Consider the following 144,179-nt stretch of genomic DNA (forward strand, 5'->3'; position numbering starts at 1 on the left):
TTTAACTGATTATAATTAGAAGTACCTAAATACAAATAACACAAAAATACCTAAACTATGTTCATATTTTATTAGAAATTAATTATTTTTTTTTAAAGCCTTTTCTAAAAATATTCCTTTTTAATTTTTAGGGAAAACCTTGGGATTAAAATTTTTTTCCTATCCGGTATTATTAATTCAACATTAGGGATTATTTTTTTTTTTTTTTTCAGTTCGTTTCATGATGGCGGAAATAGAAATGGTCTCGTAAGAACCCGATACCATTTGGAATCTAAGGTTACTTATGAACCACCATATGCGGTATATGTTAAAGCTCAACCAAGCCATCAACTTCCCCTTACATTTTAAAAGTGAATATAACAATTATATAAACCTGACAAGAAAAAACACGAATGTATATATTTAGCAACACTGCGTTTTGCATTATTATAACTTAAATAAATAATGTATAAAAAATATTATAAAAGTTCTACTATATGACACTTTTTCTTCTAAAGCATTTTATAAAAAATATAAGAACAATACTTGTCAACACCATAATGAATAGCAGAGATAGTTTGATTGTTCTCTCGTCATCTTCCTCTAATGAAAAAGTAGTATGTTTAGCTTCGACTATTGGATTTAATAACTCGACGACTTTGTGATCTACGAAAAACGTAAAAATTATTAAAAGTAATAGAAATAATTAAAAAATCCTTTTTAAAAAATATTTCTACTCTAAGAATGATTATCATAATTCTTAAAAATATTAATACCTTTACTAGCTTTTAATAAATTTAAGTCGATTTGCTTTAAACTCTTCGTAGCAAGTTTTATATCCGCTCCATTGACACCTAGCGGCTGCAGCCAGTTGAGAGTTTCGCAAGCTTCAGTCTCTTTTTTGATGAATTTGTTAACCGAATCGATTACTTTAGAATGCAAATGCAAATTACTACTGTATAAACGTAGAGGTAGCAGATCTTCATCATTGTTATAAAACTCGGCAATGCGATTTAGTTTTTGTAGCACCTCTGATTTATAAGCAGTCATAGTATATTCCAGAATGGCATCTAGGAGCCAGAAACATGATTTTTCCAGGTGAATAGAGTCCAAACAATTTGAATCGCTAAAAACTGCGATACGCCCGCTTGTACTGCTGCTTATTATGGACAAAGTTTCGAGCATTCCTTTTAAGTTTTTAGAATTATTTTCGGTTAGCTTAATAAGTGAGTTCGCATTGTCATGTCTACTCTGTTTATCAATATTTAGTAATATACGTTTATTTAATATGGGATTTCTTTCAGCAGAAATTTCTGCATCAATATTGGGTTGTTCGACATTATTCTCTTCGTAGCTAGTCACCGTTTGTGCATTTACCGTTAAATATTGTTTGCGCAATTCAATTTGAGCTTGAAAGAGACCAAGTATAGGCTTGAATATTTTTTTATTGTCAGCTGTATTCGAATTTTCCAATATCTTAAAGGCGAATATTTTTATTTAATTATTATATGAAATATCAAGTAAGTTTACGAAATTTACCTCAAATCCCTGATCGTGGAGTTCGGCGCCGATAACAATATCATCATTTCCTCGTGGAATTTTCGCTAATGTTGTTCCGCTAGCTATATACATGGAATGATCGCCCATTGCGAAAAATCCTTCTGCGATAAAGTCACTGAAGGCAATTCCATACGGTTTTAAAAGCTCATTGAGTGCAGGTATATTGGAACCACCGGTGTCCGGTATCCACCATTGCCGTGTATTCTCATCGAAAAATTTTATTTTCTTCATCACAGTTGTATTATACCAATCCGCAAAGACGACAACACTAAGACCTTCATTGTAAACATCATTTTCGATTTTTTTGATTTCCGCATCGAAAAATTCTTCTTCCGAATCGACGATAAGCAGCGTACCATACTCGCTAGCATTAAAACAAGTATATGGCATGCGTAGGATATCTATATAATAGCCAGCATTTCGCAGATGAGTGTATAAATCTCGAAAATTTGTATGAAGATGATCTGCGCGCCAATCTAAAGGATCAGATTTGATTTTCAGATTGTCACGCGGTATATAACCTGGCGGATATTTCAAACTATGATACTGATCCCATATTATGCGTTTGTTTCTAGGTGGTTTTGGTATGACAGTCACTTTAAGTGGAAAATCGATTTTGGTCACAATTTTGCTTTTTTGTTGCTCTTGTAAGCACTCAATTTCTAGGCTAATATGACCTTCAGCGACTCCTTTAAAATTATCACCTTTTTCATTTACAACTGAAAATCAAAAAGAAATAATAATAATAATTGTTTCCTAGTAATTATTTTAATATTTGTATATTTCATTTTCTTTTCAATACCTATATGCACCGACATCCAGCCAGACCAGGGCCACAGATTCGTGGAATAGGACACAGCAACATTTAAAACATTTCCGTGCTTATCGGAATGTGGATGCCAGAGGGGTGCATCTTTGATCACGCCCGTAACTGCAATGCCATTCAATATGGTGACATTTGCAATTATGGGCATACTACCATAGTAAATCGGCTGCGAACTGTATGGCCACATATAACTTTCTGTTGTGTCCAAATATTCAGGACTAAGCGTTATTTTGGGCTCATATGTTAAGAGTAATTGCATGCTCTTTAAGATATCTAGTTTACCATGTCCCTGTTCAAACATATTGTTATCTGGCAAACGTTCAGCGCCTTCCATCAATATCTGTTTCATTGACGAGGGATTAATGAGATTCAGTTTCGATAAGGCACCACTAGCAATTAAAGCCACAGCACCAGCAACAACTGGTGAAGCTACCGAAGTGCCAGATAGCGAACGGCAGCCTCCATGAACATTACTGCCTTTAACCTGACTGCCAAATGTAACGATATCTGGTTTCAGTCTACCATAGCCCCATGGTAGTTCCCAAGTTGTCATGCCTCTGGAACTAAATTTGGCAACTTTATGTTCGAAATTAATACCACCAACACCTATGACATCACTCTGGTCGCCGGGATTGTTGAGTGTGCCAAAGAGTGGACCGTCATTTCCTATTGCAGAAATCATTATGACCTTATTAGCGGATAATTCGAGCACTTTGTCCACAAATGGATGATCCAAAAAATCTGGGCCGCCTATACTTAAGTTTAGCACTTTGATTTTCTTAAAAATAGCATAATTGAAGGCGTCCAAAAACCATGAAGTATACGAAACCTGTTATAATTGGGGCATAAACAAATAATATTTATAAACAATTTTTCACTATAAACAATTACAGCTACCTGTGAATTAGTGAAGACTCTATATATATGCAGCTCTACATCTGGTGCCAGTCCTAAGCATTCTTTAGCTGATGCAATAACACCGGCAACAAATGTGCCATGACTGACACCATCGTCTAAAGATTTCTCATTTGTCCAGTTGGTGCGTTCCTTAACACGTCGAAAATGTGGATGGGATTTTGCTAAGCCGGTATCGAATACGGCTACCTTTACGCCAGCGCCCGTAATTCCCATACCCCACAAAACATTAGCTTGTAGCATAGTTGTGATTTGTGTTGGAATTGCACGTAAAATTTGCCGACCTATACGTTCATGTGTGTGATTATAATTTAGGATTCTTTCCACGCTACGCTGAGGCGAAACTTTTTTAACAAGTGGATGCAATTCGAGCTGTAATATTTGTGTGGCCGCTAAATCGCTGTATTCTAATTGTATCAAATCAAAATCGCTAGGGTAATTAAGGGCAGCATTCTGCCGCTCAACTAGATTCCATTCTAAAATCTTTAATAAAAAACATAAAAAAATAAATATTATATTTTCTTGTATTGTCTTAAGTAATTATGTACATTTGCTCGTCGAAAGGCAGCGTTTAAATATTTCCTTCTTGCGGCAGGAAAATAGTAATGTCGGTATTGTACGATGTACTCATTTTCCAATATTTTACTTTCAAATATAACTTCTTCAGCATGCGTGCATTGTACACCATATATTTTCAAATGTTTATTGCTTGTAAATATAGAACTAAATAAAATTATTCGCGTGATGAGTAACAACATATTTATTTATATTATCAGTTTTGTTTTGATTACACCTCAATCTGTAGAGTAGAACTACAATGCTACCAGATAATATTTCCTACTCTTATGGAAGGCATACACACAACAATTAGTTGGTTGATTGAGTTGGGCTAGAAATTGCCCTTGTCGCTACATACGACACAACTCTTAATACAATTTTGAGGCAAACTTCATTTTGAATATTCACTGCGTTGCTAAAACGTGAGTTCGGAAGTTGTTGCTTTACTTATTATATATGACGCGCTCTCTTCGACAGCCGAAATGAAATGGCGAAATCGTTTGAAATTGCACGACCAACCCAAACACGATCCAACACAACCAACTTGACAAAATATCAAAAAATTTTGATTTTCATCCAATCAGTTGGTACAACTCATACAACTGCCCCATATACGTAACAATCAGTTGTACAATTCGATGAAATTGGTACAATAATTGGTGCGTGTATGCCTTCCAATAGGCAATGTACAAATACAACACTTAAATGAAAATCGTAATTCATGATTTGAGAATGTACATGTTAGAAAATACATACAAAAATAGTTCTCAAAAAATTAAATACATAAAGTTTGTACTCAGAAGAGTTTTATGACAACAGCAAATTCCATTGGTAACGTAAATGATTTTAAACATAGAATAAAACAATACTTTGTTAAATTTAATAATATTTACTAATATTGTGGGTACATATGCAACATCTATGGTCTGAATAAGTGAAAATTGCAATTACTCAAACGCAGTCAACCGGCAACATTGTACTTCATATGATGTGCTTGTACAATACATGGCATATATTTGTTAGTTTTAATTGTTTATATCGGTATCTCAATGATACAGGAAATATTTAGCCCAAAAAGATATGAGTTGCTGACATCATAGCATTTGGGGAATTACTTGATCAAAGCAATGAACAGTGCACTGAATAATGGTATTGGAAGATAAGATAAACGTCCTATCGATACTTTTTATAATCTGGTGTTCGTCGTGTATTATTCGTTTCCAAATTTTTTCACAACTTATACAAAATTTTATATGATAAATTCTGAAGTGCTCTAAGGTGTGGCAATTTGTGCGTATTGAAATCGTTGAAATTGCATGTGATGCAAATTAATGCTAATCTATCAACTAAGCTTAAGTTATTAAAATAAATTCGATATTAGAGGAAAAACTACGGAAAATGGCGCCGACCTACGACAAAGAAATGTTCAACATGGTAATTAAATTTGCAATTGTGAAAAATAGTGATCTAATATAAGTGATATGCTCCTACATGTTATGTATGTATTTTTATATTCGTTAAGTCTACAAGTGTTAACAAGGCATTAAACCCTATGGAAGCCCCGCTCAAAATGAAGCACGCTCGTTTCATAATTATAACAACACATCGCGTTAAAGAAGCGAAATCCCTATGGATGATTTTCACGCGACAGCCACTAATGGAAAATAGATTTACGGCATGGAAATTTTGTCACCTACTACATAAGGTGCTACGAGAAGGTCACGCCAGCACTGTTAAGGATTCATTAATGCATAAGAAAATGATTTTGGAAATGGGAAAATTGTGGGGACATTTGCAAGACGGTGTTGGGAATTGCATACAAGCCTACAGTAAACTGATTGTAACAAAATTGGAATTCCATGAGAAAAATATTTTGTTTCCCGGTTCTCTGCTGATAGACTTCAAAGAAATTGAAAAGGCTGCTGTCGATGATATCAATATATAGTAAGTTTAAGTAATCAAATTTATATAGCTATATATGCACACTTTTGAATTAACATTGTTTTTGGTGATATATTTTAAAATAGTGTCCCCCGAATTCGGTGGACTCGTACAAATAAGGAAGGTTATCCCGATTAATAAAATACCTATAAATACATACATATGTATATAACTGCAGCTGACTTATAGTTTTTGAGATATTTGCTATTAAAGTTCAAAAATTCTACTATTTAAATTGCCTGTTTATTTAAAATAACATTAAACGCTTTAACACCGGTTATGAATTTTATATAATCCTCCCTTTGAATGATTAAACAGATTTCAACCAAAGTTCAATCTTGAATTAATGGTAGTTTTGTACTGTTTAATACAAAACAAATGTGTAAAAACGAATTAGTGAAGTTTTAGTGGATATAAAAGTTGAAATAAAGTCTAAAATTCATTATAAATCAAAGCCACGCACATTCAATAGTTGAATATTTGAACTTTATATGCAAATATCTCAAAAACCTTAAGTCAGCGGCAAATATGCATTTATTTTTTTTCTTACTCTAATTCTTCTACTTTAAATCATCATCAATCTACATTAATTTTTTTAAATTGATTTATATTATTGGTAACTCATTTATAGTTGAAAATATAAATCTAAACACTTTTATTGATAGAAATTAAGAAGTTATTTACAAAAAATGTTACAAGTTGTACAAATATCATTTTTATACCCAGATCCTGCCATGCTTGATGATCGTTCTGTCCTTATATGGAAAACTTTATTATTTAACGAGATATTTATACAAAAATTTCATTTGCCTTTTTGGCTAAGACAACATTGCAAAGAAATGGTTCAGATCGGATCTATGTGGGGGATATACTTAACTGTCATACAAATTGAACTTTCAAAATCAAGTTCTTTTAGAAATTTTATTTCGAAATTTTTAACCTGTAACAACATAGTAGACTGACACCTAGCTTAAAGTGTAAATAAAGTGTAACATAAAATTATATGGATAAAACTAATATCTTTTCTCCCAGTTTTCAGCTTTGTGTTGAAATTTTCGACTATTTGGATGAAATTTTAGAGGTTCAATCGCGCGTATTTACTTCCATCAATGCATATCGCATGTCTTCCATGACACCGCAAGGTCAATGCCGTCTAGCACCATTAATTACGCTCATACAAGATTCGAATCCCTTATATGATTTATGCGTACGAGTTATGTTCAAGTTGCACGATAAACTGCCAAATGACATTTTAACCGGACACCGCGATCGCTTTCGTGAATTATTTTTTAAAATCAAAGCATTTTATGACAATGTACGACCACTACAATATTTCTCAGATCTGATACAGGTGCCACATCTACCAGAATCAGCCCCAAATTTTACATCTAAAGTCGATTTCGGCAGTTACGTGCCACCAGTAATGTATGTACAACCCGATCCAGAGCCACCGATGGAAACATTAGTGGACACCAGTATTTCCCAAGAATCAATCACTACACCTACTCCTACTGCTACTAGAACAGAAATAGTTGACAATGCCTCACTGCAAAATACTATTAGAGATTATGAATATGCTTTACAAGATGTCCAAACCGAACTAGTAACGCTAAGACAGAATTCCGAAATGCGAGAAAGAAATTATGAACATGAATTAACACGTTTGCGTAATGAAATAGCCGGTTTGACCAGCGAGTTGACACATTCAAAGGAAATTTGTGCAAATATACAGGCCTTGAAGGACAGTCTGGAGCAGAAATTAATCGAAACTCCGATACTATTACGTAAGTGAAACTCAAAAAGAAACATTTGATTAAAATTATTTAAATGTTTTGTTTTCTAAACACCATTCAGGAACATTTGCCTACATTCCCGTGGAAATATTATTTATATATTAATGATTTATTATTTTATCGTGCTAATTGCCAAATGCTTTAGCATGTCATACTATTGTTATGTTTTCATACAATTGCGGTACCTCTTGCTAAATATGAATATACAACTTACAAGAATATCGACTTTGAACCTAATTTAATATATGTATGTACATGTATTGTCTTGGCTACATTTACAAGTTCAGTCAAGCTGTATCTGAAAATAGTCAACTAATTGACAAATGTTTTCGACAATATTTTTGTAACTAACAACTTTAATAATCACACAACACAATCTAAAAATGCTATAGAGTATGTACAATGTTGTTTTCTTCACCTAAAACTAATCGAATATATACTGAACTGTAATTTGGCAAAAGGGATCACAGTAACAAGAGGTACCTGTGGGCTAAAAGGCATGATGCCTCCATCAAACTTGTTAAATGTAAATATCTCCTAAAGCACTTAAGCAATAACAACCAAATTCGCTCAGGACAAACACCCCTACCGACACTGTAAATATTTATTATTTATTTATTATTACTCACGCCAATCGGCTATATACAAAGAAGTATAACAAAAGAGAACGAAGAAGGCATATAAGTATTTAAACGAGATTTAATTGTGAACATTGCACAAATCAATGTCTTGGTGTATCATTACTAAGATTCTACTAAACTTTAAGCTCATGTAACCTAACTCCCACGAGTACAATCACGCATACTAACGTATTAATAACATAACATGGAAGGTATCCCTGAAATTGGAAGATAACACTGTTCACTCCCCATATAACGGTACTGTTAGAAATTTCTAAAAAAAAATGTCAACCAAATTTTGTTCGTGACATTGTTCTCACATTCCCATGTAACAGTGTGAAAATGGGCGAAATCGGCTTGCAACCGCACCTACTTCCCATATAATACAATTTAAATTCCATCTGATTCTTTCTTTTTCCAGTGTACAAATAAAGCACAAATTAATGTAGCAGAAAAAAACTTTTCCTGAACAGTGGCTTTGCAGTATGCAATCTTATGACCAAAACTTGTCCAAATCGAACCAAAACTTTTTAAGCCCCTAAGTACCGAATATGCGGACTTCAGTACCTATAACTGACTTTTTACCGAAAATATCGCTCAATGTGTGAGATATAAATTGAATTTTGGAGAGAATCCTTTCCTGAAAATAAGATGTACATACAAGGGTGGCACACTAATTAGCACACCCTCTCATGTGTACTAAAATTAACAGAAAAAAATTAAAGTAGAAATGAAAAAACAGGAGGACTTAAAGTATAGGTTGTGTGTATACAGATAATGGTATGTCTTCCAAAAACGGTACGAGATGATTTTCAAGTTCTGGTATGCCACAGAATCTAGCTTGCCTGTTATCTGCACTATGGAACCAACACCACCCACACCGTAACACTTCGACCGCCGAACTTACCTTGTATACTTTGGGTCAAATTCTTTATTTGGGTGCGTCACACATAAGTACTTCCATCAGGTCCGTGTAAGTTGAGTTTATATTTGTTGCTCCAAACTACAAAATTCTAAAGAAAAAGAGGAGAACCTATATGCAACCTGATAAATTTCAATCGCGCCTTTCGATTATTGTGTGTAACTTTTAGCGTTTTTAAACTTTGACATCCTCGAAGGTTTTTTTTATGAGTCGTTGTCTAACAGTCCTACTGACAATGTTTTCGCCATATTCCTCGTGCATTGAAGCTCGTATTTATGAGGAATTTGCAAAAGGATCTTTAAGCGCCTGACGAATAATGAGGGATATTTTATTGGTCTGCGTCTAGATATCTTTTTTTCAAATTTTTTATTCTCACTATAATATCTGAGAGCGGTTCGAATTTTTTTCGGGAGCTTCTAAGGCAACGAGCAGTTTCACTAATATTTTTCCAGTCCTGGAACATGTTCCATATTAGGCACCTTTCCTCTTGCAACGTCCGATTTTAAATTTTTCACACTGCTGTCTATCAAACGATTTACTAAAAACTTTTATCTTTTATCAGGGCGTGCTAATTAAAATGTCAACTTGAATTAAAAGATTTTATGAATTAAAGGCATACTTCTTTTAAACCCACCTCAACATCCTGAATCTCAGGGACGTGTTATTAGTAAAAATAAATCAGATCGATACACCCTCAATATTAAAATACATATGTATAATGATTATAATAAACCTTATGTCGAATATGTCAGTATGTACAGTCGAACTTCCATAACTCGAATCACTATTATCCCAAAAAAAACTTCGACTTACGGAGACTTCGAGTTATAGAAAAACATTTTTTGTTAAAAAAAAACTCAATTGATACTTTAGAGTATATTAAATGATGAATATGTATTTTTTGTTTAAAACACACATTACAGAAAACTGTAATAAGTTACATTGAAGTGAAGTATTCAGAAATTAGTGACTGAAAATTTTCTTTTTTTTTTGTATTTTCAGTAAAAAATGACTCTAATTTGTTTAAAGCCGTATAGTGCTTATCAGTTGTAGTATCATTTGTTTGCAAATATAAACTCAATGTTCGGAAAGCATTTGGAGGCTGGTGAATAGTTTCTTCTACCGATCCCTCGCCGTCACTCTCCGTTCCGCTTAATATTGGATCATCTAATTCAGGGCAGTAATCCTCAACAATATCAGCATCTGTAGGAAAGCCAGTTGTGCAAAGGTCATTATCTACTGCAATATAATCTTGAAGAGTAGCACTGCAAGTTATTTTGTTTGTTTTTAACCATGCTTTGTAATCAGCTTCAATTACATTTTGATATTCATCAGTAGTACTTAAAAAACTCAGAGGTATGTCATCTTCCTCTTCCCATTCAGAATATTGACCAAATCCAGCTTTTTTGGAGCAACTCGCTATGGTTTGATTTTTGACGCCAATATCCCAAGCTTTTGTTACATGATTAATGCAATCCATAAGTGTAATATCTTGTTTTTCGTTTGCCTCTATACGCTTTAGTGCTTCTTTTACTATTCTGGTACGATAAAAAACTTTCAAGTTTTGAATTACTCCCTGATCCAGCGGCTGTAATTTAGAGGTCATATTCGGTGGATAAAATGCCAGTTCAATGGCTTTCAGTTTGCTTTGTACGTCTTTTGGATGTGCTGGGCAATTATCAATAAACAATAAAATTTTTCGGCCAGTACTTTGAAAGCGCTTATCCCAATTTAGAACCCATTCTTCAAAAATTTGGCCAGTCATCCAGGCCTTGGAGTTGTAGGCCAGGATACTGCGAGTTGTAGAATGAGAGAAAACCACATTACTTCGAGTTATATTTTCGTTCGAGTTATGGAGAACTTCGAGTTATGGAAGTTCGAGTTACGGAAGGAAATTTATATGTTAATTACTCTCTTAATGCTACTGCCAACCCATTTAGTTCGAGTTAGAGAAAATTCGAGTTAAAGAAGTTCGAGTTATGGAAGTTCGACTGTATATATAAAAAAAATCATAATAATTTTTTTTCATTGAGTTATAAAATTCATAAGAAATAAAAAATTTTCCCAAAAATAATCAAACTTTAACTGTTAATATCTTTTAAACGTTTGGGTTTACGAAGTAGACCTTTTTTGTAGAGCATTCAATTTCCTACAAAATCTAAGGAACAAGATATTTTTTCAAGTAGTTGGATGCGAGATATAAATTTTTCTATCTGATAATAAGAAAAAATAGAAAACTGTATGTAGGAGGACCTTCCCGTTACAATTAAGAGGTGTCTAGGAACCTATTTTTCCGAGTACCAAACGAAAAAAAAAATATTTTTTTTGAATCACTCTATGTATATACATATGTATATATATCGGGCTGAATTTTTATTTCTAGAATACATATGTATATATATATGTCTTTTTCCTTACATGTGTAAAAACGCTTACGCGTTTATAGTCGAGTTAACACCAACGTGCCAGTTGTTTCTTCTTTTCACTATTTGGCGACAATTCGAGATACCATGCGCTGCTAGGTCATTTTCCACCAGATCTCTGCAACGGAATGAAGCTCTTCCTCTACTCCCACCGGCGGGTACTGAATCGAAAACCTTTAAAGCTGGAGTGTTCTTTTGCATCCGAATAACATGACCTAGCCAGCGCAGCCGCTGTTTCTTGATTTGCTGAACTACATATAGACAAAACAGACCCTGGAAACTCCCCGGGTAAATGATATTTCAAAAAAATTTGGTAGGACTGACCTTCATTACTATTGCAAATATGAGCACGATCTGTCACCCAGTTTGTTTACAGCAGCTGCCTCAGTCGGTACACCTCATAGTGCGTTGCGATTTTTACAATTTGTCTCAAATTTCGTGTACAGAATCGTTGCGAATGTTGAAAAATGCTTACGTTGATTCAGTTTTATCAAAAACACAAGCATGAGTGTATTACATCTGGTGAGGATTACTTTGAAAACGAAAAGTGACTACTGCTGAATAATTAAATATTTGGCGTTTTATTTCCAATTTCCGGGTACTTTTTTGTCACTATATGTTAATGTTGCTCATCGTTCCATCAACTACGGTACTCGCTACAAAGGACCATAAATCTGCCGCAAAACCTTTCTATCGAACAAATCTAATTAGATGATGTCACTGTCCATGCCCACGCCCATGCCAACTTTTAGAGTTTGGTCTTTGTTCGTCCGAGAGAGAACTTTATTTTCCAATTGTCTACTCAGTCCAACGTACCTGTTGGCAAGATATTGTTTTTCGTGTTGATGCTGACTCCAAAATAGACGAAATTATCTACGACTTAAAAGTTATGATTGTCAACAGCGACGTGCTAGCCAAGTCGCGAATGCGATGACTGTTTGCTTGATGGCAGGAGATATTTAGTTTCATTCAAGTTTCAAGCATACAAAATGTTCGGTTGACCCGAACTTAGCCCTTCCTTACTGGTTAATTTTTTACGTTTTTTATTTTTGTTTGTATTACAGAGAAGGCAACAGAGGAGGAGCAAAAGGCGAAAATTTCAGAGGAAAAGTTTTGCAAGTTAAAAGCAATGTATACACAAATTAGAGATGAACACATTAATTTATTGAGGCAGGTAAGACAAAAAAGATCCGTATATAAAATCTTCTTCTTCGTGTAAAGACTTTTTAGATAACGACTTTCATCAAAGTATTCTCATAGTGGCACAAATAAATACAAAAAATATTGACAAACTCTTTTTTCTGATACTACAATAAATTCTTTATACATCTAGATTTTCCAAGCCGATGGATATCTTTTTTTAGGATAACAACCTTTCAACTGAATTTTTCATAATGACACAAATACCGAAGATTTTAATATTATGTATATAATTCCAAACATGTTATTTACTGAAATAATCTGGAACTCTTATTTTTAACAAACGACTGTAGCTATTTTACATTAATATCTTGTAAACTATATTTTCCTGATACTACAATAATTTCTTGATACATATTTCATTCATAAATTTCCAAAACCAATAGATACGAGTATCTTGATTACATTCTATAATTTTTGGTAGATAGTATACTCACTTGCCGATCACAATTTTTGTAATATTGTCACCTAATTTATTTTCAACTACTACATGAGCCGAGAGTAACTAAGTCTAACAAAATCTTTATCATTCTGATTAATATTCGCTTAATATCATACCCTTTTCTGATGACATTGATTCCTGGGTATTATTTAATTTTTTAAACAGTGAACAAGATATATTAAGTCGGAGACCCTATAAAAAATTGTTATAAATGACAGAGCATAATAAGCTGAGTTGATTTAACCGTGTCCGTCTGCCTGTATATATGCGACCTAGCCATAAGTCCAGTAGTTTTTGAGATATCTGAAATTTTGCACATGTCCAGTTCTTCACAATATCGAAAAGATCGATTTCAAACCACTTATTTAGCTGCCATACAAACTGACCGAAAAAAGGCTTTGACACAGTCAACCACACAGTTTGAGAACATCGATAAATCTACGCTCCCTCCAGAGCTGAAGATATAGGCTATGAACTACTGGACCGAATTAAACAATGGTGGATGTTCTCTCCCCGTTGCTGTTTAATTTCTACATCTCGAAACTCCCTCAACCACCAGAGAGAATTTCCATCACTTCGTAAGCTGACGATTGCACGATAATTATGTTGGGCAATGGAATCAATGGCATGTGGTCAAAAGTAACGCTTTCCCTAACTAAATCCCCATCGACCACTAATTGGACGAAGGAGTACAGACTTGACCGTAATATTGCAGTTCATGGCGTTAAAATTCCGACGGTCAATAATCCTAAGGTTTTAGGTGTAACATTCGACAACTTGCGCTCCTCCACTCCTCATATGACCGCGATTATTGCCAACCCACAAAGCCGCAACAAAATCCTCAAGTCGCTAGCTAACAGCACATGGGGAAAATACAAAGAAACGTTGGCAAGATACAAGGCAATCAGTTGGCCAGTTCTTAACTACTTCGCATCAATATGGTCGCCTGGATGCATTGAAACACAGATGAGGAAGCTACAGTCTTGTCAGAACACTGCACTCCGGACTACAACGGGCCGTCTCTCTTGTGTCTCCCATCGAACATCCACAGAGTGAGGCCCTCATGCTCCCAATTAAGAAGCATAATGAACTTCTCTTCAAGAAGTTTCTGCTGGGGTGCTTTCATAGAAATCATCCCTGCATTCACCTGCTTGTAGCGGAACCGCCTCCTAGGAGCATCAAGAGGCCCTTCCAAACTACGTCGACGACATAAAAAAATACACATGACCAGACTTCGGACACAACAAACTTGATACATGCACTGACCGCCCAGCATCCCAGTGGAGCCATAAGCGCCTTCACCGACTCTCTCTCAGTGAATGTCGTACTTGGTGTCACGTGCTCGAGTTGCCGCGAGAATCGAGAGTGATCCTTGCGCAGCTTCGTTCTGGATACTGTAGCAGGTTAAACTTTGATATTTATCCATATCAAATATGTGTCCAGAGTGCAACGAGTCCCCACGGGTACTGCGACGAATATTTTCTGAGCTGCAGTGTTTTTGTCCATTCGGACAACATGACCTAGCCAGCGTAGCCGCTGTCTCTTAATTCGCTGGACTATGTCTGTCGTCGTATATCTCGTACGGCTCATCATTCCATCGAATGCGATAGTCGCCATTGGCAATGCGTAGAGGACCATAAATCTTTCGCAAAACCTTTCTCTCGAAACTCGTAACGTCAACTCATCAGATGTTGTCATTGTCCATGCCTCTGCACCATATAGCAGGACGGGAGTAATAAGATAACCGTTAAAACAACAACAACGGGAATAATACGGTCTTAGAGGTTGGTGTTTTTGTCGAAAGAGCAATTTAGTTCTAAATAGTATAGCATATAGCAGGACGGGAATAATAAGATAACCGTTAAAACAACGGGAATAATACGGTCTTAGAGTTTTGTGTTTTCGTCGAAAGAGGAATTTACTTCTAAATTATCTACACAGTCGGAAGTAGTACCTGTTGGTGGTGGTGTTAATAATAGACGAAATTATTGAAGAAGTCGCATGATAGAGAGTCGCTTGTCTGAAAGCTTGTTCGGTATCGAACGACCCAGACAGGTCCTTCCCCATCATGATGGAGCTTTTGCTATTGCTCTACGTCAGTTTACACAGCCGTATTAGTTTTGAGGGGATACCCGAGCAGCTTTGAAATCGACGAAGAAGTGATGTGTGTCGATCCTCTTTTCACGGGTCTTTTTCAAGATTAAGCGCATGGTGAATATCTGGTCAGTTGTTGATTTTCTAGGCCTATAGCCATACAGATAAAGTCCAATCAGTTTGTTGACGGTGAGCTTTAATTTTTCAACTAATACGCTCGACAAAACCTTATATGCGATCTTGAGAAGTGTTATCCCATTGTAGTTGGCGCAGATTGTGGGGTCTCCCTTTTTGTGGATTGGGTAGAGCGCACTTAAATTCCAATCGTCGGGCATGCTATCGTCCGACCATATTCTACAAAGAAGCTGACACATGTTCCTTATCAGTTCTTCGCCCGAAAATTTTATGCGTTTCTCTTCCCTCTTCAACTATCGGCATCTATCCCATCCCAGACGTGTTGTGGTCGACTGTAACGTTGCGAGGTAGGCAGTCTGTCTCTCTCCTTCTTGATGAATTTTCTTATGCTGGAATCTAGTAATATAAATAACCATATTTCGAGCCCCGGAGTAAAATTTTTACATAAAGTAGAAATGAGTCAAAATATATATTTCGCGCTGCATCGATTTAATAATACTCTTAAGACTAACTTATTACGTGGATCTTACTGTTTTTTATAGTAACTAGTATATTTACTTATTACTAGTTGATAGTTTGTTTAAATATAATATATTTTTAGTTAAGGTTTGTTTACATATTATATATTGTTTCCTTTGATACATTTCCTTTGTTCTAAGATAATTTTGTTTTGATGTTTGTTTGTTTAGGATATTTTGATAAGGTAATATTTTAAGGAATACGTTCCTTCACTCCAGGGAAGTTGATCAGCCTCAACCCAGTTAGAGAAGTTTCATCATGGAGGCTGAATTTACCGACCGCTCTGCCAAAGATACTTTCTTTTCCCACCCTGGCCTTAATGTCGTCAAGCATAATTTTGACATCGTGTCGGGGGCAGCGCTCCAAGTGCTCATAGAAGACATCTTTGGTCACATCGTATAGTACTTCTGTTGCGGTTTGTGGGTAGACGTTCATTCACAAGGGTAAATGCCAGTACTCGCCGACGGAATTTCTCTCCCACCATGAATCCCCCACCGAATTTGAGTTCCTTTTTATGGCCACTGATTTACTACAGCCACAAGGACCTACTAGTCTTAGTCCTTGACCCGTTCAGTTCACAGTTCTTTGACAGCGGTGGTGGCACCTTTTACTTTTACGAAGACATCAACTAGTTGGGCAGCGGCACCTTCTCAATTAAGGGACCGGACAATCCAAGTGCATGGCATTAAATATTAATCCTCAATGTGGTTGCCATGGTCGTCATCAGAAGGGGGTCTCTGATCCGAGGCTGTTGTTTCCTTTTCATGGGGGGCGCTTTTACGTGACAGGTCCCAGACCCAGCGAACCCGTGGAGGGATTATTCGCCTTCTCACTTTAGCTCACTTTAGCTAGCTTCATAACGCTTTAAATCAAGAGTTTTGGATCACCTCAACTATGTGAAAAACTACCCCCTGTTTGACGGTTTTTATTGTAAATCAAGGATTATATTCCAGGCACCGGACAAAGTTTCTGGAATTTTTACTACCAAATAATTAAATTTTTAATTCATCTGACCACAATAAATTTCACCTTTTAGCCACGGGCCAAGAGGCATCTTTTTTTTCAAATTGTATACAGGCTTTCATGTTTTCCTTTTTAGTAGCGGTAATTTTCGTGGACTTTTAGTTCTGAAACAAACGCCTAAGAGGAATTTCAGTATTAAATGTTAGTTCATTGTGGCCCTGGCTAATGTAAAAGGATTAATTTTGCACTCGTGATCTATATTGATATTGTCTGCAATGGGAGTTTAGCGGTTTCCTTCAGGTGTTTTATTGTGCAATGCTTTCCTTTATCCACTGAAGACAAATCCAATGGTAAAATGAACTAATTCAAATTTCTGCTAAATTATGCAACTCATTATATTTTTTATAATTTCCGATTTATTTTTTAATATTCAAAATTATTTAAGAAATAAAATGTGTAACACTACTTTTTTGGGGAAAGCAATTTGGTATCCGGGAACTAGCAATGCTGAACGAAAATAACTATTATCACTTTAAAAATGTTCCTTATTGGCACTCTTATTATTTTGTGAATAATTACACTGCTACTACGAAGAAATTATTTAGATCGGACCACTATTACATATAACTGCCATACAAACTTACCGATTAAAATCAAGTTATTATATCGAAGCTTTTGAATTTGTGAAGGGTGCAACCGAGATTAATTTTTTTTCTTGTTTGGTTGGAAAATGGTCCAATAACAACAAGTGCGTTTCTAATGACGGAGATTTTTAATTTTTTTTTTTTTCAAATATATTTTGTAGATTTACAAAATTCTAAACTTATATTTTACAGCATGGCGAATCTACTAAAAATTTAAACCGAGAAAAACACATAAACACGGAATTGCAAGATGAAGTGAGCAGCCTCAAATCTCAAATAAGCAAAATAAAAGAAGAACTTGAAAAAAGTGAAAAGATCAGCACAGAAAAGCTTGCGTTAGCAACAGAAATCGAAACGGTGTCGCAGGATTTTCAAAAGCTTCAACGGGAACACGAGAAATTAAGAAAGGAATATCAAAGATTTTCCGACAGTAAAAATAGCGAAATTGCGGAATTGACAGTTAAAGCCGTGCAATTGCAAACCGAATCGGTGGCATTGCTTGAAAGTCAATTGAAGATGGCTGAACTTGAAGGGAAACTCAATACAATGAATGATGCTTTCACTAAAACACAAATGGACCACTGTGTTATGGTAGAAGAATTAAAGAGGGAATTAGAAAATAAAAAGGACAATATAAGTGAGCTACAAACAAGACACGAAAGGGAGATAATGGAAAAAGTTAAAAAAATCAAGGAACTTGAGATGGATTTAAATAACGTAGAACAAAATTTGAGGGTGTGTATTTATTGAATATGCATTAGGAATATGTTTGCTATGAACATAAAAGTACAGTATAGTAGTAAATAATTAAGGGTGATCCATTTCGAGGTTTCCTACTTAAAAAAATCACAGAAACTTCAAATTTAGTGGAGAATGTTTATTATCATTCGAAAGTACATTCTTTTGCATTTATTTTTAGAAGATTATCTCTTTCAAATGTTAACCATGGTCTGAGATGGTTCATCGGTGGAGTCCAATTTTCGATAACTCGTTGTTGTTGTCTTCAATGGGTCGTTCGAACATTTCGACTGGCAACTAGCGAATGACACGTGTGAAGTTTCTCTCCAAGTTCTGAATCGAAGCGGGATTGCCCGCATAGACTTTAGACTTTACAACGTCTTACGGTGTGGTATCACACGATCTTGAAGACGTGAACTTATATCACCGAAATCGCGAGCTTCAATTTCAGCCATTAAATAGTCGGTTATCATGGCGCGATAACGGTCGCCATCATTTTTAAAGAAATATGATACCGATGATTCCAACAACCCACATCGACTCCGTCTTCCACGGCATTCCTGTGCACTCTCAGCTACGGCTGTTGTATTTTCTTCACTGGCTGCTGACCGTGGTCTATTCGGTCAAATATTATCCAATAATGAATGCTGGGTTCCAAGATGGGTGATGAGTACGCTTAGTAGGTCGATTATTTTGACCATAAGTTGAGCAAATCGTGCCAAACAGATTCTTTGCAGAGCGTGAATTTTGGTAATAAAGTTGAATGCTTTGTAAACTTTGTACAGACGTTAGTCTTTCCATGATGAAATGCCAAGCAATACTGAACAAAAATAATATGACAGCTTGACATTACTCACGGCTATTGAAAAAAGCACCTTTACTTGGATCACTCGATATACAATATATTCGAATCATACCTTGAGATTACAGAAACATAACGGACGCGGATTTATACATATAGCTTCTCAAAGCTAATTTGGGAATTTTTACTACTATTAAAACAACAACCATTTTATATTAATAATGCCTTCAATTCTGTCATTATTAATTTTCAGGAAAATGAAATATTTGTAGCAAACCTTGAAATAAAGCAACGAGCAAACATCGAAAAACTACAAGAATACCAAGAGCATAAAAACAATTTGGAAGCCAAATTAATCGCAGCCAGTACGGCGATAGAAACGGAAGTTCAAGCAAGACAAGAAAGCGAAATGAAGTATGAAATTAAACTTAATTCGCTATATCAAAAAGTATTAAATACCATCGAACTCGCAACAGAGGCAAAAGTCAACGAAGTGAATCAGCCAAATTTCGATAAGACAATAAAATTGGTAGGTGATATGGAAAAAATACTGGAGCAAACGAGCAGCATTTATGGAAAGTTTGTTGAGAATAAACAACTTATTGACGATGTCACTCAGCTGACAATATTTTTGGGTTGTGTATTTATAATGCTACATGAACAGTGCCTATTGATATACAACACAACCACCGATATAGGCAAAGGCGAAGGCAAGAAAAAATAAAGACTAAATGCATATTAAACAATAAATATAAATTATTTTATATTCCAGATATTTACAATCAGATCAATAGCGTTAAAGACCCGTTGCTCACGCTCTTCCAACAAATTAAAACTCTCGAAGATGTAACAAAAACAAAACATTCCATTGTGGAAACTAAGCAAAAACTAAGTGCGTTAAACAAATCAGTGGCCGAACTCAATAAATCGAGCAGTAATCATGTGGAGTTGGGTGATTTAGTAGAAAATGAATTAGCCGAAATGGACAAGGCCGTCGAGGAAGCTGCTGAGAAATTCGTAGAGCTACTCTCAAGTGCACGATCCAAAGATGAGGGTATCAAATTAGAAGTGAACGAGAAAATTATTGACGCTTGCACTTTCCTTATGAAATGCATTAAGTTATTAATAAGAAAGGCTAAGGCTTTGCAAGAGGAAATCGTGTCGGCCGGACGAGGTGAGTGTGTAATATAGAAAAATTTGCCCAATTTCTAATCGAAGTAATGTTGAGTAGCTCTTTCCTTATGAAATCTTTTAATAACTTTTACTATAAACTCAAAATCTATATTTCATTTATGGAAGTGTTTCCTATAAGTGAGTATAGCTAATTTGCTCAGCTAAAAAGGCTTGTAATTAAAAATTGCAGGGAGCATAAATAATGATAGTTTGTTTTTCAAAAGAAAAAATTGTCCTGGCACACTTGTTTTATTGTTTTCTGTGGATGTACTACTTAAGGAAAGACTTTATTGCTAAAATTAATTTTATAGCTGAGTGACAACTATTTTTCAGTCAGATTTTTACGAAAAGTTCAAAGCCTTCGTTTTTAAAGAGAACAATTGTTCATTAACAATTATTTCCAAACCTGATCAAATTAAAACAAAACCAAACATTATTTGACTAAATTATTAAATTGAAAAATCAGTATTTGCCATAAAAAAGTTAAATAACCTACTACATGGGATTAGAACGGATGTATTGAAATTAAATCAAATATTTCAAGCAAAGAAATTTGTATGATATTATGACAATTGGAATTAAATTTGTATTTATTTATTTTTAAATTATATCATTTTTATTTTTGTATATTTATTATTTTTTTATTATTAATAATTTTTGTATTTATTGGTTTTATTATAAAATTTTTTACTAAAATTATCAATTTGGCTATGTTCGTAAATGCATCATGACTTGCAGCATAAGCAACAGTAGCAACACTGCAAGTTTGACGTTTGATACTTCTTATACAATTTTTGACAATTTGCAGATACATTTGTTTGCATTTTTGAACGCGTATAGTACTAAAATGGAAATTTTGCTGAATCTAACACTAGACGAAATTTGTGAGCAAAGAAATGATAGATTTTCTTTAAATTTAAGAAAAAGAAGGGTATTGAAGTCAAAAAGAAAAATTTGTAGGTACAAATGCTTGTCTTTAAAAAGAAAAATACCTAAAAACAAATCATTTATTAAAACAATAAAGTCGTTTCCCGAGGACATATTCAACCGTACTCTCAGCAATAACTGCGTCTCCGCATTACTGAGATTTTCACTAAAAATTTAAAAATAATAATTTATACAATTATTATTAACATAATTTAACTAAATTCCAATACAAAAATTAAAATAAAACAGTTTTGCACTTTTCGTCAGACATCGTAGTTAAATGCAGTAAACATTTTTTTGATAGAAATTATGTATGACAGTTGATAGAAGTGTTGCTTTTTTGAACGCTTGATTATTGCAGTGTTGCAATATTGCATTTCTGAACGTTCTGTTTGTTATGCAATCGTCATGATGCGCGTCATGATGCATTTACGAACATAGCCTTTATTTTTCATATTTTCTCTAAGCCAAATATTTTCCAAGTTCAAGATTTTTTAACTGAAACCGTATTTTTGGGACACAAATATACATAAATTAAGGTGTCAGCAATAAAACAATTTTTGGTCATAATGAAATTATAAATAATATTAATATATACATACTTATTTTCCCATAATTTGATATGGGTTATTGTCCCAAGCAACGGTAAAATCTACTTTCAGAGCAACGTTTTTTTGTTATTATATTTTTTATTGGTTTTATTATGAAAATTTTTAGTAAAATTATCCTTTTATTTTTCATACTTAATTTAAGCCATGTATTTTTCAAATTCAAAATTTACGACTGAAACCGTATTTTTGGAACAAAAATTTAACGTATTCAGCAATAATAAAAAAATTTCGTTATTATAAATATACATCTTCCCATAGGCACCACCTCGGTTAAGGAATTCTACAAACGTAATAGCCAGTGGACGGAGGGTCTGATATCGGCCTCAAAGAGTGTTGCAAAAGGTGCTAATCTGCTCGTCGAAGCCGCTAACAAAGCCATTGTTTCGGAGTCAACACAAAACTTTGAATTAATCGTTGCTGCGCAAGAAATCGCCGCCTGCACTGCTCAATTGGTCATCGCAAGCAAAGTGAAGGCGCCCAAGGAGAGTCAAAAGCTCGGCGATTTAACAAAAGCTTCGCGGGATGTATCACAAGGAACAGGACAAGTCGTTGCCACCGTCAAGGATTGTAATCAGTCACTGGAACAGCTGCAAGAGGTGGACTTCACGAAATTAACATCGTCGCAAGCAAAAACCATGGAAATGGAGATACATGTCAAAGTTTTGGAACTGGAGCAAGCACTGCAAATGCAACGTTTGAAATTGGCGTCTTTTCGACGCAAACATTACCAAAATTCCGACGATTAAATTTAAATGATTTATGTGTATATGTGTGTTTCTTTTTTATCTACTTTTGACAATTAGATTAAGTTGTACAGAATTGTTTATTATACTACTATTGTATATGTTTTAAAAACAAAAAAATATTAAATCAAAGAGAAAGAGAAACTAACATACTTTTGTGTGAGGGAGCTAAGTGAAAGGAATCGAACCAAATTATATATTGACAATATTGTGTCGCATATGAAAGTGTTTTGCCGTTTAATTTATTTATACAACATACTTACTTACAATCATATACAGAATCGCTGTTTTCATTCATACTAAAAGTGTATAATGCAGTAGGCAATCATTAGAATACGTTATAACCACATATTTATTATAAAATAGAACACGTTTTTATTATCATAATTACTTTCATGTTATTTCATATACATGTATATATCAGTTTATTTATTCAAGCAGAAAAAACTTAATTTGCGTGAACAAACTTTATTAAGGAATGAGTAAATAAATATTTTGTATGGTTACTTGTGTAGAAAAACTTAAAATATCTTTTTATTATATTTTTTTGGTGAGCTTGTGTAGCACACGTTGCTGACCGGCCATCACCGCAAAACCCTCTAAGGCTTGTGACCCTTCTGAAATTAAAGAAAATTTAGTATTTATTTAGAAATTAAATAGAGTACATAATCACTATACTATATATTAGATTTACTCTTATACATTTAGAATACTTGTTCATATAAATAAGGGAATTAAATTAAATTAATATTCATGTATTTTATGTTGGTGATATTTCTTACAACTGCTTTTAGATTATAGATGGTTTTCAGTTTTAGGCAAGTTTTATTACTATATTCCCTAACTCATGTAACTCCTTACTAAGTTGAAAATAAGATTAAATAATTACATAAGCGTTCAAAAGTATAGTTATCACGGGCCAACTCAAGCACTTAAATTGTCTCTCTGTATATGAGACATGATTATTAATTTTTAGAATAATAACCAAAAGATTTTTAATTAAAATTTCAAGGGAATATCAAGGATATTTTAATAACATGACATTGTATGCTTCACTTTTTGCTTGATTTACATTTTCATTAACACAAAAAGACATAAATTAATTTAGTATAACTAATTATTTTTTGAAAATTATTAGAAAGTACAAATGAAACCACTCAATACAATATGCGTTTCCAAAGTACACAGGACTTTTTGAATCTAGCGCCCCCTGGTGATGCCATCTATATGTCGACTGGTGCGTTAGAATCTGCTATCTTTATCGATTGTCCAATGAGAATTTCATGACATTTCATCGATTGGAAGTGAAGTTATTGCATTTTAAGTGTCAGTATGTTTGTGTTATCGGTGCGAAAATGAGCTTCGATCAAAGAGCCAACATTAAATTTTGTTTTAAAATTGGTAAAACTTTTACCGAAACGTTTCAATTGATGAAACAAGTTTATGGCGATGATTGCCTATCCCATAGCAGAGTGTATGAGTGGTTTCAACGTTTTCAAAGTGGTCATGAGGACATAAATGACGATCAACTTGTGGGCCAATCAAAATCCGTGATCACCGAAATTCATGGAAATGGAATTGAACATCTCCAAAACATCGATTTATCGTATTTTGACCGAACATTTGGGCTTACGAAAGGTGTGTGCACGGTTTGTTCCGCACAAATTGACTGACGACCAAAAATTGCTCTGAATCCAACTTGTGACCGATTATTTGACCAAAAATCACATTTTAACCATTAACCACTCCCCGTATTCACCTGATATGGCACCGTGCGACTTCTTCCTTTTCGGAAAAATGCATTTGCCGATAAAAGGAAGGCGTTACGCACCTTGTATATCAGAACCTGCTCAGTATTTCAAAGGAAATTTCGCGTGCAGTCAAGCAAAGCTTTCAGGTATTAGTAGGCCAAAATATAATATATAATCTTCTTCTATCTATATATATAAAAATTAATTTCTGTCCGTTAGTCTCCAGTCCAGTCCAGACCTTTTTACAATCATTACATTACAATCACTCACTCTTGTCGGAGGCGGATGTCAGAGTAGGCGCGAGAAGCAACGCGATAATATTGGGCGAGAACGAGCGATGATTCACTGCATGTTTTTTCATATGCAATGGCGAAGCGAAAGCAAAACGAGAGAGCAGTTCGCAAACTGATGACCAGAGAGGGACAGATCATGAAAATAGTCGTATTGCTGTCAGAATTGCGTTGACAGTGAAGTAGATAGGCTTAGACTACATAGATAAACACAACAACAGCGAGCGAGCTCGACATAATGAAATTGAGCCATTCCGCAGACGCAGCGCTCCTGTAATCCTGGAACCAGCTGCATTTCACTATGATCCGACGCTACGACCCTTTGATAGAAGCTGTGAACAGTGGATCTGGTGAAATTTACTCCTTCATGCTTCCGGAGGAACCGAAAAAACGTTCTAAATTTTATTGCTTTTTTCGAGGATTAGATCGCGAAATGATGTAGCTCATCTGAAATAGCTGCGAGTCTGCATGAAAGCAAGTGAACTGCACATTCTGTCTTAAAATTACTATTAAACATGCAAACCACTGAATCACCAATTTGCAGCATGGCCAAAAATAGAGCAATAGCCAAGATCATTTAAGTAGGCAAATTGATTGTCTGGGATGAATGCGCAATTGCCCATAAAAGGTCACTGGGGGCACTGCACAGAATGTTGAAAGATCTTCGTGGCGACCAAAATATTTTTGGTGGAGCCATGATTCTGTTGTCAAGTGATTTTCGTCAGACTCTTCCAGTTATTCCCCGATCAACTGTTGCTGATGAACTAAACGCATGCCAAAAGTAATCGAATTTGTGGCAGTACATACATAAATACACTCCAATTAACAACTAAGTTACGAGTGTTTTTGCCACAAGATGAAACTGCAAATGTGTTTGCGAAGCAGTTGTTAGACATTGGAAATAGTAAAGTCGCAGTCATCTCGACCGGATTCATCACATTATCCACAGATTTCTGTCACATCACATAATCAAAAGAGGAGCTTATTCAGCGTGTTTTTCAGATATAGCGCAACAGTTCAATAATCATAATTAGCTGGGGGAACGAGTGAGTGGGTTGCAAAATAAAGACGTTGAGGATCTCAATGGGACTATTCAGAGTTTTCTTCCAGGACAGTTGTTTTCTTTCAAATCAGTCGACACCGTTATGAGCCAGGATGACGTACTCAACTATTCCACGGAGTTTCTAAATTCACTGGAATTGCCTGGATTACCACCTCACAATTTGCCGTTAAAAGTAGGATCTGTTGTCATCATGCTGCGAAACATTAATCAACCCCAACTGTGCAATTGTACAAGACTGGCTGTGAAAAAACTGATTAATAACGTCATTGAGGCTACTATAATAAAAGGCAAAGGAGAGTATATCTTGATCCTGTGGATATCAATGATACCAATGGATTTACCATTCGATTTTAAACGCTTACAATTTTGAGTACGCCTGGTCTTTGCGGTGACCATAAATAAATGATAAGGACAATCTTTAGAAGTTTGTAGAATCAACGGGGAATCTCCCTGTCTCGTCTTATTTACGAATCACGTTACAAAACACTTTATAACAAAGATTTAAATTGATTAACCGACTGTATCATAACAGTGTGTGTCTTTCAATATAAAATTTAAACCTTATAAATAGCCAGTATTTCAGGAAAACTCTGTTTTGTAAGTAAGAAACGTGAAGTGTCGAAAATAATAATAAAACTTCATGCTTCATTCACAATATGTTTTTTTTTTATTAAGTACAGATTCCTTTTGTTTGTTTTGAAATTATTTTATACAAAAGTTTAGGTTTTTATCCATCAATTGAGGCAGTACGAAATCTGCGGGTCAACTAGTATAATATAATTTGCACATGAACTCATTCGAATAATTGTAGAAACAACTAGAAGGATGGAACTCATAAATGGGGATTAGAGCAACGGATGCATATGTACCGAGTTCTTAAATTTTTAGCCCCAAAACACATTATGTCTAAAATCATATAAAGAAAAAAGAAGGGCGATAGTTTTTGAATTAGATAGTAAATGATAGATAGACCAAAATGTGGAACGATTTCACTCACAACAGGAAGTTTTGAGTTACGGAAAGTACTGAACCGATGAGCGTAGATAATTTTATGGTATTTCGTACCAAGCATGATTGCTTTTATAGCTTATTATACTGGGTGAACATGCTTCTCAGAAGGAAACATAGAAGGCCCTTTAAAACATATAGAATGAGCGAAAAATCTTAAGTACGTAATCTACCTTAACGGTATTTAAATGAATAAAATCATGAAATAGGCATTAAATTATTTGTTTTTTTATTTTTAATATCGGGACATTCATTGTTCTTGTATGAAAAATTCCAAAGAAAATTTTACATACATATCTTATATATAAAAATGATTCGCAAAATGTGTTGCTAAGCGCATAACTCAACAACGCCTGGACCAATTTTGCCAATTCTTTTTTTCTAAATGTTCGTTAAAGTTTAAAGATGGTTTTTGAGGCGAGTAAAATTCGAATAATTTCCGGAAACCCTCTAAAAATAGCCCATTTGTTTTTCTCATACAAACGAATGAATGTTTGTTTGGTGATAACGCTAAGAGAACGGCTGCACCAATCTTGATGAAATTTTCAGAGGTTGTTCGTTGTGGATCGGAGAAGGTTTGGAAATAAAAATACCTTATACTTTTCATGAGGAAAAGTCGGAAAATTGGACTATTCCAAAAAAGTAACTTTTTTCCATACAATTTTTTTTTTTATTTTTGTTTGTTTTGTTTTTCAATATTTTGATTTGTAAATTATTTGAATCGTTCAATTTCGGTCGCTTGCTTTTTAACTCCGGTTATTCAAAAGCTAAATTATTAAAGATTATTCAGTGAAAACTATATGTGTGTTTCACACAAAGTGATCAATTACAGATTGAAATTTGTTACGAAGCCAAGAAGAGGTTGCGCTAATATCGGTCGGCGTTCTTTTTGCCATCAATGTATGGCAGCCCAAGACGCATGAACAGTACTCCCAGGATGCGATGACATACGTATGGAATTATGGATCGCGGTCAAACAGCAAAACGATCGTCACGATGTCACAGCACGACTTTTCAAACAACACTTACGATGTTTGGTGGACGTTATCTTGAAGCAACCTATGGTATATGTATGTGTATGGTGCTGTTTGCTGGATGTACTCTGTTGAGCTGCAAAAAGAGGTTTGCCGCACGCACACATTCTTCTTTGGATGGTGGATGGTGGTTACACCAGATCAAATTGATGAAATCATTTCTACGGAAATTCCCGATCCAGAGAAAGATCCAGTATTATACGAAGTGATGAAAACCAATATGGTTTACGGACCTTGCGAACACTAAACTGAACTGCAATAAAGCGATTTTTGGGATATTTACTTTTGGAATACATGAAAGTTTTCCCCGACTGTTGTGCGTCTCGCGGTTCAAATTCATTTAAGTCATTGCGTTTTGTGTATGGTAAAGTGTGTGCAACTTTTTGAGAAGCATGCCAGCAATTGCAATTGCTGGAACATGATAATCACTGGAAACAAACGATGGGCAATTCGATAGCTACTTCACATGCCACTGAAGGTCGCATATACTAAGAATTGGAAATGGGCAAATTGCGATTGATACTTCCAGAGGTTTGATATCAATTCACCTGCCTTTTGTCAATTCACTTCAACGAAAGATGAACTCATCACGAATGTGTATTCGAACATTGGCCATATTATCGTAACTGCGATTACTTGAGTGCACGAGCAATTTTAGCTGTGTAATGGAACCTGACTGATTGTGACGCAGTTATCGAATACAAGGGGACAACCATTTCAGTTCAAACATATTCAGTTTCGGTGAATCTGGAAATACTATGTTTTTCACACGGCCAGATATACATACGTGGCGTGTTCACGAGTTGGAAAACCATCTTCTCAGTACATTTCCGCACCAGAACAGAAACCAAAAATGTTGTTTATCAAACTGTGCTACATTGAAAAAATTTAGAAAAATCGCAAATAAATGATTTTCAACACAATATAAATTCAACTTTCTTTTCATTTCAAAACTCATAATTTCACGCAGGACAACGGCTGCGGGGTCTGCTAGTGTTAAATAAAAATTAAAAAGTATTGTAACCCACAAATCGCCATTGTATTTTACGTTGCTATTTGTTGTTTTGCAGAAAATATTTCACCCATTTTTTGAATTTAAGTATACTAAGACAATAATCGACCCTATTCCCGTTTAGTTTTTTAAGTTTTAAGGGTTGTTATCGCTGTTTCGTTCCTCAATTTGAATTCTTGAAATCACCATCAAAACTTTAATTTAGAATTAAGGAAGTTTGGTAACACCTAGTAGCGCCTTTGTATCTTACGTAGTTATTTGTTGTTTTGTTTTTTGTGAATTTAAGTAAAATAACAATAATCAGGTGTTGTGAAATCCAAGACAGAATTGCTAAGCTGTCAGAATTGCAAACCAATTCTGATTTTCAATGGTGTCACAGAATCTGTTTGGATTTTAGTCTTTTCGAACATTCGCAAAACCAATATTCGAATCAGCTGCTTACTAATGTGACAAAACTTGCAAATGAATACATTTGAAAGCAATCCTATTAAAGTGTTTAATCAGTTCGGAATTAAATGAAGATTTTAAGAGATAACATTTATTGAATAAATAAAAACGCATTTGGGTGTTAAATTACGTTTATTACGTTTTGCAAATCTAATAATTAACACATTTCGTGTTTTATACTTATGTTTTCCCTTACAGAAATTAAAATAAATTAATTCGTAATAAAAAAATAACTAGATTTCTTAACTTACATTTCCAATCTGTGAGCGACTATCTTCTTGCTTTGTTTCTGATAGCAAAACCGATAAAATTGGTTTCCGTGACACCCAAAACCGATACAAATTCTGTTTCGAATATCAAACCAATAATATCTGAATTCATGACAGGTACTACTTTTTTTGATGGGTTTCAATTCTGATTCCGACAACTATCAGATTCCACAATTTTTTACTTTATGTCAACCGTCGCCGTCGCGACGTGATCAATGATTTTTTTCCCCTTTCTTAAACCTTTGGCATACGTATAATTTTTTTCCAATTCTGACACTAAAATAACCAAATTTCAATATTCGGTTCAAATAAACGCGCTCGTTTCTATATCGCCCTCAATCATTACAACACCAAACAACGACTGTTTCTATATCGTTACTATACTCTTTTTAAAATTGGGAAATACCAATTTATTTTCGATAAATGTCGATAACGCCCAAAGGAAACGTTCTTTGCCTCCATCAACTTCAACCCGTCTGAAACTTTCATATTGATCTTTGATTCGTCGGAAAAAAGCACAGTTCGCCATTTTGATATTGCCAAATTTATGTGTATCCTCGCATATTCCATTCGAGCCGGTCTCTGTTATTTAAACAAATTGCAGCATGAAAATCCACCTTGAACAGTTCGATGTTGTATGGATCTTTGTGATATATTTAACCGTAATTGTCTTGCAATACATGTTGCAGATATAAAATGCTTATTTTTTATTGCCCGAATTATCCTCTTATCGCAAACTAAAGAGCCTGATGTGCGAAATCGGCTCAAAGTTCGGGAAACAATATCATGATTTATTCAAAACATTTTTGCAATAGTCATTAACCGATCTTTTCATTGACGAACTGCAACTAAGTATGTACAAATTAAAAAAAATAATAATAATTACACATATCCAACATTTGCTGATAATTAGAAATCGTTAGGCAAAAGTTAGAAATCATAGACATGTGCTTTAGATTTATCTCACCAGAATTTTTGGTGTTTTTCATATTTGATTTTTTATCTTTTTTTACTAAGTTAATTTGTTTAATTTTATTAATTATTAATGGCCTAGTAATAAAAAATAAAGAACAAATCATTTAATGACTAATTTATTATTTTGTAAATGTAAATACCGACAAAGTAGATTCCGTGCTTTAGTTTTGTCGCACACTGTATATAAGTGATCAGCGTGACGACAGACTCGTCCGTCTTTTTGGATATAAACGAATTGCTTTGTCAGTTTTTGAGGTATCGCTCTATAATTTTGCATATCTTGAATGATTTATGTGGACCTTTACTTTCGATACATTTAATATATGGACTCGACAAAAAAGTGAAAATAAAGATTTTTTAGTAGAAAGTCTTCTTCCATACAAACTAAAAAAACCAGACACCAACGTTTGGATTTCGTATGTAAACTTTGAATTGGCCCAATAGATGAAGCGTCAAATAAGTTTTCAACTGCAAGGTGTAGAATAACATCTAAAGAGTGAGTGCGTCTAATTAACCGAAAAAAACAACTTTCGACTCTTAAAATGCATCAAAACTGTTTTATACAACTTTTCGTCAAATAAAAAAACTTTCTAAGAAAGATAGCAAAACATAAAATTTTCTGACTGTCTAGATTTCTTTGTCCGCTGCTGTTTAGAACTGATAGTATAGATAAATATAATCAATATATAATTTTGATGAAGAGATTAAATTGCATAAATAAATATAGAATATTTAGACAAATTAGTGGAAGACATAATTTTTGCTGAATAAAATCAAATAATAATACAAAAAATAAATAAAAGTTAAAAGAATAAATAAGTTTAAAAAAATGTTAATTTGTTTTCGCGTTCAGAGCATTAGAGAGCGAAAAAGAACAAAAAATATTAAGAAATGATATATAGTAAACGAAGAGTGAATTAATATTTGTTATAGGGTTAATATGCTATTGAAAAATTAAAAATAACTAAATTTAGCAATAACCTTAAAACGTACGTGTGGAGATTGCAGATAGCTCTGCTTAAAGTTCAAAGGTTTGGTTTAAATATAAAACAAGCATGCAAAATAAAAAAACAAAAAAGTAAATATGAATGGCAACTAAAAAGTATGATCAACATATACAACTTGATGATGTTATTCCGAATGAAGGAAAAAGCCGTGTGGAAAAAAAAAACAAAAAATTAAAGGCTCATATAAGATGATGAAATAAAAAGAAAAAAACTGCATCCCATTAAAAAAAATTACCTCATCATTATCAGCATCTTCTTTAAAATGTCTTGAGCGCCGTTTTTCGCCGCTGGTGAGCAGTTGTGCAACTTTGGTTTGTTTAGCTAAATCTAATGCTTCTTTTTTGCTACGCAACGCACAGTCCTCCAATGTTTCGGCTGCCTCGAACATACCCTGTCGCCGGTACAGGGCGCCGAGATTCTTTAGTGTTGTCGTAACAGTTGGTGTATCGACTTTCGCCGCCTTATGCCAGCCACCGTATTCGCCGTATGGTGTATTATAACAATCATCATATTTATGTTCTTCTCGCTCCTCAGCAACCTATCCAGAAATGATTTCAAAGGTATTGCAATACAACCACACAATATGCATAACTTATTATTCATAACTCACAATTGTAAAGTCAATCAAAAAAATATATACATATGCATGACTACTGAAAATAAGCAGTTGTCTCATATATACATATGTATTATATATATTGGTAGATAAGTATATAAATGCTATTCAAATATACGCTGTTAAGCGGAAACACGACTTTTTCCTTGTTTTTGGTTTATTTCTTTGTTCGTTTCGTTTGCAAAGCGCCGCTAAAGCTTTTTTGCTGCCTATTACATATTAGCTAAATAACCACAATTGATACTTACCTGCCAAATTGGCTTATTTTTGCTGTGAATGGCACCAAACTCACGTTCGTGTGCACGATTTAAGACTTGCTTATAGAGGACTTCGGCTTCTGTATATTTGCCCTGTTTCAGATAACAGCTGGCCAGGTTGTTTTTGGTTTTGGCGACATTTGAATCGTCTGGACCGAGTTTCGATTCGTATATTTCTAATGCACGTTGGTAATACTTTTCAACTTCATCATATTTTCCCTGATTTTGACACAGCAATGCCAAATTGTTCAATTGCTTCGCCACATCGGGATGATCTTTACCGAGCACCTTTTCGCGTATTTCCAGTGCACGCTTACAAAGTGGTTCAGCATCTTTATATTTGCCACGTTTACCATACAAAACAGCTAAATTGTTTAAGGTGGCCGCTACGGCTGGATGATTTTCACCTAGTGTTTTGCCCCGAATAGACAACGCATCGTTCAGCAGATTGGCTGCCTCTTTATATTTGTTCTAAATGTTAATTAAAGTCAAGGAAATTAGTTCAATAAAATCGTATACTATATATGTATGAATTTCTCACCTGATCGCGATAGACTAAGGCTAGAATATTTAACATCGTAGCAACATCGGGATGATCGTGGCCACTAGTTTTCTCCAAATCTTCGAGTGCTTGTTTGCAAAGTGGAACTGCCACTTCGTATCTAATTATAAAAAGTTAGTTTTAACAAAATAGAAAATAAATTTAGCTAACAGTTAAAAAGTTTTAATTTTGTTAATAAACATTACTCCATTAATTTTAAAATTAATTATTCAAATCAGTTTTTAGTTTTATCAAATAAGCCGTTATCTCGCTTAATTTTTTATTGTTACTCTAATGTCGCAATATAACGAATTTTGCTTGGATAAAGAAATAGCACACATTTGGTTATTTGTAAAAATATTCGTTATTGATTGACAGTCGTGTAAAAAAGACTTTAACTGTAGCTGTTAAATTAATTTAAAAAATTTAAAAAATTGGCACAATATTGCATTGTACTCTGAGAAAAAGGAGAATTATTTTTGATCTACATAAAAAGGGAAAAATTAATACTAAATTTTGTTAAAAGTTATCATAATTTTCTGAAAAAAATAATCCGCAATCCTGCACGTAAAACAACAGAACATGCTATGACAGATAACATGAAACAACTATCAGAAAAACACAGCCTAATCCTTTTAAATCTTCTTTATGGCATAAATTTTGAATTAACTCATCCAGTAAACTAGTACGAAGGCGTCTCAATTAAACCATTGCTCTCCAAAAGAAACATAAGATCCCGGCTGAACTTTGCCAAAGAACATTTAGAAATGGACGTCAAATTTCGGAAGAATATTTTAGAGCGCCCTAAGTACACCACAATACCATTAAGCACGGCGGTGATAGCGTAATGATCTGGGAAGCGTTTTTCTCAAAAATTCTATGGAACCATTTCGCGTTCGAATCGATGCATGTGAATTGGATTTTTATGCATGACAATGATCGAAAGCACGCAGCTAAAAATGTGAAGAATTAGTATTGACGTCCTGAGCTGGCCAACTCAAAGTCCCGATGCAAACACCTTTTTTAATTTTATGGACCGATGTTGAGATACATATTGCTAAGAAATTATTCAAAAATCCTGAAAAGCTTTGGATTGGCATCAAAAATGCGTAATACGCAATTCCATAAAATAGGTGCCAGAAGTTAGTTAGAGTTGGACTCGACGATGCCAAGCAATTTTGAAAAATTGTTGGCACACTTAAAAAACTTCTAATAACTTTTCTTAATTTCCGCAGAAGCGGTCTACTGTGCTATTTCTATGTCCAGAACAAAATACGCAATTGGAAACTCAACTTTTTTAAAAACGACCCCTTAGATAGATAGATAGATAAATAATTGAGGAATGCATCGCGACTTTAGGTCTATTGTGCCCTCTCCTAACTCACAGGGACTCACTAAGCCCCAGTATATTGATAAAGTCCAATATCCTACAGGGTGCTAGTGAGGTGATGTGATCCCTATTCGAAAACATGGGCCTTTAACCTGCGACCCCTTGAAAAATCTCTTTATTCCTCAATTTATGGTATGCTAAATTTATTTTCTCTTTATATTAATAATATATAATATGTTGTCAAACAAGTTTTGCGGTATTTTCGCTAGTTGGCGCTGAAAGCGCGTAATTCTAGTTTTATTCGTCGCATCGGGTCATGCTATACCTTTTTGGAAAACTCATTTCACGCGCTAACACGTGTTTGATTGATTGTCGTTTCTTTTAAGTCGTTAGTGAGTTATAGCGTCGCAAACATGGAGCAAAATAAAGAGAAAATACGGCATATTTTACAGTACTACTACGATAAAGGCAAAAATGCATCTCAAGCCGCCAATAAAATTTGTGCAGTTTATGGACCCGATACAATTTCCATTCGGCCTGTCGTCGAAAATTGCATAGTAGCGCCGTAGCATCGGTCAAGAGCTAGGTATAAGTCATCAAAAATTCATTTCAATTTCAATAAAAATAAAAAAATTCAATAAAAATACCGCAAGACTTTTTTGACAACCCATTATATTATATAACACTACTTTTATTTTCCAAGACAATTTTTCTATTAAATAAATAAATATGGCTAAAAACGAGTGCAAAAACAGAGTTACAAGTGATGCATTAAAACAAATACTTTTTTATATGAATTATTTTTTCTTTTTTATCTCCAAAAAATTGAACAAAAATTTTTATTAATTTTTTTATTCCAAATACTGTGTAGAGAATTAAAAAAATAAAAAATTACTCACGAACGTCGGAATAAAAGTACACAATTTTAAGCCTAAAAATCGTGAAATTAACACTTAAAAATTTATTTTTAATCCTACGTACTGGATTGAAAAAAATTTATTCCTCAACTTATAATTAAACATTAAAATAATAAATTGGTTTAGAATTTACATTTTTTCGCTTTGCGTACTTGTGCTCTAGTATTATTCTTAAACCATTAATTTGAAAATAAAAGCATGCTTTTAATAAAGTATCAACATAATTTAGCTCTGTTTGTTTTATGGGTGCATGGAAAACTACATATGTATAATCAGGTAATTTAAAATGACTCTTTTTATGCACTACAATATATGTATTTCTCTCAATTATTCACATGTAAAATAACGTTTTATATGCTAAAACGCATTCTGCAAGAGTCAACTCAATTGTTTTTACTTATAGACGTTGCTCACCGCTGTACATGTATATACATATACACAAATCCCATATACACACATACTTAAAAGATAATAAAAGTCCCTTTAACAATTCGTACAGAAACCAATTATGAAAAGTACCAATTAATTTCCACTTATTTCAGATCGGGAAGTTTGTGGAATAAAAAAAAATTTCGCCAATTTACCTTATTTTAGCCGATTAGAATCCACAAAATTTAAATATGAAAATAATATATATGTATATGTACATATGTACATACATTAATACAAAATTCAAAACTAGCACAAAAAGTTTTTATATTTGAAACTGACAACCCTATATGGGCCATATGAAATTGTGTTTTGATACAAAAAAGCCGGCAAATACTTGTAATATAAAAATTTCTGCAATTATCCTTTTGTTCAGCATGCCTATATGTTCTCTTACCTACACTCATTTTACTCATTTATTGTTCTCACACTCTTAATTTTATTTTGAACTCAATGAACCCGCAGCCACATACAAAAATATGCACGTACATACCATATTTGTATTGAAGCGCATACACACCTGCCTTGCGAAGCATATTGAATCACCAAATTATGCAAAGTACGTAGACGTGCTGGTATCTCGTAACCAGCAGTCGAATTAGCGAATTGACTTGGCGGCGTTGGCGACATATTGTTTCGCTCATCATTTTCTTCATCAGGAAATAGTTCGACGACTGGATCGGTGCGGGATTTTTCACATGAATCCTCTTGCTCCTGATTATCATCGTATTTTTTAACAGATGCCATAAATTCGAGGTGCTTTTTCTCTTCTTCCAATTGTGCTACCAATTGTTCGGAGGCTTGGAATTTTTGCTGTGTATTGGCTAGCTCATCGCGTAGCCACGCATTTTCTTGATGTAATCGGCGTACTTGTGTTTTTAATTTTTGTTTTTCGGCCTCGATATTTTGCAAATGTGAGGCTAGTGCCATCATCACTTGAGCCTCAGACAAACCCAATTCAATATGTTCAATATTTTTTCTAACTATATCGGATTTTTCATTTTCTCGATGAGCTTCGCCCATACCAGTCATCAAGGAGACGTGTTCTACACGCAAGGCCTCGAGACCTTGCAGCACTGTTTTTGTGTTGCTAATAATTTCGTCTTGTGTCATTTGAGTCATCTTGCCAATGCTTTCGATTTTTCGTCTGAAAATGAGTAAAATTAAAACATACATATTAAAATATAATCAATCATGGCAATTGTGTGAGCGTATGTATGTATGTGCATATTTGAAAATACTACGACTCGAGTTTTCAACATATACATATACAAATATATATCGTCAAGACCTCAAACTTTAAAGTAAACTAAACATAAATACATGATTATATTATGTTATGTTTGATAACAGTAAATTAATAGTACTTACATTCTATAGGTTCTTATTGCCTTAGATGCTATCATTTTGTAAAAAAAATATTTTTTTCAGTAGCCAAAATCCTTCTACGTCCGTAAGCGCGTACATTTCCACTCTCTCTGTGTGTACAGATGTCCAAAAATCAATAATATTCCTAGCATATTTATGAATGGTCTGCGCAAGCGCACGAAAAATTACGTCATTTTCAACCCCAAAACACAATATAGACTCCAAACGTTACCATACACAAAACAAATATTAACTAAAGGACATGAAATCAAAAACTATACCAAACTTGTTAGCAAATATCACTATAATAATGAATAAATTACGAAATCGTTTAAATTACTATAAAATTTAAATAAATAGTGTATAAATGAAATACCGCCGGTAAAAGTATGTCAGTGGATTGCAATAATGTCAAATTAGCTATAATACCCTTCACAAATATAAAATATTTCGTACATATTGGATTTTTATACCCTGAACAGGGTATATTAAGTTTGTCACGAAGTTTGTAACACCCAGAAGAAATCGTCGGAGACCCTATAAAGTATATATATAAATGATCAGTATGTCGAGCTGAGTCGATTTAGCCATATCCGTCTGTCTGTCCGTCTGTCTGTCTGTATATATACGAACTAGTCCCTCAGTTTTTAAGATATCCTTTTGAAATTTTGCAAACGTCATTTCCTCTTCAAGAAGCTGCTCATTTGTCGGAACGGCCGATGTCGGACCACTATAACATATAGCTGCCATACAAACTGAAGTTAAGTTCTTGTATGGAAAACTTTCACATTTGAAAAAGTATCTTCACAAAAGTTGGTACAGATTATATTCTAAGACAACAATGTAATCTCCGAAAATATTGTTCAGATCGGCTTACTATAGCATATGGCTACCATACAAACTGAACGATCGGAATCAAGTTCTTGTATGGAAAACTTTCACATTTGACAAGATATATTCACGAAATTTGGTATGTATTATTTCCTAAAGCAACAATGTAATCTCCGAAGAAACCGATCAGATCGGTTGACTATAGCATATAGCTTCCATACAAACTGAACACATAGTTACTAACAGAAATGCACCTGTGAAGGGTATTTAGCTTAAGTTAACGTTTTTTCTTGTTGTAGGTCAGTTTGTAAGGCAGCTTTAAAAAAAAAATATTTATACATCATATACTTACTATATATATACAGTGGACCAATAAAGTTTACATACACCTAGTTCTATTAAATTACGACACGTTTATTTGATATAAAATAATTAATTTTGTAATTTTTTTCTATCCATTTTAAAAGATGTATATTTAACATTAAATTTAGAATATCAAAATATATTTTTTTTACATAAATAAAAAAAAATAATGCTAAAGCTTAAAATGGGCATAATTTATATCAAAAAAGTTTACGTACACCAATGATTATTTATATAAATCAAAAGTTATTACAATAGTTTTAGTGGTTTTTGGACTACAATTTGTTGCTATTATTGTCCCTAGATATCGATGCTCAATGCTTACTCAATAATGCTTCTAGTATTATTTCCTGATATTTTGACCCACTAAGTCCATGATCCAGCCTTTTGGCCTTATTTTGATGAAGTTCGATGTTTTCGAATACGGTTTTCCAAAAAGTTCCAGATATTTTGAATAGGATTAATGTCGAGCGATTCCGGGACCTATGGAGTTATTTTTATTTCCATAACCCTGCACGTACAAGATACAATGTGTATTTTGGGTCGTTATCCTGTTGCAAAAAGAAGTGGTCGCTATTAACAGCTGATTTAAGCACACTTAAAATTTGAATTTTTTTCTTAAAATGTTCAGATACATATGCTTATTCATTTTATTTACTAATAAAGTCCAAATGTCCAAACTCAGATGATACCACATACCCCCAAACCATAACATTAACCCTACAGTGCTTTATCGTTGGCAATACATTTTTTTCTTGCGACTCTTTATTGATCTTTCTCCACACTTTTCATTATCTATTCGACCCAAATATATTAAATTTTGATTTGTTGGTGAACACAATATTTTCCCATAACCAATACGGTTTGTTTAAATATTGTTTAGCAAACGCCGACCTCTTCTTTTTATTAACCTTACTTATGTATGGCTTACGACGTGCGATTCGTCTATGATAACCAGCACTCTTCAACACATTCCTTACTGTTTCAGGATTTATTTTTTTTTTTTTTTTGGTACATTTCGAAAATGGATAAGCATATGTATCTGAACATTTTAAGAACAAAATTTAAATTTTAAGTGTGCTTAAATCGGCTGATAATAGCGGCCACTTGTACGTGCAGGGTTGTTGTGGAATTAAATATAACTCCATAGGTCCCGCAATCACCATACATTAATCCTATTCAAAATATCTGGAACTTCTTGGAAAATCGTAATCGAAAACATCGAATTTTATCAAAATAAGGCCAAAAAGCAGGCTCATGGACTTAGTGGGTCAAAATATCAGGAAATAATACTAGAAGCATTATTGAGTGGGCATTGAGCATCGATATCTAGGGACAATAATAGCAACAAATTGTAGGCCAAAAACCACTAAAACTATTGTAATAACTTTTGATTTATATAAATAATCATTGGTGTACGTAAACTTTTTTGATATAAATTATGCCCATTTTAAGCTTTAGCATTATTTTTTTTTATTTATGTAAAAAAAAAATATTTTGATATGCTAAATATAATGTTAAATATACATCTTTTGAAATGGATAGAAAAAACCACAAAATTTATTCATTTTATAACAAATAAACGTGTCGGAATTTAATAGAACTAGGTGTATGTAAACTTTATTAGTCCACTGTATATATATAATCTTGAGAATCTCCTCCCTCTATACATAACCATTTTAACCCCAAAATCGGGGATACTATTCTAAATCTCAGCCAAATGCGACCTTTTTGTTATTGTATGAATAAAAGGAATTGAACAAAAGCTAAATATTGAATTGAAGTTGTTTTTGCACTATTTAACATCACTTATATGTAACTTATTAAATAAACCACTAAACTAATTGTATTACATTATCACACTTCAAAATAGATCGGTAAATTTTAGAATAGCATCCCCCAATTTCGGGGTTAAAATGGGTATGTTCGGATAGAGAAGGTCCTCCAGATTAAAAAAATATATAAATATAGTTGCCGCTGAGCTATGGTTTTTGAGGCATTAGTATTTAAAGATCAAAAATTCACTATTTAAAACGCGTGTTTCTCCGATAACCCTGGTCGAGCGAATACCCGGGGTGACTGAAGTACTTTCGCATAGTACTCCTTTCTGCGTTAAAAATAAGAAATATATTGAGTTTTCGTTATAAAGTGGTTATATTTTTTGGTTATCATGCACTCATATTGAAACAAAATTTGAGTTTTCGTTATAAAATGGTTAAATTTTGGTTATTATACATATGTATATGTATGTCTGCGATTTCTATTTTTTTGAAAATACGTTGTTTTGTATTTTAGGTGACAATATACATATATAATATTATTATATAATATAACTTATTTGTTTAATAAATTTAAAAAAGAAAATATCCATTTAATCTATATATCGTCACCTGAAATGCAAAATAACGTAACATCACTTTTCGTAAGTTTACAGGAGAAGCAAAAAACCGTATAAAAAGAAAACCACTTGAGATATTGAAACAAAATTTTCAGATCTGAATTAACATGAACCTATAAATATATTTTAGAAAAAAAATAATGAAAAATTAAGGAAATTTTATAGTAGGTGTCTTACGTTATTTTGAATTTTCATTTCTGAAACAAAATAACGTATGATCAATCTAAATTTGTATAAAAATGAAAAATTTGAATATTAATACTTTTTTTTAATTTTAAATAAAAACAGTTGCAAGTTTTTCATATTTCATGTTATTTTTATTATTAATATGTACATAAGTGCCAGAAAAAATTTAAATATTTCAAGCTAAAAATTGAGGATAATGTTTAATTATTATTTATTAAATAGCTAATTATTCAAAAGGTATATTATCATAAAAGTAATAACAGTCTACTGGAATTAAAGCTTCTAGGTCCTGCAGATGTTGCCATTTCTTTTTAGTTATTGTTAAACTTTGCAAAAGAATAGGCTGCTGAATTCCTAAAAATGAACGCGTCTGATCACTTTGATCATGGAGTCGCTAAACCGAACTCTGGCGGCTCCTTCTCTACCCACATTCCGAGGGAGTTGTGAGTGGGAAGAAGCCGTTGGAGAAAAGTTACAGTGAGCTTCTTCATGGATGGGTCAAAGGTGGAGGGGTTTACTGTCAGGAGCTCTCTATCAACTCCAGTTTCTCCAACTTCCTAAGTATTGCAGTGTCTTCCAGGCCGAGATTGGAACCATTAAGGTAGCAGTAGATTTACTACTCCGGAGTGCACCCTCCTTCAGAGGAGTGACCATCGACTCAGATAGCAGAGCGGCGATTCCAGCCTTGAACTCATTAACAATGAGAGAATTCAGAGCTGATCGAAGACCTAACCTCGCTATCAGTAGCATCGAGTGCCTTTGTGATAAGAATGATATGAGTGCCAGACCACAGCGGAATTGCAGGAAACATGAGCTAGCAAGAAGAGGAAACCTAGAACCGCTATCGGTAGAATGGGAGCGGATAAGCTCCCGTATCCTAATCTTTTACTGCTGGGCCACAATTTTTACACACGCTGTTGAAAAAGTCTTTTGTCCCAAGATCGTTCGCATGAGATCTAGTGATCTCTTTGCCCTCAGTAAAGCTAGCCTCTCCCTAGTTGTGGGGCTTTTAACAAGACATCGCCCTATGGGCGTGAATGCTGTAAGACTGAGAATCTTACCAGACGCCATCTGTAGAAGCTGTATGGAAGAAGATGAGGCGGAAACAACACAACACTTCCTTCTTGACTGATCCGCGTTTGGTAAGTCAAGATTTAAACACCTCGGAGCACATACCTTCAGACATCCCACCGAACTGGCGGGAAGCGTTTTATTAATTTATTATAGTTCGAACATAGGAGTTCTTCTTTTCTATGGCCTCACAAAGGACTACATATGTATATGTATATAGTAGTCCACGTTCGATCAACCATGTAGACTAAACTAACCAAAGCACATTGAACTTAATCACTAAAAATAAACATAAACAATGAATGAAGGCTAACTTCGATATAAAAAAAAAAAAAACAAACACTCTGTTATATTTCCATACATGAGTGATGATACGTTATTTTGTTTAAAGAAATCAAGCACTTGATGATACGTTTTTTTGAATTTGGGTATTTTTGATCGCAGAAGCTTAAAATTTGCGACACATATGTATGTAATACGATGTGGTGAATCGTAATCAGTAAAAAACTAAATTTTGAATTTTTTGATGATACGTTATTTTGCATTTCAGGTGACGATATATAAAAGAAAGTTGTTGTAGGTTCACCATTTATAGCTCAAGAACGGCTGAACCGATTTGACTGAAAATTAGTGGGGAAGTAGCTTAGAACCAGGGTAAGGACATAGGATATATTTTATCTTATTATATCAAAGGATGATGGAGTCATGTGTAGAAGTTCACGCAAGTGAGGAAAGTTCTCTGATCGCCATTCACTTGGGAGTGGCCAGAAACAAGTCTTTTACATATGACTCAAGCAGCTCACGACTTCCCGTATTTGACCAAGTATCCTCTGGGCCTAAGAACATCCGTTTGAAGGCGATCTAAAGTGAGAAGGCGAAACATCCCCTGCATAGGTTGTGCGCTGGGTTTGGGACCCGCCACGTAAAAAAAACACTCCAATGGAAAAGCAACAACAGCCTCGGATGAGAGACCCCCCTTTTGATGACGACCATGGCAAACGAAATAAGGACTACGAATTGAGGGCATGCACCTGGAATGTCCGCTCCCTTAATTGGGAAGGTGCCGCTGCTCAGCTGGTTGATGTCCTCGTAAAAATAAAGACTGACATCACCGCCGTCCAAGAAATGCGATGGACGTCCTTGTGGCATTTACTACAGTGGCCATATAAAGGAGCGCAAGTTTGGTGTGGGATTCGTGGTGAGAGAGAGACTCCGTCGCCGAGTACTATCATTCACTGCGGTGAATGAACGTCTAACCACAATCCGCCTCAAAGCGAGGTTCTTCAACATATCGCTGATTTGCGCCCATGCCCCGACGGAAGAGAAGGACGATGTGACCAAAGATGCCTTTTATGAGTGCTTGGAGCGCACTTATGAGGGCTGCCCCCGCCACGATGTCAAAATCGTGCTTGGCAACTTTAACGCCAGGGTGGGCAAAGAAGGTATCTTTGGCACTATGGTCGGTAAATTCAGCCTCCACGAGGAAACATCCCCAAATGCGTTGAGGCTGATCGACTTCGCCGGGGCCCGAAATATGTTTATCTGTAGTATTAGATTCCAGCATAAGAAGATTCATCAAGCTACCTGGCTGTCTCCGGATCGAAAAACTACCAACCAGATCGATCATGTTGTGATAGACGGAAGACACGTCTCCAGTGTTTTAGATGTGCGTGCGCTCCGAGGTCCTAACATCGACTCGGATCACTATCTTGTTGCAGCCAAGATTCGCACCCGCTTCTGTGCAGCAATAAACGCACGCCAACAAACACAAGGAAGGTTCGACGTCAAGAAGCTGCAATCACAACAGACAGCAGAACGATTTTCTACCCGGCTAGCACTCCTGCTCTCTGAGAGCACTCGTCAACAACTCGGTATAAGGGAACTGTGGGACGGCATTTCAAACTCCCTACGTACAGCTGCAACCGAAACCATTGGTTTCCGGAAAACGCAAAAGAACAGCTGGTACGACGGGGAGTGCCGTGTTGCAGCGGAGAGAAAACAGGCTGCCTACCTCGCAAAGTTACGATTGACCACAACACGTGCGGGAAGGGATAGATACCGAGAGTTGAAGAGGGAAGCGAGACGCATTTACAGACAGAAAAAAGAGGCCGAAATGCGCGAAAATGAAGAGATTGATAAGCTGGCCGACAGGGGTAATGCTCGAAAATTCTACGAAAAAATGTGACGTCTAACTGAAGGTTTCAAGACCGGAGCATACCCTTGTAGAACCCCCAAAGATGATCTAGTGACCGATGGCCAGAGCATACTTAAATTATGGAGGGAACACTTCTCCAGCCTGCTGAATGGCAGTGAACGCACAACTCCAGGAGAAGGTGAACCCGATTCCCCAATTGATGACGATGGAACAGACGTTCCATTGCCCGACCATGAAGAAGTTCGAATTGCAATTACCCGTCTGAAGAACAACAAAGCAGCGGAGGCCGATGGATTGCCGGCCGAGCTATTCAAACACGGCGGCAAAAAACTGATAAGGAGCATGCATCAGCTTCTTTGTAAAATATGGTCGGACGAGAGCATGCCCAACGATTGAAATTTAAGTGCCATATTCACAAACAGGGAGACCCCACAATCTGCGCCAACTACCGTGGGATAAGCCTCCCAAACATCGCGTATAAGGTTCTATCGAGCGTATGGTGTGAAAGATTAAAGCTCACCGTCAACAAACTGATTGGACCTTATCAGTGTCGCTTTAGACCTAGTAAATCAAGAACCGACCAGATATTCACCATACGCCAAATTTTGGAAAAGGAGAATCGACACACACCACCTCTTCGTTGATTTCAAAGCTGCTTTCGACAGCACGGAAAGGAGCTGCCTTTATGCCGTGGTGTTTGATATTGGTATCCCCGCAAACCTAATAAGGCTGAGTTGAGCAACACCTAAAGCTCCGTTAGGATCGAGAAGGACCTCTCCGAGCCGTCCGATACTAAACAAGGTTTCAGACATGGCGACTCCCTATCGGGCGACTTCTTCAACCTTCTTCTGAAGAAAATAATTCGAGCTGCTGAACTAAACCGGAAAAGAAACAGTCTTCGCACTCGCGACTAGGCACCGACGTCACTATTGACAGTCATAATTTCGAAGTCGTAGATAATTTCGTCTATCTTGGTACCAGCATCAACACCAACAACAACGTTGCGAGTTTTCGAGAGAAAGGTTCTCTCGACAAACAAAACCAAACTCTCTATAAGTCACTCATAATTCTCGTCCTGCTATATGGTGCAGAGGCTTGGACGATGTCAACAACGGAGGAGTCGACGATGCGAGTTTTCAAGAGAAAAGTTCTGCGAAAGATTTATGGTCCTTTGCGCGTTGGCCACGGCGAATATCGCATTTGATGGAACGATGAGCTGTACGAGATATACGACGACATCGACATAGTTCAGCGAATTAAAAGACAGCGGCTACGCTGGCTAGTTCATGTTGTCTAGATGGACGAAAACACTCCAGCTCTGAAAGTATTCGACGCAGTACCCGCCGGGGGAAGCAGAGGAAGAGGAAGACCTCCACTCCGTTGGAAGGACCAAGTTTTGCTTGGAATATCCAATTGGCGCCACGAAGCAAAAAGAAGAAACGACTGGCCCGCGGTTGTTAACTCGGCTATAATCGCGTAAACGGTGTCTACGCCAATTAAGAAGAAGAAGATATCAAAATTTAATACAACTCATAAATATGTACAAAATTTATGTTTCAAATAATAAGTATTTGTTCAAAATTCATGTTTGTAGGAATCATTTGAATATATGTATGCCTACAATTTTAAACAGATTCTTCTTCAAAAATAATACAATTGCTAAGTATTTGTAATAGTAGAAAAGAACTGCAACCAAATACGCAGTGAAATAGATTATAACTGGCTCAGTAATCAGTCGTTGAGTATGTATTATACAACATGCATAAAAAAAGACTGTCATAACCTTTCCATCCGACTTTTTCGTCTTTCCACGCCTGGGAACCGGTTCATCATGTGCCGTTCACTAGAATGACAGTCGATTGGACTCCAGTGGCAAATGATGGAGCTATGTTTCTATTGTCACACACCGACGCAAAAATTCGGTTTTATTACGATTAAAGAGCGCTCAAATACTTCTCAGAATCAGTTATTCGTTGTTTTTATTGGATTATGAACTTATTTATTGTATTTTCCCCAAAAAAGCAATGCTTTATTAACACACGAAATGCTTTATGATCAATTTTTTTGTAAACTAACACAAGTTGCTTCTCAAAAATCCTATATCTTATTAACTAATAGTTATAATCCATCTAATAAAAATCATATTCATAGATGGTAGTAGTTGTACGAGTATTACCTATGCATCAGCCACAGTGAAGCGTATGGATATGCGTAGTATGGATTTATTTAAATGTTTATAGTTTAATTTAATTAGTTTGAATAATTTAATTAATTTGAAAAATGTACGTAGAGTGTGTAAACGTAGTGAAATAGCTTGTTGAAATGTTCGAATTTCGGGAATTTTTGAACTTTAAAGTCAAATATCTCGTAAAAAAGCGTTTGCGGTACCTATAACCCTGCATAATTTTATACCCTGAACAGGGTATATTAAGGGGGTATTCTGGTCTAGAAATTTAAAAAAATCGATTTTTTTTTATATTTTCAAGTTTAACTATTCAAAAATATGTTGTACAAGAGGATTTTTCAAATTCAAATTATTTTCGGAGATATAGGCATTTTTCTGACCCGGCATCCAAACTGGTTCGGCCGGAACTAATCGAACAAAAGACTTTACGCGAAACTTTAAAAGCGTTTTTCTCAAAACTGATTTACTTGAAATTTTTATACTCTTCTTTACAGGCTTGTCTATGGTTGGAACTAGCCCCCCCCAAACTTTTATTTTTATTATTTTTAAAAATTCGAATTTGTCAGAAAAAGTGATCCAAAAAAATTTTTTTTCTGGCAGTCGCCATTTTGTGAAAAAAAATGTTTCCCACTTTTCCGTAGTTTCGGCCATTGCGACATTATTCTAGATTAATAATCTTTTTTTTTTGGTTTCAGATAACTAGGAGGGTTGCAATCATAGGTATGGTCACGTGGAAATTTTTAGAGACCCCCATTTCGTCAGCTCATAATTTTTTAAATTATTTACTTTTTTTAGATTTTATTTTTTTCTGTACTCTTCTAAAATTAACAAATAACTAATGAAAAATGGATGGTAAAAATATTAATTGCCTGTTTGTCACGAAGTTTGTAACACCCAGAAGGAAGCGTCGGAGATCCTATGTCTGTATATATACGAACTAGTCCCTCAGTTTTTAAGATATCGTTTTAAAATTTTGCAGACGTCATTTTCTCTTCAAGAAGCTGCTCATTTGTCGGAACTGCCGATATCGGACCACTATAGCATATAGCTGCCATACAAAATGAACGATCGGAATCAAGTTCTTGTATGGAAAACTTTCACATTTGACAAGATATATTCACGAAATTTGGTATGTATTATTTTCTAAAGCAACAATGTAATCTCCGAAGAAATTGTTCAGATCGGTTAACTATAGCATATAGCTGCCATATAAATCGAACGATCGGAATCAAGGGCTTGTATGGAAAACTTTCGCATTTGACGTGGTATATTCACGAAATTTTACATGGATTACTGCTTAAGGTAATAATAAAATCTCCGAAAAAAATGTTCAGATCGGATTACTATAGCATACAGCTTCCATATAAACTGAACACATAGTAACTAAAAGAAATGCACCTGTGACGGGTATATCAGCTTCGGTGCAGCCGAAGTAAACGTTTTTTCTTGTTTAATCAGGAGGACTTCCTCTTTCCAACGGTACCTTCAGATCGCGGCGCAATTAATTTGAAATATATATAATTTATAGACGCTTGTTTTATTAGAACTAAGATTGCTAAATAAAGAAAGAGGAATTAACAAAAAAAAAAGAAGTTTCAACGAATTCCTTCCGCCCATACCCATTTTATCCTCGAAATCCTTAGACAATATTCTAAAGTTTTCTCTAAAGTTTGAAATTTTGAACTTTTGCCACTTTTTTTACTTCTGACCCATAAAAGTGTAGGACATACGAAGGTATGGGAAAACATATGGTCTATTATTTATATTACATTTAAGGGAGACGGTTTATGGTATATATGATAAAGAGGAAGGAATGTAATACACTGAAAGAGCTTGCTGGTACACTTTCACAGCTATTAAATCTATAACTAGATAGATAGATCTATAACTAAGACGATATTAGTTTTGCTAGTGTAATCAAGTACTTATGTACATACGAGTAAAACATACATACATATGTATGTACGGATGGATTAATATGCTATAAACATATGTGTACATATCTAACTTGCAACACACTTTTCTATCATATACATATATGTATATACACTTAAACTGTTGGTATTTGCCAACGACACTTTGTTAAAAATACGTACATTACTTCACTAATGACTCACTTAAATTTGTTAATTCATTTTCTCTATTCCAAATGAGCTAATTGCTGCTATCATAGGTAAAGCAGAAACAAACTGACACTAAATATTTATAGGAGGTTTCATAAATTTTTACCTGCAGCAAGAGTCGAATGATATCTGAGAGTCGATCAACTGTTGAAAACTCAACTTTTTGAATCGTTTGATGCAGAATTATTTATTTGCGCTGAAAAAAAACTTAGACGGTCCAAAAGAGTTTCGACCGAAATTTATGGAACGAACAAAATACTTGACTGCACCTAAAATAATTCGAATATCACAGTAACGAGTAATAAGAATACTTTATCTGAATACAGGCTGCCATATATTAAAAATTTTTATAAATAGCAAATACTAACGTCGATTTCAATAAATTGTAACAAGCATTGTTCAAATAAGACTAAAATCATTTTTCTTATAAGAAGATAAGATCCTCTAATCATGTTTATTTTTTTATTCGTTAATCTAGGAAGTTTTGATTAAATATAGTAAAAAGCAAGATTACAATAATTTTATTCTGACTTTATTGGCAAAGTGAAGACTCTCGTCTTCCTGTTATGTTTCGTATTTCCAAGACCTGTCTTTGCAACATGACAACAAAAGCAAAGTAATTATTTAGTATTGCCGGTTTGAGAGAAGCGCTTCTAAACATGAAGTTGGTTAGGTAAATAACATTATGTACTTTTAGTAATTCAAACCATTATAAGTTTTTATATTATTTAAAAAAAAAATACAATGGAACATACTTGAAGTAAATTCTCATTGGAGTGTTTAAATGATTAGGGTGCTTAGACTACGTCGGGAATTACTATGAGAGTTCGAACACGATGCATTTTGCGTATATAATTATTAGCACGTTTCAAATGTTTATTAGTAAATACGAAATGGTTAATAAAATTCTTTTATATTCATATGAAAATATTATAAATGGATGGTATACACTATTGTAAAATAAAAAAATTCTTATGTTCTTATTGTCTTATTTACTGATAATGTAATTCGTTACTGTTACTTGTAAAATCACACATATAGAAAGGGTTTGAACTAATTTTGAAAACTTAATTTTCCACACCACATAAGTATTTGAAAAGTAATGACAATGAATAATTTTATGTTTTAACTGGTCCCTTATTAATTTACGAGTATTATAGTGAAAGAAAATACAATATTAATTTTAATTTTTGGATCTTATCCCAACCATGTTTTCTCATAAAAAACCATGTTTAATAATTTATTTATTTTTTCAGATTTCTTATGAAACTAAGTCACGAAACGGTGACAATCGAATTAAAAAATGGAACTCAAATTCATGGTACAATCACAGGAGTAGATGTAGCGATGAACACTCATTTAAAGTCTGTTAAAATGACTATTAAAAACAGGGACCCAGTTCAATTGGAATCCTTAAGTATTCGCGGTAACAATATACGATACTTCATACTGCCAGACAGCTTACCGTTAGAAACACTGCTCATTGATGATACACCTAAATCAAAAACAAAGAAAAAAGACAGCAGTCGTGGAGGTAATCGCGGCAGAGGACGTGGAGCACGCGGCCGTGGTGGACCTCGAGGTCGTGGTCGTGGACGGGCAGTTGGTAGACGTTAAGATTTTAAAATACTGAAATTAAATAAAACTTGAAGGATAAAACATGGAAATTGAAATTTTTTATTCGCAGTATATATACACTGCAGTACATTTGTATACATTGATGTTGAATATTATTTTAATACCAAGCATAAAACAGTCTGTACATAGTGAATACTATCAATATAATAAATATTAGAATGGTAACTATGCCTATCTGTTTAGATCTGTCTTTGTGCAAGGTTTTAACGTTTTGTTTATGTTTCTCAACTTCAGCTTTCAGCACTAATATTTCATCTTCTAACATAGCGACTATTGTTGGGTCAATATTGGGATTGTCCAATGCATCTTCAAGTCCACGAATTTTATTTCCTAAATGTAGCAAATCGTGTTCAACGCTATCAACCTTAAACATTTATTTAAGTTAAGTGACATGCAAAAGTTGATATGTGTATTTATACATACTTGATCTTTTAAGCTGCAATTTCGTGGGTATTGGAAAGGTTGGTGACGAAATACCATATTTAAAATTCGGTTTTAGCTCCACAAAATAAGTAATTTCAATAAAAAATAATATATACAATATACATATATAGCTAAATATGTATATTTATTTTTTCCCTGATGTTTTTAAATTTTACTTTTAATAACAATAATACTTTCTTTAGTTTTACTGAATTTTGACATTAGTGTTTCTTTGCTTACATTATTCTATTTTTTCTCAACTAGTAAAACCAGTAATAACTAATACGCAGATGTCAACGTCACTATTTGTTTCGCTTAAAAATGTAAAAATGCATCACGATTTCTCAACAAGACTTACTGTTTCTATTCAATAATAAATAAACACACATCTGTAACTTAAAAAAAAAAATAAATTTATATTTAATATAACTATAAAAAAAAAATTAGGAAATACATACATTTATAGAAAGTATAATTATATATTGGTATTTAATTCACTTATGGTAAAACAAATTACTACGTTTTTGACTAGATTGAAGAATTATGTCATTACATTTAATATAATATTTGGTTACTCTATTGGCAGCGATTTCGTTATTATTCGGAAAGGAACGACAGATTAGCTTCCCTTAATAGCGTTTTCTGTTTAAAAAAACATTGGCAGTAGCGTACAAAATTCGAGAGCATGCATAAATGTTCCCTAGAGCACATCCCAGTAAAGCTCCAACCACATTTGGTATGGGATATGCTTGCCAATCACGATCCCAGTCTAATGGAGCAACTACCGACCCGGCCCAAGCGCCCAATATAGCGCCTATAGCATTGTATTTGAATAACTCCAGCGCAGTGTTTTCACTTTTTGTTATGAAATCTGGTTTTTCACAGAAACATACTTGTAATGCACCACCACCTCCTAATAGCAATACTGTAGGTGTTGTTGTTTCTAATGTAAGTAAGAGCGCAAGTACAAAGGTCTGTTCATAGTTCTGCAGTACAGGTGCTCCTAGTATAATACATATAAACGCATAAAGAACCGTACATAAAAACTGTAAAAGCAATCCTCCACATATTTCACGTATTGAAAAGTAGGAAGCCCTCTTATGACGTTGCTTTTGCGTTAACGAATTATCATCAGACTGGCTATAGTATCTTGCAAGTAGTACCTTGAGTAATTCACTGGTGAAAACAATAGGCACTACTAAGGACTTCCAAATGCTACCCACGTTTGTCCAGTTTCGTTGGAACTGCAAATACGTCATACAAATAAGAACCGTAGCCAAACTAATGGACAAGTGGAAAAGCTGATGTTTTGTTTTTTGTTGATCAAATTTAGGTGCCATTTTTCACACAAAAGTAATATTATTATCAATAGTAAAATACGCCAACACACGCCTTCAAAACTGTTTTGCTCTTAAAATTCATATAAGTTGCCAGACCTTACTAAATACTCTAAATTCTTTTTTCATGTAGGGAAGGATGCTGTTGTTTTTGTAAATGTAGGCTTTTGGTGAAATAACAAATCTCGGAACGTGACGGATTTCGACAAAATTTAGTATGCGGCATTCTTCTTATGCGATCCAACCAAAACTGTTCAATCCCCAAGGTACCGAATATGTTGACCCCAGTATCTAAGTTGCCTTTTGGCAGAAAATGTCGGTCAATGTATAGGATATAAAATTGAAATTCAGAGAAAATCCTTTCCTGGCATTAGTATCACTGTGTATCAAACATGGTTAAATCGGGTTAATACTTCCTTGAGCCCCCAAATATGTACCTAATATATATATATCGGCCAATATATGAGTTATCTCATTAAAAATAACAAAGTGTGTTTTACTCATAACAGTGTATTTTTGTGCACAAAATAAATAAAATTGGGAAAAAACTTGGCCTACCCCAAGATTTTCGAACATTCCACTCGCTTTACTCTACCTAATTGGCGAATGTATGTAAGTAAGGTATTTTTTTAGTATTTTTGTTTCTCTAACAAACTTTATGTCGAATATTTCGGGCAATGTTATATACAGTATAGGGGTATTCTCTTGCTCTTGCAAGATTGCAGATTGCAAAAATACTATACCGAAATATACAAGAGCACGAGAGTACCCATTGCAGAATCTAGTGATATATGAATGGCTAATTCGGTCAATTTGTTGTGAATGACTATTAAGCATGACTATTGTGAATTGGTGCACCTTCTGCATACATTTTTAAGAAAAAAAATTGTAACAAATCTTTAAAATTTAAATAGAAATAATAAAATCCATTTAAAACTTATCTTCCTCAACAATTTAACGACGTAATATGTCTTTATGTAAAATGGCAACTACAACAGGGTTGCAATTATATTTTTGCGTGACATTGCACGCAAATATACATAGGTTTTGGTCTGACATATTTTACAGCCCTTGCAAATATTTTTCTGCGTGTGTTTGTTGTTGTGCCGGGTTTTGCAAGAGCAAGAGAATACCCCTTATATGTATTTATATGTAAAATCGTATAAGTATAAAATGTTCGGTGGCACCCGAACTTAGTCCTAACTTACTTGTTTTCTATTTATTATATAACATTAACGAATCAAACACATTAGGGGTATTCTCTTGCTCTTGCAAGACCCGGTGCACGGTGCAAGAATTGCAGATTTACAACGGCACAACAACAAATACACGCAGAAAAATATTTGCAAGGGCTGTAAAATATGTCAGACCAAAACCTATGTATATTTGCGTGCAATGTCACGCAAAAATATAATTGCAACCCTGTTGTAGTTGCCATTTTACATAAAGACATATTACGTCGTTAAATTGTTGAGAAAGGTAAGTTTTAAATAGATTTTAAAATTTCTTTTTAATTTCTAAAGAATTTTTACAGTTTTCCACAAATATGAATAGCGAAGTTGCGCCACCAGCGAAGAGGAAAAGGCAGCAGCCAAACAAAAAGTGGAAGGAGAGTGAGGTGCACTCTATAATAGAGTTTTTAATGGAAGAAGCCGAATTTGAGGTAAGTTGATACGTTTTTTTTTTTAAATTTTTTATTTAATTCGGTTTTCTATTATTTCAGGCTCCAACTGCGCAATTGTTTTACAAACGATTTTTACATAACTCGCAGTTGGATGTCTCATGGGATCTGGTGCGGTGGAAGGTCCGGCATTTGAAGGCGCAGTACCGTAAAGCCAATAACTGGCTCGCGTCAACTGGTGCAGGACTACAAGATGAAGATGACGGCAGAACCATCGAAGGTTAGTATTATACAGATATTTTAAATTTATTGTAAATAAAACATTTTTTTTTACTAATTTCAGCAAAAATTGCTAAAATTTGTCCATACTACGACCAGCTGAGGGATATATTTGAAAAGCGGTTGCCGGCCACGCAACCGTTACTGGTTGAAAGCAACCTTCCTTCGCCTCAATTATGTCCAGACTAGTCCTGCACCAGAATTCGAAGCAGAATTCTTGGAAGAATGTGTACCTGCTGCGCCATCAAATGCCGCATCTCCGATCGCACCGATCTCCACACCGGTATCAACATGCCAACGGTCAATCCGTCCTCCGAAATCATCCGTTGGACAATTGGCGGCTATCCAAGCAGAAAAAATTGCTATGGAAGCGAAAAAACTGGAGTTCGATAAGTATAAATTCGAGGAGGAAAAGAAAATTCAAGAAAAAAAGTTAGACATTGAGTCAAAAAAATTAGATATAGAGTTGAAAAAAATAGAAACTGAGGAAAAATTCAAAATGTTAGAATTAGAAATGAAAGAAAGAGTAGCAATGTTTGAAATTGAAAAAAAATATGAAAATAAAAACAATTAAATATACTAAATAACATTTGTATTTATTTATTATTATTCATGGCAGTTAGATTATTTCTTTAGGTTTTGTAAGTATGAACTTATATAAATAGTTATATCAAAAATATAGTTGATATACCTAATACCAGTAGTATAACATACATATATTACTAATTAACGTTTTATTGATCACCAAACATTATTGTGTACAAAGATATGCGCTTGGCTTTTGCCTCAGTTATTCGGCGGCCATTTTCATGTGAAGGAAATTCATCTGATTCTTCGTCGTTATCGACAACTATATTGTCTACGTATTCAATATCGTTAGAAGTAGCTCGGAAGATGTTATGCAATATACAGCAAACAATAATCCAGTTAGAACATAGAATATGACTTTGTTCGTCTTGAATACGTGTTCTTAATTCTTTGAGGCTGCCAAAGCGTTCTTTTAGAATCCCAAAGCAATGTTCAATCCTCACGCGATATCTGCTATGACGCAAGTTGAATGCTTTACGCTTTGAATAGTCCATTTGTTGTGAATTTGTTCGAAATGGCGTGATAAGAGTGGTCAGCAATGGATAAGCAGAATCTCCTGCTAGCCATTGAGAAGAAGAAAAAAGTGAGCCTTCCTGAGTGGAGAGAGCACTAGTACGAAACATGCGAGCATCGTGTACACTACCAAAGTGTCCCGCTACTACATGCCGAATCCTTAATTGATAATCGCATACAACTTGTGCATTTATGGAATAGATTCGGCTTTTTGAAAAATAAGCCGAATGGTTAACAACTGGTGCTTCTGCAAGTTTCAATTCAGTACCATCAATATACTCTATGCAATGCGGCAGCTCATTGTACGTTGTTTGAACGATATTTTGTCTTTCATTGGTATCAGGCCAAGTGATATATCTAGATTTTAGCTCCAAAATTGACGAAAGTACTCTCTTTGTAATCTTGTAAAGCGTTTCACCATCTCCTACACCAAACAGTGTAGCTACTTTCCGAATCGCCGCACTTTCACCCGATGAACCCAAACGATATAAGGTTATAGCTAACTGCATTTCTACTGAAAATTGCCTAATCTTTGATCAAGGACAATAGCAACGCAAATTGATCTCTTGAGACTCGGAGCATTTGTTGGTAACGTCCTTCGTCTAAATAGTCAAGAACATTAGTCCTCCATTCCAAACACTTAGGCACATTTTGAAAATTTCCGCGATGGTTCGATAAGATAATTGTAAGACTTTCATCCAATTCATCCATAATTTTCCAATAGCTATTGTCGTCTAAAAAGTTCAAATTTTTTAATTTTTAAAGCTTAACCTTAGAACCGTGACATAGCTGTACAACTTAATCTCGTGACTTGGGCACTCAGTGCCCAGTAATGTATTTTGTATGGAAATTTAGACTTTTAAGACGTTTTTTTTTTATAGAAATGCCAATATTTCGCATGTTTATGTAAATAATTTAATGAAACTTGGGATTATTGCTAGAAACAAATGTATTTTTTTTGAAAAATATGAAAATCAAATAAAGTTTTAATTTCGAACTGCTCAAATGGGTGAAATACTTCTCTGTCTTTCTCATTTATTTTGATTGGGTGTAGACGTTTTTGGAGTATTGTCCACATATTCATCATTGTCTGACTCCGTGTCAGCTTCGGCATTGTATTTTGCAAAATAGCACTTTTCGCACGTCCTTATATAGTGTCGGAATAAGGCAATGGTCACAAACTGCTGTTGTTTTATTATCGATCTTATTAGTTTTGCAGGTTTCACACCGCCGTTTCAAAGTGTTGACCTGTGTCAAGAAAGAAAATAGTGAATAAATTTGAAACTGAACTAATTTTGAAATAAAATAAACTTACCTTTATTGATGGACGCGAGCTCACCACTGCAGGAAACCGTTTGAAATTGATCAAGTCCAATGCAATTTTAGTTGTAGAATTAATTTTTGTTTTGCATCGGTTTTGTAATTGCTTTTGCACTAGCTCCATAGAGAGTTCTTTCAAAAATATTTTACGCTTTTCAGACTTATTGGTGTTCCACATAGGGTGACTAACATCAAACAGCCTGAACGCTGCAATCCCAGCAATATCCAGCATATTATAAAATAATCCCATGGGCCAGTGGTTTGTTTTTCTTTTGCCAGAAAATCCACGCAGCATTTTGTCAAAAGTATCAACACCACCTTTATGCTCATTATAATCATGTATGACTTGTGGTTTTTTTGTTATAGGATTTACATCTTCGCTGGCATGAGCAGTTGAAAGCACTAGCACATTTTTCTTCGAATGTGTTGTAAAGCTTACTAATTGCATTGGTTTTGAAAAACAAAACACAGATTCAAATACACCTCTTTTTTTTGCCTCTTCAAAGGATGTAAATAGTTTTGGCAATTGTGGCTTATTGCCTCGTATTGTGCTCACCAATGTAGTATTCCGCAGAAGCAAATCTTCCGCCAGTTCATAACTTGTGAAAAAGTTGTCCACCGTAATATTCGCTCCCCTGTCCAAATATTGGTTGCTGAGTCGCATAACAAGATTGCGCGCAATACCAAGCGACCGCTGTTCATTAGGCTGTGCACCCAAATATACTTCGCCTGCAAGTGGATAGTTGGTTTTTGCGTCAATAAGCCAAAATATTTTTACGCCATATTCTTCAGGCTTAGAGGGAATGTATTGGCGGAAACTGCATCGGTTTCTTGTTGAAAGTAACTGCTCATCAACTGTCAATTCTGTACCTGGGACAAATGGTATAGTCAAATTCGCCAAGAATAATCCATGCATGATGAATAGGCGCCAATTTGTCGTATCGTTGTCTCTCAGCGCGAGTCCGGGNATCGTCGAAGCGTATAAAACGGCATAATTGCTCAAATCGATGCAGGGACATCACTGCTCTATAAAAGGGCATGTTCGTTTTGTGAAAAGATCCTTAGCATGAACTAAGTCTGCTCTTCTCAGCTCCGGAGTATTAAATTATTGCAATAAAAGCATATAATTCATCCGCATTTGTGTCTTGCCAATATCTTATTTTTTTTTAACTGTTTGATTCATATTTGCCTGTATTACTCTTTTAGCTTTCCTATTCGTTTGAAGAGCAATACTTTCAACAAGAGACACTGGAAAAACGCGTATGAAGGCATCGATTTTAGATCCAAAACTTTCCGTGCATAGTGAAGTTGATTGTCTATGTATTTCCAATGCCAGTTTCGTTCGCTGTTTTTCAGTTTGGCTTGGCATTGACCACCATAAAGTTGTATTGTTTCTTCCCTGACCACAATATTTTTCTCCACGATTACCCTCAATAGCCGTATTTGACAAATTAAGTTTGCTTTCGTCATTGTCTCTATCTACAGCAGCCTCCTCATGGATATATTCTTCGAACCAAGTGGATCACTAATGGGCTGAGCATTATCATCTCCGTAGTCCGATTGGCCACTGGGTATCGATTCGTGGTCACCACCAAATTTAGGTTCTCTTCCACCATCATCATCATCGCTATCATTAGCATTCAAATAATTTGAAATATTCTCCTTTTCTTCATCAAATAAATCGCCAATTCTTCATTCATTACAAAAAATATATTTGTCACAACTAAAAATGAGCTGTTTGCTTGAAAATTTTACGCGAAACTAATTAGCAATGCACTATAATCAATAACATTTTTGGAAAATTACGCTTCTTCATACAAAATATATAAATAAATATTATGAGTACTGAGTGCTCAAAGTCACATATAGCGTACTCACCATTAAATGCCGTTACTTTCCTATTATAAGAGTTATATGTCCAAAATTCTGTCAACTTATAACTAAAATAACAGTTTATCACTACGCGGAAAATAGATCAAATTGAACTGCCCAAATCCCAGAAATTCAATTTCAAAAAATTGAATGGGCACTGAGTGCCCAACTCACGGTTCTAAGGTTAAAAAAGTGAAATAAACAATTACCATCCAGATGTAGTAATATATTAGAAGCAGCTTCTTCAATTATAAAATTAACAAGTTTTTGTTTCTCAGATGTTTGTGGCATTTTTAAAAAATAGATTCGTTAATCTTTCGCAATTTGTTTTGTTTTGTTATTTTTTCAATCACAATATTCGTTAAACGAGTCATGCACAATAAACATTCACGAAAGTTTTGCATAATAGTCATTCACAATAAATTCACCGAATCAGCCGTTCATATATCACTAGATTCTGCAATGGGTGTTCTCGTGCTCTTGTATATTTCGGTATAGTATTTTTGCAATCTGCAATCTTGCAAGAGCAAGAGAATACCCCTATTCTTAAACTAACTCAAAATTACAGTCGATTACTATTATTTATAATTAGTTAGACTATTTTTAATAATTAAATTTTAGTTTTGATGTTTTACAATAGGGGTATTCTCTTGCTCTTGCAAAACCCGGTGCACGGTGCAAGAATTGCAGATTTACAACGGCACAACAACAAACACACGCAGAAAAATATTTGCAAGGGCTGTAAAATATGTCAGACCAAAACCTATGTATATTTGCGTGCAATGTCACGCAAAAATATAATTGCAACCCTGTTGTAGTTGCCATTTTACATAAAGACATATTACGTCGTTAAATTGTTGAGGAAGATAAGTTTTAAATGGATTTTATTATTTCTATTTAAATTTTAAAGATTTGTTACAGTTTTTTTTCTTAAAAATGTATGCAGAAGGTGCGCCAATTCACAATAGCCATGCTTAATAGTCATGCACAACAAATTGACCGAATTAGCCATTCATATATCACTAGATCCTGCAATGGGTGCTCTCGTGCTCTTGTATATTTCGGTATAGTATTTTTGCAATCTGCAATCTTGCAAGAGCAAGAGAATACCCCTATTATGAAAAATTATAACTGAAAACCAGGATGTATGCAAATCCATGTATACCACCAGTAGTCAAAAAAATAATCGATACTGAGAAGGAAATAAAACCATTGATACTATGATCGATTGTTTTGCAGCTCTGAAATGGTTAATGAAATCAATAAAAGTTGGATGAGAATTGGGCATTAGGTTTTGCCGGTTTCCAACAATTTTACTATTATATTTGTGTACTAATTACTAAATAATTATAAATTATGTCATTTGAAGCAAACTATCGAAGAGTTAATATGAGAAAGCCAATCGGCCGAAGTAATTTTGCTGAGTTTAATCATTTGGAAGACATCGATGGGCAAATGTATCCATTTGAAGAAGAACATGGTGATAGTTCAGAATCAGCAAACACAAGAAATGAGCTATCATCAAAATTGGTTTATGATCCGGAAAGTTCCAAGGCCATAAAGGAAAAAGATTATGATGACAAAACATCTAACAGATGTTTATGTATAACCTTGTTATTCGTAGTTATTTTATTTTTAGTTGCCGTCTTGAGAACTGTAAGTAATAGCAGTGAAAAGCGATGTTCATTTGAAATACTGCAACAAAAATATAGAGACCAGCATTCCAAAATGTGGCATACTCTCTCTAGTGGTGTAGAAAATATTTTAAGAGACCGCACAAAAAATCCCGTTGTAAATCTTTTTGTACACAATGACAACAGGAAATTGAAAAGCATAGTTGGGGAAATTGCTAAAGAGACATCTCAATGTTTTGGTAAGTTTTATATTCTAACCACTGAGTACATGCTAATAAAAGATGGTCGAATTAAAGGTGGTCAATTAATTGAGATGAGCGAAAATGATTTCACATCCCCGACAGCAATGGAAGACTACGGATATGCTATATTAAAGTTTAAAGAAAAAATTCAAAACGGACGCGTTGCTCTTATCGTTAACTTGAACGCCGTAAGATAGTTTATAAGTAGTTTGAATTATTTATAAAAAAATATGTTATTTTAAATTTCGACAGATTCCCGCAGAATCAGCTTGCGCCTTACACACTATATGTGATACACATAGTCCGGTAGCTGAAGATATAGTTATCTACCTAACTTTGGTTATACCGTCGACAATTGGTAATTAAAAATATATATATTATATTTACAGATATATTTCAATGTGATATTATTTTCCTAGGGAATGAAGTAAATATTGCTCGAGATACTTTAACAAATCTCTGGGGTTCAAAACTGAAAAATAATGTACTTGAGCCCTTAATAACTCGCGTCACGGATCAAATTTTAACGTTAAATTAGTTTAATAAACCCATTAAAAGCTGGAAATATTGTATTACAAATGTTTAAATTGAGAATATAGACCTCGTTTACGTTGAATCCTTATTTTTAAGGAAAAAGGGGCACAACTTGGAAATAACGGACACCCTAATATACATGTGTGCATATAGTACAGTATTAATTTTCAGAAGCAAAGGTTGTATATAAAAGCTGAAGTATGTACTCTTGCATCCAATTTTCTATTGGAATTGTCATTATAAAAAATACCATTTAAAAATATTTTTCTAATAAGATTTATTTAGGGTTTTGCAATTTTTTTTATTTTTTTTCCAAAAACAAACGAATTACATATGTATGCGTTTATATGCTTCTTTTGGACATTTAGTATATAATTATGATTTACGAGTATGTAAGAACAATGCGAAATTTGTGAAGTTACGATCTACTAACTCATTTGAAGATGATCATAACATTGTTATACCAATCAAATCAATAAATTTTGTGTATTTGCCTCAATGGTTAGGTGTTGTTTTAATCTGTGGTAAGCACATTAAAATGTATAACAGTATTTGTTAAATAAAAAATAATGAGCACAAATAAAAATTTATATAATTTAATAAAACGAGCCTTATTGAAAATTAATATTCCGTCAGAATAGCAGAAATATCTGTGAATAAGTTGAAAGGAACGAAAAATTAAACTTAATAACTTTATGCAGATTTTGTTTAAGAACGTACCTTGAGGACAAGCTGACATACTGACGTTTGTTAAAACAATTTTTTGCATATATATTATAATTGTATTGAATGTCAAAACGTTTTAAAGAAGAATAATTTAAAATAAAAATTACTTAATGGAAATCAAATTTAAAATTAGGCACACGTTTTATTAAATAAATATTTTATATGTAATATAATAATAATGGACAAATATGACAATTTATATGTACATTTTACAGATACCTATAAAAAATAATAATAATAAATAGGACCAAAGAGGGATCAAATTTAACAGTTTTTATCATCAGCCTAATTAGTTCACGAATATATATAAAATATCCTTAATCGTGAAGACATCTCATATGTTGTATTACAACTGATGTGTATAGCAAAAATAATTACTAATAGTACATGCAGATTAACATTTCGCTTCTAGAGTTTTTCTGTTTTGATTAGTATTGTGTAATGCGTTCTACCACGTACATTTTTTCTTTCTAAATAAAAGTTAATTTGGTTTTTTTTTTTTGAATGAGCTGTTTTTTAATCTCTATTCCACTCCTGCTGCAATTGCTGTTGATTGATTTGTTGGTTGGTTGTTCGGTGTAGAATCGCATTATTGTCACCTAACCGATGGATTATGCTGTACTTTCAGTTGTGGTATTCTGCACTTCGTGACCAGCGTCCTACCCGCATTTCATTTCATAGGTGAAAATTTTATTGGTTGATGATGGGATAATTGGTTATCGGATGTGGATAATTGATAAAGTTGTAGATATCGAAGGCGTAGGAGGTATTACGGGTAATATAATGAAATGTAATGCAAAGTGGAAAATAAAATAAATTAAAATAAATTATAACATAACCATTGATTTATTTTTTTTTATAAATTATTAATGATAATGCGATGTTAGTTAAATACTCTGATAAGAAAAAAAGTCTGTAGATTAACAAGTCTTATATATTAAGAATAATTAAAAAAAAAATAATAATAATTAAACATTATATTGGAACAATAGCAGCAGTAGTAGCGGTGATGAAGTTTCAATTATTTTTAGTTATATTAATATTCTTATTAATGTTAACTGGTACAAGAATATTGATTCAGGATTTTATAAAATAAAAATTTACAGCTGCAGTTTGGCAGTATTAATTCATATACTCTTGCAAATTAAAGTTTACCGACTTATGGTAATTGAAAAAAAAAACTCGTAAACTATAAGATTTCTATTATATGAATGTGTTCTCGATATATGTACATATATAATTAAGTGGTAGTGTTATGACATGATGTTATACCACCGATTTCATTATTCTGCCATACTCGACAACTGCATCTTGTTCGCTGTATTTAGTGATTTAGTTTACCTGCTGAGACTGTTGATGTTGACCTTCGGCACCAGAGCCACCTCCAGCACCGCTGGGTTTCCTGTTTCGTCTTGGACGATTGTTGCGCGGAGGTCCTTGTCCACCATTGCCTGTAAAATATACCAGGTAATGTAAATTTGTGACAGACATAAATACAATGAAGAGGCAGTTGTATTATTTACCGAAAACTTCTGTAAAAACGTACCGAATTAATAAAATTCAATAAGAAAAAATTAGGAAAAAGGGAATTTACCATCATCGCGTGGACCACGTCTACCTCCGCCATTATTGAAATTGCGACGGACGAAACGTCTTTGTGGCCGTCGCGCGGGCAACCCTTGACCATCACCGCCCCTTTGAGTGGAGTCAGCGTTCTGATCATTGCCGCCCTCGATCAATCCACTTTCGCTACCACCTGAACGTCTGCCTTGGTTTCGTGGATAATAGTTATTGAAACGACGACCGCGACCGCCACGACCACCAGGGCCACCGGCTGGACCACCTCCACGACGGTAGTTACGCTGCGGACGTTGCTGTTGTTGACCGTCAGATCTAACTTCGCCTTCAACACCTTGTTGAACATTTCCGTCTGGTCCTTGTCCACCTTGAGGCTTGCGGCGATTGCGGTTATTCCATGGGCGATAGTTTCTGCGTTTGTCAGCGGCGAATTGACTACCACGTACTGGTTCACCAGATGGACCAGTAACATTGGCGGCTTCATTACCTTTTTCTCCTATGACAACATCAAATTCGACAACTTCACCATCGCCAACTGAGCGCACCGCCTTTTTCGGATTATTTCTTGCAATGGCGCTTTGATGAACAAACACATCTTCTTTGGTGTCATTTCTATTGATGAAACCATAACCGCTCTTTACATTGAACCATTTTACAGTACCAGTTACTTTGGTTGCTAAAATATATAATTTTTTTCAGTTCATACATTTCAAATACATTTACAAAGCTAAACAAAGCCACAATAAATGAAATAAACAAAAAATAAAGTTTATTGGCTGTATTATATTTTTAATAAACCACGTTGTTTTAGCCAAACACAGCTGTGACCGGTTGATAAACGAACAGAACTTTTACGCGCCGGCGACCGCGCACATTGCACCAACAAAATGGCGTCGTGTGTGTATTTAGGTAAAAAGTTTCTATTTTCAGCGCCGCTACATGCTCTTCAAATTAATATCATTAAATATTGGTTCCCTTTTAGCACACAAGTAATTAGTATGACCGATTTAAAGTTTTAAAATAGTACTTTAAAGTTAAAAAAAAAAGTTTTGTAATATCACGCTTTTCTTTCCGCTTGTAATTCTACACTTTACATATGTATGTCACATCACAAAAAGATGCAAATGTTTTACTAATTACCAATGACTTCCTTTGGTGGCAGCGACTTCAATTGGGCCTGAACAGCATCACCTTGGTCGATATCCTGCTGGTGTTGCTGCTGTTGCTGCTGCTGCTCAATCGGTAGCTGTTTGTCTGAGTCTGCCATTTTCTAGCTTACAAAAATTTCGTATATACTTATTTTTCTCTCCTTAAAATTCAGTATGTTGTATTCACGATATTTTGTTAGCTTTTTAATCTATTGGTGTTTTTGTTGATGTTAGGGACTCTTTCAACTACTCTGTTGTTAATTTTGAGTGATGGATGGTAAAAAATCACTCCCAATTCTTTTCTGCTGTATCGCAATGGTGTTCTTTCCAGATCTTATTCGATTGACAAAATGGCATCTTCCGCTGGTTACACAAGCCGCTGACAACATGACCCAATTATATCGATATATTTATAATCGTCTCTTATGTTATCGGTTGGCAATATTCACGGCACTTTATTTAACAAAAAAATCTCTTCTAGTTTCATTGAAAGCAGCCACATTCATGTTCTGACATTAGACAGCAGTACTCATTAGTCGTTACCGTTATTATAAATATATCTTAACGAATGGTGCAATATACTTGAAAAATATAGTTTAGAATAGAGAAATGTATGTATTTTGAAATAGGAAAGTATAATTTATTTAAAACAAAATTCACAACTTTTAAGATATTGCGGTTAAAGCGCTTAAGCAGCAAAATTTCAGTCAAACGCAATGCAAATTACAATGTCATAAAAATTAGTCAACAGTATATTTGTGGTTGTGTAAATTGGTTAAAAAATATGGGTTTATCATAATTAAATATTTATATAGAATTTGTATATTTATTAACAAGCTCTTTGTAGGTTAATGTTGGCTTCAAATCTTCACCAATGTTTTCGGCGTCCATTATGTAAATTTGTTTTGACCTCTCGAACGCTTCTATTATACATTTTCTAAAAGTATGTAATTTATTAGTTGTCAATGTAATATTTATATGTTTTTCATAATATAAATAATATACCTGAATAGTTTCTGATGCAAAACGTAGGCGCTCACGTGACCAGCATCGAGGTATCGCACTTCCACACCCGGCCATATATCCTCAAGACTAGCACAACCTTCACGAGGTACATAGGCATCATCTTTAGCGCAAACAGCTATTATTAAGGATGTGTCGAATGGCACCGAAAAATTTTTCAAATGCGTACATTCGTCCATCATGCCACGCATGAATTGTAAAGCCTCGCGTTCCCACCAATTCGTTTTTGTTATATCTATTTTCTTATTGTCACTTTGTGCAGCCATAGGTAATATGAATCTCATCAGTTTTGTTAACGCTGATTGCTCCTTTTGATCTTCCCGTTGCAGTGCTTTGTTCGACTTTCCATTATTCATTAATTGCAAACTACTTTTATTGCTATTAACGGGATTCGCCAAGTTTTCTTTGAGGAAAATCGAATTGTTGATTTCTAACTGATTTTGATTATTTTGAACTTCTATGTAATTATTGCTAATCGCATCAGAAGGTTGCTTTGAAACATGTCTATTGTCATTAATATCATTTTTAAGCGCTTGCAGAGATTGATTGAAGTTTTTAATAAATTTCTGCCCAGCCGCAAAAGCATCATCTACCACTGTAACCATCTTTGATAATCGTTCGCTGTATTTACCATCCGAATGGTACTGAGTTTCAAGCATGTCCCAATTGATAGATTGACTCATTACTCCCTTAAAAATTGAAATTGTTAAATATTTCAGCTTAAGGTTACAATACATACTGTCGTAAATACAGGTGCAGCAGTAGACCACGAAAGACATGGTACAAGCACAAGAGGCTTAGGCCAATTCGTCGCTGCCAGAGAAGCCATCTAAAAGAAAAAATATCAGTATGAGAAGTAAAGCTTTTGTAGAAATTGAAATTGTAAAAAAATTACATGTCCTCCCATAGATAACCCGGTTATTCCTAGCGGTCCAAGACCGTTCCTTTCGCACCAATGTAACAGTACCAAACATTCTAGTATTAAGCAACCTCCCATCACGAATATATCGGAAACGTTTTGTAAATTTGAGCGTCTGTTGAAGAATCAAAACTGACATATAAGAACATATAACAAAACTACTGAAAATTAAGAATATCTAAAATAACAAAAAAATTAAAAATAATATAATAATATATTATATATTTTATCTTGATTAAAAGGGCGTAGAATAAGTTCATACATGACTCGGTAGATACATTAACAACGAATTATGTAAATATGTTAATTACACTTGATGATCTGGTTTCCTTAGTCCATAAAAAGGATTTTCTAATATTATAGATCCAATATTGGCATCCTTAAGTAAAGGTTTGGCAATAAAATTTCTTCTTCGCCAGTAAAACTGCAACAATAGAATGTACATACATATATACTTTAAATTTTTTATTAATATTCATTTATATTTTTGAAATTTTTTTTAGTTAGCATTTTTGTGAACGAAATTTATATATGTATTTTAGACACATAATTTCTAGAATGCGTTATATTATATATGAACATATTTATCTAATATTATAGTGTAAAAAGTAGCATGGTGTTATTTTGTTTCGTTAAAGTAATTTTGGTTAGCAATATGGATTTATTAATTGACTTAAAACTTTATGTAAGTTTACAAATTGAAAAGAACCGAAAACTATACATACGTGGTCTCCAGTGCCAGCTAAGTGAATGCACATTGGCTTGAATTTTTCTTCTCTCCATTTTTTGGGCAATATTACTTGAAAATGAGCTTCTTGTGCGGCTTTTGGCACTACACCGGGCAAATGTAGTTCCAAAGGCGAAATAAACTTTCCCTCCAATATGGAGCAATCAGAATATTTATTATTTCTAGTAATTTCTACCGGATAATCTTGAGGTATTAATTTATAACACGTCTCTCGCCGTGAAATGATTTTACGAAACTCGAATAGCCTAAAAATGTAAATAAAACATTAAAAAACAATGTTGATTTTAGTAGTAATATACCTAGTTATACTTGTTTCCTGAAAAAAATTATGCCCGTCATCTCAATCCTTGAACATTAGTAAGTTAACCATTAAACCGATTATGATGGGAAAAATGTTTTTTGAACAAATTCGACAGAACATAAAATGAAATAATGGAATACTCATATAATTTAGTTGCGATAAAACTACTCTTTATTGTTGAGAAATTAACGAACCTATTTTAAAAAGTGTAAAGTAGGCGCACGATTTTGGCCACTGAAATATTATTTTATTCAATGAAAAGTACTTCACTTACTTAAATTATATTTTTTGTGTTTAACAATTAACATCAAAATACCAATAAGAATATACATAGGTACAAATTTACACATGCTACTAATCTTATGTAAAGATACGCATACCTTTGTAAATTTTCTGGTGTTCCCCATCCTTTTTCGAAAAACCGCGTAATCAACATACGACGGTAAATGCTGTCGAGTTTACTCGGTGGCATATTTCAATAAAAACCGGTATAAAATTTTGCAAAAATTTCCGCCAAAAATTTTTTGTAAAACATTATAGAAATTTTGAATGAAATGTATTGAAGTTATATGAAATATGTAGAGACAAAACGTCACAGAGTGACAATCTGTCAATTAAAAGCCTTATCAATGCTGATAAACAGCTGTTAATCTTAACCTTTATAAAATCTATGGGATATATGTACTTATGTAGCAGCTATTGATCATATTACATATACAAATAATTTTCGCGTAGCATAACGATAAAAATATTTTTATATGTGAAAAATTAAGTTGGAGCATTCTATATTAATAAATATTAATATTATTTTTTTGTACTAAAAATTATTGGAATATACATATATTTATACATAGTTATCATCGATCGTATGGTTATAATGGTAAAAAATTCATATTCCTTACTGTATGTAAATTCAGAAAATTATGTTATATATTTAGGAATGTACTTACATATGTACATGTGTTATTAGATATAAACAAGAGCAAATTCATTCGTTTAAATATTGTTTGGGAGTGTGAAAGGTTTACAAGTATAAATTAAGGAAACTTATTATAAAGTAATGTGAAATAAATTAAGAGATCAAAGTAATATCCTACTCCTCCACCTCGTCTCATTTTTAGTACCTTCAATTAAATATAAAATTTTACTGAAATTTCAATGACAAATATTTTACTTCTTCATTTACCCAGCTTCTTATCAGAATGAAAGATGTCTGCATATTATGGAATCACAAATTCATATCTCTTTCTTAACATTCGCTATCAATACACATAATACATTACGAAGAATGTGTAATCATTGATAAATTTGATTTCAATGTGCGAATAATTTTTATTTTAAACAACACTTTTGTTGAACTATCGAACAGAAGTGGATGCTAGCCACAAAATTTCAAAAAATGTTATCAATACTGCTTTTATTTAGCACTATACTTACACACACTTCCGCTCAAATACGCATTGTAAACGGAAAAGAAGGACGCATTGAAGATTTTCCATATCAAGTAACTATTACTTCAAATATTTTGCACTTTTGTACAAAATTCAGCAAATGTATGTATATACATATTTAGGTTTCATTGCGCCGTTATTCAATTCATGTTTGTGGCGGTTCGGTCATAGATGCAGAATGGGTAGTAACGGCCGCTCATTGCATAGAAGCTTTTGAAAAGCAACCGAGAGTATATTCTTTACGCATCGGTAGCTCAAATCGGGGTAAAGGCGGGGAAGTTGTGTCCATATCGAAGATATATAAACATCCTTTGTACAATAGTGGCACAATGAATTTTGATGTGGCGCTACTACGAACACAAAAAAATCGTCTGCGTGGCGAATTCGTACATCCCATCAAATTACCTTCGCAAAATACACTGATTATGGATAACAACGAAGCGGTGGTTAGTGGATGGGGACATATGAGTTCGTCGGAACATGTTTTGTCGGAGCTCTTAAAGTATACAACCGTTAAAATAGTAAATCAACAGAAATGTTCCGAATTAATGAAATCACAAGGGATTGTCACCGAAGCGTAAGTAGCGTATTTAAAGTACATACATACACATATTAACTAAGTATAACTTTTATATTTTAAAAACTCCGATCTTTAAACAAATTATAAACGTAGCTTTATCTGTTAATAACATACTATAAAAGCATATGACTATCGTTTTTTACGTTTCAAGATAATGAAAAATGTGATAGGAAAAATCTCCTTAAGCATAAAGAAATGTCTTTCTCAATTCTCAAAGAGCACAGCATATACAATTTTTCCAATGTTATGTCACGTAAGTATGTATGATTTTGGATTTGTGTTTTTTTTTTTTAATTTTGTCTACACAAAGTTTTATTTTAATATTGAAGAAATAATAGCTAGAGTATAGTTTTTAGACTAATATGATTAATATGTGTTTCTTTTTAGAATGTTCTGTGCAGCAGCTAGAAACACGGATGCCTGTCAAGGAGATAGCGGTGGTCCAATACAAAGTAGTAACATTTTAATCGGTGTAGTAAGTTGGGGAGTTGGTTGCGCAGATCCCCACTATCCAGGCATTTATACACGTTTGTCTTATTCCGCTGTACGTATTTGGATCAAGCTGATGACTGGATTATGATTGTGTAAAAGTCAAAGTATAACTATTTTATAATTAAAACGATTAACATATTTAGACATTTAAAAATACATTTAATATTTGTTTAAAAACATTTGTTTGAATTGAGCTCGAAAGATGAAATTATGGTAATGGTAACATAAATTATATATTCAGGTTTATTTACTAATATTTAATTTATAAGAAAGGTTTTTTCACAACAACTTTAATTATAGGCACAGATCAGTTTATTTTTATTATAATTTTAAAAATATTTCTTTTTATTAAAGTGAAGTTAAAATAAACAAAATTTTTAGAAATATTCCTGTACTTTATGGGTTATGCACCTAGATTTCTATACGTATGTTCATAAGTATGTGAATCATTCAATCCAAATTTTACACTCACAATTTTAATGTTCCATTAAATATTTTAAAATTGTCGTGCTACACTTATTGTATTATTTTTTTTGTTGTTGTTTTTGAAGTGTCATTACTTGGCAGAATATACATAGGTCATTCCATCCAAAATTAACATTCAATAAATTGTTTCTTGCAAAAAATGTTCATTAAACTTAAACAATTATTGGCAAATTTTCGAACTTTGTCTCCTGCGTTTGCTAGCGCTGTGGGCTTTTTTCAACGCGTGCAGTGCTATAAGTGCAAACAATCGCACGTTCGGAACGAAGATGTAGAATATTAAAAATTTATTGTAGACGGAGTTTTTAACAGCCCATTCTCATTTATACATTTGTACATTTTTCAATAAAAGAAAAACTGATTAAAAATAGTTCCAAATTAAAAAAAAAAAATAATTGGTTAATAAAGATGACCTTTTGTTTATAAAAAATTGAATAAATTTAACGTATATCTCAAATGTTTAAAAGTACTCTTTTCGATTCTTGAAAATGTGAAAATTCTTCACTTCACAATTTTTCAGGTCATATCGAAATAAAAAAAATACGTGTCCAATATTTTGTCTCCAAAAACACAAAAAAAAATGTTTTGCATAAAAAAAGTTCAATGTAAATTCAGGAGGGATTGATTCATGTATATTCTGTCAAGTAGTGACACTTCCAAACAAATTTTCAAAAACAACATTGTATAATTAATATAATAAGTGCAATGCAGTATAATTTTTTTTTAATTGTTCACAAAACACATGGCTATCGTCCCTACTAGATTCATAATTTTTTATAATTTATTGACAATGTTATGACAAAATTTATGTAAAAAAACATGGGGAAAAATTAAAAAAAAAACGTTATTTACTTTTTTATTTATCAACATTTTTTCATGATTATAGTAGGGACGATAACCATTCACGTACTTTTTAAGAATAAATTGGGTTTTTGTGTTTCAGATGATCAAAAAATGGGAAATCGTGTCCGTCAGTGAAAAAACGCGAGCCATTTCTCCGACAGATGTCATCAAAAAATTCCGAAAAAATTGTTTATACACTTCGCGATATACCTCATGATATGTGAAAAAAGTTCTATTGTAGAATAAAAATAACAGAGAACGTAGATTTATTTTTCCACGCCTCTGTATAGGGGCAGCTGCACAACTACATAACTGTGTCCTTAAGAACGTGTGTATTTTAATATTTGACAGATGTCACCTGGAGTCTGTCGCGCTCTATGTGTCGGGCGTCATTCTCATTTGACAGTTTAATGATTATCTGTTTATTTACTGTTTTCATTGATATTGGTTATGGCTGAACAACATAAGTAAGTATTTTTTTAATAATAAAGTTTCACATGCATATCGCCCATACGACCTACTTTGTTTACTAGACTTACTATTGTTAAATGAATAATTCACAACAAATCATGCTTACAACCATAAATCAAGTCAGTGTTTTCCTCTTCCTTACACCAATGACGGATACAGTAATTTGCACATGGGACTATTTTTATAGTTTATCTGTGGTTTTCCAAGCTATTACAACAAGTGAATTAGATTCAAGCCAGAAGAAGATATAACTGAATGCTATTGATTATTTTGGCGACCAATATTCTGCTCGGTGAAAATAAATCGTTATGATAAAGTATAGAGATATGTTGTATACTTTTGTGTGATCGGATGGTGTTAGATCAACAGTTTTCATTTAATTTATATACATATATATATATATATATTTATATTATTACAGGTTGATATATCCCATTAAACATTTTCGTGACTTTCTCGAGAATGAAATACGTTTGGATGGCCGAACATTTGATAAATATCGACCGATCGGTGTAAACATTGCATCTTGTCAACATTCTTTGGGGTCCAGTGCAACGAAAATCGGAAATTCGAACATTTTATGTGGCATACGGGCAGAGTTATCCAAACCACGAGCATCCAAACCACTTGCTGGTTATATTGTACCCAATGTTGACATGTCATTTACAGCATTTTCAAAAGCTTCCTCATCGATTAATAATCAAAATGTGTCCGAAATATTGGAGTGTTTTATATATAGAATATTATATGAATCACATTGTTTGAAATTGGAAGATTTATGCATACATCCTGGAAAATTAGTGTGGTGTCTCTATATAGATATAATTGGTTTAGAAGTGGATGGTGGTGTTTTTGATGCTTCAGTTTTAGCTTGTGCCTCAGCGCTTAGCACTCTGAATTTACCAATAGTTACATACGATGAGAAAAGTGGTAAAATAGAGATAGGTGATGATATGAAAAAGCTACATTTAAATATTTTCCCTGTTGTGAGCACTTACAGTATATTCGACAAGTAATTTTTGATTAAATATTTATATATATGCAATAACTAAACAAATCTTTTTCAGTGTTGTACTGGTGGATCCCACGTATCGCGAAGAAAGTATATCGAGTACGGTTTTTCATCTCGGTGTACATGAAGACACAGTTGGACTTTTTCATAAAAGTGGCGGAGTTCCGATCTCAGTAAAAGAAATACAACAATCGGTTAAAAATGCTGTATACAGAGAAAAAGAGATTACAAGTCTGCTTAATAGTTTGAAAACAAATCAATAAAACGTCTAAAGTCAGTAATATCTTAATTTGAAAGTTTAATTTCTATAGACAACTTAAGGTTTATTAACTTCAAATTTTAGTTTAACATAAATTGCTAATTTGGAACATTAATTTATTCGAAGGAACAATTACATACATACATATTTCATCCTCGTGAAATTGTGAAAACTTGCATTCTATTAAGATGTATTTTAATTTTATTTTAATTGTTTTAGAAGTATTTGTACATAAAAGCATATGTAATTTAACATTGTAGATGGATATTTAGGCAAACAATATATGCATTTATATGAAAACCTAAATATTAAGCAGATTTGCTTCATATTATAACATATGCTCAACAATTATTCTAGGTCGTCAATCATAACTGAAGAATGGGTGCCATCTAAACCAAGAGGCAAATCAGCTCCTCCAATAGAATTAGCTGTGACGATTTTGGGTGTTTCGTTTTCTGAACTTGCACGGTTACCAAACTCTTGCATTTTAAGAATCAGCATAGCAAATACTTGTGCTGGCAGCGATGTCTGCAAAACTTGGAGGAGGCGAGCTGGTTGTCCACATACCACTATAGCATTAGCAAGGTGCTCTACACCATTTTCAAATTCACCACGAGCAATTAAAGTTTCACCCAACTGAATTTCCTGAAGGAAATACCTGTAATATAAGTATATAATTTTAATACAATGTATGGGAAGGTCAATACAAATTATCGTATGTATGACGCATTGCTGCAAGCGTTTCACACCCTGTACACAGTTCTAATGGATTACGAACTCTTGTTTAGAACTATCGCAAATAGTTTGAAGAAGCACGTTGCTTCATTACATAAGTTATAAATAAGGCTTGACAATTACCTTTCAATTGCTTCATGATCATTGAGGTTTGGTATTCCACTGCGGCCAGCATTTCCATTTTTTCGGGTACGACGTCTGCCTAAAATATATTTTGTTGTAATTGTGCACATTTACACAAACTTCACGTTGTCTTAACTACAAAATACTTACGCTCACGGACTTTCTTCTTGTAATCGGGATCAGTGCGTCGTTTACTGTCGAAATAAATGCAATATCCAATGAAAATTGTGCCGGCGACACCGGCAGCTATACCTATCGCCGTTTTATTAATCGCATTCATATTTAATTACTTTAAAACTTAAATATAAGCGAAAATATTTTCTTCAGATACGAATGAAATAAACTGCCTTCACCCAACTTACTCAGACCAGAGAACTGCAGAGTGAATAGGATGAGACATAATAAATGAAACACAGCATGTATAAATATTGTTAAATAAATGAGCTACCAGAAAACGTATATCAGAGAACGTATTTTTATAAATATACGTTCTCTGTATCTATGTTCTCTGGCAATATTCAGGTAACAGGGTGCCGCAGTGGCAAATGTTTAGAATGAATAAATAAGTGAATAAGTGTTGAATTTTTTTAATTAATTTTACTTTTATATTATAAAGGTAAGGCAACTGTTGAACTGTTTGAATTTTATATAATGTTTATAGTAATAATCTAGTAAAACTTAAAGTTCTTATAAGTTCTTTCATAAATTTTAATTCAGAAGTATCTTCATTTCATATCTTAAAGATTATATTGCCATAATATCCTTTCATTTGCTATACACCTAATTTGACCGATTGATACCTACATTTCCGCTATAATTAACTTCTTGTATGGGAACAGTTTTTGGGTGAGAATACATTTTTGATATTATCCATTTATGCCATTTTATCTATAAAAATAAAATTGTTGATAATTTCCCAACTTTCTCTTGCAAATACATATGTATAGGTACGTACATATAGACTTCAATATAAAAACATTAGTATATTGAAAAATAATAATATGTGGTATTTACCACACATATAATATTACATTAGAAATATTTTATATTACAAAATTATAGCATAGAAGAGGCCATGTATTTATTACTCAAATGTAGATGGCGCACTATCAAACACAATTCCGTGCTATTAATTTGAAATCAACTTCTAAATAGTTAAATCAGAGAACTTAAAAACATAGAGAAGGCAGAGAACTTAAAAGTATAGAGAAGGTGCAGGTTCGACTGCGAACATTTGATAGATTCGTGAAAGGGAATTCGCCGCATTTGTTAACATTGTAGGTCGGAATTCGCTTCACAATTTTAACATTGTTTACAATTCTCTCATATATTCTAACCGAGAATATGAAGAGACAGAAATATATGTATTTACGGCATATGATGACAAGGCATATATGCCGAAGCAGAGAATATGAAGAGACTCCCAACGAAGAATTTCGTTTTGTTTGTTTATATTTTGTTTCATTTTTGACACCGAAAAATGTGTACAAAACACATTATGTTCTCTGTCTCACATACCCAAGAATATGAAGAGACATAAATATATGTATGCATGAATATGAATATAAAGACATAGACATACATATGTATGCATGCTCCTTATGATCACCCAAAAACATCATTGATATTTTCATGCCTCAATTTTTCAACTTGGGAATCGCAATGTATGCAAATATGTATGGTTTTGCGTTTTGCCGTCGGCAATTCAATATAGACATGTAAACATAATTATGATATGAGTATATTTTGTACGAATGCATGCATAGTAATATTTATAGTCATTTTGGACTTGCATATTTAATAATTTTTTTTTGATTTTTACATAATATACTATTCTAATAAATATTTTTATATTATATTTCCTACTAATAGAAATTAAATTTATCACAACAATATATACAGATGTATGTATGTATGCATGTATGTACATCTTCTATCATATTAATCTTATGTCTCTGCACATGCTCATATCATAATCTTATTATGTATGTATACGCATGTGCGCATTCAGAAATTCAAATCATGATTTTATCACTTATCAATATAATGTATTACATGCGCGCGCATTGATCTGCATGTTCATACATTCATATATACACACTTAGGTATATGTACATAGATATATTTGCATACACTTCCGAACAAATAATGCATAAGCATACAAACATACATATGCGTACACATGTGAATATGTCACCAACACAAAATTGAAGCATTGCTCTACAAAAACAACAATTGTCTAAATAGCAGAAGCATCACAAGTCAATATGGCAGCCGAATTGGCGAAGAACAAATGTAGTAAATTTTACAACAAAAACATTTTCATTCATAAACGCAGGCGCAAATTCCACAAGCGACCTCGCTTCATTCATAAAAACGGAGGCCGTAACATCTCCCCGAGCATGCCTTTGCCAACAAGCGTCTTTTCGCGACGATGGCAAAAGCTAAAAATCATAAATTGAACAACTTTCTGATGATTCTTCACAGAAAGAAGTGACAAAAGTGGCAACATAGCCGTTGTCGATTTACAATATTTGTCTAAAATATTTTTCCGTAACTCGCAAAAATCTGCGTCGATATGTAGGCAGGCGCATACATCTTCATACATATTTACGCTGGTTTGTAGGCGACGCTGTTCGAGCAGCAAGGGAAGCGGTAACAATCGGCGATCGTTTGTTAGTTTCTTTTGGCACAGCTCGGATTTTCTACCAACAACACAATGTTGTGGCGCTTTACCGTCGCGTCAGTGTTTCGACACATAGAAGTACTGAACACAATGAGCGCGACCGACTGCAAACGAATATATTAGAATACACACGTTCTTAGGGACACAGTTATTGGGCCAGCTGCACAACTACATAACTGTGTCCATAAGAACCTGTGTATTTGACAGATGTCGCTTGCAGTCTGTCGTGCTCAATTTGTTCAGCTCTTGACTCTTTGACAAAACGCCAGTTTCGGCCATTGGTTGACCGTGACAACGGAGATGCGAAAGAAGCGTGCGACACTTGTTATTATCAATGTATGTACATATGTACATATATGGCTCGCATTTGCTTTCGTAAACATACAGACAAATGTGCCAAAGAAATAATATATGTACATACATAAGTATGTATATGCCATAGAAATTTTATTGGTGCAAATATGGAAATGATAACGAAATAATGCGAATATGCATATTTCATGAAGGTCATTAATTTTTATTAAGAAATGAAGTTCATTTGACACATCTTCGCTTTGTAATAGACGAAATAAATATAACTTTTTTAAAATAATTAAAAAATTAAAAAATAAAATTAATTATTTTTTATCTAATTTTTTACGATTTTGTAAAGAACTAAAATTTTTACAATTTTTCTGAAAAAAATGGTTCATATGATACAAGATCACGCATATGTATGCATGTGTCTCAGAGAATACTTCTTTACATTCTTTGTGTGACTTTGCATATTTTTCTTCAAAGCATTTCTCTTTATTCATTCTCGCATGAATTCAGTCGTTTTACATATATTTCTGCCACCGCACGTGCTCAATTCTGCTAAATAGCCAGAGCACGGCGAATTCCCCTTTGTGATTCTATCAGCTCTGTTAGCCGCGCAATCGAACCATCATACAGATTTCGATTTGCACCTTCTCTATACTTTTAAGTTCTCTGCCTTGGGAGGTCTTGGCGTGAAGACAGGCGTACAAGGAGGCGTGCTACTCTCCACGCAGGAGGTTCTGGAAGGGACAAAAGGCCTCATGGATGGCACGTGTAGGACGGCGACGATGAGGACCAGTACTTCATGGAACCGATCTTCTAGTGGCCGTCATCGTAAAGTTGCCCAGGTGAGCCTGCACCACTCGGTGTCAGCCTCGGCTGTCATCGCGAGCAAGTTCACATCGATCCTGCTAATCCAAGAACCATTGGTTTACAAAAGGGTTTCAAGGCATCAAGACGGACACTAAAAAGGCAATCTGGCGAGAGACCTAGAACTTGTATGGTAGTCAGGAACAATATTGATTTTTTGCTTAGATTGGGTAGACGAAAGGCAACTGTTTAGAACTTGTATAGTAGTCAGGAACAATATTGATTTTTTGCTTAGATTGGGTAGACGAAAGGCAACTGTTTACTACGGACTTAATCAAATGAGGTATAGCTTTGTTCGCGAAATTCAAGTCTCCGCGGGCGGACGGTATCTTTCCAGCACTTTTACAACAGGGAGAGCAGGTTCTACTGCCATACCTAGTTCGGCTGATAAGAGATGACTGGCGTATACCCTTAAACCATGAAGGATCGCGAAGGTGATCTTAATATCCAAGGTGAGAAGGAAGGGTTATTCACTACAAAATCTTTCAGGCCAATTGGTCTAACTTTTTTATTAAAAAGTGTGTGACATAAGGCCGAAGTCGCAAAATTGGAACCCCCCTTGCGATTTTGTACAAAGAAAATTAAGCCTGGCTAAGAGATGATGAACTAAATATCAACGTAGGTCCCTGTCAGTCCTCAGGAACCTATCCTAGGACTTCAACTGTCGAACTTGCAACGACTGGCCTGCATTTGCATGTCGGAATAATGCTTCAACTCACACCGCTTTACTTAGAAGTCGGTCAGGTGGCCAAAAACACACTGCTTCAAATTACAGCCGAAGGTTTTCGCAGAAATGAGTTAATCTCGTCCCAGACAGCAACAACAAAATAGTTAACTTCATTAAGAATTTCAAGGTTACCCTTAGCAGTAAGGCTGAACGGAATGATTCCACGCTCGAGCACTGTTTAGGGATAGTACAATTAAGTGGTACACCGATGGCTCGAGAACGTCATAGGGAATTGGTGCAGGAGGAAATTCTATATTCCTATGGAAATTTACGAGAATAATTCGAGCAACTGTCGCAAGGAACGTGTAACCGTACTCAGCGACAGTCAAAGCGGCACTTAAAATGATATCTGCCTACGAGATTAAATCGCTACTGATGCAGGAGTGTATAGCACGGCTGAACAGTCTATCCGAACGTAACCAAGTGCAGCTTATTTGGGTGTCCGGTCACTAGGGTATAGCAGGGAATGAACTAGCTGATGTGCTCGCCCGCTCCGCAGCATCCACTAATATGGTAGGACCTGAACCTGGCCTAGCTTCTTGTGCAAATTGCCGGTTCTGCGACATGAAGTCTGAAACTCCAGGTTACATGCTAGGAAGACGCAGGATAAAAGCTTTGGGTCCGTATTTCCAAATAGGAATAACGTCGCCTCTATACCTTGTAGTATAATGGAATTTTCAATATGCTGAGTCTGAGTCAGTCGCTGTGATTTAGGAGAGGGCACAATAGATCTTAGGCTGTGGTGTAATCTTCATTTATTTATTTTATCTTATCCTATATACCATTTTCTTTGATCAATTCACAATTTTGGCAATATGAGTTGGATTCTTCCACTTTTTGTGGAGATCAAAAAACCTTTTTTCAGAGTAAAATGAAAATATCTACCCATTTTTAGTATTTTAATTTTATTTAATAGCTGCAGTTCCACGACTGATAATTAATAATAAAATTTTCTACAAATGACCCAATGTGTGTTATTTCTCTGCCCGTGACTGTATATACTTAATTTCTGTAATTTCGAATTTTACTTGCATATTTTAACATTCGCCGCTGTTTTTTCAAACATCCTGTGATGCTACTTCTCCAAGTGTCCCATTCTCTGTTTCTATGCTGTTAATTCACTTTTACAAATAACAGCGGATAGCTGAATTAAACAGCCACGGTGAGAGCACAGAGATAGAAAACAGAGCCCAATACATATGTAGGTGCTCGCACAACGGCGAATGGCAAATGGCAATGCATGAACAAGATACGATTCGCATTTTTAGTTCAGTTCACCGTAGGCTTTAAATACGTTAAGTTTGTTGCAGTTACACACGCAGTAATATCATCTCGTGTTGGGCGTAGGTTGACAAAGTAGGCATTTATAAATTTGAAATAAATATACATATGTGTATATTATATCTGTGTATAGGCACGAGCAATTGCTTAAGTTTACAAAAAGTAAAAAAATAAGAAATGTAAGCAATCAAATGTATTGTTGGAAAAAATATTGTCAGCTTACATACATACATATGCTTGTATGTGATTCAATCCTGCTGCAAGTTATAAGTTTAATACCTCACAGAAGAAAGAAGTTTCGCCACTGACTGATGTCAGCCAGTACTCGAACTACTGGTTTTTCTAGTATGTGTGTGTGTTTGTGAGCTTCGTCTGCCAGCATTGCGCGAGAGAGAGTACTTACTTGCGTTCAAACCTCTTTAATGATGTTCTGGCTGAAAAAAGATTGCAGTGTAAATGTATATATATAATATATATACATATATGTGTCCATCTTTGTGTGCGCGCGTGTATTTATGCACAGACATTACAAAAAATTCTTAATGAATTACAAAAAAGGAAAAGGTAATTCAATTAATATTTTTATTACAACTAAAAAATCAAGTGGAGAATATTGAGTTCACGAAAAGTCATCGCCAACGATCGATTGTTTATACAACGTATGTGATAAGACAAGAGCGCTGCATGGTTAATGTTATTAGTGCGTTCAGTATATTTTAATGGCGATGTCTAAATGTTGTCATTAATATTTGAGGTTGGGTAGATACATATGTATGTATGTACATACGTATTTGATATATACATATGTAAGTAAACTGTACATACATATGCACATACATATGTATTTATGTATAAATGCTAATACATATTTGTATACGTATGTATGTATGTACATAAGTGCTTGGGTTTACAAGACGTCTACCTGCGCACGCATATTATAGGTAAATAGCTAGTTGCTGGAAAAGTAAATGGTAAATGATTTTATGTAAAAAAAAAATAAAGATTAAAAATGAAAAAAGGCAAAGAAAGAAAATATAAAAAAATAAAAGTAAAAAACGTGATAAAAATATACATATGCATATATGAAGAGTGGTGTCACACAAAGCTAACCATGTAATATGCACACGTAAGGGTTTAAATAGATAAGTACCGAGCGTTTAACCTCAAAGGGTGTGATCAATTGTGCAGTTTATTGTAACGATTTCCCAACTGCGGGCAGAACATGGGACATGTTGGAGAAGTACTACTAGTATCAACAATTTAACTATAAAAAATACTTATGTACATACATATGTATACTTACCGGAATCATTTAGGAATTTCGGTTTAATGAATGACCGTCGTTGCTCTCATCAGTGTCTGCACATTTCATTTGACGATCTAAATGCTACAAAACCATAAACAAGCAAGCAAAAAGAAAACACTAAATACACCATACCCGCATTCACCGATGTACATACATACATATGTATATACATACATATATAAATATGTAAATTCATGCAGCAGCACCTATAATCCATGTGTTGAAGGCTTGTTAAGCTAAAAAACATTTTGTCTTGTTAACAATTGTGAGAAGCGAAAGCTCCCAAAATGTAACACCAATTTAATAAATAAAAGTACTAAAGTGTAAATAAAATATGTGTGTTTGTGTTAAGTGATAAGTGTTATACCAGTGATAATAAGTGTATTGACAAGTTGAAACTATATATGTACATATAAAGGTCTCTCATTAGGCACTAAGAATTGTCTTAATTAAAGGTTGGTATGCAGCTCTCAAGTAATTGCTCAAGAAAAAAAATACATTATTTCTCAAGTAATTTTGACAGCTGGTTACGCATTGTGAATGATCTACATTAGAAGAGCAAGAGAGAATAAACAAAGAAAACACACTTTGTGCGTAATATGTATGTGTGTATGTGTATGGTAACATAAATATTTTCATTGAGATTTAAGAAATGTTGATGATTGGTAGGTTTTATACAACATTTCAAAATGGAATATACTTCATAATAATGATTTCAACTAATTTAGGATGAATTTGTCGATTACTTCGAATTTCCTTCAAGAAACAATTGTTGATTTGATGTTTCTTCGCAAAACCAGGTTTGCCATATTCACATTTTACTGAAAAAAGGGGAAGAATTTAGTATACCATCCCAGAATTTCGGGAATAAAATGGGTATGGTCGGATAGAGGAGATTCTCCAGATCACGAATATATTTGGGTCGGCTTTAGTACACCATCCCAGGATTTCGGGAATAAAATGGGTATGGTCGGATAGAGGACATTCTCCAGATCACGAATATATATGGTTATAGCCGCAGGAAGCTTATAGTTTTCGAGTTATTCGCCTTTTAAGTTGAAAATTTGCAATATTTTAATTACATATTTTCGATATATAAAATTAATTTTGCACTTATATTTTTCACTTTTATATACACTAACACATCACTTATTCATTTGCACACATTTATTTTATATAATATAGTGCAAAAATAGCTTTTAATACACATTTAAATTATTGTTGAATTTGATTAATTAAGAATAACAAATGAATTACAAACTGTCATATAATCAGTGTTACCTTATCAACATCATTTGTAAAATAACTAAATGAAATAAAGGGAACAGATTATACCCCAAATACGAAAATCAACAACCTATAAAAAACAATATCCCTGGTCGGTCCAACACCAGGGTGTATCAGAATTTTTTCGCGTTGAACTCCTTTTCGCGTGGGCGGCCTTCGGCCGCTCTTCAAAAAAATAACCCTAGTCGGTCCAACACCTGGGTGTATCAAATTTTTTTCGCGTAGAACACCTTTTTGCGTGGGCGGCCTTCGGCCGCGCTTCAAAAAAATAACCCTGGTCGGTCCAACACCGGATATATACATTTTTTTTCTCCCGTAGAACTCATTTTTACATTGGCAGCCACTTAAATTTTGTATATTTTTTTTAATGTTTATCAACGATTATGTTTCCTGTATTTAGGGTATAATATTTCTTTATATTTTTTTTTTATTTTAGTTTGTAAAATATTTTTCTATAGTAACACTGATTATTTGACACATTTATTTTTACAAATGATGTCGACAAGGTAACACTGATTATATGACAGTTTGTAATTCATTTGTTATTCTTAAATAATCAAATTCAACAATAATTTAAATGTTTATTAAAAGCTATTTTTGCACTATATTATATAAAATAAATGTGTGAAAATGAATAAGTGATGTGTTAGTGTATATAAAAGTGAAAAATATAAGTGCAAAATTAATTTTATACATATATCGAAAATATGTAATTACAATATTGCAAATTTTCAACTTAAAACGCGAATAACTCGAAAACTATAAGCTTCCTGCGGCTATAACCATATATATTCGTGATCTGGAGAATGTCCTCTATCCGACCATTTCCATTTTATTCCCGAAATCCTGGGATGGTGTACTAAAGCCGACCCAAAAAAAGCATTAAAAATTAGTACTAGATTTCTTGAGAGCTGCGTACTAGCACAAGTAAATTTATCGCAGGAAAGTTTCTTGACCGTTTCTTAAGCGTTTTTTTATATGAAGTTTTTACGTTTCTTGAGAGCTGCGTACTAAGCTTAACGAATGAGTGCTACGCAAAACTTATGTCAAACTCTGCAGATGCATTAATTATAATATCGCTTGTTATGTTTTTCTAATTTAAGAGCACAGAATTGCCCACCCTCTGCGCTGCAACTTCTAGACATGTGTGAATCTACATATTTGAAGAGAAAATTTTTTAAATCCAAAAATTCTTAAAAAATTTATTGATTTGTAATTTAATTTGGAAATCATTTTGTAAATTACTGCATGGCCCTAGATACTCGTAAATAGTACATTCATATGTATGTAGCACAGTTAAATGTGTGTGACTTAAAACTTCGATTCGAGCTTGCTTCTTTCGCTCATATTTAGATAAGATTTCAGTGTAATCTATCGTACTTCACATTTTACCTTTTCAAAAACTGCCTTTTTCATCCCAAAGCGTCAATATTAGTAATCGTGAAGATATCAATTATTACATAAAATTAATAAAAATATTTTATATGTACAAAATTATTAATATTATTACATTCTGCGCCATATTTTTTAATAATGAAAAGCCCCCTCTCGCGTCCTAAGTCCCTTTTTTGAAAATAATAAAAATGTTGTTTTTCGTGTCTGAAAATAAAATTGCTAAAGAGGATTATTCTTAACTAGAAATTCACAGTTAGGTGTGCAAAGTGCAAAGCATTCTCCAAGTAGTCATTGATTACAAATTCAAAACTACATCCGTTCCGCATACGTAGACTCGGCTGTCGTGGTTATGTGTATTTTTGGCCACAAACCTTTTATGTTATACTTAAAGATATATTTATTCTTTCTAAATATATGTACATATATATGAGTTGATTAATTTATGACCAATATCGGAGCGTACATACATACAAGTATTAGTAATATAAATAACTGGATTGTGTTGACTCTTAGTACAAACTCCTTTACATTGTAGTTACTCCTTTGGTCCATAAATAAGATTTTTAGTAATAATTCGACTGGAGCACCATCTAGCGGAATAAATTTTAAAAATATTTTTTCCAATGCCAATATACAAATACAGTGAATTCCCCATTCTCATAGCCGGAAATCTCTCATAACTGGACAAACAGTTTTTTTTAAATACGATTATTTACGATCACAGCAAAAAAATTGTCCTGCCTTGGTCGTTCAGGCACAATTCCGATTTCTTTGGCGCCGCGATTTGAAGGTACCTTTGGAAAGAGCAAGTCCTCCTTATTAAAAAATATATAGATACAGTTATGTGAAAAATTATAAGGACAGTGGCCTGCGGTGAATGAAGTTTATGTGGATCCAAAAATGGGAGGGAATTAAAAGCAGTGAACCAAGCTAAATTATTGTAAACAAATTGGAAAAAGGTTTTTTGTATAGTTTTACCCAGATATGGCAAATTCTTTTATTTTATTTTCGTTTTTCTTATAATTTGAGATGTGAAAAAAATAAGGACACTTCTAGTTTAACTGAAAAAACAACAATATTAAATAAGAAAAAGGAAATAGTTTTCATTCAATTACGTTTAAACACATTTCTAAATTGTTTAATATTTTGTTGAAAATCCTTTGTTGTTTAAAACTGATCGACACCGCTTCGGCATGGAATCAACTAGATTGCGGCAGACGGAAACCGGGATTGCGTTCCAGTAATCCTGAATAAGTTGCCAAAGCTCGTCGCTGTTACTTGGGCACTTTCCTCTTATTGACGCTTTCATTGTATTCCACAAATTTTCTATTGGATTTAGATCCGGGGACTGCGGAGGCCACTCCATTACATCAATGTTATTGACCCTAAACCACTCTTTTGTACATTTAGCTGTGTGTTTGGGGTCATTATCTTGCTGAAATATCCACCTAAGGGGCATATTATCTTCAGCGTACTGTAGCATACATTCTTGAATAATTTCTACATAATCGGTTGCCTTCATAATACCCTGTATGCGATGGAGCGGCCCCACACCGTTGTTTGAAAACGATCCCCAGACCATAATGTTTCCGCCACCATGTTTAACGGTTTTTATGGTATATTTAGGATTGAAAGCTGCGTTTGGTGGTCTTCTAACATGATGAATACCTCGATCAGAATTAAACAAATTTATTTTTGTTTCGTCAGACCAAAGAATATTACGCCATTTCTCCTTAGACCAAAGCACATGTTCTTCAGCAAACTTTAGTCTTTGTTGTTGTTGTTGTGTAAATCCACATTTTACACTTTTAAGTCTTTTTACCGAAGAAATCTTTATTTTAAAAATTACATTTTACACTCGTAGTGAACATCATGTGTGTGCTAAAAATTACGACGAAATGGAGCGCTGCCGTGTGATAATAAGGAAATTCGCTGAAATGCCTTTTTTCCCAAAAATTCCTCTATCCATTCATGTGGATATGTTCTTTATTTAATTTAATAAAGAAATAAGTAATATTATATAATAATATTATAAAATAATATTACATAATAATATTATGTATGTATATTATCACATAATATACAAAACAACGTATTATCAAAAATAAATGGAAAGCGCTGACAGATATAATAACCAAAATTTAACCATTTTATAACGAAACCTCAAATTTTGTTTCAATATCAGTGCAAGATAACCAAAAAATATAACCACTTTATAACGAAACTCAATATGTTTTGTTTATTTTAACGCAGAAAGGAGTACTATGCGAAAGTACTTCAGTCACCCCGGGTATTCGCTCGACCAGGGTTATGTTTTTAAAGTGCGGCCGAAGGCCGCCAACGCAGAAAGGAGTACTACGCGAAAGTACTACAGTCACCCCGGGTATTCGCTCGACCAGGGTTATTTTTTTAAAGCGCGGTAATAACCAAAATTCAACCATTTTATAACGAAACCTCAAATTTTGTTTCAATATCAGTGCAAGATAACCAAAAAATATAACCACTTTATAACGAAACTCAATATGTTTTGTTTATTTTAACGCAGAAAGGAGTACTATGCGAAAGTACTTCAGTCACCCCGGGTATTCGCTCCACCAGGGTTATTTTTTTAAAGTGCGGCCGAAGGCCGCCAACGCAGAAAGGAGTACTTCGCGATGTTACATAAATCACATTTGGCATACGATAAACTTCAAGAATACGAATATCAGAATCGCAAATCACGGAATAGTTTCGCTCCCCATTTGTGAGGTTTGCTGGCATATATTGCCTCACTGGGTTTCCATATTACACATATACATATGTAGAAAGAATTTTTTTATAGTTAATATAGAAAAAAGAATCAAAGCAAACAAAGAAAAATTGTTAAAAATCGTACATACATATTTGCTGTTTAAGATGTGGCAAGGCTTGTTTTCCTCATAATTGTAAACAATCTAACCTTTTCAACGATGAGTGTGCTAAGTGATTTTTAAATTAATAAATTTAGGTAAAATATACCAAAATAAAAGTGAAATGTGAACTTATTTCAATGTTTAGAGTGTATATTTAAATATACAGAGTGAAAAACGTGAAAAAATTTAGTGAAACATAGAGAAATACCATGTGTTATTAGTGCAAATTTTTGAACTTTTAATCGTGAATATTTTAAAAAATAAGAGCTATTTTTATATTATTTTTGGATATTTCTTCTCTGGAGAAGCTCCCCTATCCGCACATACCCCATTTATACGGAAATTCGGTTTTTTTACCCCTCCGCCAAAGTAATCGGAATCGTGCCGTCGTTCACAATGGCACAACTGAAAATAATTATAATTGTCATTAATTTTCTCCAGGATAAAATTGGCTCGCATTTATTGGTTCAATAGAAACATAGTTCTAAGTTGCATCTTCTGACTCTACGTACATATACATACATTTTAAACACTTGTTGTAGGCATGCTCCCATATAAGTGCAGTTCCCTTACCCGGAAAAAAACACTGCGACAGTCAGACGGAAGTAACTTCACTGTACATCGAATACGATCTACAATCTAAAAAATGTGTTCATAAAAATTTTACTCCATCGTTACCCATAGATACTAATATAATGTAAAAATACCTTTAAATAAGAAATTAACTAACCAGCGTTTGTAAATACATATGTACATATATATTTCAATATCCATGTAACATTTAATAGTTTTTGCTAGTAAAAAACATGAACTGTTGAAAACAGTTGCTTAATAACTCACGAAATGACATAATATTGTTATTAAAATTTAATTAAATTTATAATAATTCAGTGTATACATACATCAAAGGGCTTGCTCGCGTTGTGTTGTGTTTGGATTTTATAATAACAGAAAGTGGGGTCTGCAGTTTCCACCATACTCCATATAGCAAATGGATTAGTTCAATTATAGAAATTTTACATTCACCCAATAAAACAATACTACATAGCTTTCTATTTGATTTTTTTTATTATTGCGAATATTGTGTACTGATATTTGATAGAAAAAATTCTCATTCAATATTTTCATTACTCTGTTTATGCCTTTAAACCGTCATTTCTTTATAGTGAAATCGTAGCTTTTTTTTTGAAAAACTAGTCATTGCCAGTGTGCAAAATAACGTTTAACAAGCTCAAAAGTACATGGAAAGAGAAAACTTTCTGCTCTAAACTAATTTGGAATATTATAGATAATATACCTAAAAATATACATTTATAACTGTGAAGATCTGTTCCTGTAAAGATATTCGTCAATGACTTAACTTTCTTGTCCGTTTTCATAAACTGCTAAATCAGCATATCACTTTCGTTTTTAAAGACGAAGTGAAATTACCATATTTGGTTTGCTTTATATTTTTCAAAATGAGCGGCCTCTTCAAAATTATTTTATACCACTACCTCAAAAATAAGTTTTTCGAAACCTCTAACTTAAAAACTGTGGGAGAAGGAGAATAGCAATTAGCCGTCTGAAGAATAACAAAGGTGCGGGGCCGATGGATTGCCGGCCGAGTCATTCAAACACGGCGGCGAAGAACTGATAAGGAGCATGCATCAGCCTCTTTGTAAAATATGGCTGGACGAAAGCATGCCCAACGATTGGAATTTAAGTGTGCTTTGCCCAATTCACAAAAAGGGAGACCCCTCAATCTGCGCCAATTACCGTGGGATAAGTCTCCTAAATATCGCATACAAGGTTCTATCGAGCGTATTGTGTGAAGGATTAAAGCACACCGTCAACAAACTGATTGGTCTTATCAGTGTGGCTATAGACCTGGAAAATCAGCAACCGACCAGATATTCACCCCTTCGTCGATTTCAAAGCTGCTTTTGACTGCACGAAAAGGAGCTGCATTTATTCCGCGATGTCTGAATTTGGTATCCCCACAATACTAATACGGTTGTGTAAAGTGACGTTGAGCAACACCAAAAGCTCCGTCAGGATCGGGAAGGGTCTCTCCGAGCCGTTCGATACCGAACGAGGTTTCAGACAAGGCGACTCCCTTTCGTGTGACTTCTTCAACCTACTTCTGGAGAAAATAATTCGAGCTGCAGAACTAAACAGAGAAGGTATCATCTTCTGCCAGAGTGCATAACTGCTGGCGTATGCTGATGATATTGAAATCATTGGCCTTAACAACCGCACTGTTAGTTCTGCTTTCTCCAGAATGCAGTGAAGCAAATGGGTCTGGTGGTGAACGAGGGCAAGACGAAATATCTCTTGTCATCAAACAGACAGTCGTCGTACTTACGGCTAGGCACCCACGTCACTGTTGACAGTCATTACTTCGAAGTCCTAGATAATTTCGTCTATCTTGGAACCAGCATCAACACCATCGTCAGCCTGGAAATCCAACGCAGAATATCTCTTGCCAACAGGTGCTACTTCGGACTAAGTAGACAATTGAGAAGTAAAGTTCTCTTTCGACGAACAAAAACAAAACTCTATGAGTCATTCATTATTCTCGTCCTGCTACATAGCGCAGAGGCATGGACGATGACAACATCTGATGAGTCGACGTTGCGAGTTTTCGACAGAAAAGTTCTGCGAAAGAATTATGTTTTTTTGCGCGTTGGCCACGGCGAATATCGCATTCGATGGAACGATGAGCTGTACGAGATATACGATGACATTGACATAGTTCAGCGAATTAAAAGACAGCGGCTACGCTGGCTAGGTCATGTCGTCCGAATGGACGAAAACACTCCAGGGGGCCTATTCTGTAACTCGATTCGAAAATGTATTCTATTCGAAATTCGGATCTACTTTATCATTATGCGAAAGTTGTACCACCCTGTGCCAGAAAAAATACGTACAATTTTCGTTTTTGCTTTCTACAACTCAAAAGTTAACGAATATTTTATACGAAAATTGGCTTGAAAATCCGAAAATCGAGTAAAAGAATATAAAAAATCCGATTTTTTTTCGTTTTTCGAATCGAGTTACAGAAGAATTCCACTGCGTTGGAACGACCAGATGGAGAAGGATCTGCCTTCGCTTGAGAAGGCGAGAAATTTAAATGTCGACCTAAAATTTACATACATATGTATATAGCCATAAATTATTACTCCTTAGTGCTAAAATGTATTAAATTAGTTTTAAAGTAGAAAATCAAAAGTTTTGTACGAAGTAAAAAGGGGCGTTTTAATCATGAAGAATATACTATCAGATTAATTAATTTATGTGAATTTCGGATATTATATTGTACAAACAAAATATAACAAGTAACGAAGGGCAACTTGCAATAATCAAAGCCTGAGAAGTATCTTAAGGTGCAAACCGTCAACCTAACTCGCACCATAATCCACAAAAAAACTTTGAATTAGAGAGACTGCGAGCTATGGAGGGAAATTTGTCTGAAATTTGATTTCTGTTGCCAACTCAAGAGTTCGTGTTATGGAGAAGAGTCAAAGAAGTTCGAGTTATGGAAGTGTTCAATTGTATATATGTACATATATAAAATTTGAAGAAAGTGTAGACAAATGAGTGGCGTTTTGTGATCGATCCCGCAGTAGATATGTATTCACGAAGAAGTTTCTAGTTATAAACCGGAGAGCTCCTTTCTTCATTGTGGAGAAGAGTAAGGCACAAACATTGCAAAAATAGTGCCTTCGACGTATGTATGCTATCTCATGTTTAAATGACAAACCTTTTCAAACCCCCAGATGCCCAATATGTGAACCTCAGTGCATATTGCTGGCTTTTTACTCAATATATCGGTCACCTATTTCTGATAGCCTCTTTTCCTAATAATAATGTGCTCTTGTGACAATAATGTGCTAAACTGGGCACATACATTCCCTGCGATAAACCTAGCATAAAGTGGAGTTGTGTAATCCTACGATCCATAAGTAAGATATTTAAGCAAAATTGGTAAATATAAGGGGTATAGTTCTACATATGAATTAAATCTGTCTATACTTGAACCCCATACTCTTAAAATTTTATTATATTAGCTTAATAACTATAATGTACATATGTATATGCATCCATCATATTTCTTGTGAATGGGGAAGAGTCCCAAATGCCTGTACTACATTAATTCCTTTATTTTGTTTTATAGAACATAAACTTAGACTCCAATCACAAAAAATGCTTCAGTAGATAAGAAGTTATCAATTAATCATTTGACGATGATATAATTATAAATATTCCTTCCTAATTTATTGTATACAATAAAAAAGTAGAGTACCTAGCGGTAAAGATTAATAATAATAATTAGCATATTTAAAAAAAAATAATGTATCTTTCCCGATGAATGTTTGCATATAAGTTATTTGCGCCATAAATGAAAATAGCTATTATTTTTATTCTCTTAATAACTATATATGTAACTGTCTGTCCATCCGTCCGTCCGGTAAGCTGTAACTTGAGTAAACATTGAGATATATTGATGAAACTTGGTATGCGGGCTCCTTAGTACAAAAAAAGATTATGAGTTCGTAGAAGGGCGTAATCTGACCACTACCATGCCCATAAACCGTCATTAACCTAAAACTTTTAAAATGCCATAACTACGCATTAAATTAAGATATAAAACTATATTTTGACACAGGGGTTCCCAGTAGTAAGAGGCACCTGTGGGCAAAAACTTTTCAAATAGTGGGCGTGGCCCTAGCTTTTAATAATAACATTGTGGAACATTTTTGGGATTATTGTCTGGGGGTGAGAAATTTCAAGTCAGGGTGATGGTACTAGGTCAGTATAGTAAAACCCTCTAAGGGTTTGGCGTTCGTATGTGTCAGTTTTTTTTATGACCTTTTAAATTTTTTCCTTATCTTGATGTTTTTTCGCCTAGTTATAAAAAATTATCAAAATGTTTACTTTATTTTTTCACTTTCTTTCACTTCCAATTATACAAATCAAGAAGTAATTCATATATAATTAAAGCCCCCAGGTACTGAATATGTGGACCCCAGTATCTAAAGTTGACTTTTAACGGAAAATATCAGTCAATGTGTGAGATATACATACAAGTGGAATTCAGCCCGCATATACCTAATATAAAGATTTTCGAATTTCTAGGTGACTTTATACTGTATATATCGGCCAATATTTGAGTTATCTCAATGAAAATTACAAAGCGTGTTTTACTCATAACAATGTGTCTTTGTGCTCAAAATAAATAAAATTGGAAGAAAACTTGCCCTACCCCCAATATACATAACTAATAGCGGGATTTTCGAACATCCGACTTTACTCCATCTGATTGGGGAATGTATGTGAGATGAGATACCTTTTTTTTAGTATGTGGAATGATAATAGTTAATAGACAAAATCAAGTCGATACAACCCCAACTCCCATATACCACATATAGTGATTTTCGTTTTCCTAACCAATCTTATGCCGAATTTGTCGGTCAATGTATAAGTTATATAGAGTATACATATGTATGTATATGTTGCTTGCCTTGTCGTCCAACGGTACTTTAAAGTATCATCAAACATTTTGCTCTGTTAAACGGAAGGGAGGATTTTTATATAGTTTGCGGAAAGTGTATATCACTTCACTTTTTGGCACATACTTTATATTTTCGCTCCACGTGCTCGTTGTAAGTTGGCGTTTGCTATAGTGCAGTCGCGAATTAAGAGGGTCGTTTTCTTGAAATTGTTTCCAGCAAAGTTTTCAAAATTTTTCTTCGAATTAAAGCAGTGCAATAAAGTTAGAAATATATGTATATCTTTTGTTTGTCTGACGGTAAAAATCTGTTTTTACATGCTAATGATAATTCAAAATTCTCGGAAAACAAAGATCGGCTATTCAAAATACGCCCTATGATTGACTTTCAGAACAAAGGCTTTCAGCATGTGTATCACGGAACCAAGGAATTATAAGTTGACGAATCTATGATTATTTTCAAAGGCAGAAACTCCATCAAACAATATTGCCCCCTGAAACCAATTATTGTTATAAATTGTGGTGTTCCAAATATACCAAGGAAAAGATAAAAATGTGGAAGTAAAGTACGAAGGATTTGGTCTCAGGGAGAGAGTGGTTTTGTTCCTCACGTAAGATGAGTGGGGCAAGGACAAGTATGTGTAGTTTGATAATTATGTTAACTCCGTTATTAATAATACCCAACGATTACCCTCCTTCCGCCCAACCGACGCGAGGGGCGCAATCCGCGAACGAGCGGAATTAGCCGAGTCATAAAAGGCAAGAGAGTTTTAAGCGTTGCGATCTTAAGCTGCTCAGCTACAGAAACAAAAATTTCAACAGCCGAAATTAAGAATTAGATTAAAGTAATTTTATTAGTTTTAAATGTTACTTGTTAAGAGTAGATAAAATAATTTTTTTAATGGTAAAGAGTGAGTCTGTTAGATCAAATGTGCTGGAATGAAAATTGAAATCATGACATATACGGAGGAATGGTTCGTTTAACTCAAAATTTGTTCTAGAAAATTTTAAAAGTAAGGGTCTAAACTGCCTGGTAGGGTGTGCCGGAACGTTAAAATTAATATCAGATAAGAGAGATGGGCTACAGACTGACCCATTCATGAGTTTTACAAGAAATATTATACCAAGCATCTCCCTACGACTAGCGAGTGTTGGCAGATTTATAAGTTTTAAACGGTTTATGTAAGGGGGAAGATTTAAACTGGAATCCCAATGCAAATGATTTAAGGCAAAAAGTAAAAATTGTTTTTGAACGGACTCTAACTTATCCGAATGGACTTGGTAACTAGGGTTCCAAACCACAGAAGCATACTCCAATATAGGCCTCACCAGAGATGTAAAAAGAATTTTTGTGGTAAGCGGATCTCTAAATTCTTTAGACCAACGTTTAACAAAACTAAGAGCGCCGTTAGACTTCTAGAAATCCGCCAGCTCCAAAAGTGTTTGCATGTGGGATAATTACAGGCAATCGAAAGGACTTCCTTCAAACATGAAACCAAAAAAATGAAAATTTTTATATTCTTGCAAGTTGTTGCTATAGAGTTTTGTTCGCCTAACGGTTGTACCCACCACTTAAAACTAAGCGATATATATATAGAGTTATATGAAAATAAAGGATCGGGATGATGAGAAAAGTAGATATCCGGGTGACTGTGGGGATGTTCGAGTCTTAATCACTGCGGCAGTATAGCAAGGCATCATATTCGACGCAAAAATGTTGCGATATTGCTGCAGTTATTTGCTTGCTCGAACATCCCCTGTATATCTGTCATAAGTTTAACGCACATATTCCCTACCCCAAAAAATTAAAACAGCCAAATTCGCCTCGTAAAAATATTATATCAGCCAATATGTGAGTTATCTTAATAAAATTGAGAGAGCGCGTTTTTCTTATATCGGTGCATCTGTTAACTTAGAATGAATAAAATCTGTTAAAAATTCGTCTTAGACCCCATGTAACCAGCAAGTCTTAAGTACCGAAAGGTACTTCCCGGTCTTTGATCTTTGCAAGTTGCAAGAGTATAAAATGTTCGGTTGTACCCGAATTTAGCCCTTCTTTACTTGTTTTACATATCGTCACCTGAAATGCAAAATAACGTATCATCAAAAAATTCAAAAGTGAGTTTTTTTTTACTAATTACGATTCACCACATCATATTACATATGAATATGCCACAAATTTAAGCTTCTGCGATCAAAAATACCTAAGCTATTACATATATGTAGTCTTTTGTGAGGCCATAGAAAAGAAGAACCCCTGTGTTCGAACTTATTAATTAACAAAACGCTTCCCGCCAGTTCGGTGGGATGCCTGAAGGTATGCGCCCCCAAGTGATTAAGTCTTGACCTCCCTAACGCAAGACAGCCAAGAAGGAAGTGTTGAGTTGTTTCCACCTAATCTTCTTCCATACAGCTTTTGCAGACGGCGTCTGGTAGGATTCCCAGCCTTACTGCGTGGAAACCAATAGGACAATGGCGTGTTACAAGCCCCTAAAGTAGGGAAAGGCTGCTCGATCAGCTCTGAATTCTCTTATTGTTAATGAGTTCAAGGCTGGAATCGCCGCTCTGCTATCTGAGTCGATGGTCACTCCTCTGAAGGAGGGTGAACTTCGGAGTAGTAAATCTACTGCTACCTTAATGGCTCCAATCTCGGCCTGGAAGACACTGCAATACTTAGAAAGTTGGAGAAACTGGAGTTGATAGAGAGCTCCTGACAGTAGACCCCTCCACCTTTGACCCATCCGTGAAGAAGCTCACTGTCTCTTTTCTCCAACGGCTTCTTCCCACCCACAACTCCCTCGGTATATGGGTACAGAAGGAGTCGCCAGAGTTCGGTTTAGCGACTCCTTGATCCAAGTGATCAGACCCGTGCTTTTTTAGGAAATCAGCAGCCTATTCTTTAGCAAAGTTTAACAATAACTAAGAAGAAATTGCAACATCTGCAGGACCATGAAGCTTTAATTCCAGCAGACTGTTATTACTTTAATGATAATATACCTTTTGAATAATTAGTTATTTAATAAATAATAATTAAACATTATCCTCATTTTTTAGCTTGAAATATTTAAATTTTTTCTGGTACTTATTATATGTAAATTTTAATAATAAAAATAACATGAAATATGAAAAACTTGCAACTGTTTTTATTTAAAATTAAAAAAAGTATTAATATCCAAATTTTTAATTTTTATACAAATTTAGATTGATCATACGTTTTTTGTTTCAGAAACGAAAATTCAAAATAACGTAAGACACCTACTATAAAATTTGCTTAATTTTTTCTTTATTTTACTTATAGTTTCATGTTAATTCAGATTTGAAAATTTTGTTTCAATATCTCAAGTGGCTTTCTTTTTATATGGTTTTTTGCTTCTCCTGTAAACCTACGAAAAGTGATGTTACGTTATTTTGCATTTCAGGTGACGATATACATTTTGAGATTATGTGAAAACAGTCTGTATATAAAAATTAGAGATATTTTTTTTGCCTACAACATTCCCACATAACATTTTTTTAAAGGACAACGTAGTTTTGGCGGAAATCGGATACATCGTTTATAACCCTAAAAAGTTCAACCACGCTTTTACCTTCCTTTTTTCGTCCCGGTAAATTATTTTTCACTTAATGTTTATTTTATATTTCGTTTCCGATGGGTTTCATCCTACTATGTTTTTTTTTGTTTTCAAAAATTATCTACCCTAGTCTATATCAGTGGCGGAAATTTCCCTCAATTCCGCCTCAAGAGTTAAATGGCTTATTACTACTCGGAAAAAATATAAAGTAACAGAAATATAATCAAGAATCAATCCATTTTTGAATATAAAAAATAATGCTAAGATACCTCTGAAGTTACAAAGTATAGCAACGTGTGCAGATTAAATTGTTAATAAAGTGATAAATTTGAAGCGACTCTGCTTGATAGAGTACTTGAAATAGATGCTGCATTCAGCTCCATTTGTGATATGTTCGATTGATACATTCTTCGGGGTTTATCCTCCAAGTTTTCCAACATAGAAAATTAGTAACTGGAAAAATAAGGAAACAGCGGGAAAAGCAAATATACTCATCGCATTTGTCTATGTTATATTCTATATCGAACTCATTCACTCAGCGTGATTCTTCAGAAAGAATCGATCGATCTGGCAGGGACATCTGAACGCTCTTTTTTGAAACTTCGCCACATGAAAACGTGGCTGAAAACGAACATTCTTCAAGATAGATTGACATTACATTGAAGTCACTGCAGAAGAAGTTCTCGAAAGATTCTCAAAACTTGGCCAACATCGCTTTCTTTTGTGAAATTTTTTCAATTCAATACACGAACTGACTACATTATTATACTTACAATAAAGAATGTCACCCGTACATCCACGATTTATAATGTGTTTTTCACGAACACAAATTTATAATGCCTAAATGTGTTTTTTTTTTTTTGTCATTTTTCATTGGGGTAGGCTTTTTACGTGGCGGGTCCCAAACCCAGCGCACAACCCTATGCAGGGGATGTTTCGCCTTCTCACTTTAGCTCGCCTTCGAACGGATGTTCTTAGGCTACCCAGAGGATACTTGGTCAAAGACCGGAAGTAGTGAGCTGCTTGAGTCATGTGTAAAAGAATCGTTTCTGGCCACTCCCAAGTGAATGGCGATCAGAGAACTTTCCTCACTTGCGTGAACTTCTACACATGACTCCATCCTCCACGGGGGCCGATGGATTGCCGGCCGAGCTATTCAAACACGGCGGCGAAGAACTGATAAGGAGCATGCATCAGCTTCTTTGTAAAATATGGTCGGACGAAAGCATGCCCAACGATTGGAATTTAAGTGTGCTATGCCCAATCCATAAAAAAGGAGATCCCACAATCTGCGCCAACTACCGTGGATTAGCCTCCTCAACATCGCATATAAGGTTCTATCGAGGCGTATTGTGTGAAAGATTAAAGCCCAGCGTCAACAAACTGATTGGACCTTATCAGTGTGGCTTTAGACCTGGAAAATCAACAACCGACCAGATATTCACCATGCGCCAAATCTTGGAAAAGACCCGTGAAAGGAGAATCGACACACACCACCTCTTCGTCGATTTCAAAGCTGCTTTCGACAGCACGAAAAGGAACTGCCTCTATGCCGCGATGTCTGAATTTGGTATCCCCGCAAAACTAATACGGCTGTGTAAACTGACGCTGAGCAACACGAAAAGCTCCGTCAGAATCGGGAAGGACCTCTCCGAGCCGTTCGATACCAAACGAGGTTTCAGACAAGGCGATTCCCTATCGTGTGACTTTTTCAACCTGCTTCTGGAGAAAATAGTTCGAGCTGCAGAACTTAATAGAGCAGGTACCATCTTTTATAAGAGTGTACAGCTGCTGGCGTATGCTGATGATATTGATATCATCGGCCTTAACACCCGCGCCGTTAGTTCTGCTTTCTCCAGACTAGACAAGGAAGCAAAACAAATGGGTCTGGCAGTGAACGAGGGCAAGACGAAATATCTCCTGTCATCAAACAAATAGTCGTCGCACTCGCGACTTGGCACTCACGTCACTGTTGACAGTCATAACTTTGAAGTTGTAGATAATTTCGTCTATTTAGGAACCAGTATTAACATCACCAACAATGTCAGCCTGGAAATCCAACGCAGGATAACACTTGCCAACAGGTGCTACTTCGGACTGAGTAGGCAATTGAAAAGTAAAGTCCTCTCTCGACGAACAAAAGCCAAACTCTATAAGTCGCTCATAATTCCCGTCCTGCTATATGGTGCAGAGGCTTGGACGATGTCAACAACTGATGAGTCGACGTTGCGAGTTTTCTAGAGAAAAGTTCTGCGAAAGATTTATGGTCCTTTGCGCGTTGGCCACGGCGAATATCGCATTCGATGGAACGATGAGCTGTACGAGATATACGACGACATTGACATACTTAGTTCAGCGAATTAAAAGACAGCGGCTACGCTGGCTAGGTCACGTTGTCCGAATGGATGAAAACACTCCAGTTCTGAAAGTATTCGACGCAGTACCCACTAGGGGAAGCGGAGGAAGAGGAAGACCTCCACTTCGTTGGAAGGACCAAGTGGAGAAGGACCTGGCTACGCTTGGAATATTCAATTGGCGCCACGTAGCGAAAAGGAGAAACGACTGGCGCGCTGTTGTTAACTCGGCTATAATCGCGTAAGCGGTGTCTACGCCAATTAAGAAGAAGAAGAAATGTGTTTTTAGAAACACTATTTTTTTAATGCTATGAAAATGCGTGTAATTTTATATATTTTTTATATTATCTCGTCATTGTGAATGACAAGCATCTTCATTGTAAATACAAGGTTTTCCAAAAAGAGTGGCATGATTTCTTTAAAAAAATACCAAAAACCACATCAAACTCTCAAGTTAGGTGAATGTAATGGTTGTTCTTGAACAATTTGTGATTTTTTGCACCAAAATCGACAGAATTGTTTATTTAAGATGATTTTCTAAAAAAAAGGTTATCATTTTCAAGACGTTTGCTATTGTTTAATGGCTTCATTTCTTAAGGGGGGTTAAGGGTTTAAAGGCAAAAAAAGGGTATATTTGTGTTTTTTTTGCGGCGACATGATTAATATAATTTTAATAAATTTAATAACATATTATTGTACAACTTTTGAAGTATGTACATACATATACTAGAAAAAATTTTCAATTAAAAATATTAATAAATAAGCCTGTAACGGTGAATCTCCAGAACCGCCTTGAAAAAAAGTGGAACATTATAACTCGTTGCCAGATCATCTGAAACAAAAAAATTGATATGCGTTTTAAAGGTGATGTATTTCTCGGTGCAACTTGCAATGATCAAAGATCGGGAAATACGTTCTTAAGGCTTGTTGGTTATATGAGGGCTAGGGCGAGTTTTCAGCTGATTTTATTTATTCTAAGCACACAAATGCACCGATATAAGAAAAACGCGCTTTCTCAATTTTATTAAGATAACTCACATATTGCCCGATATATACGGTGAGGGATAAATGAAGTAATAACCCGATTCAACCCATTTGTAGAACACAGATATACTGCTCATCGGGAAAGGATTATATCTTAATTTCAATTATGTATATATGTATGTATATCACATGTTGACCAATATTCTTTGAAAAAAGTCAACAATAAGCACTGGGTCCACATATTCAGTACCTAGAGTATTGAAGTATTGAACAGTTTTGGTTCGATTTATGCAATTTTTAGTCATAAAGTTGGTCACCGCAAATGCACTATTCGTGCAAAATTTATATATACATAATAATATAATATAATTCATTATTGATTTAAATGAGGGAAGAATGAATAAATTTTAACACACAAATGTCAGAGAAATACCATACCAAATTTGGTTCAAATCAGTCGAGAGGATCTCGAGATATGTGTTTTCGCCTAAAAGTGGGCGGTGCTACACCCATCGTCTAATTTTGACCCCAGTTCTAGTAATGTCTGAGGCGAATTTAATTATTGTGTTATCGCCCTTTTAGTAGGTTTTAACAGTACGAGATATGGGAAGTGAGCGGGATTACCATCCGATGTCATACATTTTCCCACTGTCGGTAGGAGCTCTTATAATATTTGCGCTGGACGAATTTTATTATTATAGCTTAAGTGGTTTAAGACATATGTACATTAAACTTATTAGAGGACTACAGGTGTCCCTTTCTACTGCAATCCCATGTGTTTAGTTACGGCGCTTTATAGGTTTTCGGGTAATGGCGTGTTTTGGGTGTGGCAGTGGTCCAATTGCGCCTATATACGAACTCGTACTTGTTTTTGCCAAGAAACGCGCATACCAAGTTTTATCAAAATATCCCAATTTTTAACTGAGGTTATAACTTGCTCAAACGAACGGAGAGACAGACAGACAATCACCCGGATTTCAACTACATCTATCTCACTTAGTTTTAGGTGATATCTACAAGCGTTAGGTGAACAAAGCTATTATTGCTCTGTAGCAACATGTTGCAAGAGTATAAAAATTACAGATCACGACGTATAAAAAAATGGGCGAAATCATTTCATCTCTATTGGAAAGCCCGGCATTTCAGCGAAATTCCTCTAACGCAGTTAGGGTATAACCGAACATTATATACTCTTGCATCTTGCAAGGATGAAAGCCACCTTCAGCAGTTGTCAAAACTTTAAATTACACAAGTAAGGAAAGGCTAAGTTCGGATGCAACCGAATATTTTAACTCTTGCAACTTGCAAGAATCAAAACCAAGGAAATACTTTAAGGTGTAAAACCAATCATATAGAGTAAAGTCAGTCGGATGTGGGAAAATCTCGATATAAGTTGTATAGGGTCTAGAAAGTTTTCGCTCAAATTTATATAATGATTATCTCTTAATTTCATTTATATACATCACACATTGACCAACATTTTCGATCAAAAGTCAATTATAGGTACCGGGGTCTAAATATTCGATACCTATGGGCTTGAACAGAATTCATTAGATTTCAACAATTTTTGATCTTAAGGTTGGACACACTAAAGACATTATTCGTGTAAAGTTTTATCCCGTAATATTAATTACTTCTTGATTCGTTTACTGGAATCTGAACGAATCGAATGGAATTAAAAATTGCGCTATATAGGAAGTAGGAGTACTTGTTTTCCGATTTCGTCCATTTTCACAAAGTGACATTAGAATGTAAGAAGAATGCCACGTACTAAATTTTGTCGAAATCGGTTGGTCGGGTCCCGAGATATGGGATTTCACTAAAAAGGCGGCGATGCCGCGCCCATCGTCCAATTTTCACACCAGTTCCCATAAGGCTTTCTTATACCATCTCGGTGGTAAAATTTAATGTCTCTGGCGAATTTAGTTATTGATTTATCGCGCTTTTAGCTTTGCATCCTTTTGCACACTGCCGGTAGAAGTTCTTATAGATTTGTACTCAGCAAATTTGGTTGTAGTAACTTAAGTGGTTTAGGGGACGTGTACATTAAACTTGTTACGAGGGCGGGGCCGCGCCCATTTTTCCAAAAAAGTCGCCCACAGGTAACTTGCTACTGCGATCCTTTGCTTCAAATTACAGCTTTATATCGAATTTAGTGATTAGTTATGGCACTTTACATGTTTTCGGTTAATGGCGATTTGTGGGCGTATCAGTGGTCCGATACTCACCTACGAACTCGAAATATATTTTGTACTAAGAAACCCACATACTAAGTTTCATCGAGATATCTCAATTTTTATTCAAGTTTCCGTCCGCTTGCACGGACAGTCGGACGAAGGGACAGACAGACAACCGGATTTCAACTTTTCTCATCTGATCATGTATATATACATAACCCTATATCTATCTCGCTTAGTTTTAGGTGATACCTACAACCATTAGGTTATCAAAACTGTAATACTCTGTAGCAACTGGTTGCAAGAGTATTAAAATTAAGCAAGGGCTAAGTTCGGGTGCTCTTGATCATTTTATACTCTTGCAACGTTATTAAATTCATTCAGGTGGTGGCAAAACTTTATATTAAAATATGTTGCGAAAGAATTAAATTTAGTATTATTTCTATATATCAGTTCGCGTCAGCTAAAATTGTATTAAAACATCTTAAATAGTGATATGTATGTATGTATGTGACATTATCTCGACTGAAGAGACTAAATTTAATACTTTGAGTTAATGTGGAAAATGTCAACTATAGGATCGAAATTCTTTATATTAGGGATATGAGGTTTTGACCAATTCCATTTTAATTCAGCGCTAAACCACATTTTTAAGAAAACTTGTCCATTTAGTTTCATTAAAATATCACATTTTGACCAACTTGAACAGTTTAAATTCAAGTGGAACAAATAAAGAATGGCTAACTTCGAACATTTTATACTCTTGCAACTTGCAAGAAACCTTTAAGGTGTAAAACGGATCATATAGAGTAAAGTCAGTCGGATGTTCGAAAATCCTGATGTTAGTTATATAGGCCAAATTTTACCTCAAAATTATTTATTTTAAGCACAAAGATACACTGATATGAGCAAAACACGCTCTCATTTTCATTGGGATAACTCACGTATTGGACGATATATGCGGAACAAAGTCATCCCGAATTTTGAAAATCTGTATATTAAGTATATGGGGGCCAAGGGAAGTATTGGCCCGATTAAACCCATTTTTGACATACAGACATATTATAAGAGAATGATTACCTTAATTTAAGTTATCTAAATATTCGGTACATAGGGGCTTGTGATATGTAATTTCACATAAAAGTGGGCGATGCCAAGCCCATTATCAAATTTTTACCCGGCTCCTATAAAGGCCTCTTTTAACATCTCTCTTGTAAAATGTTAAGTCTGAATCGTATTTACTTATTGAGTTATCGTACTTTTTATCAGTATCGTTATATGGGGAACGGGGCTATTTTCCGATTTCATCCATTTTTACAGTGCCGGTAGGATTACTTAAGGAATTTTTTCTATGAAAATTTTGTAGCTTTTGAAAGTTGTTGTGAATATACATATACATATATGTATGTATATACATAAGTACAAAAATAAAATTTTTCTTCCAAAATGCATTTGTGAACTATTAGTTGAATCAATGCAGACTATTTTTATACGAAATATACATACATATATATATATATAGTACGTATGGATAGTATTCTCATCCCCCCTCCTCATGAGTATTTACATGTATATTTGTTTTGTTTGTTTTAATTAGCATAAAGCAAAAACTAGAAAATTCCGGAAACTAGAGTGTAAACCAAGCCTTGTTTTGCAAATAATATCGTCCAGATTTTTTGACTTGTATGATCCGTAATACCTCAAAATATATTACATCGCTTTTGACAATTTTACGTTTAAGATAACCTCAAAAAAGAAACTTCTGTGAGTATACTTGTACATCTGAGTCTTCACTTAATATCATCCAATCTAATCTTTCAACTACCGGTAATTTAAAGTGTGATCTATTTGATCTTCATAAAGATTTTAGTTTATTTACAGTATCAGATAAATATTTGCAACTGAAATATGTTAATGAAAATAGTGTCGATTGCATGAAAAATAATTGCCGGAGACCTACTATTTTAATTTGATTTTAAATATTGGATGTTGATTAAGGTAAACAAAGCGAATTTATTAAATTTTTTCAGTTTATTTGTTTAATGTATATAAAAAAACGATATAACATATATATTCAATAAGACAGAACAACTCAAAGAAAACGGTTCATTATTTTTTATAAAATAAAAGACAAATTTAGTATTTTGTAGCAAACCCATTACTCTCATTAACTGCTTTGCATCGCTGCGGCATTGAAGGTATAAAGTTATCCACTATGATTTGGTGTATATATCTCAGCGCCTCCGGTGCCCTTTGAAAAAAGTCATCAGTATTTGCCACATTACTGCGATCAATCCTTTTTTTTATAATTTCCCATATATTTTCTATAGGATTAAGGTCTGGGGACTGTGGAGAAAAATATTTGTCCTTACTGACCTGAAAGAGACAAAAAGCCAGATAAACAAAATAATTATGATAATACTAAATAACTGAATAAATGTTATTCAACAGGATTTCTGATCGTAGGCTGGCTTATATCTTAAGATAGCTTGCTATGAGATTCGTAAGTTGTGGAAACAAATCTTTCCCAAAGTAACCCTATTTTGATTATTCGTTAATTAAAACTATAAATATATGTTAAATGATTTGATTAAATTATTGAATCTGAAGTGTATAATCCGTAGAGTATTGCTAGGTAAAGATGCCTATAATGCCATGGGTCGAATAGTTTTGTTTTGTAATTTGTGAAAATAAGAAAATGATATTTTGAACATATCGTTATCTTCTAATAAGATGAATAGTTATTTTCTGTAGGTATGTATTTTCGTTTCTATAGCTGGGATAAACTGATTTGCGGTACTTTCATTGCTATGGTCAATTGTGGTTAGAATAATCTGTGGAGTGCGTCTGCTACGATGTTTGTATTTCCAGGTTTGCACTTCATTACGTAGTTTGACTCTTCGGGGTTGTACCTTTTCTTTTTCCCATTGCGGCTTTTATTAGTCAATGCAAAAGTGCGCGGTTGGTGATCTGTGAAAAATACGACCTACGCTTATCCATATATGTAAATAGTTTCTAAGTGTTGTGAAAGCCCAGATTATATCCACCATTTCTTTCTCGATAGGTTCTCCTGCTTGCTCGAGGAAGGGTCTTAAAACGTAATTTGATGCGTCGATAGTAAGATGAAACTCTTGTTTGAAATTTGGGAAAGATAGCACAACTTCGTTTGATATTAATGAGAATTTTGCTTTTAATTGAAACCTTCTATTGCACTTTGATGGAATACAATAAGCTGTTTATTTGAGGCGATGTTGTACATTCGTCCAACTTCTCTTCTTAAAAGCGGTGGAAGGCGTTTGGCTAGTTTGAGTAATCTGTGATGAAGCGTTGATAGTAATATAATAGGCGAAGAAAATCCCTCAAGTCCTTCTGTGTACAATATGCAATATATGTATGACAACTCTTGGTTTTTCCTTAGCGGGATTAGTTTTTATGTCTGTAAGTTATATAATGAAATCTAAAAATTCAACATCCTTACGGAAAACCTTCCAATTGAATTCCAATTGGCTTTGCTAGTCTTTGCCCAACATTATTATGTCGTCTATATAGATAACATATGTATTTTGTTTGTTTAGATACATAGTTTCCGATATTTCTATATAAAATATTTATACATGTGTGCAAAAAATTATTTCAATACAATTACATATCTTCTTAGTTATAAATCAAATAATATTGTATTTTTTAATAAGGGAAGGTGTTGCTCTTACATATATTCATCATTTGGACACGATGATGCATTGACTCCACCAGTTTTTTTTTAGACATATCAATTGACCATTTCGACCAAAATTGCATGTTTAGTTGTTTAAGGATGTCATATTCCTTGGAAGATGTATAAATTTCGTCCAAAAGACTTCTTCATAGATCCTCGTTCGGATTCAAATCTGGGCTTAAGGCAGACCACTCCATCAAAACAATTCTCCGAGAGTTAAAGAACGTCTTTGCCGTTTTAGCCAATTGGATCGGTGCTTTGTCTTGCTGAAAAATCCATTCATCACCATGTAAATCACCAAGAAAATCAAGGAGCTTCCAACAAATCAATGTAGATTTCTGCAAAGTATATTTTGGACTTGCCTCTTGATGAAAATGCTGCCAATACCACAAGCGATCCCCTACCATGAACGCGATTTGACAGCTTCTCATGGAGAATTTTTGGTCAGATTCGAATTCTTTGAACCAAAATGTATATCTTTCATAAAATGCAATTCATTCTTTTTTTTACGTTGCACTGCTTTTCATATTTAATGCATAAATATTTTCTTATTTGATGCACACGTTGTTTATTTACATTTATGTAGACCAAGTTCTCCTTTTATTTGTCTGCAACTCATATGGCTATTGGTTGCTAGCTTCTGAATGTGCCGTTTACTCCTGTCATCAATAGTACCTATCAGAAAATTTGTTATTGTGTGCAAATGCTTCTTTACAGAAAAAGAAGCCTGGCTAGCTTTGATGCCCGAGTGACTCATTCCTTTAATCAAGTCACGCTCCTCATCTGATAATATTGACCAAATTTAATTCATTTTTTCGTCCTAAATCTTTATTCATGTACTGTGATTTAAAATTTTTATCTCAGTTTTTTTCTATTGATATAAACATATCATCAGTGGCACCGGTGAGAACAAAAATTATTAATTTTGCATATATGTACATCTAAATATGGTTTTACACATGTTCCGACTTACTTCATGAGAAATAACCGTACTATGAGTACTGTATTAATGAATTTTTTAAATGACGCTAAACCATAAGATAATTACAATAATATACAGTGAATCAAAAAAGTTTTGGCACACCTCAGTTTTTCCACTTTGCTTCAATAAAACTTTTAATTAACTGAACATACCAAGCAAAAAACAAACATATTCGTTTAAATAATGTTTTTTAATACATATATACAAAAATTAAAAATAAAAAATTCATACACGTAGGAAATTATTAAGAAAATAATGAAAAAGAGTCATATTCATATAAAAAAAGTATTCTCACAAAGTATAAAAATGGTAATACAAAAGGTGAAGAAAAAGAAATTGGAAATGTTTAATATTTTGTTGCACCTCCCTTGGCTTTAATAATCGCTTGCAAACGCCTTTGCATACTTGCGACCAAATGGGAAGTCTCCCGACTGGTAATATTGGCCCATTCTTCCTTCAGAGCATTTTTAAGGGATTCTTTCGAAGTTATTTGGTACGTGCGAATTTTTTTTTAAGCAAATGCCAAATATGCTCAATGGGATTGAGATCAGGGGATTGCGGAGGTGTTTTCAGCTGCTTGCAGTTATAAATTAACCACTCTTGAACCAAACGCGAAGTGTGTTTGGGATCATTGTCTTGTTGGAACTGCCATTTCTCTCCATTTAAGCCCAATTTAGTTACGCTCGAAAGCAAATTGTTCTTCAAAAGGCTTAAATAAACAAGATTATCCATTTTTTCGTCTATAAAAACAAGATTCCCAACTCCACTTGCCGCTATACACCCCCACACCATTACGTTTCCGCCGCCATGCTTGATTGTTTTTAAGATGTTATTTTCTTGGAGCTCCATGTTGGGCTTTCGCCATATTTTTTGAGACCCATCCGATCCAAATAAATTGAATTTGGATTCATCATTAAAAATTACGTTTTTCCAAAAAGTTTCAGGTTGGTGTAGGTGAGCTTTAGCGAAATCCATCCTCTTTTTTTTTGTTAGCTTTTGAAATGTGAGGCTTTCGTCGAGGTACACGACCATGATTACCGGCCTTATGCAGGGTATTTCGAACTATCTGTGAGCTAAATGTTTTCCCCAGTTGTTCCTGCATTTTTTCACTCAATCCTACAGCCGAAATTTTTGGGTATTTTGCCACTGCGCCAATAATGGACCTTTCCTCCCGATCAGAAAAAGTTTTTGGCCTCCAGATCTGGAATTGCTTTCTATTTTTCCGCTGCTTATGTAATGGTTTATTACATTCCTTACTTTGGAAAATGATCTATTGACAATTTGTCCTATTTCGCGCAATGATTTTTTTCCAGATACAGATTCAAAATGAGTTTTCACACTTCAACGGTTATCTCTTTTCCGCGAACCATTTTGCTCAATCTATGTCAAGGCTAAACACATTACTAAAAGTCAATTGCTCTAATTATTCATTAATATGCAATATCTAACAGAAGTCACCAAAAACGGGATCAAAGGAACGGGGGGAAAGGACTTAAAGAGGAATATGCAAAAAACATGATGTGTGACAATACTTTTTTGATGTGTTTTTCGCTGTTTCTGACTTCTTTTCTAGATTTGGGGGGAGTGGGGGGTGAATGTAACGGTATATTTTCGCTTGCATTTTGTTTTGTTTCTACCAGTTACACTATGTATAAAAATAATTGAATGAGATTATTTTTTGTTGCTTTTTAACTATCTTTCTTTAGAAAATCAAAGTGAGCCAAAACTTTTTTGATTCACTGTACATATGTATCAGACAGCTGCAACGAGTATGATTAAATCAGAACAAACACTCGTGCCAAACACACAATCGAACCCATACCGTTTCATCATAGACAATATTGTTAATTAATTCGAGTATCCGCCAGTGTCAACTGATTTGATGCAACACGAACAATCTGTTCTTCGGCAATCACGATCGAGTAAACGGTATGGCTAGCTTCGGTTCAAATCGTATCGTGTCAGTTCATAGCGTTGCGACGATTGTTTGAATCGATGTGAAACTGCGGGTAAACAACCAGTAAATCTACGAGTACAGCAAACAACAACAATTTTCTGCTGGATTGATTTGAATCATGTGTGGCAAAAAATGTATCAGCTTTGAACATCTGCGCATATTACAAATTTTCGATGCGTAAGCAATGGCAATTCCATCGAGTACGTGCATACATATATACATACATTTGTTGTATGTATGTACTCGATGCAATTCCCATTATACATAAAACATATGCATATAGACACATATGTTTTTGTAATAGAACAGAAGTGCACGAGTAAATCAGTGTTTAGGGGATGATATACAAACCGAACGCTGTCGATCATTTCAATCATTGAAGATGAGTATGGATCATTTCGGTTCGATTCATAAACAAATCATGTATAAGCTGATCGCTAGTGATTCAAAGTTGTTCTCTGATTTAAAGACAGACGGTTCGATTCGTGTACAGGAATCGAACTGACACAATCAGACAGAGTAACAATACCCGATTATGAACAAAAATTTATTGCTCGTTGCAGTTCTCTGATATGTATGTATGTATGTATAACAATGTTTGTTGTGTCGTAAGCAAATCATAAATTATAAAGGAAAACAATTTCAAATATTTATTCGACTGAGGTATACCATTACCAGCCCGTTCGCTAGTGAACATATGGAATGTATGATATTTTCGAATTATTCTCTTTATAAAATAAGGGGTTGAGATAATAAGAGAAGAAGAAGATTGAAAAGGTCTATTTTTATTCTAAACCGATATTTTGGAATATATTAATTTTATATAGGGCGGATTCAAATCGAAAGCTCAATAAAATCGGTACTAGGTCATAAGGAAATACTACTAGTAATTGAATTTATTGCTTACCTTTATTTATATATGTATGTTCGTATTTTTTCTTACAGGATTATGCCATGTAACTTGTTCTTATAGTATTTGTAATATGAAGATCAAACGCTATGCAGTGTTCGTGACTCCAAAACAGCCCACGTCCTTATGGACAATTCTAATAATTTGGTTTTGCCTATTGCAACCAACTTATCTGAAAACGGATGTACCCGAACCAACAGAGCAAAAACATCAGCGCATACACCATCATCAAAGAAGTGAGGCGACATCACTGCATGTCACAGCAAATTATATCACGTTAAATAAGTACAAATTCCGACACAAATTGTACAATGCCACCATACCCGAGAACAGTGTAGGCAAAACATATGCGATACCATTGGCGCGTGAAGACATTATGGGTATTGCCATTATACCGGGTGCCGAGGTTAAGTATCGCATCGTAGCAGGAGACCGTGACAAGCTATTTAAAGCTGAAGAGCGTTTAGTTGATGATATTGCATTTCTAGCGATACGCACAAGAACTAGTAATGTTGTGCTAAATCGAGAAAAGAATGAGGAGTATTTGTTGAAAGTGAGAGCGATGATCAAATATAATCTAGGTGATGATTATATCAGTGATGAGACGGAAACAACTGTACATATACGTGTATTGGATCGCAACGATTTGAGTCCGCTCTTCTATCCCATTGAATATGCACAAATCGTTCCGGAGGATATGCCAATACATAGAAGTATATTGCGTGTTACAGCCGAAGATGCCGATTTGGGTGTTAATGGCGAAATATACTATAGTTTTCTTATCGACAATGAATACTTTTCGATACATCCCACGACTGGAGTAATTACATTAAATAGGCAGCTAAGATATACAGAAAGTTCTCATTATAACTTAACAGTGCTTGCGAATGATCGCGGCTCAGCCATTAATCATTACAATCATCAATCGAGTAAAGCGAAAGTTTCCATAACCGTAGAACAAGTAAGTAACATCATACTCAAGTATATACATATGTACATATATATAACCTGTTATAAATCAACTTTCATAGAATACATGATTAAGACAACCGTTTGGGTCATAGAACCAACATCGTCATACTTACAGTGAGACGATTTTGAAAAAAAAATTAACTATATTATTTTTTTTTAAATATACCGTATTTTGTTGAACCCATTATCTGATAAATCTCTATTATGAAATCAAATTTAAAATAAGTAAGGTATACATACTTGCTAGTAACAATTTAATAGATCAATTTTATCTGTATATTTATGTATTTCTGTGATATACATACATACCTGAATTCAACCACATTGTCAAGAATGTCTTATTATCCATCTTATTTAGCTTGTTACTGTTCCACTATATTAGTTCCCTTCGCATTCACTTTGGCAATAAATGTAAGTATATACATATATGTATATACAGGTACATATCGTCACCTGAAATGCAAAATAACGTATCATCAAAAAATTCAAAATTGAGTGTGTTATTGATTACGATTCACTACTTCAAATTATATACATAACATTACATATGTCCAACATTTTCAGGTTCTGTGCTCAGATACAAACCAGTTTTAATCAATTTTAAATTTTTTTTCACTCACGTTCCATTTTATTCCGTGTTTCATTCTTGCCACTGTAAATTTCCGAAAATGTTGTTGCGTTATTTTGCATTTCAGGTGACGATATGTTCATATTTCTCACACAAATTTCGTGCATATTTTTTGCTATTAAAGCGATTTTAAAAAGTTTAAGGCTTTACCACGTCATAAACGCACTTGATTTCATGAAAAATGTGTATAAATCGATTACGAATTTTCCAATTTTATAACGGGTTTGACTTATTTAAATCTGACATTCGTCATCAGACAATTATGCTTGCTAAGTATGCATCATTTTTTGTGGAAAATAAAACAAATTTATTTCAAAGTGAAATATTTTTGCAAATGCATTATCACTTTATATTATGTATATATATTTAATATTTTAACTTTTCAAGGATTATTGGGTTATTATTAGCAAAAATATGGACAAAATGTTATGAATAAAATATAAATTTCGCCCAACTTTTCCAAACCAAAAGTGGAATGAACTCATATGACGTATCAATATGGGTAAATAGATGTTTGATTTTGTATTAGTATATCCCTGTATTACCCATATATATGTAGGTATAGAGTGTCCTAAAATTAATGCAAGATTTGAATTAAATGGAAAAAACAGTTGTTAGTTTTTCCGATTGTAATTTTTTATTGAGTTATATAGTACCAAAGATAGGGCTATTTATGGAATAACACATTGGGAAAATAGCCTCCACGCTTTTCCATATACATACGCTCTCGTTTGTCCCAATTTTCCATGACTATTCTTCATAAATGCATCTGAAAACCTCACATAGTAGTGGAATGGTTGCAATAGACCTGTGATTTTAAATAGCCCAATAAAAATAAATCTAATAAGGTTATAACAGCTCAAGGATGGTCCAATTATGTCTACAGCTCAAAAAAACAGACACGTTGTAGATGGGTTTTGATCTGCGGCCACCAAGCTTAATACAGGGTCCGGCACTCGAAGTGTAACCTGCTTCAGACCGATTGCGCAGCTGTCGCAATGGAATCAGCTGTTTATAAACACTGACAGTTCGGAGTATTGTTCACAAGTGTACAAAAGCGTTTTGCCAAAAGTGAACGCAAAAAAAAATGATCAGCGATGGACTTCAAACGTAATAGTGTGATTGCTTTATATTTAGCTCGAAAAACACAGCCAGCAATTGTTCGTCAGCTCAAACACCTTAATGTGAATCAAGTTTTTGTTTATCGCACCATCACTTGTTACTCGATACTGGTAATGGTGAGATGGTTCGGAAAGTGAAGAAGCGACTTGAGCGAAATCCATGACGAAGTGCCAATCAAATGGCTAAAGAACTGAAAATGTCCGACCGCAGCATCCGACGCATATTGAAAAATGAGCTCAAGGTCAAGCCTTACAAGTTCAAAAGGGCCATGATCTCACACCGAAGCAGCAACAAGTAAGACTAGAGAGAGCGAAGCAGTTGCTTCGCTTGGCCGAAAGCGGTCAAATTCCGAACATTGTGTTTTCTGACGAAAAAAATTTTCCAATTGAGCAATTCGTAAACTCTCGAAACCAGGAGGCAGTACCCGCCACAAATAATGGTTTGGGCCGCTGTCACCGCAGATGGGCGCTCTCCAGTTGTTTTCATTGAGCCTGGCGTCAAAGTAAATGGGACATATTATCGGGAAAGTGTTCTGGAGGTGAAAACGTGGGCAAACAAAAATTTCGGTCGCAAACCATGGACGTTTCAACAAGACTCAGCACCGTCTCACAAAGCGCAAGTGAACCAAGAATGGCTGAAAAACAGCGTTCCGACACAATGCCTCTCAAATTCACCAGATGCGAATCCAGTGGATTATTCTCTCTGGCCATTTTGGAGAGCAAGGTCCGATGTAAAAAATACACCAGTCTCGAGATGCTGAAGAAAGTCATTGTCCGTGAGTGGGCCAAAATATCGGCAAGTCATATTCGGGCAGCTTGCGATTCGTTTTTTGACCGTCTCAAGGCCATAGTTAAGGCAAGAGGTGGTCATATCGAGTAAAAGTGAATTGGTTCTGAATTTATCACACATAATTTTCCAAACCGATTTTATGGCTTTTTTAATTGAAACTTCGAGTGCCGGACCCTGTAATAAAGACTTGTTGTTCGCCCCATTATTAAGCCTAAATTGTTGGCTGTCGATTTATTTTATTTAGGGTTGTCACCATTTTACTTCATAAATGCAGACATATAATTGAATCCCTTAATTTCAGTAATATATATCACACACTGACCAACATTTTCGATCAAAAGTCAACTATAGGTATAGTCTAAATATTCGGTACCTAGGAGCTTGAACAGTTTTCAGTGCATTTTAACAATTTTGGGTCGTAAGGTAGCGCACACTAAAGACATGATTCGGGCAAAGTTGTATCACTTTATATTAATTGCTTCTTGATTCGTGTACTGGAAACTGAACGAATCAAGTGGAATTTAAAATTGCGCTATATGGGAAGTAGGCGTAGTTGTTTTCCGATTTCGTCCATTTTCACAAAGTGACATAAGAATGTAAGAAAAATGTTTTGTCGAAATCGGTTGGTCGGTTGTCTCTGGCGTATTTAGTTATTGATTTATCGCGCTTTTAGTAGTTTTTAACAGTACCGTTATATAGGGAGTTGTCCTTCGATTTCATCCATTTTCACACTGTCGGTAGAAGTTCTTATAAGATTTGTACTTACCATATTTTGGTTGTTGTAGCTTAAGTGGCTTAGGAGATATGTACATTAAACTTGTTAGAGGGCGGGGCCACTTTTTCAAAAAAATTTGCCCACAGGTGGCCTCATTACTACGATCCTTTGTACCAAATTACTGCTTTATGTATATCGTAATTTAGTGCTTAGGTGTAGCACTTTATAAACATATACTGGAAACATGAATATTATTAATGTATTAAAATAGTAGTAGCTTTAAAATATATTATAAATAGTAGACGAGCGGGAATCTTCCTAAAACTTCCTCTGCAGTGACTTCAATATTATGATGCGTGTGCAGCAACTCCAGGCCGTTCAATCTATTTTGAAGCATTTTTGTTCTCAGCCACGTTTTCGCATAGCGAAGTGCCGAAAAAGAGCTTTCAGAGCTCGCATTCGTCACAGGAAGTGTGCAGAATATGCGAAAAAAACTATGAATTACGGGGTATAGGTCTACATCGCAGTTTTCAACGTTTCCAATGCAGTAGTCGGAAACTTGTTGTCTTTTGATTTTTGCTTCTGCCCCCAATGGCACTGCCAGTGATCAAGTTCATATTTCAGCTTCAAATTTCACACGACGTTGTCATTATCCTAAAGGCCTTTGAATCTATCTATCAAGCAATCAAAAAGTTGTCAATTGCTTTGGTTTTCAAAGCTCATCCTTTTTCTGGAAGTAGCAAACTCAGTTTAAGTCCATCTAATACTTCTCTAAAAAAGCGCGTCTTCAAATCTTGGCCGATTGTATCCAACAGAGGAATGTACTCTGAGACCCTGTAGTATTCTTCGCAAGTTCTCACGCAGAAATTTTCGTTTTTTTGTTTGTCGGCCGCAGTTTCTTGGTTATTCTACGTCAACTTTCAGTTATGCCGCCATTTTTATCGTGCTTGAATAAATGGATCGAACATGTCCTTAGCTTTTTTGTCTGTGATTTGGAAACGTTACGAGTGCCTTTGTCAGATCGATTCATTCTTTCTGAAGAATCACGCTGAGTGAATGAGTTAGAGATATTTACATAGGCAAAACATCCCAATCATAAGTTCAAATTTACACACGGCTGCGATGAGTCTCGTTGTTTTTCCCGCTGTTTCCTAACTTTTCTAGTTACTTATTGTTGTTTCTTCAAGATAAATTGCCACAGTAAAAAACACGCCTTAAAATGTCAGTATTAATCGAACAAATCACAGATGGAGCTGAATGCAGCATCTATTTGAAGTTCTCTATCAACCAGCGTTGTTTCAAATTTAGCACTTTCAGGTACAGATCTTTATTCAGAGTAGTAAAATTATTAATAAGCTATTTAGCCCTTGGAGGGGGGAAATGTCCTCAATTTCCCCCTCTGAATCCGCATTTTTTGCAACAAATTAATTCAATATAGATACTAAACTTCTGCATGAATGTACCCATATCTATGTAGCTTAACAGACCTGTACAGTAGTGTAGTGTTCTTAAAAATACTGTACTCATTCTTTGCTGTACAGTATACTTCTTAGGGCAGAAGTACTAAGTAGCACAGCATTTTTATTGTTCTCACTTAGAATGGTTGAACTCTTCGTGAATGAGGACTACATTTGTCTTTTTTTAATACGCTGTAAATCAAGCGAAATTATAAGGACAGCTTGTGTGTGCTATTATACAACTGTGCAGATGAGCTCAGTATTATTCAACACGTATATAAACATGGATTGTATGGAAAACGACACTCGTGCAATGAACGCACAAGAGAATGCAAGTTTTTGTTGCAATAAAATTCTCAGATTTTGATGAAAAAAAAAGAAATATGTAGAATTCAAGATATTAATGTAAATAATATAAGCGGACTGATGAAACTTCTTGCTCCTTTTGAAGCTTGTTCGAAAAAGCTGAAGGGTAGCAATTATCCAACATTGCATTTGACTATTCCACACATTAATAAACTTAAAAAAATAGCCACTTCGAAAGACAATGACATCAAAATTGTACAAAAATGTAAGTTTTCACTTTTAAAATAAAATAATTTAAAAAAATTTCATAACATTGCCTTGCCCTATTTTTATTTCCACCCACAAATAAATTGACAAAACTCACAGATTTAGAAAAGGAACAGGTTGTCAAAGACATTGAAGAAATGATGATAGATATTAATATAAATAGCCAAAATGAGGATATTGTACAATTAATTAAACCCACACAGGAAATAGATAATATTTTTGCAGATTATTCCCAACCTATTCAGAGCACTAACATTATATCCCATATTCAAGATGAAATTCAAACGTATAAAAATGTTAATAAAGCTTACAGTGAAGATTTTGATGTTCTGCAGTGGTGGTCAATTAAAAAAGACCGTTTTCCGTTGTTCTACCAAATTAGCTGCAAGATATCATGTGATATGTGAAGTTTGCACAAAATCGGAAACTTTTTGTAACAAATAAATTCAATATATATACTATATCTACACCTATCCAAACCAAATCTTTAGGTTTTGCTCGGACTATTTAGTAGCTGGTTTATGTGAAGTGTGCACAAAATCGGTCGAGCGGTTCTTTATTTATCACATTTTTTGTTGGAAAATTTTATTTTTAACTGCTAAATCAAAAGGAGAAAGTTTTTTGATACCGCGTATCCCTATGATTGATATCCCTATCAACTGATATGCCATTTCAATTCAAACGATTACAATTAAGTTTTAAAATAGATAGCAATTAATAAAATATTTTTTGTTTGAATAATTGAATGTGATGTTAAAAAGATTTTTTTTATTATTTCCCGAAGCACGTACCGGAGCGCTAGTACTCTATATAACTCATACACAGACCGACAAATTCGATAAGATTTGTTGGATTTGTTTGTTCGCATAAGATTTGTTGTTATCTATATACTATTATTATGGCACATACTAAACAATTGTTCCCTGGATTTCATTAAGGTATCTCACATATATTCAACAGTCAAGGAAAGTCAGCCGGATGTTCGAAAATTCTGGTAATACTTATATGGGGGCTAAGTCAAGTTTTCGCCCAATTGTATCTATCCTAGACACAAACATATACTGTTATGAGTAAGATATGTTCTGTAGTTTTCATTGAAATAACTCAAATATTGGCTGATATATCCAGCATAAAATAACCTGGAAGTTTAAAAATCTTTATATTAGGTATATGGGGGTTCAGGGAAGTAATGACCGATGATCCGATTCAACCCATTTTTGATACACAGAATTACGATATTTTCGTTGAAAAGTCAACTATAGATACTGGGGTCCACATATTCTGTATCTAGAGACTTGAACAGTTCTGGTTGGATTTGGAAAAGTTTTGGTCATATGGTGGCATATCATTAAGGAATTCTTCTTCTTTTCTACTGCCTTAGAAGCCGCTTACTCGGTTATAGCCGACTTAACAACAACGCGCCAGTTGTTTCTTTCTTTCCCAAGGTGGCGCCAATTGGAGATTCCAATCGAAGCGGATGTCTCTTAATTCGCTGCACTATGTCAATGTCGTCGTATAACTCGTACATCGTTCCATCGAACGCGATATACGCCGTTGCCAATGCGCAAAGGGCCATAAATCTTTCGCAGAACCTCTCTCTCGTAAACTCGACTCGTGGCGTCGACTCATCAGATGTTGTCATCGTCCATGCCTCTGCACCATATAGCAGGACGGGAGTAATGAGTGACTTATAGAGTTTGGTCTTTGCTCGTCGTGAGAGGACTGTACTTCTCAATTGCCTACTCAGTCCGAAGTAGCACCTGTTGGCAAGAGTTATTTTGCGTTGGATTTTGAGGCGGACATTGTTATTGGTGTTAATACTGGTTCCAAGAGAGACGAAACGACTTCGAAGTTATGGGAGGCAAGTCGCGTGTGCGCAGACCCATTTGCTTTGCTTCCTTATCCAGTCTGGAGATAGCAGAACCCACGGCGCGGATGTTGAGGCCAATTTCTACAGATCGCATTATTTTCTTCAGCAGTAGATTAAAGAAGTCGCACGATAGGGAGTCGCCTTGTGTGAAAATTCAGACATCGCGGCATAAAGGCAGCTCCTTTTCGTGCTGTCGAAAGCAGCTTTGAAATCAACGAAGAAGTGGTGTGTGTCGATCCTCTCTTCACTGGTCTTTTCCAAGATTTGGCGCATGGTGAATATCTGTTCAGTTGTTGATTTGCCAGGCCCGAAGCCACACTGATAAGGTTCAATCAGTTTGTTGACGGTGGTGTGATTTAATCTTTCACACACGAGCGTATTGTGTAAAGATAGAACCTTGTATGCCATATTTAGGAGATTTATCCCACGGTAGATGCGCAGATTGTGGGGTCTCCCTTTTTGTGAATTGGGTACAGCACACTTAAATTCCAATCATTGGGCATGCTTCCGTACCATATTCTACAATGAAGCTGATGGATGCTCTTTATCAGTTCTTCTGTCCTTACGTACAGCTTGAAATGCCGTCCCACAGTTCTCTTATACCGAGTTGCTGATTAGTGCTCCCAGAGAGCAGGAGTGTAAGTCGAGTAGAAAATCATTCCCACACCAAATTTGCGTTTCTTTATATAACCACTGTAGTAAATGCCACAAGAACCTACTCGCCTCAGTCCGAATGCGATGGATGGGACGCATTTCTTGGACGGCGGTGATGTCAGCCTTTACTCTAACAAGGTCATCAACAAGCTGGGCAGCGGCACCTTCCCAATTAAGGGACCAAACATTCCAGGTGCATGCCCATAAATCGTAATCCTTAACACATTTGCAGGGGTCGTCATCAAAAGGGGGTCACTTATCCGAGGCCGGTTTATTCTTTTCACACACAGCGCACAACTATGTGGAGAAGATATTTCGCCTCCTGACTTTAGCTCGCCTTCAAACGTATGTTTTCTGGCTACCCAGAGAATACTTGTTCTAAACCTGGATCTCGTGAGCTGCTTGGGCCAATGTAAAATAATCGTTTCTAGCCACTCCCAAGTGAATGGAATTCAGAGAATTCTCCTCATTTCCGTGAACTTCTACACATAAGTTACATATGTACATTATATTGCTTCTAATGGCACAGAACTCAGGCACAATAATTGTTTTTATTCAATGACCATTGTTTGGTTGATTTTGTGAGAAATACTTATTTCTAATATTACTTGGACACATTTCTCAATTCTCTTGATTATAAACATCCCCGATTTCTTAAGAGATTTCCTAATAAATTTCTTATTTCACTGTAAATAGTGCAGTTCGTACTGAAAATAACTTAGATTTCTGTTCGAATAGGTAGTTTGTCTAAAAAAGCTAAATGCGCTTCTTAAGCCGTCTTGGAACCAACTCCATTTATAAAATTTTTGTAATTTTAAACCAATCATGCTGCTCCGAACAAACATGAATCATGCGCTAGTTTTTGGTACTAACTTGAATGAAGCCCTAAAGGCTTCTACGAACTTCACTTTATTTTATACCCTTTGTTAATCCGAATACCATGATATCCTAGATTCCAGCTTAACATTTAATATTAACTTTTTCACATTAATTAACAAATAATGTTTTTGTATTTCACTTTCAGGTTAATTTACACACTCCAGAAATATATTTTAAGACTTTTTCTAGTATAACCTCGAATTTTAGTTCGAATATTTATGGTATAGTTAAGGTTAGCGACAATGACACTGGTAAACATGGGGAAATAAATAAATTGCAAATTGTTGATGGTGATCCCGATGGAAATTTCGTTATAACACCAACACATAATATCGGTGAATATTTCATTGAAATAAATAAATTTGCAAAACTAAACGATTCCATAAAATATAATTTAACCTTACGTGCCGAAGATAAGGGAGTGCCCATGCGGCATTGTTACAAAACCATTCCAGTACACTTTATTAAGGAAAGAAATAACGCACCAGTATTTACTAAGCATTTATATGAAATCTCAATATCCGAAACTTCGCCACCAAATATGCCAGTGATCAGGCTGAAAGTGACTGACCCCGATTTAGGTAAGAATGCCATGGTCTATTTGGAGATAGTTGGAGGAAATGAGGGTGGTGAGTTTCGAATAAATCCTGATTCAGGCATGCTGTACACACAAAAGCCACTCGATGCCGAAAGCAAATCCTTCTACACGCTCACCGTATCTGCAATTGATCAAGCTAATCTCGGCTTTCGTAAGCAGTCGTCGGCGAAGGTGAAAGTTAATATACAGGATATGAATGATAATGATCCGTTATTTGAGCCGATGAACACGACCATCGAATTAGATGAGAATGAATTGGCCGGCACTTTTGTTGTAAAATTAACAGCGCGTGATAAGGATAGTGGAGAGAATGCATACATATCATATAGTATAGCTAATCTGAATGAGGTTCCCTTTGAAATAGATCATTTTTCGGGGGAGCTTAAAACAACAACATTAATCGATTACGAAACCATGCGAAGAACGTATGTGCTCAGCGTACGCGCATCAGATTGGGGCCTGCCATATCGACGACAAACTGAATTGGAGCTCTTAATCAAAATTAGAGATATTAACGATAACCGTCCACAGTTCGAGCGTGTCAACTGTGTTGGAAAAGTTTTGCGTAATATACCCGTTGGTACGGAAATATTCACGCTTTCGGCCATAGATTTTGATGCTGGTGATTTCATTACCTATCGTCTCATATCGGGTAGCGAAGATGGCTGTTTTAATCTTGATCCAACTACAGGAGTACTATCGATTGGTTGTGACTTGACTGATGTTTCAGCAACAACGCGTTACATAAATGTATCTTCCACTGATGGCACACATTTCTCGGACGAAATGAATATGGTCATTGATATTGTTGGTGATGAGAAGAATGTCTTCATGGAGCATATCGATATGTTCAGTGGTTATGGTAGCTTTGAATGCCGTGAAACCGGTGTTTCCAGACGACTAGCTGAGAACTTGGCGGCGGCGGAACGCAATAATGCAAACGTACATGAGAAGACCTACATAAATGACCTGGGGTTGACGCCTAGTCGTTATGGCGAGAATATGCATGCGCCAGAATTCATAGACTTCCCTAGTGAACTACGACTGAACGAAAGCATTGAGTTGGGCGAAACTGTGATGTGGATAAAGGCTAGAGATCGTGATTTAGGTTATAATGGAAAATTAGTTGTGGCTATTTCGGACGGTGATAATGATTCGGTATTTCGCATCGATCCTGATAGCGGTGAACTGCAAATAATTGGGTATCTCGATCGTGAACGACAAGATGAATACGTGTTGAATGTAACTGTTTACGATCTTGGCCAGCCGAAAAAGTCTCAATCAAAATTGTTACCCGTTTTCATACTCGATAGCAACGATAATCGACCGGTTTTCCAAAAGTCGCTAGCAACATTTCATCTTCCAGAGAATGCTTTTAATGGCACTTTGATATTTTGCTTAAACGCTTCGGATGCGGATATAGAAGAAAACGCAAAAATTGCCTACTTCATGCAGACGGAAACGAAAGATTTCTTCGTGAACATCAGCACCGGTTGTATATATTTAGCCAACGCGTTGGATCGGGAAAAGCTGGACAATTATGAACTGCACATACTAGCCAAAGATAATGGTGAATTAGCACTCACAGCCGAAGCTGTGATAAACATATTGGTCGAGGATATCAACGATAATGCGCCCATTTTTGGTGTACAGGAATTCATTTTTAAAGTGCGTGAGGATATACCTCGCGGTACAGAGGTGGCGGCAATCGAAGCAACAGACATCGATATCGGTCCGAATGGTGAAATATTCTTCTCAATAAAGGAAGAGCTGGCGGTTGAAGAGCTGTTCAAAATTGACAAACACACCGGTGTCATACATACTTTAGGCTATTTGGATTACGAGAAACGACAAGTGCATAATTTAATAGTGAGTGCGATAGATCGCGGTTCACCATCTTTAACAACCGATATGCCTGTGGTGATTGAGATTATCGATGTGAATGAAAATCGTTTCGCACCTGAATTCGACGATTTTGTCTATACAGGCCATGTGAAAGAAAATCTGCCGTCACGCAGTTTTGTAATGAACATAACCGCGAAAGATGCCGATATAAATGGACCAGATTCGAAGATCTCCTATAGTATACGCGGTGGCGATGGTATCGGTGTGTTCACAGTAAATGATGAAGGTAAGCACTGGTTTGTATTTTTAGCTGTGGAACGGATTTGTATAACAATATTCGCTTTCTTTTAAAGGTGTCATACGCACATTATCCCATTTGGATGCTGAAACAAAATCCAGTTATTGGCTTACGCTTTGCGCTCAAGATAATGCAATAATACCTTTGAGCAGTTGTGTGCAGGTAGAAATAAAATTTAGATTTAAATTTCATAATTTAACTTAAGGTAATTAAAAAACTTAGGTTAGAAAAGAATATGTTCAGCAATAAGCGCTTATATAATTTAAACAAAGAATTTGGTTCTTTTCTCCCACAGGTCAACATTCAGGTGGAAGATGAAAACGACAATGTGCCATTAACTGATAAACCAGTCTACTACGTATCTGTCTTGGAAGGTAGTCCAGAGAACACACCCGTCATACAATTAAACGCTTTCGACAGCGATAAGAATCCAGCACAGTTTTTTACTTACCGGATAACTTCGGGAAATCCGGAAGGATTTTTTGATTTAAATTCAACATCAGGTATAGTAAAATATTGAAATCATATAATAACATGCAAGGAAGGCCTTTATCCATTTAAGACAAGATGATATACTGTTATTAGAGAAATTTTCTTTCTGAATTTCTTTATATTGACCGATAGATGCGTTATAAAATGAACCGGAAGTTTGAAAATATTAATGTTAGGTATATAGGAACTAAGGGAGGTGTAGTCCCAATTTCACCCATTTTGTGGGGCAATGATTTTACTCATTTTCACAGAGTTTGCAGAAATACTCAAACGACTTCTTTTCAAGAAGTTTTGTTAGGTATATGGGGGTTAAGGAAAGTATTCATCTCTTTTAAGCCATTTTCCATACTGTTATGAAGAAATGATTTTCTCCGAATTTCAATAATATGTCTCGTAGATTGCCCGAAAACAGTTGTAATTACTTTTAATTTAATAATTTTGACAATTTTTGGTCTTAAGGTGGCTTATTTAGTACTAGTTATTCGTGCAGAGTTTCATCCCGATACATTCATTGGTGCTTGATTTGCATACTGGAAAATGAAAATATGGGAAGTAGGATAATCTTATTTACCTGATAGACAAACACTCGGATTTCAAAACGTCTCGTCATCCTGATTTATCAAACAGAATGGTGAATTTTGCCCATTTCATATCCTTCAAAGTAATCCCCACCCGCTGCAATACACTTATGCCAACGAATTTACCAGTCATCATAGCACTTGGAAAATCCTCCGTCGTGATGGCCATCAGAACCTTCTTCGATTCAGCTTTTATATCTTCAATTGAGTCAAAACGGTGTCCTCGGAGTGGTCAAGTGAATTTACTGAATAGGGAGAAGTTACACGAAGGTAAATCAGGCGAATGCGTGGTTGCGGCACGATATTTGAAAATGTGGCGAAATGATCACGAATAACCAATGCAGTATGAGATGGTTCATTATCACACTTCTTTGTTCAATAAATTCAGACATAGTAAAAATCGAAGAATTCAATTTTAGAGCCTCACAAAACGACGCGTATCTTAAATAGTAATGAATATTTTGACGTGAAATTTAACATAGATGTCACTAATAGTACTATCAACTTACAGAAAAAAAACTATCGATTCAAAAAACACGCGAAGTGTAAATTATTAGGTGTTACAAAGAACCGTCAAGTGGAAAAAAACTTTTATTTTCTTTAGCAATATGTTGCAAGATTATAAAAAAAGATCACTAAATATTTATTGATATCTATTACAGGGAATTTGATAACTACGGAGAGAAAACTAGATAGAGAAAATCAATCAGAGCATATACTAGAGGTAATTTATCACTTACTTACTTTCAGATACTTTTGAAATACACACATAAATAAAATTTTCAATAACCAATCAATTCCCTCAATCTCTACTGTAGATCTCCATTACCAATAACGGCACTCCAGCACTAACTTCAACAACGCGTGTCGTTGTTTCAGTTGTAGATATCAACGATCACAGTCCTGAATTTGAGCAACGATTCTACAAAATTCAAGTACCTTCTACAGTAGACATAAACGAAACAGTTTTCCAGGTATTCAAATACTTTCATCGACAAGCTTTCAAAGTTATCTTTTTTTATTCTCCTTATTTCATATTCTTGCTAGGCACGTGCCATTGATAATGACATCGGTGAGAATGGGCGCATTACTTATTTCATAAAATCTGGCAAGGGTAAAAACCGTTTTCGCATGGACCTAGACACTGGTTTTATTTACTTAACGAAACCATTGGAAGTGGACGCCGAATATGATTTGAATATACGAGCTGAAGATAATGGAAATCCGAAACGTAACCAAAATGCTAAATTAAATATAGTTGTCATACCAGTATCGACAAATTCTCCGCATGCGCCTATTATAAAAGAGGAAGATAGTCGTATTGATGTAACTGAAAGTGATCGGCCAGGATTTTTAGTAGCACTAATACAGGCGACCGATGAAGACAACGATCATTTGTGGTATAACTTAAGTGGTAAGATGAACAATTGAAGTGTATGAGTTTGAAACTGATCAATGGGCGATCTACTACTAGATCTTCACTTGCCTAATCATTTTTAACGATTCACACTTTTTAAGAATTGTTATTGAATTATCACAAGAAAAAAACCTTCACTTCGGCCGCTCTTTTTACCATTCACAAACAAGAACAGTATTTTTTATTAATATATTGCAACTAGTTCAGATAAAAGAAAGGACTTATAAGCAACTTGACTTCATATATTTAAACCTATTTTCTTCTTTACTGGCGTAGACACCGTTTACGCGATTATAGCTGAGTTAACAACAGCGCGCTAGTCGTTTCTTCTTTTCGCAATGTGCTACTGCGTCGAATACTTTCAGAGCTGGAGTGTTTTCGTCCATTCGGACAACATGACCTAGCCAGCGTAGCCGCTGTCTCTTAATTCGCTTAACTATGTCAATGGCGTCGTATAACTCAAAAAATCTTTCGCAGCACTTTTCTCTCGAAAACTCGCAACGTCGACTCATCAGTTGTTGTCATCGTCCAAGCCTCTGCACCATTTAACAGGACGGGAATTGTGAGTGACTTTTAGAGTTTGGTTTTTGTTCATCGAGAGAGGACTTTACTTCTCAATTGCCTACTCAGTCCGAAGTAGCACCTGTTGGCAAGAGTTATCCTGTGTTGGATTTCCAGGCTGACATTGTTGTTGGTGTTTATACTTTATCCAAGATAGACGAAATTATCTACGACTTCAAAGTAATGACTTCCAGCAGTGACGTGAGAGCCAAGTCGCGAGTGCGACGACTGTTTGTTTGATGACAGGAGATATTTCGTCTTGCCCTTGTTCACTGGTAGACCCATTTGTTTTGCTTCCTTGTCCAGTCTGGAGAAAGCAGAACTAACGGCGCGGGCGTTGAGGCCGATGATATCAATATCCCACACCAAATTTGCGCTCCTTTATATGGCCATTGCAGTAAATGCCACAAGAACCTACTCGTCTCAGTCCTTGTCCTGTCCATCGCATTTCTTCGACGGCGGTCCTCTACCGAGGACATCAACCAGCTGGGCAGCGGCATTTTCCCAATTAAGGGACTGGACATTCCAGGTGCATGCCGTAAAATCGTAGTCCTTAATTCGTTTGCTATGGCCGTCATCAAAAGGGGGTCTCTCATCCGAGGCTTGTTGTGCTTTTTCATTGGTACTGTTTTTTACGTGGTGGGTCCCAAACCCAGCGCACAACCCTGTGAAGAGGATGTTTCGCCTTCTTACTTTAGCTCGCCTTCAAACGGATGTTCTTAGGCTACCCAGAGGATACTTGGTCAAAAACCGGAAGTCGCGAACTGCTTGAGCCATATTTAAACCTATAGTTATTACAAAATTACAAAACAACTTTGGGTATTGGCTAATTTGAAAAATCGCTGGGCTTGAGATGTTTGAGTTGTCTTGGTTGTCCATCTCTAGCAAATTACATGGCTACTTCTTCGTTACAATGCTGTTGCAAACTTGCACTATATGATGCTGCAATTTAAAATATTTCTGCCTTAACCGAGTTTACGTCTAGATCACGCTCTATATCAGCACATCTACAATACCAAGGCGCTTTGACAATTAGTCTTAATACATACTTTGTTTTAAAATTGTTAGATGACTTTCTTATTATTTGCGTTACTACATCCCCAGAGTTGTGCACCATAGCTCCATATCGGTCGGAGTATTTGTTTGTAGATAAGTAACTTATTTTCGATGGATAACACTTATTTGTTACCAATTAACATATTAATATTTTTGAGTCGCATGTCGAGCTCCTTCCATTTGTTTTTTATATGAACTTCCGTAGCTTAGAGTCAAAAGACTTTCTTAAGGGGTCAGTAGGGTAATCTTAATTTTTTTTCTGTTTTGCATTTTCTGTTGTCGTATACCCTTAAAATTAATGTATGTAATGTACCACTTTACCATTGGAAGGTTTCGAAAAAGGCCCAAAAATAATAATACCGCACGACGTTCGGAGCGCTCGGAATGCTCACCTCAAATTTTAAACGCGTTTTCCTCAAAACACACTTTTTTAAACTGGCGGACACGATTCCGGTCGAACTATTCAACCGATTTGCTTAATTATTATTTTTTTTAATGTTCACAAGACGTCTAGCTATCTTCCCTACCAGATTCAAAATTTTTTTTATAATTTATTGACAATATTAAGACAAAATTTATGAAAAAAAACACGGAAAAAAATTAAAAAAAACGTTAATTCCTTTTCTATTTATCAACATTTTTTCATGATTCTGGTAGGGACGATAACCATTCCCGTATATTTTAAGAATAAGTAGGGTTTTTGTGTTTCAGATGATCCAAACATGAGAAATCGTGTCCGCCAGTGAAAAAACGCAACTCATTCACCCAGCTACGTAGGTTGCTATATATATTTCTGGCCTAATAATGTAAATAGACATATTTATCAAAGAAAATGGTTAGATCCATGATTCGTCACCTGTGACGATCTTATAAACGTCTTTTGAAGCACCGCGATCGTATTTTTTCAGCATTTCTTTACATCAATCCACACGAGCCTTTTTTTGAGCGATTGTCAAATTGTGCGGGATCCAACGAGAACAAACCTTTTTTACGGCCAGGTGTTCATGCAATATCGAATGTATGCTGGTGGGAGAAATGCATAGGCATGCCTCTATCTGAAGGTATGTTACATGACGGTCTTGCATTATCAGTTCACGTACGGCATCGATGTTTTCTGGCACAACGGCTGTTTTTGGACGACCTTAGACGGAATTCGTCTTTGAGCGAGCGTCGGCCACGATTGAATTCGTTGTACCAGTTTTTCACAGTACTATAGGATGGTGCTTCATAGCCATACAAAGATTTTAGTTCATCGATGCACTCTTGTCGTGATAATCCACGTCGGAAGTTGTGAAAAATGATCGCATGTAAATGTTCACGAGTTAATTCCATTTTTTGGCCGAGATGAATTTTTTAATTCCCTGTAAATAAAACAATTCACAATTAAATGACAAAACGTTCTGAGTGATGTTATGCTAAAAAATGTCAAACTTTCCAATGGAAATGTCAGATTGCACCTGGCAACACTTAGTGTTGCCCTAGGCCAGAATATATATAGCAGCGCTCGTATTTCTCCGACAGACGTCATCAAAAAATTCCGAAAAAATTTGTTTATACACTCCACGTATACATATGTACCTCATGATATGTGAAAAAAGTTCTATTGTAGAATGAAAATGTCAAAAAAATGTCAAAAACCGGCCCAAATTACCCTACTGACCCCTTAAGTACAGCAAGCAACGCGGTATCATCTGCAAATGTGTCTGTTGTATAATTGCAGGCTATTGGCAGGTCATGGGTGAACCTTGTGGAACTCTTGCTTTTATTTCCCTAAGGATGGGATACTTGTCTCCTTGTTTAACGCAGAAGTAGCGACTTGATATATACATATAATTTTATGATGTCATAATGCTGTTTCGCTCAAGTCAGTTTTAGTTTCGAAATCAGTCCTTTGTGACAAACTTTAACGAACGCTTTTGCAAAATTCAAAAATACGGTAGAACATAATTTTTTCCCTCAAAGGCTTTTTCAATAATGTGCGTAATCTGTGGGTTTGATCAATCGTAGAATGGTTAGTCGAATGCCAAACTGATGCGCTGGAATTATTGTTTTTCGTTCTACGATTTTATTAAGACTTTTTATGAGAATTTTCTCAAAAAGCTTCGATATTATCGGTAGAAGTGATTTTCCTGGCGTTTGAATCATAATAACTTCAGCAATTAAATTGACTTAGCTCGTCAAGCTGATGGTTTTGTTGTTACAAACATCGTGGCAAATTTAATATACCTTGTTCAGGGTATAAAAATAGTAAATACAGATCAATGTAATATTATACTAAATAAAATAAAACTGTTTCTTTCGCAGATGGCAACGAACGCAATGAATTTTACATCGGCAAGGAAAATGGTCACATATTACTCTCGAAAAGTTTGGATCGTGAAACTCAGTCATCGTATAATTTGACAGTTACCGTCACCGATGGCACACATATAGTTAATACAAATCTTTACATACACGTTGTCGATATCAATGATAATCGTCCACAGTTCACACAAGATATATACTATGTAAACATATCCGAGAATATCGAAGAGGAAGCCATCATAATGCAATTGCATGCCACCGATAAGGATGAAGATAATAAGATTTTCTATACGTTACATGCCGCACAAGATCCAACATCACTGTCATTATTTCGCGTTGACTCCATCAGTGGCAATGTCTTGGTGATAAAACGTTTGGATTATGAAAAAAACAGGTATCACACACTGATAGTGATAGCTAAGGATCAAGGTACTCCAGCCAAACGGAATTATGCAAAAATCGTGATAACTGTACACGATCATAATGATCATCATCCAGAATTTATGAGCAAAATCGTACAAAGTAAAGTACCAGAGAGTGCGGCGATCGGTTCAAAAGTGACTGAATTGACAGCATTAGATTTGGACAGTGGAGCAAATGCTGAAATAACGTACTCCATAATAACTGGTAATGTTGGCAATACTTTTGAAATAGAACCCACAATGGGTGTGGTTACGATTTCGAAAAATTTGAATATCAATAAAATGCAAGAGTATATGTTGCAAATTAAGGCCACAGATCACGGCGAGCCGCCACTCTCCTCACAAATGCCACTTCATATCATCGTAACTATGTCCGAAAATGATCCACCTATCTTTATGGCACCACTTAACGTGATTGAGATCTATGAAAATATTCCAGTGGGTGCATTTGTTTGTCAAGTGGAGGCACGCTCTTCCTCGTCTGTGTTCTACGAGGTGGCGGATGGTGATGAAGGCCAACGTTTTCGTATCAATCCCTCAACTGGTGTGATAACAGCGAATGACATCATTGATTATGAGAAGAATAAGTAAGTTAAATAGACTTTTATTACTAAAAGGCTCAAGTTATTAAGTAGAATTTTATTTAGATTTGATTGATATAGATTTTTATAACTGGCGGGACCATTTATAGATATTTGTGTTAAAATGAATTTTTGAATTTTCATCTTTTTCAGATCTTTCAATCTCACTATTATTGCAACAAACATGGCATCAGCTACTTCCACGCACAGTATTATCATACATATTTTAGATATAAACGACAATGAACCATACTTCGAGAAAAATGCATATAATGGAACTATTTCAGAGATTGCCAAAATTGGTTCTTTCGTTTTTCAAAGAAACGATCCACAAAACAGGTAATTTTTTTTCTAAGCATATGGTTAATTATTGTTTAAGTATTTAGTTGAAATTACAATGAATTGTAAAATATTTGAATTTTTTGTTCTTCAGACCTAAAAGCAAGAAACTTAGTAGAAAAAAGTAAGGAAGGGCTAAGTTTTAGTGCAACCGAATATTTCATACTCGCGCAACTTGCAAGTATCAAAGCCGATGAAATATATTTAGGTGTTGGCAAGATCCATAAAACGTGTATCTTATAAACTTACTTTTTAAGTCATATGTAGACCCAATTAGTTTTGCAGCTATATCAGCAAAAATTATATTAAAATCATCCTCAAATAAGATATATCTGACATACAGGGTTTTTCCGGAAAGTAATAAGCCTGAGTATGAGCCCATCGTTACAATTCTTTATAAACTTTCAAAATAGGCTCCTTTTGTGTCGATGCAGTGCTGCCAATGCGATTTCCAAGCATTGAAGGCGTCACGGAAGGCATTCTTCGGAATAGCCTTGAGAGACGAGGTGCATTCTGCTTGGATCCTCTCTGTCGTCTCAAAATGCTTGCCTTTCATCGGCCTTCCATGACTCGTTATCTGTGATTACGTTATTCAAAAATTGGGAGTCACTTTAACAAATGGGAGATATTTCGTCTTGCCCTTGTTCACTGCCAGACCCATTTACTTTGCTTCCTTATCCAGTCTGGAGAAAGGTATCGAACGGTTCGGAGAGGTCCTTCCCGATCCTGACGGAGCTTTTGGTGTTGCTCAACGTCAGTTTACACAGCCGTATTAGTTTTGCGGGGATACCAAATTCAGACATCGCGGCATAAAGCAGCTTTGAAATCACCGAAGAGGTGGTGTGTGTCGATTCTCCTTTCATGGGTCTTTTCCAAAATTTGACACATGGTGAATATCTGTTCATCTTTTACTCTCTCCTTACAAAAATAATTTGATAGTGGATTATTATTGAAAATTTCTGTATATATATGTATATACATGCATATATTCTGGGTATATAATTTTGTACTTGTAACTCAAAGTCTTTTTCTTCGCGGAGTGTCACTTTTGATGGAAATAATGTGTAACTTTTAACTTTTGGGGAGGAAACTACCCGTTTTCCCCCATCTCAGCTGGGGGTCTGGATGCGCGTCTGAATATATATCGATCACCGACAATTTCTGGCATTACAAAACTTTCTAATTTCTTTTCTTTAATTTCTCAAATTTTCAAATTTTTGATTTGTATTAACTTCAGAATAGTCAAAGAAAAAATTATATGTAAATAAAAGAAACAAAATCAGAATATGCCGTTTGTTCCACTCAAAAGACTGAGAAGACCACGACGGATTTTCCGCAAACGTAACGTGTCACGTTCAATGGCAACACAAGTGAACGAACTTGATATCGATATGACATTTGAGAGCATGTGCGAAGATCCCGATACGAGTTTCGATACCTACAATAAGAATGCTCTGATTCGCAAAAATCAAAAGTATAAAAAATTGTTCATTGCAGGACACGTGCCAAAGACTTCCTGTACAACGCTTTGCAAACCAATTTCATATATTTTTGCGCCACAAACCATACATAAAAATTCCAGATACATTTGAAATGGATTTATGTACATACATACATATCTTAAAAATGAATTGAAATATATTGTACTTATATATGTATATACATATGTACATGTTAGAAATTACAAAAGTGGAAAAGGGAGCACAAACTTAGTTATTATAGTTATTATTAGTATACCCAGCCCGCGGGTGAATTTTGTATTTTATTATGTACGGATAGAAGAGGTGCAACAGATCAAGAAAATATATATTTATATGTAGTTGTCGGTGACTTATGGTTTTTGATATTTGCATATAAAGTTCGAAAAGTTCAACTATTTAAAGTTCGTGTTTCTCCGATTTCTAATGAATTTTACACTTATGTATGTATATTTTTAACTTTTGCACCCAATAACACTTCACTAATTCGTTTCTGCCTATTTATTTTATATTTCCCCGCAGGCGTTGTCCTGCGTGAAATTATGCGTTTTAAAATGAAAAGAAAGTTGAATATATATTGTGTTAAAAATCATTTATTTGCGATTTTTCTACATTTTTCTTAATTTGGTGCGTAAATGTACAGAGAGAATGGTTTTCCAACTTGGGATCACGCCACGTATATATGCCACACACTTCTAGCGACTATCCTTGTGTTCTGTTGATTGTCATCTTAAATGCAATTTTCCCTGGAAACTGAATATGTTTGAACTGAAATGGCAAATTGTTTGAACTCAAAAGAATTCGTAGAATCAACCATTCCGCCTCCTTGTATTCGATAGCTGCGTCACAATCAATCGGGTTTCATTACAATACAGATCCAACTTTCAGACGCAAATGATGCGGCGGTATACCAAGCTTCTCCAAAGAATTTAGAAATTCCACTGGATAATTCACGGCTTCGTATTCATTGTCCGATCGTCTTGATCGGTTCATCGATTTGTATGAGCGCAAACATCGTAGTTACGATAATTTGGCCAATTTTCGGATAAGCATTCGTGATGAGTTCATCCTTCGTTGAAGTGAATTGACAAAAGGCAGGAGGAATTGATATCAAACCACTGGAAGTATCAACCGGAATTCGCCTATTTCCAATTCTTATCGAATACGATGTAAAATGTCCTTGGGAATGTAATTTTTGTTCGTATTCCATAATAATAAGTGTGCGAACTTCAGTGGCATGCAAAGTAGCTATCGAATCGTCCATCGTTTGATTCCATTGATTATCATGTTCCAGCAATTGTAATTGCTGGCATGCTTCTCCAAAAGTTGCCCACACCGTACCATTCACAGTACGCAATGAAATTGAACCACGCACATTTATCAATAGCAATCGTCGTTTTCGGGTGGATTGTGTAAATTCGTCCTAAGGCATTAGTTGAGAATCTACTGTTTGGCCTTGCTTTCTGCGTAACTGTTTCTTCGACGATGCATTCCATGTATAATATCAAGGCATTTCCGAATAGAGCAATGTTCTCGCAAACGGAAGGCAAGTTGAGAAAAAACTCGTCAATGTCAATTTTGTTGTTGGAAGTATTTTCGCCGGCTGTACTGTATTCTAAGAATTGAAATACACCCTTTGGCCTTCTCCAAATAAAATGCTTCATTGCAGTTTACGCATCGACCAATTTGATACTTGCAGATCTCATCTCGTTCAAGGCCATAACGGTTATTGGCCGCTACGTCCTTTGGTGACGTACTTGCAAACTTATTTGATCGATTTCACCAAATTGCAATACTCAACATTGATATCACAAAAGTTAGTATACAGAGTGAGTGCTACATAAATATGTATGTATGTATGTTATTTTTCATTTTGATTTAGAAAAGTGTAAACAATTTAAATAAACAATAAAAAGTGAGTTTAAGCAATTGAGGGAATATGCATACATACATACATATATATTTTTTAATAAATGACATACAAGTAGTTTTCAGCAATGGCACTGAGAGGAAAACAGATTTCTTATTTGAAAACTTTGATAATAAATATAGGGTAGTCAAAATTCTTTTCGTACTTAAACTTATTTTTTTTATTTATACTAATAAATAAATAAACAAATGTGTACCATTTTGGTCGACCAGTTTTTGCAATTTTTCCGCTAAAGACATTATTCCACCAGTGTCAAACTTTCATCAGTGTAAATCGAAATTTCGAAGTTTCCAGAACGGAAACGAATTAATACAACATCGTCTCCGAAAACTTCACAAATTTAATTGGTGACTTGCGTGGCATTCTTCCGCTTTTTTATACAAAAATTTCAAAATATGATGTTTTTCAACTTCACCGATTGAAGCTTGAAATCTCACCTTTCCAACATTATATGATATGACACAATTTGATTGGCAGCACTGGAAATATGTGACTGCAACAACATCTGTTGACAAAATACGAAAACTTTTTTCGACTACCCAATATCACAAAGAAAATAAATCCTTACGTGAAATCGGTCGTTTAGTATGGTATAAAAGTTTTGCTACATTTCAAAAGATCGTTACTAAGTATAAAACTGTGGGAAACACAGCAAAAAAGTCCCGCTCCGATTGTCCACGGGTCTTCTGTCATAGCGAAAATAGCTTAATTGTTGCAAAGTAAGAACAAATCCCTAAATTAAAATCAGAAATGGAAAATGAGATTGGAGTATTGCCCAAACTATTCGACGAAAATTTTATCATGGACGTAGTATTAGAAAAAAGCCTATCGTCAATGGACATAAGTGGATCGCATTTGCAAAAGATTATAAAAGCATTCTGAAATCAAATCGAATTACATACATATGTATACTCTCCAGCAGTGGATTGAAGTCGCACGATAGGCAGCCGCTTTGTCTGAAACCTCGTTTGGTATCGAACGGCTTGGAGAGGTCCTTCCCGATCCTGACGGAGTTTTTGATATTGCTCAACGTCACTTTACACAGCCGTATTAGTTTTGCGGGAATACCAAATTCAGACATCGCGGCGTAAAGGCAATCCATCGGCCCCGCCGCTTCATTGTTCTCCAGACGGGTAATTGCTATTAGCACTTCTTCATGGTCGGGCAATGGAACGTCAGCTCCATCGTCATCGATTGGGGAATCGGGTTCCCCTTTTCCTGGCGTTATACTTTCACTGCCATTCAGCAGGTTAGAAAAGTGTTCCCTTCATAATTTTACCATGCTCTGGGCATCTGCCGGAGCCATCCATGTATACAGCAAATAATTTCCTCACTTTTAAAATAACCCAGTTTCGTCTGCATTGAATATATTGCTTGATTCGTAATATGATTTTTGTTAAATGCTATATTTTGTGCTGGTAATTAATCATCAAGTTTTAAACTTTAGTTTTACAGTTATAAAAAACGCCGCAAATTACGCGAAAGCAGTGTTAGAAACATAAACTTCAACATACTTACATAGCGTCGTAATGGCGCCATGACAGTCTGCAAAACCTAACGAATTTATTATAATTACGAATTATAAGATGTTACGAAATAAAGTTTCGATTTATAAGAGGTTCAACATTCAACAACGACATCAAATTTATTCATAAGGATCGAGCGCGTACTGCGAAGTCAAGTGCGTTTTACTTTTTTCTGAGCGCCTGCTCAACCACAATTCGCTTTCATTTAGAATTCCCTCTCATATACATATGTACTTGGGGGTGACAAAAAGTGTTTAAAACAAAATGAATTGAATAAAAAAGTTACAATAAAATTGAAGTACATAAACAGCCTGGAAACTGGAAATCCTTCCATTTCCCGGTATTTGCATGTTGATCAAAAATTGAAGCATTTTGGATTTAGCTCATTTTATACATATAAAGAACAGAAAATGAACAAAAGTGTCAACATAGCCGACATTGTCGCGAGATGTCGATTCATAGAAATTTGGTCAACATCGCGACGTTGCGCTCAATTTAGCGTCAATATGTAAGCAAGAAATTGTTATACATATGTTTTTTTTAGATATATGCATACAAAATTTCTCTTTTATATACATGTGTACATAGATTAAGTACATTAAATATATATGTATATTAGGGTGCACCTTAGCTATACGGGAGAAAAAAAAATATAGCGTACAGGGCATCAAAATTTGAATAACATGGTCACTTTACCCTCGTTGCGGCACGTCTTCCCATTATCCAATCGCCTAAATTTTTTGCAGAACATAATATTATACTCTAATGCAATTTTTGGGGGGTGTGATGCCCTGTACGCTATATTTTTTTTCTCCCGTATAGCTAAGGTGCACCCCTAATGTATATATATGAAAACTACTAATATACGAAGTTTATTTAATTTACTAAATTCTGTATTTTTTTCTTAGGCCACTGCTTGTCACAGTCAAGGACTTGGATGAGGGTGTAAACAGTATGATTGAATTCAAAATTTTAAACAATCAAGCAAAAGAATATTTTGAAATCGATTCATCTACGGGCGCTATTAAGCTTATAAAGCAAGTTGACTACGAAATGAATAAATATTTTCGACTTGACGTAATGGTAAGTTTATTTTCTTTAAAGAAGCATAGGAAAACATTAAATTATTCTTCAGGAGATTCAAGCCAGCCCGTTTTATCTGAGTATAATAATGATGTTTTACACCCCAATTTTTACAGAACACCGCATATAACGTAATTTTTTGAGGTTAAAAAGTTTATGCTCCAATGTGTATACCGACCTACGTCTGTCTCCTAAATGAATCCGATCACCTAACCGTTATACGTATCACCTAAAACTAATCTAAGTAGATATGGGGTTAAATATACATAAATGATCGGGATGACAAGATGAGTTGAAATCCAGGTCTGTCCGTCCGTCCGTCAGTCCGACCGTAAAAGTTTTAACTTGAGTCAAAAATTAGATATTTCGATGAAACTTGGTACGCTCGTTCATTGGCAAAAAAAACTACGAGTTCATAGATGGGCGTTATCTGACCACTGCCACGCCTACAAAACACCTTTAACCTAAAACTTATAAAATGCCATAACTAAGCACTAAATTAAGATATAAAATTCGAATTTGGCCGAGGGTATCGCAGTAGCAAATTGCATCTGCGGGCAGACAAGTTTGAATAATAATAGATTTAATATACATATCTCCTAACCCACTAAAGCTACAACAATCAAATATATTCCATTGATTATCATGTCCAGCAATTGCAGGAATTCCTACCGATACTGTGAAAATGTATGAAATGGATGATAACCCCGCTCACACCCATATATAACGGTACTGTTAAAAATTACTGAAAACGCGATATCTAAATACGCCAAACAAATTAAACCCCCAAGATGGTATGACAGCACTTTAACGGAGTCGGGGTAAAATTGGACGATGGGCTTAGCACCGCCCACTTTTAGGTAAAAACACATATCTCCAAATCCGCCCGACCGATTTCAACTAAATTCGGTATATGACATTCTACGGAAATTCCTATTTCTCAGAAAGAATCGGCGGGAAATCGGACTACAGCCAACGCCTACTTCCCATATAACACAAAATTTGAAACTTTCACTTTCTAGTATACAAACCAAGAATGAATTAATATATAAGGATAAAACTTTGCACGGAATAAAAATTGCGTAAATCGAACCAAAACAGTTCAAGCCTCTAAGTACTGAATATGTGTACTAGTGCTTACAGTTGACTTTCTACCTAAAATACCTAATATTATTGAAATTCAGAGAAAATCTTTTCCTGATAGTAGTATGTGTGCCACCAAAGGGTACTTCTCTTAACGGCCATATATCTAATATAAAGATTTTCGGAATCCCGGGTGACTTTATACTACATACATATATATATCGGCCAATATGTGAATTATCTTAATAAAATTGAGAGAGCGTGTTTTTTATGACGGTGCACATTTCTGCTTAGAATGAATAAATTCGGGTGAAAACTCACCCTAGACCCCATATAACTAATAGGCCTTAAGTACCTGAAGGTACTTCCTTGAATCCTTGCAAGCTGCAATGTTATAAAATGTTCGGTTTTTTCCGAACTTAGCTCTTCCTTACTTATCTTAATTACTTTCAATTAAATAATATATAATATATGTACAGTCAAACCTGGATAAGCGAGAGTTCAAGGGAGCTCAATCTCATTCTCGCTTATAGAGGTTTCTCGCTAACCTGAGTGCGATAAAATAACAAAGTTATTTATTTCCACGCAATAGAATAGGCACAATATTGACAAGAAAACAATACAAAAACAATTGTAGGAATTGTCACGAAAGTTAAGAATGAGCCATAAAATAGCAGATGTTAAATTTTGTAGTTTGTTTTGTCATATGTTACTGTATGTGTGTATCTTTTATGTATGTATGTATTCTTATTGTAACTATAGTTCCTCCTAAATAATATACATAAATAAATAAAGCTTGACTGTCGCTTATAGAGGTATAGATAAGTATTATTCTCACGACTCTCTCTTATAGAGGATTCTGTTTCTCGCTAATAGAGGTTTTGGGAGCTTAAAATGACGGGCCCTGGCACATTTTTAAGTTCGTAGTTTATTTCGAATTTTGTGTGAAGTTCTGGCATGTTTTTAATTTAATTTGGATAACAAATATGTAAGTATTTCGTCGATATATGTATGTATGTATATTAAAATGAGGAGGAGAAAACATTCCACGCCGGAAAAGAGAGTGCTTATGTGCAATGTTGTCAAAAAAGGAAAAAAGGCCGGAACTGCTGAAATCATGCCCTTTATCAACAAAAAGATACCAAGAAAACCAGGACTACGTAGAACCGATGTTAGTGTTGACAAAAACCTAGTACGGAAGAGAAAAGCCGATCCTTTTAAGTCAGCCAGAGAGATTATGATCGAAGTTATTCACGAGTATGGTGTGGACGTGTAAGCGTAGGAAGACGACTCAACAAATCTCACCTTTTTGAAAAAATTAGCAATAAAAAATCACTCCTGTCAAAACGCCACATCAAAATTCTACTGGCATTTGCAAAGGCCCACAGAGACAAGCCAGCACAATTTTGGAAGAACTTGTTTTTGAGCGACGAAACCAAGATAAATAGGAAGGCTCCATATGGAAAAACATTTGTAGATATGTCGATCACAAGGTCAAACCCATCAAACCATTAAGCAAGGCGGTGAAAGTATTATGGTCTGGGGCGTGTTTTCAAGACATTGCATCGTGCCAATTGACTGAATAAATTGTAAAATGGACCAGTTTTAGTATTTGGATATACTGAAAAATAAAATGGAGCCATTTGTATTTGAATCTATGCCCATAAACTCGACATTTATGCAATACTCTGTTCCGAAGCACACCGCAAAGGTAGTAAAGCATAGGCTCGGCAATAAAAAATTTAGAATATATGAGTGGCCGGCGCAAACCCAGATCTGAAACCAATAGAAAATTTCTTTATGATATCAAGTTCAAAATAGCAAGCAAAAACTTTAAAAATGTTCATGATTTATGGGCTGGAATTGAGGAGGCTTGGTATTCAATCCCAAAGGAACGATGGGAAAACTGGTGAACAGCATGCAGCGAAGATGTGAGAGGGTGATTAAAAATTATGGATATAGTACAAAATTCTAACGAAATGAACAATCTTTGCAATTTTTTAATCATTTTTATAAATTTGCTTACCTTTTTTTAAACCCTTTTCAAATTATGCTATTTATGTGTCCTAGCTGTGATATAGGATGTTGATATTTTCGTTGTTTTGTCGATAATAGCATATTTATTGTTTTAGTGTTTTAGTAATATTAAAGTGAATAATTTTTAAAATAAAAAGCTTGCCTCTTTAAATCCGTAAGTGATAAACTTAAGGAATAAATAAATGTTTTCTTATTTGACGACCAAGTGTGCTATTGACTACATAGCAAATAAGCGAATGCTACTTACATATATCGAAATAATTATCTTCGTGGTGGCGGCGTTAAACCAAATTTAGTCTACTTAAAGGGCTATACCAGAGTAACGCATGAAATTTAGGCGATTTTTGTGATTTTTTTTTAAATATTGAAAAATAACAAAGTTATGTGCTGTCTTCGGAGGTGCCAAAAACAAAGTGCCTCAACTGCTGACATGATTCCGACCGAATGAGTATCTGAAACACAAAAAATCAAAAAGTTTATTAAACTTAAAGATATTTCCTATACAATGACCTACGATCTTTGAAAACTATCAAAAATTAATAAAATGGCGTAATTTAGAAAAAAATATTTTTTTTTGGTAAAAAATGGTCGTCTTTTTAATGCCAAATTGACAATTTTCAACCAATCAAAAAGAGGCCATTGTATAGTAAATTGTATTAAACAATACTCATTTTTATTTTAAATCGAGCGGTTAATTTCTCGTGGAGTTATGATGTCAGCAATTTTGAAAATTATCGTTTCGAGAAAAACGCGTTTAAAGTTTCACTTATAGTACATGTTTGTACCTGCGAGCGATCGCTCTTTAGAACGCTGCCATCCAAAAACTATACAAGATACGACCTTGCCGATTTCAAAGGAAAAAAAGATTTTGGAAACTATCGAAAATGCAACAAAAAACCATTTTTTTTAAAGTGTCACACTAGTATAGCCCCTTAATGCTTTTAATGTAGTTTCGTTTTGTTAGATTTTGAAACTTTTCGACAAACAAATTGGAATTCAAGATGTGGAAATTCAATTAGAATGTAAATGAAAAAACGGGTGATTTTGCCAAAAAGGCATCCGTTAAGACCATCTGCAGTAATAAACGGATAACTGTGCCAATTTTCACTTCTTTTCGTGCTGTGATTCGAACGTTCTACAGTACATAACGAAATATCGTTTAATTTTTATACCCTGAACAGGGTATTTTAAGTTTGCCACGAAGTATGTAAATAAAATTTAAATGATCAGTATGTTGAGCTAAGTCAATTTAGCCATGTCCGTCTGTCTCAGAATCAGAATCTAGTGCTGATATGAAAAACTTTTGCATTTGACAAAATATATTCACAAAATTTGGTATAGCTTATTTTCTAAGGCAACAATGTAATATCGGAAGAAATTGTTCAAATCGGCTCACTATAGCATATCGCTACCATACAAACCGAACAATCGGAATCAAGGGATTGTATGGAAAACTGTCGCATTTGACGTGGTATCTTCATGAAATTTGGATTACTGCTTAAGATAATAATATAATCACCGAAAAAATTGTTCAGATAGGATTACGATAGCATATAGGTTCCATACAAACTGAATGATCGAAAATGCTTGGATGGGAAATGTATTATAGAAATAAAAATATATATTACATTTGCTCTGTGTTTTTATAAAACAAACTGTAAATATATAATATATACATATAATGATATATATGCAATAATACATAAATATTACAAATTTTTTCATTAAGTTTATGTTAATAATAAATCTTTTAAAATTTTAAATAACTATAAACGTCTATAAGATCCATTTTCTGTATAAAATAAAAATAACTAGTAAAATGTTTTCCTTTGGATGAAAACCACCGGCCGGCTACGTCTTTAGATTTACTTAAACACATAGTTACTTAAAGAAATGCACTTGTGAAGGGTATATTAGCTTCAGTGCAGCCGAAGTTAACGTTTTTTCTTGTTATGTATGTATAAGATAATATGTACATACATATCTGTTTAAAACTGTCAAATAATTCCGTATAACGGTGTCTTTTTAAACTATCTATCACTAATGTCCGATTTCATACAAACTTACATTTCTTGTATGTGTAAGAATACCGTACTCGCATACGCTCGTTATAGTTGACAGTCAAACAATTAAAATATAGAACTTTATTAAAATATATGAAAATATGACAGTTTATGCATTTTTTTTAAAAACGTTCTTAAATACTGCGTACTCGCTATTTTACGTTGTTCACTCGCTGACAGTTGCTTTTTGACTGTGCCCTTTTGGTTGCTGCCACTTGCTTCATTTCATTTGACACTTGTTGGGCAACAGAGTTGCCATCGCTTACAGTCGGCTTTCCTGACCCAATGTGGCGCCCTCGCCTCATCTTTGTTGTTTATGTCGTCTGGATCATCTGGTGGTAACATGCACCAAGTTTTAAGTTGATCTGATGCAAATACGGCTTCGTATTGACGTTGTGTTCATTCGGCATGAGGTAAGTCTTCAATTACATAACGATCATTTGGCAGGACTTTGGTGATGATGAACAGTCCTCTGAATCGTGGTTCTAATTTACGTGATGCACCGGAGCTTATTGGTTCGTTTGTAGTCAATACGAGATCACCTTCGTTGTACGTCTTCGGTTGATTATGCTTTGCGTCGTATAGCTTCTTGGCTTGTGCTCTTATGTCGTTTATTCGTTGAGCGGTGTTGACTCGTAGTTTTTGTAGGTCGGTGTCGTTTATCAGGTCACCATCATCGTCTTGAAGTGCCTGGATAAGTTGATTCTGCAGGATGTCTCGTGGCACGTATCCATAAAGTAGTCGGAATGGTGTACAACCTGTGGTTTTATTCGGGTTGGTATTAATGCTCCATTGTATTTGACGTAATTTGTCGTCCCATCGTCTTTCGTCATGAGTAGAAGGTAATAGCATGGATAGGATGACGCGGTTAGCTCGTTCAGCGTGTCCGTTAGCGCGTGGCGTCCGCACTGCGTTGAGAATATGTTTGACGTTGTTTTCATTGCAAAACTTTTGGAAAGCTTTTGAAATGAAGGCCGTTCCTCGGTCGGATTTGATATGTTCAGGCATTCCCAGATAGCTCGTGATCTCTAGCTGTACCGGGATTACATGGTTTGTTGCGGTACTCTTGACTGCCCGTAGGATTGTGAATTTGGTAAATGAATCTACAATTACCAACACATGCTCGTTGTGTTTTGAACTTTTTTGGAACGGACCCAAATGATCAATGTGTATTGTCGTAAACGGTGTTGGTTTAACGTTGTCGTAGTGATATCGACCCTTATGTCGTCCACCAGGGATTTTATTTAAAGCACAACCCACACATGAGTTGATGTAGCTCTTTACGTAATTACGCATTCGAGGAAACCAGAAGAGATTAAGAATTCGTTTTATTGTTTTGTCAACGCCCATATGACCTGCCTTATCGTGGCATTCGTGAAGTATTTGGAACCTTAACTGCTTCGGAACAACCCATAGTAGTCTGTTGTCGTATTTTCGATATAAGCGACCCAGTTCAACAACGTAGTCGGGATATTCTGGTTTCACCTCATTCTGTATTTCGTTAACGATGTTTCTTATTTTCTCGTCTTGTAGCTGAACACTAAACAACCAATCTGCCTTGTCGATAATTATCTTGGAGATTTTGAGATCAGCGGTATCTACTTCGTATGCCTCTTCGTAAGGTATACGGCTCAACGCATCGACATGGGCCATACGAGCTCCTCGTCGATGTTGAATTTCAATGTCGAATTCTTGGATTCTCAACCACCATCGGCCAATGCATGGTATGAGCTCTCCTTTCTCCATCGTTGTTCGTAAAGCGTTGCAATCGGTGATAACTTTGATCTTCTTTCCGTATACGTAGTATTTGCATCTTTCTAATGATTCCACAAACGCTAATGCTTCGAGTTCATAGCTATGGAAACGTTTTTCATTGTCTGTAGTAGAGCGACTAAAGTATTCATTCTCGACTTACAACAAAACGCTTGCAAGGCCGATAGAGCTTGCGTCCGTATATAGTTCGTGTTGGGCTTCGATGCGGTAGTTGGTTGGTTTCGATGATAATGCGGATTTGAGTTCGTTGAATGCTGACTCTTGCTGTTGTCCCTATGCGAATGCGGTGTCGTTGTGTAGCAATTTGCGTAACGGCTCAGAAATAATGGAATAACCAGTAGCCACTGAGACCTAAGAATTTGCGTACTTCAGTGACATTTCTCGTCTGTGGAAAATTTACGATAGCGTTGGTTTTGACGTTGCCTGGACTGATGCCTTCAGGAGTTAGCTGATGTCCCAAAAATGTTATTGTTTGCGTGAACAACTCACATTTGTTAACGTTCAATGTGAGTCCACAGGTGCGTAGTACTTGGAGTATACGATAAAGCTTTGTATACATTTCGTCGAAAGAATTGCTGCCAATAAGGATGTCATCCATATAATGCAGCATGTCGCCCATCTCCACACGTCTTTGGATTTCTGCCATGAGTCTATTAAACACAGGTGCTGCATACTTTAGACCAAACGGCATGCGTTTGAACTCACATAGGCCGTCCGTTGTGATAAGAGTAGTGTATTTTCGACTATCGGGTGCCATTTCGATATGATAGTAGCCACTATTCAAACCGAGTGACGAAAAGTATCGGAAACGTTTTGCTTCATGTAGCCGTTCTTCAATATTCGTGACTAGAAAATTTTCTTTCTTTGTCATCTTATTAATTCGTCGGTAATCGATACATAACCGATCACTCCCTTCTGCTTATTGACTAAGACCACGGAACTTGCGTATTCGGATGTCGATTTCGTGATAATATCACGCTCAAGTAATTCTTCAATCATCTTGTTGACAATATCACGCTTCGGTTCTGGGATACGATAAGGCGCTTAAAATATGGTGCGATTGCTCTCAAGTTCGATGCTAGCTTGAACTATGTCAGTTTTGCCAATATCTTTCAGCCCACTGGAGAAAACATCGGCATAGCTTGCCAGAAGACCTTGCATCTTATTTCGTTCTGCTTCATTGCTGAAATTGGACATTAGTTTGGAAAAATTGCTCTCAGTTATTAACGTCGTCTGTACTGCTCGTCTGCTTCCGAATATTGTGCGACCATTTTCAACTTTCAGCGTAATGTTTGCATTGATGATAACATCTTGACCTATTAAAACGTCTTGTTCTAGTAACTCGTCATCAGCGATGTAGGCTTGCATCTCGATGTTGATTCCGTCGATGGTGATGTCTATGGTAATAGCCTCCGTGAACGTACGCACCCCTCCGCAAATGCTTTTTACTTGTAAGCAGCATTTTACGGCTTTATCGTCGATGCGTTTGGCTACTGACATACGAATGATGCTGCATTGGCTGCGCTTTTATGTAGACTAATTTTTTGAACTTTGTTACACGTTGTACAGCGATGTCGTTTCTGCGGCAATGAACATTTGTTGGAGAAATGTCCGGGTGCGTTGCAATTGTAGCATTTCAATTGTTCATTGTTCAAATGTTCATTCATCTTTTTGTTTCGTTGACTCAGCATATTTTTCGTTATTGTTGTCTCGCTTGCTTGGTTGAGATACTTGTGGCTCACTTAGCCCTCCGCGATTAGTGAAATAATCCTCGATGACGTCTCTCATCTGTTTCGTTGTTGTAAACTTCATTGCAGAAATGCTTTGTTGGAGTTCTCTATGTTTTAATCCAGCTCTTGCATAGCGTATAATGGCTGCCTCACTCAGTTTGTAACGTATACCTAGTGCCGCCCCTCGAAAACAATATTCTTTTACGATTTCTTTTGGCTTCCTCGTTGCATTGGCCATCACGAAATAAATTTCCGTCACGAACCAAATTCGTGTCGTAACGCATTAGCAAAATGTTCTCAAGTTGTGTGTAATGTGAGTGATGCATCCAACCACATACGTGCAACTCCTCTTAGTCGTGTATAAATAGCCAACAATAAAAATTTCTCGTCCCATCTATGTAAGTATATGCTTCAACTACTCGATCAACTCTGTCAATAAATTGCTCTACCGTAATGCTTGCGTTATTCGTTGGATCAAATTCCGGCAGGGTATTTGCAATTTCTTTTACTGATGCGTGTCGCATATTCCCGTTCGTTGAAATATTCCCGTTCGCAGAAATAATTCCGTTGCTTAGAATGCGTGTTGTACCGTTGTTGTTAGTTGCCACCGTGCTGTCGTCGAAATAGCGTCAGTGGCGTGGCTTAACGCCTGCGCTATCGTTGCTATCTGCGTTTTGTACCGTTTGTACCTCTTGCGTGCTGGCTGTACCAGTACCGTTATTTTGTGCTTGTAGTAGCTGTACCATCATTTCGCGTAACTGCTTCATCTCCTGCTGCAGTTGTGCCACCGTTGATATCTCGGATGACTCCTCCGTAACTTTGATTTCTTGGATGTCCACCTCGTCGGACTCCTCATATGCGCTAAGACGTTGCAACAACTGATCTCGCGTGCCAGTCGGCGCTAATTGCCTTTCCCGTAGCAACCTCCATCGTATCGTTTTTATGTATCGTTTATATTATAAATATAATATATCTGCAGGTGCCTGTAGCCTTATATAGCATTATATATCTGCAGGTGCCTGTAGCCCTTCACCAACGCACATGTACTTACATATCGTCACCTGAAATGCAAAATAACGAAACAACATTTTCGGAAATTTACAATGGTGTGAATAAAACACGAAATAAAATGGAACATGAGTGAAAAAAATGTTAATATTGGTTAAAACTGGTTTATATCTCAGTGCAGATCTTGAAAATGTTGAAAATATGTAATATTATGTATGCAATTTGAAGTAGTGAAGCGTAATCAATAAGACACTCAATTTCGAATTTTGTGATGATACGTTATTTTGCATTTCAGGTGACGATATATACTTGTATTATGTAGACGTGTAGGGGTTTATCATCCCACTTCTGAACTGTAAGAACACAGTACTCGCGTACACTCGTTA

The 144,179-nt window shown here is 35.0% G+C and overlaps 13 protein-coding genes across 23 annotated transcripts in view; 6 read left to right on the top strand and 7 right to left on the bottom strand.

Annotated features, from left to right (window-relative positions):
• Positions 1-397: 397 nt before the first annotated feature.
• Positions 398-4,053, bottom strand: LOC120778010 (membrane-bound transcription factor site-1 protease). 2 transcript variants are annotated; one of them, XM_040109675.1, is made up of 6 exons: positions 3,829-4,053; positions 3,263-3,763; positions 2,342-3,194; positions 1,519-2,258; positions 756-1,455; positions 398-645 (listed from the first exon to the last, which is right to left on the bottom strand). In XM_040109675.1, exons 1-6 carry the CDS (start codon positions 4,036-4,038, stop codon positions 473-475), a joined length of 3,177 nt encoding a protein of 1,058 aa, XP_039965609.1. In that variant the 5' UTR covers positions 4,039-4,053; the 3' UTR covers positions 398-472. The 2 variants fall into 2 exon arrangements, with proteins under 2 accessions (XP_039965609.1, XP_039965610.1); XM_040109676.1 differs by lacking the exon at positions 398-645 and having other exon boundaries at positions 1,267-1,388.
• A 783-nt stretch (positions 4,054-4,836) lies between these two features.
• On the top strand, positions 4,837-22,551 carry LOC120777871 (huntingtin-interacting protein 1). 2 transcript variants are annotated; one of them, XM_040109425.1, is made up of 8 exons: positions 4,838-5,272; positions 5,361-5,782; positions 6,812-7,563; positions 12,602-12,711; positions 17,727-18,269; positions 19,328-19,784; positions 19,847-20,248; positions 22,044-22,551. In XM_040109425.1, the coding sequence occupies exons 1-8, from the start codon at positions 5,237-5,239 to the stop codon at positions 22,529-22,531; spliced, it is 3,210 nt and encodes a 1,069-aa protein (XP_039965359.1). In that variant the 5' UTR covers positions 4,838-5,236; the 3' UTR covers positions 22,532-22,551. The 2 variants fall into 2 exon arrangements, with proteins under 2 accessions (XP_039965360.1, XP_039965359.1); XM_040109426.1 differs by lacking the exon at positions 17,727-18,269 and having other exon boundaries at positions 4,837-5,272.
• A 328-nt stretch (positions 22,552-22,879) lies between these two features.
• LOC120777872 (kinesin light chain) lies at positions 22,880-48,422 on the bottom strand. 3 transcript variants are annotated; one of them, XM_040109427.1, is made up of 7 exons: positions 48,261-48,420; positions 36,846-36,952; positions 35,995-36,621; positions 32,799-32,919; positions 32,249-32,728; positions 31,620-31,922; positions 22,880-23,145 (listed from the first exon to the last, which is right to left on the bottom strand). In XM_040109427.1, exons 2-7 carry the CDS (start codon positions 36,878-36,880, stop codon positions 23,128-23,130), a joined length of 1,584 nt encoding a protein of 527 aa, XP_039965361.1. In that variant the 5' UTR covers positions 36,881-36,952; positions 48,261-48,420; the 3' UTR covers positions 22,880-23,127. The 3 variants fall into 3 exon arrangements, with proteins under 3 accessions (XP_039965361.1, XP_039965363.1, XP_039965362.1); XM_040109429.1 differs by lacking the exon at positions 31,620-31,922 and having other exon boundaries at positions 48,261-48,422; XM_040109428.1 differs by lacking the exon at positions 36,846-36,952.
• Positions 48,423-48,742: 320 nt separating this feature from the next.
• On the top strand, positions 48,743-49,821 carry LOC120778284 (probable small nuclear ribonucleoprotein Sm D1). The gene is made up of 2 exons (XM_040110071.1): positions 48,743-48,827; positions 49,411-49,821. The coding sequence occupies exons 1-2, from the start codon at positions 48,814-48,816 to the stop codon at positions 49,769-49,771; spliced, it is 375 nt and encodes a 124-aa protein (XP_039966005.1). The 5' UTR covers positions 48,743-48,813; the 3' UTR covers positions 49,772-49,821.
• Positions 49,822-50,523, bottom strand: LOC120778285. Its single transcript, XM_040110072.1, has 2 exons — positions 50,216-50,523; positions 49,822-50,156 (listed from the first exon to the last, which is right to left on the bottom strand). Exons 1-2 carry the CDS (start codon positions 50,270-50,272, stop codon positions 49,890-49,892), a joined length of 324 nt encoding a protein of 107 aa, XP_039966006.1. The 5' UTR covers positions 50,273-50,523; the 3' UTR covers positions 49,822-49,889.
• An 88-nt stretch (positions 50,524-50,611) lies between these two features.
• On the bottom strand, positions 50,612-51,618 carry LOC120778283 (glycosylphosphatidylinositol anchor biosynthesis protein 11). The gene has a single exon (XM_040110070.1). It carries the CDS (start codon positions 51,553-51,555, stop codon positions 50,845-50,847), a length of 711 nt encoding a protein of 236 aa, XP_039966004.1. The 5' UTR covers positions 51,556-51,618; the 3' UTR covers positions 50,612-50,844.
• A 7,388-nt stretch (positions 51,619-59,006) lies between these two features.
• LOC120778607 lies at positions 59,007-60,658 on the top strand. The gene is made up of 4 exons (XM_040110483.1): positions 59,007-59,618; positions 59,676-59,809; positions 59,874-59,979; positions 60,041-60,658. The coding sequence occupies exons 1-4, from the start codon at positions 59,102-59,104 to the stop codon at positions 60,157-60,159; spliced, it is 876 nt and encodes a 291-aa protein (XP_039966417.1). The 5' UTR covers positions 59,007-59,101; the 3' UTR covers positions 60,160-60,658.
• Positions 60,659-61,108: 450 nt separating this feature from the next.
• Positions 61,109-63,970, bottom strand: LOC120778606 (Y-box factor homolog). Of its 3 annotated transcripts, none has more exons than XM_040110481.1 (5): positions 63,600-63,970; positions 62,476-63,135; positions 62,405-62,410; positions 62,223-62,332; positions 61,109-61,540 (listed from the first exon to the last, which is right to left on the bottom strand). In XM_040110481.1, exons 1-5 carry the CDS (start codon positions 63,724-63,726, stop codon positions 61,493-61,495), a joined length of 951 nt encoding a protein of 316 aa, XP_039966415.1. In that variant the 5' UTR covers positions 63,727-63,970; the 3' UTR covers positions 61,109-61,492. The 3 variants fall into 3 exon arrangements, with proteins under 3 accessions (XP_039966415.1, XP_039966413.1, XP_039966416.1); XM_040110479.1 differs by having other exon boundaries at positions 62,405-62,413; XM_040110482.1 differs by lacking the exon at positions 62,405-62,410.
• A 360-nt stretch (positions 63,971-64,330) lies between these two features.
• LOC120778605 (protein ABHD18) lies at positions 64,331-67,161 on the bottom strand. 2 transcript variants are annotated; one of them, XM_040110477.1, is made up of 7 exons: positions 66,979-67,161; positions 66,275-66,542; positions 65,861-65,973; positions 65,526-65,664; positions 65,370-65,459; positions 64,613-65,319; positions 64,331-64,544 (listed from the first exon to the last, which is right to left on the bottom strand). In XM_040110477.1, the coding sequence occupies exons 1-7, from the start codon at positions 67,068-67,070 to the stop codon at positions 64,415-64,417; spliced, it is 1,539 nt and encodes a 512-aa protein (XP_039966411.1). In that variant the 5' UTR covers positions 67,071-67,161; the 3' UTR covers positions 64,331-64,414. The 2 variants fall into 2 exon arrangements, with proteins under 2 accessions (XP_039966411.1, XP_039966412.1); XM_040110478.1 differs by lacking the exon at positions 66,275-66,542 and having other exon boundaries at positions 66,979-67,120.
• Positions 67,162-67,966: 805 nt separating this feature from the next.
• Positions 67,967-69,218, top strand: LOC120778609 (trypsin-4-like). The gene is made up of 3 exons (XM_040110487.1): positions 67,967-68,102; positions 68,172-68,626; positions 69,017-69,218. Exons 1-3 carry the CDS (start codon positions 67,974-67,976, stop codon positions 69,207-69,209), a joined length of 777 nt encoding a protein of 258 aa, XP_039966421.1. The 5' UTR covers positions 67,967-67,973; the 3' UTR covers positions 69,210-69,218.
• A 1,600-nt stretch (positions 69,219-70,818) lies between these two features.
• On the top strand, positions 70,819-72,219 carry LOC120778608 (exosome complex component RRP43-like). 3 transcript variants are annotated; one of them, XM_040110486.1, is made up of 4 exons: positions 70,866-70,914; positions 70,981-71,274; positions 71,340-71,930; positions 71,986-72,219. In XM_040110486.1, exons 2-4 carry the CDS (start codon positions 71,270-71,272, stop codon positions 72,191-72,193), a joined length of 804 nt encoding a protein of 267 aa, XP_039966420.1. In that variant the 5' UTR covers positions 70,866-70,914; positions 70,981-71,269; the 3' UTR covers positions 72,194-72,219. The 3 variants fall into 3 exon arrangements, with proteins under 3 accessions (XP_039966418.1, XP_039966420.1, XP_039966419.1); XM_040110485.1 differs by having other exon boundaries at positions 70,981-71,234; XM_040110484.1 differs by lacking the exon at positions 70,981-71,274 and having other exon boundaries at positions 70,819-70,914.
• Positions 72,220-72,367: 148 nt separating this feature from the next.
• Positions 72,368-73,429, bottom strand: LOC120778610 (mitochondrial import receptor subunit TOM20 homolog). The gene is made up of 3 exons (XM_040110488.1): positions 73,198-73,429; positions 73,048-73,126; positions 72,368-72,847 (listed from the first exon to the last, which is right to left on the bottom strand). Exons 1-3 carry the CDS (start codon positions 73,325-73,327, stop codon positions 72,538-72,540), a joined length of 519 nt encoding a protein of 172 aa, XP_039966422.1. The 5' UTR covers positions 73,328-73,429; the 3' UTR covers positions 72,368-72,537.
• A 6,006-nt stretch (positions 73,430-79,435) lies between these two features.
• LOC120777411 (fat-like cadherin-related tumor suppressor homolog) overlaps positions 79,436-144,179 on the top strand; it is an 84,096-nt gene continuing 19,352 nt past the window's right edge. For both annotated transcript variants that reach the window (XM_040108710.1, XM_040108711.1), the window contains exons 1-11: positions 79,436-79,472; positions 107,968-108,893; positions 117,737-120,320; positions 120,388-120,494; positions 120,628-120,835; positions 122,065-122,126; positions 122,221-122,376; positions 122,450-122,816; positions 126,741-127,749; positions 127,897-128,082; positions 133,925-134,099. In XM_040108710.1, the coding sequence (XP_039964644.1) occupies positions 79,451-79,472; positions 107,968-108,893; positions 117,737-120,320; positions 120,388-120,494; positions 120,628-120,835; positions 122,065-122,126; positions 122,221-122,376; positions 122,450-122,816; positions 126,741-127,749; positions 127,897-128,082; positions 133,925-134,099 (5,802 nt within the window). In that variant the 5' untranslated portion in view covers positions 79,436-79,450. The remainder of the gene's footprint in view (positions 79,473-107,967; positions 108,894-117,736; positions 120,321-120,387; positions 120,495-120,627; positions 120,836-122,064; positions 122,127-122,220; positions 122,377-122,449; positions 122,817-126,740; positions 127,750-127,896; positions 128,083-133,924; positions 134,100-144,179) is intronic.

This window comes from Bactrocera tryoni, chromosome 5 (assembly GCF_016617805.1).
Source record: "Bactrocera tryoni isolate S06 chromosome 5, CSIRO_BtryS06_freeze2, whole genome shotgun sequence".
In the NCBI taxonomy this organism is placed as follows: Eukaryota; Metazoa; Arthropoda; class Insecta; order Diptera; family Tephritidae; genus Bactrocera; species Bactrocera tryoni.

Bases quoted from the DNA above. Each gene is read 5' to 3' on its own strand.
- LOC120778010 (XM_040109675.1), bottom strand. From the start codon at position 4,038: ATGTTGTTACTCATCACGCGAATAATTTTATTTAGTTCTATATTTACA. The intron at 1,456-1,518 runs GTAAATTTCGTA...TTCGCCTTTAAG, and splicing joins TCCACGATCAGGGATTTGAG to ATATTGGAAAATTCGAATAC. The intron at 646-755 runs GTATTAATATTT...CGTTTTTCGTAG, and splicing joins TTTATTAAAAGCTAGTAAAG to ATCACAAAGTCGTCGAGTTA.
- LOC120777871 (XM_040109425.1), top strand. From the start codon at position 5,237: ATGGCGCCGACCTACGACAAAGAAATGTTCAACATG. The intron at 7,564-12,601 runs GTAAGTGAAACT...TTTGTATTACAG, and splicing joins CGAAACTCCGATACTATTAC to AGAAGGCAACAGAGGAGGAG. The intron at 20,249-22,043 runs GTGAGTGTGTAA...ATCTTCCCATAG, and splicing joins AATCGTGTCGGCCGGACGAG to GCACCACCTCGGTTAAGGAA.
- LOC120777872 (XM_040109427.1), bottom strand. From the start codon at position 36,880: ATGATAGCATCTAAGGCAATAAGAACCTATAGAAT. The intron at 36,622-36,845 runs GTAAGTACTATT...ACTCATTTTCAG, and splicing joins GCAATAAGAACCTATAGAAT to ACGAAAAATCGAAAGCATTG. The intron at 32,729-32,798 runs GTGAGAAATTCA...ATTAACATTTAG, and splicing joins CCTTAGTCTATCGCGATCAG to AACAAATATAAAGAGGCAGC.
- LOC120778285 (XM_040110072.1), bottom strand. From the start codon at position 50,272: ATGGTATTTCGTCACCAACCTTTCCAATACCCACGAAATTGCAGCTTA. The intron at 50,157-50,215 runs GTATGTATAAAT...TAAATGTTTAAG, and splicing joins ATTGCAGCTTAAAAGATCAA to GTTGATAGCGTTGAACACGA.
- LOC120778283 (XM_040110070.1), bottom strand. From the start codon at position 51,555: ATGGCACCTAAATTTGATCAACAAAAAACAAAACATCAGCTTTTCCAC.
- LOC120778607 (XM_040110483.1), top strand. From the start codon at position 59,102: ATGTCATTTGAAGCAAACTATCGAAGAGTTAATATGAGAAAGCCAATC. The intron at 59,619-59,675 runs GTAAGTTTTATA...GTCGAATTAAAG, and splicing joins AGAGACATCTCAATGTTTTG to GTGGTCAATTAATTGAGATG. The intron at 59,810-59,873 runs GTAAGATAGTTT...AAATTTCGACAG, and splicing joins TTATCGTTAACTTGAACGCC to ATTCCCGCAGAATCAGCTTG.
- LOC120778606 (XM_040110479.1), bottom strand. From the start codon at position 63,726: ATGGCAGACTCAGACAAACAGCTACCGATTGAGCAGCAGCAGCAACAG. The intron at 63,136-63,599 runs GTAATTAGTAAA...TATATATTTTAG, and splicing joins GCCACCAAAGGAAGTCATTG to CAACCAAAGTAACTGGTACT. The intron at 61,541-62,222 runs GTAAACTAAATC...AAATGCGGGTAG, and splicing joins AACATCAACAGTCTCAGCAG to GACGCTGGTCACGAAGTGCA.
- LOC120778605 (XM_040110477.1), bottom strand. From the start codon at position 67,070: ATGCCACCGAGTAAACTCGACAGCATTTACCGTCGTATGTTGATTACG. The intron at 65,460-65,525 runs GTAATTTTTTTA...TTTTTCTTTTAG, and splicing joins GGTTATCTATGGGAGGACAT to ATGGCTTCTCTGGCAGCGAC. The intron at 64,545-64,612 runs GTATATTATTTA...ACATACTTTTAG, and splicing joins TTGCATCAGAAACTATTCAG to AAAATGTATAATAGAAGCGT.
- LOC120778609 (XM_040110487.1), top strand. From the start codon at position 67,974: ATGCTAGCCACAAAATTTCAAAAAATGTTATCAATACTGCTTTTATTT. The intron at 68,103-68,171 runs GTAACTATTACT...ATACATATTTAG, and splicing joins TTGAAGATTTTCCATATCAA to GTTTCATTGCGCCGTTATTC. The intron at 68,627-69,016 runs GTAAGTAGCGTA...GTTTCTTTTTAG, and splicing joins CAAGGGATTGTCACCGAAGC to AATGTTCTGTGCAGCAGCTA.
- LOC120778608 (XM_040110484.1), top strand. The intron at 71,931-71,985 runs GTAATTTTTGAT...AATCTTTTTCAG, and splicing joins ACTTACAGTATATTCGACAA to TGTTGTACTGGTGGATCCCA.
- LOC120778610 (XM_040110488.1), bottom strand. From the start codon at position 73,327: ATGAATGCGATTAATAAAACGGCGATAGGTATAGCTGCCGGTGTCGCC. The intron at 73,127-73,197 runs GTAAGTATTTTG...AATATATTTTAG, and splicing joins CAAGAAGAAAGTCCGTGAGC to GCAGACGTCGTACCCGAAAA. The intron at 72,848-73,047 runs GTAATTGTCAAG...CTTATATTACAG, and splicing joins GATCATGAAGCAATTGAAAG to GTATTTCCTTCAGGAAATTC.